The sequence below is a fragment of the Salmo salar genome, chromosome ssa08 (assembly GCF_905237065.1).
Source record: "Salmo salar chromosome ssa08, Ssal_v3.1, whole genome shotgun sequence".
Classification (NCBI taxonomy): domain Eukaryota; kingdom Metazoa; phylum Chordata; class Actinopteri; order Salmoniformes; family Salmonidae; genus Salmo; species Salmo salar.
This window is the reverse complement of record NC_059449.1, coordinates 6,116,373-6,238,268: the sequence shown is the minus strand read 5'-3', so window position 1 is coordinate 6,238,268 and position 121,896 is coordinate 6,116,373. Positions and strand designations below refer to the sequence as shown.

The 121,896-nt window shown below is 42.2% G+C and overlaps 1 protein-coding gene and 1 long non-coding RNA gene across 3 annotated transcripts; one reads left to right on the top strand and one right to left on the bottom strand.

The window, feature by feature from the left end:
• Nucleotides 1–3,888: 3,888 nt before the first annotated feature.
• LOC106609937 (melatonin receptor type 1A-A) lies at nucleotides 3,889–62,793 on the top strand. The gene is made up of 2 exons (XM_045722669.1): nucleotides 3,889–4,390; nucleotides 60,791–62,793. Exons 1-2 carry the CDS (start codon nucleotides 4,207–4,209, stop codon nucleotides 61,657–61,659), a joined length of 1,053 nt encoding a protein of 350 aa, XP_045578625.1. The 5' UTR covers nucleotides 3,889–4,206; the 3' UTR covers nucleotides 61,660–62,793.
• On the bottom strand, nucleotides 31,413–35,249 carry LOC106609938 (uncharacterized). Of its 2 annotated transcripts, XR_001329797.2 has the most exons (10): nucleotides 35,160–35,249; nucleotides 34,348–34,744; nucleotides 34,048–34,151; nucleotides 33,841–33,940; nucleotides 33,543–33,692; nucleotides 32,478–32,585; nucleotides 32,188–32,368; nucleotides 31,976–32,079; nucleotides 31,767–31,874; nucleotides 31,413–31,607 (listed from the first exon to the last, which is right to left on the bottom strand). It is a non-coding gene; the product is annotated as an uncharacterized lncRNA (long non-coding RNA). The 2 variants fall into 2 exon arrangements; XR_001329798.2 differs by lacking the exon at nucleotides 35,160–35,249 and having other exon boundaries at nucleotides 31,995–32,079; nucleotides 34,348–35,126.
• Nucleotides 62,794–121,896: the final 59,103 nt, after the last annotated feature.

Sequence of the window (121,896 nt, the reverse complement as noted above, 5' to 3'; positions counted from 1 at the left end):
TGATATTGGTGAGTGCTAAACTTGGTGGGTGTCTAAATAGCTAGCCCTGTGATGCCGGGCTATCTACTGAGAATATTGTAAAATGTGCTTTCACCGAAAAGCTATTTTAAAATCGGACATATCGAGTGCATAGAGGAGTTCTGTATCTATAATTCTTAAAATAATTGTTATGTTTTTTTGTGAACGTTTATCGTGAGTAATTTAGTAAATTCACCGGAGGTTTCGCGGGGTACGCTAGTTCTGAACGTCACATGCTAATGTAAAAAAGCTGGTTTTTGATATAAATATGAACTTGATTGAACAAAACATGCATGCATTGTATAACATAATGTCCTAGGGTTGTCAACTGATGAAGATCATCAAAGGTTAGTGCTGCATTTAGCTGTGGTTTTGTTTTTGTGACATTATATGCTAGCTTGAAAAATGGGTAGTCTGATTATTTCTGGCTGGGTACTCTGCTGACATAATCTAATGTTTTGCTTTCGCTGTAAAGCCTTTTTGAAATCGGACAGTGTGGTTAGATTAACGAGAGTCTTGTCTTTAAAATGCTGTAAAATAGTCATATGTTTGAAAAATGGAAGTTTTCGGATTTTTATATTGGAGCAGGTGTTCCGCTAGCAGAACATCTAGATGTAAGAGGTTAACCATTCTGAGTTAACGGCTAACTTTAAGATTTTGGGGTTAACGCGTCAACTTAACTTCCCTGGGCAAGCGTCCCACCCTAGTCAACAGCCAGTGGAATCGCGTGGCGCGAAATACAAATACCTCAAAAATGCTATAACTTCAATTTCTCAAACATATGACTATTTTACACCATTTTAAAGACAAGACTCTCGTTAATCTAACCACATTGTCCAATTTCAAAAAGGCTTTACAGCGAAAGCAAAACATTAGATTATGTCAGGTGAGTACCCTGCCAAAAATAATCACACAGCCATTTTCAAAGCAAGTATATCTGTCACAAAAAACAAAACCACAGCTAAATGCAGCACTAACCTTTGATGATCTTCATCAGATGACACTCCTAGGACATTATGTTATACAATACATGCATGTTTTGTTCAATCAAGTTCATATTTATATCAAAAAACAGCTTTTCACATTAGCATGTGATGTTCAGAACTAGCATACCCACCGCAAACTTCCGGTGAATTTACTAAATTACTCACGATAAACTTTCACAAAATACATAACAATTATTTTAAGAATTATAGATACAGAACTCCTTTATGCAATTGCGGTGTCAGATTTTAAAATAGCTTTTCGGCGAAAGCACATTTTGCAATATTCTGAGTACATAGCCCGGCCATCACGGCTAGCTATTTTGACACCCACCAAGTTTGGGACAACCTAAACTCAGAATTTACTATTAGAAAAATTTGATTACCTTTGCTGTTCAGAATGCACTCCCACGACTTCTACTTCAACAACAAATGTTGTTTTGGTTCCAAATAATCCATAGTTATATTCAACTAGCTCTGTTTTGTTCGTGCGTTCAGGTCACTATACAAAGGGTGATGCGCGAGCGCATTTCGTGACAAAAAAATCAAAAATATTCCATTACCGTACTTCGAAGCATGTCAAACGCTGTTTAAAATAATTTTTTTATGCTATTCTTCTCGTAAAATAGCGATAATATTCCAACCGGGCGACGTTGTATTCATTCAAAGGTTGAAAGAAAAAAATTGAGAATTCTCATGAATGTGCATCTCCAGTGTCACTGTCCCCAGGCTGACCACTCACAAATTCTTCTGCTGTTCTTCGCCCAGAGACAGCAGACACCCCATTACACTTTCTGGCACCTTCTGAGAGCCAATGGAAGCCTTGGAAAATGTCACGTTACAGCAGAAATGCTGTATTTTCGATAGAGATGCAACAGAAGGACAACAAATTGTCAGACAGGGCACTTCCTGTATGGAATCTTCTCAGGTTTTGGCCTGCCATATGAGTTCTGTTATACTCACCGACACCATTCAAACAGTTTTAGAAACTTTAGAGTGTTTTCTCTCCAAATCTACTAATTATATGCATATTCTCATTCTGGGCAAGAGTCGGGTACGTTTTTTATCCGGCCGTGCAAATACTGCCCCCTAGCCCCAACAAGTTTTAAACCCTAACCTTAAAAATTCTAAGCTAATGGCTAAACTTAACCTTAAACACTACAATAATATACTTCTAAAGTAGATTTTTGAGAAACATGGACGACCGTCTATTTCTGACATAAGACTGTGAGACCAAGTTGGTTGATGTCTTGGTACTCGATGTGCCTTTCTCTGCAAAGACGGCAAGTGCTTGTTTTATTTCTGCAAAATGCGGCGCTGTGGCTTCTGTTTTCTGACTGGTTGAATATGATCCAATTACTTTAAAATGGGTTTTTCTGCAACACCACTCGGGAAAAACAGCTTCAATGGTATCTTTTCCAGAATGATAGCGCAGCGGTAATCAGTCTCATAATTAGGAGCCTAATTTACTTGTATTAAAGGATAAATATGCTAACAATAACCAAGCCTAGACCCTGGGGTTTGGAATTAGCCCTTAACAACGTTAATCCAACACGTAAACTGCTGATGTTCTGGGTTGATTGTAAAGGTAATTTGGACAGATGGACCTACCCTCTACTGTGAGACAGACTATTTTGAGTAGGTGGTCTGGCTCACGGCATCTGGACTCCCTCACTGAGACACACACACAAACACACACACACACAGAGAGAGAAGGATAATGGGGCTAGGGAGAGCTGGAGGGAAAGAAAGTAAATGAAAGACAGAAGGGGAGAGAGAATTAGAGAGAGAGAGAACATAGCCCACACAACCTTTTTAATGAACTGCCTTCCTCACAGCAGACATATTAGTGGGATGTCTCCACATTAAAGTTGCATTCGCATGGCAGAGGAGGTTTGGGTGACAACCCCTCAACAGCGTGTGTGTGTCTGTGTGTGTGTGTGTGTATAAGGGTAGGTGGGAGTGTAAAGTACCTGCCATGTGCTGACATTTGTGTGTGTCTGTGTGTGTGTGCTTGTACGTGCGTGTTTGTGCAGAAAGAAGCGATCATAAATGTACTAATAGGTCGCAAGGGCGCAGTTTCCTTTGGTAAAATAAACTTAACCTGTTGGCTTTTTGAGTCAGTTCCACTATATTTCCCCAGCTCAGCTACAAGCAGTCTCCTCAACCTGTCTGCATATTCCCATATAGTGCACTACTTTTGACCAGATCCCAATGAGCCCTGATCAAAACTAGTACATAGAGTGCCATTTGAGATGCAATTAATGTTTCTATGTTAGAGTTTGTAGTTTATCTTGATATTCTGCAGATACTAATCATGTGGATTCTGTTTTACAACACATGCTGTTGAGAGAGAGAGAGAGAGAGAGAGAGAGAGAGAGAGAGAGAGAGAGAGAGAGAGATTATATATTCTCTCACCCTGACCTATATATTGTGATCATAACATATTATCTGGATTACATCTGTCTAAATCTTTCTGTCTCTCCATAATATTTGTAAATATGTTATTTGAATAAATAGTATTTTCTCTATCATAGTAATTGGAATAAATTCCAATAATTGATGTTAAGCATAATCATCAGGAATATTTTAATAATGCCATAGGCTAGTCAACATCCTTATACTGATATGTTAGAAAAAGGTGCATTTTATCTGTTTCTTTATGTGTGAATAAATCAATGTGGGAATGGATAAAATATGAACTATTCCTCAAAATAATGATCAACGAATGCGTGAATAAAGGAACGACGAGTCGCTGGAAGCAAAGCAATAATTGCGAAGAGAGCTCGCAGCCAGGCTTCAAAACACACCGGGAAAAAAGGAGTGCCGGCGCGTGCAGTCCACTGTTTTTCCCTCTTTCGGGCGCTGAGAGGCAGCATTAGGCTACCACTTACCCGACACCACCCACGACAGGCTCACTGTAATAACATAATGTTAACATGGGAAGGTTTGAAGTTGCCTCAATGTCACAAAGCAACAATGTGATGGGTACACATATAGCCATGTACGTGTAGACTCTGACACACGAGCATTGTGACTAGAAGGATAGACAGAAGGTTGTCTTACGGGAGCTATAACGGGCAATATGGAGAGGAGGAAAGCCACGGGAGAATACCACGGCATCCCTGTATCCAAAATGTAGACTACATTTTATGGGACGGGCGGCACGTTTATTTCGCTAATTGGAAAAGTTACAAAATATACAATGATTATAAATGGGTCTTATCTGAACAGGTCGTCGCTGGACCCGTACGAGGAAGTGTTGAATCGCCCTCCGTGGGTTACTACAACTTTGGGCTGCTTCCTGATATTCACTATAGTGGTTGATATTTTGGGCAACCTTTTGGTGATATTCTCTGTCTACCGGAATAAGAAGCTAAGGAATGCAGGTGAGTAATATTGTGCATGAGGTCGGAGTAGCCAAAGTATTGTATTGTGTTTATAAACAAGTTTCAAAGTGTTGTATTTGACACAACATTGTTGTTCTGATACACTTGAGTCCGAAATATGACAACAATAAACCTGCGTTTGGGTAAAGCTGTGTACTCTGTTCGCGTGCAAATGTCGAAATGAACAAGAAAAGTAGGCTTATTTGTGATTTAGAATTTGTGATAGGCGTACTACATACATCGATGAAAATCAATAAAATGCATTGGTCTATACCAATTAATTTAGCTTGGGTTTAAAGCTACGGTGAAAGTAATGTCCCGGTGGCATTTGGAGGTAGCTACCCGAGCGTTATAGAGGATGCCATGTCAATGTTGGTAGCATGATTTTATACCCTATGATTTTATACCCTAAACAATGTATGTTGTATACCGGTACGTTTTATATAGGCCAGTCAAGAATGCCTAAATAGGCATGTCATGAAAGTTAGATTATCGCCCTCGTATCATAAACGTCTATGGACGCGCAAGCTGCTCTGACCAAACCGAATAACCATGTCAAACTAAATACTTCTCTGTTTAATCTCCGAGCGAGCAAAGATGAAATAATAACTAGAGAGTGTCAACGAATGAGGCTCTTCCAAGAATGAAAAATACACTCGCGGAGATTGATTGACACGCGCCGCCCGAAGCCACTCAAGAGAAATAATAGGATGGACAGCAGTGTATTTTAGGAAACATTTGCGCCACAGCCTCCGCATGCTTAGTTGGGGATTGCGTTTCACATCCTATCAATCATGTAACTAAACTGGGAAGGTGAATGAGAGCATCTTGAACTATCCGTTTTATTTTTCAATGGAAAATTTGGATTAGGTGACGGAACATGCGTCACGTGCGCACTTCGGTTTTATGAATTGGGATCGGAGTGGGGCTGCTGTGTCTCGACCAACCTATTATCACCAGATATTATATAATGTGTTTGATATTATAATGTAGGATAATGCTGTATGTAGGATAATGTTGTATGTTGTGTAGTGTGGATATTTTAAATTCATTATAGTATTGTACTGTGGCGTGATTATTTAACGTATGTTTGGATGATTATAATCCAGTGATTATATTCCAAAGTACTGTACTGCTGTAACCCTGTGATAAGAACCTATGACATTATTGTGTGAGAAAACGCAATAATATACATATCATAAAAACGAATTACATTGTGATTTGATAGGTTACAGATTAAATGTGCGCCAGGTAGAAGTTAAGCTGTTTAGAAAATATACATTTAGTCCTACATTATTACAGACTGGTGTGTTATCCAAATACCAAATGGACATGCTTTGCGCTCCCGTGCCGCTCTGGCCATTCGATGACAGATTGGAATTCTAGACGAACCCACATTGTAGATTGATTTGGGTGGTTTATCGTTTACTGGAATGTGCATCTAGCCAAATGACAATTTTTTTACCTCCCAAATTAGTTTTCTTTTCTTTGATGTTTCATGTTATTAGTTGTGTTTGTTTGTCACAGCCCAGACCTAATGTCAATCGCAGAGCATTTTTTTGTGATTTAAGCAAAATGGATTTGTGCCAGTCCCATGTGATGAATATGATTATTATTAAGACTTCCTGTAATTCCTCGTCCCACCTCCCTCTCTATCTTTATTTATCATTGTAATCACTTCCATTTGATATAAACATACACAAAATTGCATAATCGCTGTGTCCTGGATTTGAGTCTTTTAATAGTTTATACAGTAAATAGAATCGAACATTCCGTATGTGATATTAGTGCAGATGAAGGAAAGGAGACAAGCCGAGGAAGCTACTTTAGACTATTGATATGAAACCGTTTTTGTCAGTTCAGAGTAGCTGAAGTAGCATTGCTTAAAACTAACTACAAGTTAAGTATCTAAGATGTGCCAAATTAATTATCTCCAGCTCAGGTCTCCAGGTAGGCATTTGGTTTGTTAACTTGCTAGCTAAGTGGCTAACTTGCTAGATCAAGCTTCTTGGTTACAGCCGAGACAATTAGTCCCGTCCTCGAGCAAGATCCCTGCTGCCTTGCTTTTATACTAATTTTATTATATTTTTATGCTTGGAAAGAAATAGAGCCCCTTGTCTGCACTGCTGGCAATACCGTATACCCCGGTATGGTACAGGAACGGTATAAAGAAATGAAATACCACCCAACCCTAGTTAGAATATTTGCTTTCTATGAAACCATTTTCATTGACATGAATATCCATTCAGTCTTTTGTCAGCTTTCTACACAACAATAAATGGCTTTGTATGATGTCATCAATAATGGACCTATGTCACAGGCTTTTTTCACGTGAGCCACGTGAAAAAATTATGTATCTTTCTTAACACTGTTTCCACAAGCATTTGGCGAGTACTAACATCCCTTAAGCAGGCCAGCCAACCGGTTTCCCTGTATCCTTAGGTTCATGCCTTTCAGGAGCGTTTGCAATTTCTAAGCCCAGTTCCCAAAGATGGTGCCTGTCCTTCTATTCAAGCCAAAGAAAAGGAAAAAACCCTGCATTCGCAAATCGTATGCCTCATGGCGGCCATATTGATTGACACAGAAACTTTTCTTTTGTACTTTCTAGGTCTATCTGCCCATGTGGGCTGCCCCTCTGCCAGCCAACAGAATGGCTGTGCCGCAGGAGGGTGTGTGTGTGTGTGTGACTGCATATTTTATTTATTTTTTAAAATGTTATTTCACTTTATTTAACCAGGTAGGCAAGTTGAGAACAAGTTCTCATTTACAACTGCGCCCTGGCCAAGATAAAGCAAAGCAGTTTGACACATATAACAACACAGAGTAACACATGGAGTAAAACAAACATACAGTCAATAATGCAGTAGAAAAATAAGTCTATATACAATGTGAGCAAATGAGATGAGATAAGGGAGGTAAAGGCAATAAATAGGCCATGGTGGCGAAGTGAATACAATATAGCAATTAAAACACTGGAATGGTAGATTTGACAGTAGATGAGTGTGCAAAGTAGAAATACTGGGGTGCAAAGGAGCAAAATAAATAAATACAGTAGGGGAAGCGATAGTTGTTTGGGCTATTTATAGATGGGCTATGTACAGGTGCAGTGATCTGTGAGCTACTCTGACAGCTGGTGCTTAAAGCTAGTGAGGGAGATAAGTGTTTCCAGTTTCAGAGATTTTTGTAGTTCGTTCCAGTCATTGGCAGCAGAGAACTGGAAGGAGAGGCGGCCAAAGGAGCAATTGGCTTTGGGGGTGACAAGTGGAATATACCTGCTGGAACGTGTGCTACGGGTGGGTGCTGCAATGGTGACCAGCGAGCAGAGATAAGGCGGGACTTTACCTAGCAGGGTCTTGTAGATGACCTGGAGCCAGTGGGTTTGGCGACGAGTATGAAGCGAGGGCCAGCCAACGAGAGCATACAGGTCGCAGTGGTGGGTAGTATATGGGGCTTTGGTGACAAAACGGATGGCACTGTGATAGACTGCATCCAATTTGTTGTGTAGGGTGTTGGAGGTTATTTTGAAATTGACATCGCCAAAGTCGAGGATCGGTAAGATGGTCAGTTTTACGAGGGTATGTTTGGCAGCATGAGTGAAGGATGCTTTGTTGCAAAATAGGAAGCCAATTCTAGATTTAACTTTGGATTGGAGATGTTTTTTGTGAGTCTGGAAGGAGAGTTTACAGTCTAACCAGACACCTAGGTATTTGTAGTTGTCCACATTTTCTAAGTCAGAACCGTCCAGAGTTGTGATGCTGCATGCATTTAGTTTTACTTGTATTTAAGAGCAATTGTAGGCCACGGAAGGAGAGTTGTATGGCATTGAAGCTCGTCTGGAGGGTTGTTAACACAGTGTCCAAAGATAGGCCAGAAGTCAGAATGGTGTCGTCTGCGTAGAGGTGGATCAGAGACTCACCAGCAGCAAGAGCGACATCATTGATATATACAGAGAAGAGAGTCGGCCCAAGAATTGAACCCTGTGGCACCCCCATAGAGACAGCCAGAGGCCCGGACAACAGGCCCTCAGATTTGACACACTGAACTCTGTCGGAGAAATAGTTGGTGAACCAGTCGAGGCAATAATTTGAGAAACCAAGGCTGTTGACTCTGCTGATGAGGATGTGGTGATTGACAGAGTCGAAAGCTTTGGCCAGGTCGATGAATACGGCTGCACAGTACTGTTTCTTATCGATGGCGGTTAAGATATCGTTTAGGACCTTGAGCGTGGTTGAGGTGCACCCATGACCAGCTCTGAAACCAGATTGCATAGCGGAGAAGGCACAGTGGGATTCAAAATGGTCGGTGATCTGTTTGTTAACTTGGCTTTCGAAGACCTTAGAAAGGCAGGGTAGGAGGTGCAGTGCTGTTGACCGGAGTAGGGGTGGCCAGGTGGAAAGCATGGCCAGCCGTAGAAAAATGCTTATTGAAATTCTCAATTATAGTGGATTTATCGGTGGTGACAGAGTTTCCTATCCTCAGTGCAGTGGGCAGCTGGGAGGAGGTGCTCTTATTCTCCATGGACTTTACAATGTCCCAGAACTTTTTTGAGTTTGTGTTGCAGGAAGCAAATTTCTGCTTGAAAAAGCTAGCCTTGGCTTTTCTAACTTCCCTAAAAAGTTGCATTTCACGGGGGCTGTTCGATGCTAATGCAGAACGCCACAGGATGTTTGTGTGTTGGTTAAATTGAACATTGAAGTGATCTGAAGCACTCTCTCTCAACCCAGCGATGTTGCATTGTTTTCCATCCTTTCAGAAGCAGAATGTTGTTTGTGTGCCAAAGTTTTGTATTAGAGGTCGACCGATTAATCGGAATGGCTGATTAATTAGAGCTGATTTCAAGTTTTCATAACAATCGGAAATCGGTATTTTTGGACCAGACAGCATCACTGCCTGGTATGGTAATTGCTTGGCCTCCGACCGCAAGGCACTACAAAGGGTAGTGCATACGGCCCAGTACATCACTGGGGCTAAGCTGCCTGCCATCCAGGACCTCTACACCAGGCGGTGTCAGAGGAAGGCTCTAAAAATTGTTAAAGACCCCAGCCACCCCAGTCATAGACTGTTCTCTCTACTACCGCATGGCAAGCGGTACCGGAGTGCCAAGTCTAGGACAAAAAAGCTTCTCAACAGTGTGTACCTTCTCAACAGTGTTTACCTCCAAGCCATTAGACTCCTGAACAGGTAATCAAATGGCTACCCGGATCCTCAAAAGATTCTACATCCTGACTGGTTGCATCACTGCCTGGTACGGCAATTGCTCGGCCTCCGACCGCAAGGCACTACAAAGGGTAGTGCATATGGCCCAGTACATCACTGGGGCTAAGCTGCCTGCCATTCTGGACCTCTACACCAGGCGGTGTCAGAGGAAAGCTCAAAAAATTGTCAAAGATCCCAGCTACCCCAGTCATAGACTGTTCTCTCTACTACCACATGTTAAGTGGTACTGGAGTGCTAAGTCTAGGACAAAAAGGCTTCTCAACAGTGTTAACCTCCAAGCCATAAGACTCCTGAACAGGTAGTCAAATGGCTACCGGAACTATGGCTGGCTACCCGGTTGAAATGGCTACCCCCCCCCCCTCCAACCCCTCTTTTACGCTGCTGCTACTCTCTGTTTATCACATATGCATAGTCACTTTAACTATACATTCATGTACATACTACCTCAATAGGTCCGACTAACCGGTGCCCCCGCACATTGGCTAAACGGGCTATCTGCATTGTGTTCTGCCACCCGCTAACCCCTCTTTTACGCTACTGCTACTCTGTGTTTATCATATATGCATAGTCACTTTAACCATATCTACATGTACATACTACTTCAATCAGCCCGACTAACCGGTGCCTGTATATAGCCTTGCTACTGTTATAGCCTTGCTACTGTATATAGCCTCTCTGCTGTTATTTTTCACTGTCTGTTATACTGTTGTTTTTATTTCTTTACTTACCTATTGTTCACCTAATACCTTTTTTGCACTGTTGGTTAGAGCCTGTTAAGTATGCATTTCACTGTTGTATTATTAAACTTTGATTTGATTTGTCCAAACGTTTGACTGGTACTGTGTGTGTAGATTGATGTGGAAGAAAAAACAATTTCATCCATTTTAGAATACGGCTGCAACGTAACAAAATGTGGAAAAAGTCAAAAGGTCTGAATACTTTCCGAATGCACTGTATGTCTATATAACAGAGTCTGATTTTAGAGTCTGGTGTAAAAGCTATATAAGGTCTACAAGCCATTTGTGTACAATCAAATTCATGTCTTTTCATGTATACAGATTACAAGTTTCAATGATGTTACGTAAACTTCAGATTCAAACTTCAAGTCCCAATGAAGTTCCTTAGCTCAAAGCATGATTAGATTTGCTACCGGATGTCCCCAAAGTTTGTTTTAATTTCATTAATGTTATTTTGGATCATCATAGAATCCAAACCCCACTGCCCCTCCAGAGTCTGTTGTTGTGGTTCCAAGCGTAATACATGATTTCTAAGCATATAATACGGCATTAAGTGCTTTGCGTATGTCTCCATTTACGACAAGCGTTTATGGCCCCTAAATATCCCACTGGCTTTGTTGTTAAACCTCTTTAACGTAAATTGGTACACAGCACAGTGGCATCAAATTAGAGAGCTCAGTGAAAAACAAAAGACAAATCCTCATTTTGGAGGGAAATTTAGATATTTTAATTGCAGTGATTCCCCCCAGCGTTCTGCTTGATTTTCATCTAGAGGGAAACCATTTTATATCCCAATTAAACTCTGGATCAAACAAGATTGAGGTTTGTACTTTTGGGATATTCCATTGTACCAGACACACCTAACCAACAGCAACTCTAAAGTATAAGGAAGTATTAAAATATTTCGATTAGATTAGATAGTATTTTATTGTGTGTTTTCACAGAAATGTCTATTATATACAGAAATTGCACTGCGTTCAAAGAGATTCCACAACAAAAAGAGAAACATAATATAGTCATAACATCAGACAAACAAATTCATTAATTTATTCATATTTGACACAGGTCTGGTATTTACTAATCATCTGGATGGTCAATGGACAGCCTAGCATGTTTGAGTGACAGGTAAATACATGGGTGTCGTGAACAAAGCTTTTTGTCCAACTCTCTGACAATCTGCTGCTCAATACCTGTCATTGGAGTGCACCAGACAGAAGAAGAGTCCCATTTTGAACCTGTCTTTTGAAGTCTAATGTTCATTTTGCTGATTGCAATGTGGCAAACAAAGTATTTCCAGAATGTAGTGTATTGTATTTACTTCACAAGGTTTGGAATGAGTACATTTTGGCACCGGGTCGATTTGTTAAATGCAGTTGCAGTAGTCAACTTCTATTGCGTAGTCAAAACAATATCAAAGTGAGCTGTCATGCTGTTCCATAAAGACGTCAACACCACTTGTTTCCGAGAGACACGCTCAATAGGCTTGGGCACTATACCGTATATACCCTATACCGGGGTATTTCGAAATACCAACGGTATGATTTTCAATACCGTAAAAAAAAGGGATGGGCCAAGTAAATGATCTCCAGCTCAGGGCTTCAGCTATGCATTTGGTTGCTAGATAAGTGGCTAGCTTGCAAGATCAAGTTTCTTGATTACAGCAGAGACAATCAATCTCCTGGATCAACATCCCTGCTGCTTAAATTAGCTTTGTGCGCCCCCCCCCCCCAAAGAAAAGGTTTAACCCGGTATGGTACAGGAACGGTATGATGTATGAAAATCTGGATACTGCCCGACCATAGCACTCAATACCCATTAAAGGCCCTTGCTGTGTAGACTCCCTGCTTGGACAACAAATTGTGTAAAAAAAACAAAAATTGCTTTTACATTGCACAATCTTCAATGTTATGTCATAATTATGTACAATTCTGGGAAATTAATTACGGTCTTTGTTAGGAAGAAATGGTCTTCACACAGTTCGCAACGAGCCAGGCGGCCCAAACTGCTGCATATACCCTGACTCTGCTTGCACAGAACGCAAGAGAAGTGACACAATTTCCTTAGTTAATACTGCCTGCTACCATGAATTTCTTTTAACTAAATATGTAGGTTTAAAAAAATATACTTGTGTATTGATTTTAAGAAAGGCATTGATGTTTATGGTTAGGTACATTGGTGCAATAAGAGTGCTTTTTTCGTGAATGCGCTTGTTAAATCATCACCCGTTTGGCGAAGTAGGCTGTGATTCGATGATAAATCACTGCATTGATTATTTGCAACACAGGACAAGCTAGTTAAACTAGTAATATCATCAACCATGTGTAGTTAACAGGGTGATTATGTTAAGATTGATTGTTTTTATAAGATAAGTTTAATGCTAGCTAGCAACTTACCTTGGCTTAACAGGTGGTCAGCCTGCCACGCAGTCTGGAGTGCAATGTAATTGGGCATAATCGGCGTCCAAAAATGCTGACTACCGATTGTTATGAAAACTTGAAATCGGTGCTAATTAATCGGCCATGCCGATTAATCGGTCGACCTCTAATATAAATCCCAAAAGCGCTCAAACAAAGCTGCAACAGTTCCGCTCTTTGAAACGGTGATACGTGGGCATCCGTGAAGTGGGATGAGATGTCTGTGTCCTTCTTCCCCATCCAGTGGGCTGGCCTTATCAGTAGTTGTCAGAGTTTTCACCTCAGAAAGTGCGACTGGGGCTTCTTTAATACCTGCCGGGACCCCATTTTGACTTCGCTTTTTCTGTTGGCTTTTTCTGTTGGATCAGTGCAGCTATAGGTGATTTGAATGTGGGTAGAGTGTCACGCGCCAGGTGTCCACTGCTACTCTATGTGAAATTGAACAGTAGCTGGCTGATATGTTTGAAACCCCCACCACTGTGAACGCTGCTACATTTTACATATTGTTACTCAAACACTGTGCTTGCTCGCTTTCTCCTCTGGCTGCAGTGGAGAAGCTATCATTAACTATGTCCTTGAAACCCCTGTTCACATTTCTACAGAGACATTGTAGACACGGTGGTCGTATAGACTGTATTGAATACATTAGACATCACTCAATCTTGCAAGGTGAATACCAGTAATCTGCTTTTGCATTCTCTCTGTAGACACAGTCCCTGTCTTCTTTAGTTGCATAACTGTCTAAGTTGGATATGTCTAGCCTTGGTTGATATGCTCAAACTTTTCATTATGTCTGTCAGAGTTTCTACAAAACCATCAGCCAAGAACCAGTCTTTCCTATCAAGGGAATTGGTACCATTCTTTCAGTATAAGAACAGTATAAGAACACCTCAATGCATCAAAATGATAACCAGGAAGTCACATTGCGATCTACATCTTTGTCAACTCTTAAACGTGAACATTGGCCAAAAAAGCTGCATGCTCCTGTTGACGTCCGTCGCTGCGGGGGGCTGACCACACTAGGAGTCAAGCAGTGGCGGGGGGGTAGGGCACGTTGTCAGGACCAAGGAGGATGGTGGGTAAACTCAGGTGACTCAGGTGAGAGTGGCCGCGGGGTTGCATGACCTTGGGGTGCCTTCGCTGTGTGTATGTGGGGTGACAGCGTAGCCTAGTGGTTAGAGCGTTGGACTAGTAACCGAAAGGTTGTAAGATCAAATCCCTGAGTTGACAAGGTACAAATCTGTCGTTCTGCCCCTGAACAAGGCAGTTAACCCACTGTTCCTAGGTCGTCTTTAAAAATAAGAATTTGTTCTTATTTTTTTTTTAAGTGTGTGTGTGTGTGTGTGTGTGTGTGTGTGTGTGTGTGAGAGAGAGAGCTGCATAAACAAATAATGTATTGGGAAGAAGTGGATTAGAGCGCAAGGCCTGGCTAAGCAACATTCTCACCATAACCCAGGCTGTAAATCAGTCAACTAGGGCAATAAAAAAAAGTGGAAGTAGTCAATAGGCTTGCCAGTGTGCATGTATTTTATTAGGATTGCCATTAGCTGGGAATAGACAAGAACAGCTGTGTGTGCATGAGTTTATGAGTTACACCGAAGGACTATTCTCTGTGACACTGTGGTCCTTGCTGGTGATCTGGTAATTGGCCAATGTAAAACCTATTGGAGTGCCGTCGGGTGCATGTGTCTATCAAGCCACCCTGGAGCAGTGAGCAAACCTAATGAAAGGTTTGGATTGTGAAGTTGTGTGGTTTGGTTATAAGTCTGCGGTTATCCTCTGTGGTGCTAACTCCTATGGGGATGGGTGAAGTGGTGGGAAAGTGAGGTAGAGAGACTAATAGAAAGGGAGGGATACAGAGACATTTCATCTGTTGAGTTTGTTCATTGAAGATGAAAATAGAGCAATTTTCTGGGTCCCTCTTTTTTTGCCTATTCCATTCCCACGGCACAGATGTCAATTCAACGTCTATTTCTTCTTTGTTCAGCATAATTTAACTGAAATGGCATGGAAACAATGTTGATTCAAGCAGTGTGTGCCCAATGGGTTGATATGTCTCTCTTTCTCTCTCTCTTCAATATTCTCACAAGTACCTTAAAAGCCCCTGTGCCCATCCCCCACATCTTCCTTCCTTGTCTTTATCCCCCACCTCCTCCTTCCTTCTTCTTTATCCCCCACCTCTTCCTTCCTCTTCTTTATCCCCCACCTCTTCCTTCATCTTCTTTATCACCCACCTCTTCCTTCCTCTTCTTTATCCCCCACCTCTTCCTTCCTCTTCTTTATCCCCCACCTCTTCCTTCCTCTTCTTTATCCCCCACCTCTTCCTTCCTCTTCTTTATCCCCCACCTCTTCCTTCCTCTTCTTTATCCCCCACCTCTTCCTTCCTTGTCTTTATCCCCCACCTCCTCCTTCCTTCTTCTTTATCCCCCACCTCTTCCTTCCTCTTCTTTATCCCCCACCTTTTCCTTCCTCTTCTTTATCCCCCACCTCTTCCTTCATCTTCTTTATCACCCACCTCTTCCTTCCTCTTCTTTATCCCCCACCTCTTCCTTCCTCTTCTTTATCCCCCACCTCTTCCTTCCTCTTCTTTATCCCCCACCTCTTCCTTCCTCTTCTTTATCCCCCCACCTCTTCCTTCCTCTTCTTTATCCCCTCCTCCTCCTTCCTTCCTTCCTTCCTTCCTTCCTTCCTTCCTTCCTTCCTTCCTTCCTTCCTTCCTTCCTTCCTTCCTTCCTTCCTTCCTTCCTTCCTTCCTTCCTTCCTTCCTCATCCTCCACCTATTCCTTCCTCTTCTTTATCCCCCACCTCTTCATTCCTTCCTTTTCTTTATCCTGCTTTTCCTCCCTCATTTCAGGGCTGCATTTAATCATTTACAATACTATACAGTACAGTACAAACCTCTTTCTGCTTGATGTGCACTTGGGATGACGCAAACTGGCGGGCTCAATCAAGTATAACCTAATGCTCGTCCGTGGGAAACCGTGCACAACATATGCATACAGTAGTATATGCCGGGTTAGAGTATAAGAGATGTTTTGAACATGCACACTCACACCCACGCACACACACTTATGCCTCAATTACACTTACAGCGCCATTGAGCAAAATGGTATGCAGCATCATCTTGAATATTCAACATTCAGGTTCTTTGCATTTTTTTATTGAAAACATATACTTGGCAGTGAAGCCGCTCAACAACTACATAACATTAGTCATCTAACAGACTCCCATCCAGAGCGACACACAGAAGCAAACAGGGTCAACGCCCTGCTCCAGTGATGATCCATGTCCCGAAGCCTCCAGTGATGATTCATGTCCCGAAGCCTCCAGTGATGATTCATGGCCCGAAGCCTCCAGTGATGATCCATGGCCGAAGCCTCCAGTGATGATCCATGGCCCAGAGCCATCTCTGGACCGCCGACCGTCGCTGGAGGCTCTGGACCGCCGACCGTCGCTGGAGGCTCCGGGCCATGGATCGTCACTGGAGGCTACACAGCAACTATACAAAACAAGATCCCACAAAGTAAGGTGGGAAAAAGGCTGCCTAAGTATGATCCCCAATCAGAGACAACGATAGACAGCTGCCTCTGATTGGGAACCATACCCGGCAAACAAAGAAATAGAAAAACTAGAATGCCCACCCAAATCACACCCTGACCTAACCAAATAGAGAAATAAAAGTCTCTCTAAGTTCAGGGTGTGACAGCCGCTCCATTTTTCATGTATCCATTTGTTTTGTCTTGTTCCCTGCACACCTGGTTTTCATTCCCCAATCAATTCGTATGTATTTATTCCTCTGTTCCCCATCATGTCTTTGTGTAGGATTGTTTGTGTTATGTGGATTTTGATATTGTGGATATTGTTACGCGCGTTACTTTTTGTCTATGTTCCGTGTTATGGGCACATTTTATGTTCTTTTTGTGCTGTCATTTTGACTGGAATAAAATGTGGGCCTGTTCACGACACTCTGCTCTCCTGCACCTGACTTCGCCTCCGATACACACTCCTAACAGAATCCTACACCAACCATGGAGTCAGCAGGAGCAGGTACCCTGGTCAGAGGAGTCGAGGAACGGCTATGCAATATCATCTCGGTGCCATGATGGATCGCATTGTCCAGAACATGGACCGCTGGGAGAGACAGGAAGACTCTCCAGCTGCTTGACCAGCTCAACCGGGGTTATCTCTACCGGGCTTGTCCGGATCCAGCTCCAGTGGAATACGTCTCTCCCTTCCCAGGGAGTATGATGGGACGGCCGCACAGTGCCAGGGGTTCCTTTTACAACTGGACCTCTACCTGGCCACTGTTCACCCAGCTCCCTCAGGAAGGGAGAGCGTATCCGCCCTCGTCTCATGCCTACAGGGAGAGCTCTGGAGTGGGCAAACGCCGTGTGGGGAGAGGAAGACGCGGCGTTGGACCACTTCGAGGAGTTTACCTGCCGTTTCTGGGCCGTCTTTTACCATCCACCCAAAGGTAGAGCGGCGGGTGAACGACTCTTCCATTTGAGGCAGGGGACGAGTAGCGCACAGGATTTTGCGCTGGAGTTCCAAACCTTGGCCGCCGGAGCAGGATAGAACGACAGGGTCCTCATCGACCACTATCGATGCAGCTTACGTGAGGACGTCTGACGGGAGTTGGCCTGCAGGGATGCCACCACCACCTTTGACCAACTGGTGGATATCTCCATCTGGTTGGAAAACCTGCTGGTCATCCGTGGACGTCCTGAGTGGGCTCTGTCGGTTCCATCTCCCAGCACTCCCGCTCCGGTGCCCATGGAGTTGGGAGTGGCTGTGCATAGGGAGGCTGGAGGAGGGGCCTTCATGTGCACCATCTGTGGCCGCAGAGAGCACACTGCCGGTCGGTGCTGGGTTGGTCCCTCTGCCCCTCCGTCTGCCCTCTTAGTCTTGATTTCTTTTGATTTTCCCATGATGTCAAGCAAAGAGGCACTGAGTTTGAAGGTAGGCCTTGAAATACATCCACAGGTACACCTCCAATTGACTCAAATGATGTCAATTAGCTAATCAGAAGCTTCTAAAGCCATGACATAGTTTTCTGGAATTTTCCAAGCTGTTTAAAGGCACAGTCAACTTAGTGTATGTAAACTTCTGACCCACTGGAATTGTGGTACAGTGAATTATAATTGAAATAATCTGTCTGGAAACAATTGTTGGAAAAATTACTTGTGTCATGCATGAAGTAGATGTCCTAACCGACTTGCCAAAACTATAGTTTGTCAACAAGAAATTTGTGGAGTGGTTGAAAAACGAGTTTTAATGACTCCAACCTAAGCGTATGTATATTTCCGACTTCAACTGTATCATAGATGAATGTGAACAAGAGACTCTCCACTCACCCCAGTCTTCAGAGTGATTAACTGATTCACCCTGTACGTGCCAAATGGCACCCTATTCTCTAGTAAACTTATTTTGACCAGCGCCCATAGGGACTATATAGAGAATAGGGTGCCATTTTGGGACAAACCCATAGTGGATGATAGACACATAGGTACTTGAATGTTCTTCTTTAATATCCACTGTGAACACTTTGTCCCCTTCAAGCTTTATCTGAATGCTGCCCCGGTGTTTCCTTGTGATTATTAGATTGGCAGGGTTACCCTGTATCCTCACTATGGCCAGTTACACTTATTACAATCAGAACTCACAGAAGAAAGAGAGGGGGAGAGAGGTAGAAAGATGGAGAGAGTAGTAAAGGTAGAGTGAGAGGATGAAGAGCAGAGGTAGAAAAAGAGAGAAAGAAGGGGAGAGAAACAGAGTGAGAGAGGGATGGAAGGAAGGAAAACAGCATGACATATAAGCAGAAACCAACAAAGGATGACACGAGGTAACATCACTGTTGTCTTTGTGTGCCGGAGGAAAAGAGCAAGAGAGGAATGCAAGCCAAAATATGAAGAAAAAACCCAAAGCAAAAATCGTATCTAATGTTCCTCTTAATTTTGGGCCACAGATTTTTTGGAAATTATAAAGTATCACGATGCTCAAAGTGTAATTACAGAGACAAACTTTTATCAAATGGGTTTTTGTGCTCAGCTGGATAGAAAGAAAGCCAGTTACACCCCAAGGCGAGATGCGTTGACTCATTCCATGTGATTAAAACAATTAAACTATTGTTTTTTTCTTCTTGTGCTAGGATCAATTACTGTATCTGGGTTTTCAGCAGGGGTTGGAACTAAAATTATTTTCCGTTCTGAAAATAACCATAATTATTTTGGTTCCGTTCCTCTCTTACGTTCAGCTAAATAAAGTTCTGAACCGGTTCGATCCCCAAAAAGTAAATGGTTAATATCGTTCCTTTCTGTTCCTTTTAAACCTCTGAAATTGGAGACAGCCTCATATTTACACCTTTGAAATCGATTTTTTTACGTTTAGCTCGGCATTAAATTACTTCACCAATCAGTGCAGATAGAGCAGCTTGCTATGGAGCAGGCACACTATTGTTTACATGTATAGGACAGACGCATGTAGGGCGTGAGACGCATGTAGGGCTAGCTAGCTAATATACCTTAATAGAAAATGACTCAAGTAAACGTGAAAGTCACCCAGTAAAATACTACTTGAGTAAAAGTCTAAAAGTATTTGGTTTTAAATATACTTAAGTATCAAAAGTAAAAGTATAAATCATTTCACATTCCTTACATTAAGCAAACCAGATAGCACCGTTTTTTATTTATTTACGGATAACCAGTAGGGATGACCAGGGATGTTCTCTTGATAAGTGTGTGAATTGAACATTATTTCTGTCCTGCTAAGCATTCAAAATGTAACGAGTACTTTTGGGTGTCAGGTAAAATGTATGCAGTAAAAAGTACACCATTTTCTTTAAGAATGTAGTTAAGTAATCCAATTTCAAACATGGTGACTATAGTATCCTTAATTAGCATTGAAAAAGTGAATCCATTCTTCTCTAATAAAAATCTCTCTCCCGTATTTCTGAATCACTCTTGTAACGTCAGTAGGCTACAGTAGCTTGTGCTTCGGAAGGGAGAGGGGTAGGTAGCCTACACACGCAGGAATACTGGTAAAGATTTTCAGCTAGCAGGCAGACACCAGAATACGTTTTGGAGAATATGTTCACCAGAACGTTATTAACCTCTCTAGGGTAGGTGGCACCAAATCGTCCCACCTACGTAACAGCCAGTGTAATCCCGTGGCGCGTTATTCAAAAACCTCAAAAATGCAAAAACTTCAATTTTTCAAACATGTGACTATTTTACACCATTTTAAAGACAAGACTCTCGTTAATCTAACCACACTGTCCGATTTCAAAAAGGCTTTACAACGAAAGCAAAACATTAGATTATGTCAGCAGAGTACCCAGCCAGAAATAATCAGACACCCATTTTTCAAGCTAGCATATAATGTCACATAAACCCAAACCACAGCTAAATGCAGCACTAACCTTTGATGATCTTCATCAGATGACAACCCTAGGACATTGTGTTATACAATACATGCATGTTTTGTTCAATCAAGTTCATATTTATATCAAAAACCAGCTTTTTACATTAGCATGTGATTAGCATGTGACTAGCATTCCCACCGAACACTGAACACTGAATTTACTAAATTACTCACGATAAACGTTCACAAAAAGCATAACAATTATTTTAAGAATTATAGATACAGAACTCCTCTATGCACTCGATATGTCCGATTTTAAAATAGCTTTTCGGTGAAAGCACATTTTGCAATATTCTCAGTAGATAGCCCGGCATCACAGGGCTAGCTATTTAGACACCCAGCAAGTTTAGCACTCACCAAAGTCAGATTTACTATAAGAAAAATGTTATCATCTTTGCTGTCTTCGTCAGAATGCACTCCCAGGACTTCTACTTCAATAACAAATGTTGGTTTGGTTCAAAATAATCCATAGTTATATCCAAACAGCGGCGTTTTGTTCGTGCGTTCAAGACACTATCCGAAAGGGTAAATAAGGGTGACGAGCATGGCGCAATTCGTGACAAAAAAATTCTAAATATTCCATTACCGTACTTCGAAGCATGTCAAACGCTGTTTAAAATCCATTTTTATGCCATTTTTCTCATAAAAATGCGATAATATTCCGACCGGGAATCTGCGTTTAGGTAAACAGACGAAAGAAAATAAAGCATTCGGTCGACTCGGGCACGTGCCTAAGCCCATAGTACTCTGATCGGCCACTTGCCAAAAGCGATAATGTGTTTCAGCCAGAGGCTGCCTCGATATCGTTCAGCTTTTTCCCGGGCTCTGAGAGCCTATGGGAGCCGTAGGAAGTGTCACGTTAGAGCAAAGATCCTCAGTCTTCAATAAAAAGAGCCAAGATGAAACACAACTTGTCAGACAGGCCACTTCCTGCATGGAATCTTCTCAGGTTTTGGCCTGCCATTTGAGTTCTGTTATACTCACAGACACCATTCAAACAGTTTTAGAAACTTTCGGGTGTTTTCTATCCAAAGCCAATAATTATATGCATATTCTAGTTACTGGGCAGGAGTAGTAACCAGATTAAATCTGGTACGTTTTTTATCCGGCCGTGTCAATACTGCCGCCTAGCCCTAACAGGTTAACCGGTTCCCATGCTTTTAAAATAACGGTTCTGTTCCGGAACAGAATAGTTTCACTTTCTTTCTTGGTTCAGATTCTGGTCCTAGAAAAATGTAGTTATTTTACGGTTTTCTGTTCTGTTTCCTGAACCGGTTCCAACCCTTCTGTCTGTGGATAAATTTACCCTGGAATCCTAGTATTCACCTAACACTGAAGGTGTAAAGGCTGGTTCTGTGAACCATGTTCACGTGACAAGTAACCTTGCCTGAGACTTGAAGACTTGCATTAGCGCTCAGAGATAATGCCTAGGCTTTAGCTCAGCGGGATAACACAGTCTTGTGGTGCACAGTTGACTCGGTTTCTAACCCAGAGATCCCATTTCAATATTGCTGCATGGTCATTTCTCTCTTTAAAGAATTTAAAGTCTTATCACACTGTCAACCTCAATGCAGTGCGGATTACAAGGGCGAAAGACATGAGACGAGTAGGTGTAATATTATTTAGCTCTTCTTTCCAGAAGGACTTCTAGAAGGACAGTGAGTGCATACATTTGTTGTATATGTGACCCAGCGGGATTCGAACCTACGGCCCTGGCGTTGCTAGAGCCAGGCTCCTATAACCTGAGACATAGAGGACCAGCGAAACCACGTAGCTGTGAACTGCCAAGATAAGCCATTTAACTTACCTGTCCTCGTCACACGATATGCCAATATTAAAATATAGGTTTTCCATAGCCACTACATTGAACTGACCAAGCGCTAATGGCTTGTATTGTTGAGGCCTTATGTGGTAACGTTGCATCCCAAATAGCACCCTATTCCCTACATAGTGCACTAATTTTAACCAGGGCCCATAGTAGTGCCCTATGTAGGGAATAGGGTGCCATTTGGGATGTAGACATTGTGTCAACGACCGCAGTTGTACTTCACAGTACTGTATGTGTCACTATGGTGACAGGGTCGTCCATGTACCAGAGGACATTGGTGTCAGCTTCTCCCATAGGGCGGTATACATTCCCTTGTATGGATGCACCTTAGGGACAAGTAAACACCCCCTCTGACTTCTCCTCCATTGTCATTGTCACATAGTGAGAAACTTTTGACTTGTTATAAACAGCTATAACAGCCCATGGCTCCTAGTAACAGCCTATATTTTCAGTAAATGCATTAATGAAGCCTTAATTAATGCATACATCATGATTTGCACTAAATGTAGAAATTGTGTAATAGTAGCAGATTGTGTTGGCAGATTTTCTAAGAATATTTATACCTCCAGTATGTGAACTGTATGTCACAAACTGCAAAGACATCTCTTGTATAATTTTATATATTTTTTTAGAATGTACCATTGACTTGCAAGAATGGAGGTTGGAACAGTAACTTTCCATTTGCTAACGCTAATGTGAAAGGGGGTGCAAATTGTTTTCCTTCCAAGCTGTATGATTTATTTTAACAGGCCATAAACAAACTCTTTGAAATTGTTCTCTACATTATTTAACCAATTTTAACCAGCCTTCCTGGCTGCTTAGCCCTTGTCCAAGCCAGCTAGTCCAGAGCCACCCCCGTGCACTCCGACAGCAATGAAATGGCACTTGAAAATTATGCAGTAGGAAATAAGATGATCTCAACCATAAAATACCCTCGGCCGAGCCGTAGTTTCTCAGAGGCCTTGAGCCGGTCAGAAAACACTTTTGGATGTGTTATGAATCCAATGGAGTGACTTCTGTGCTAATGTGGTGGTGAAGACAGCCTCGTGTTTTTCTATAATTGATATCACCTCTGGTATTTTAGGGGAAAAGATTGATAAGTAGGGCTGCTGAGAGGTCTTGGCGCATTTGGCGGTTGGAAGGTAGGTGCGGTTCACTGATATTTCTCCTCCGTCAGAAAGGGTGTGGCTTCCAATTTGAGTGAGCTGCGCTCTGTATCAAATGCCAAATCAGACCGTAGCAGCTTTGCTGTCGTTACCTCGTGGATTATTCTGCTGAGAGAGAAAGAGATGATGATGATGACAGATCATAGCTCTCTCGTCCCACTGCAGCAGACATATTGTGAGCAATAAGTTTGAAACACTGAATTGCAATAAAATAACAGTATCGCAATACATATAGAATTGTGCGAATCGCAATACATATCAAATCAAACTTAATTTGTCACATGCGATGAATACAACAACTGTAGACCTTACCTTGAATGCTTACTTACAAGCCCTTAACCAACAGTGCAGTTCAGTGTAAAGAAAATATTTACCAAATAAACTAAAGTAAAAAATGTAACACAATAACATAACAATAACGAGGCTATATACAGGAGGTACCAGTACCGAGTCAGTGTGCCTACAGGTTAGTTGAGGTAATTTGTACATGTAGGTAGGGGTGAAGTGACTGCATAGATAACAGCGAGTAGCAGCAGTGTACAAAACAAATGACCCCACCCCCCTCCCCCAATGTAAATAGTCCGGTGGCCATTTGATTAATTGTTCAGCAGTCTTGGCTTGGGGGTAGAAGCTGTTAAGGAGCCTTTTGGTCCTAGACTTGGCGCTCCGGTACCGCTTGCCGTGTGGTAGCAGAGAAAACAGTCTATGACTTGGGTGACTGGAGTCTCTGACAATTTTATGGGCTTTCCTCTGACATTGCCTACCCTCTGTAGCGCCTTGCGGTCAGATGCTGAGCAGTTGCCATACCAGGCGGTGATGCAACCGCTCAGGATGTTCTTGATAGTGCAGCTGTAGAACTGAGGATCTGGGGACCCATGCCTAATCTTTTCAGTATCCTGAGGGGGAATTTGTTTTGCCGTGCCCTCTTCTCGATTGTCTTGGCGTGTTTGAACCATGATAGTTTGTTGGTGATGTGGACACCAAGGAACTTGAAACTCTTGACCCGCTCCACTACAGCCCCATCGATGTTAACCTGTTAGGGCTAGGGGGCAGTATTTGCACGGCTGGATAAAAAAATGTACCCGATTTAATCTGGTTACTAATCCTACCCAGTAACTAGAATATGCATATACTTATTATATATCGATAGAAAACACTCTAAAGTTTCTAAAACTGTTTGAATGGTGTCTGTGAGTATAACAGAACTCATTTGGCAGGCAAAACCCTGAGACATTTTCTGACAGGAAGTGGATACCTGATGTGTTGTATTACCTTTAAACCTATGCCATTGAAAAACACAGGGGCTGAGGAATATTTTGGCACTTCCTATTGCTTCCACTAGATGTCACCAGCCTTTACAAAGTGTTTTGAGTCTTCTGGAGGGAGATCTGACCGAACAAGAGCCATGGAACGATGATGGCCCATTAGACACCTGGCGCGCGAGTTCATGTTGGGTACCCTCGTTCCAATACGTTATAAAAGAGTTCTGGTTAAAAAAGGCCCTAATGATTTATGCTATACAACGTTTGACATGTTTGAACGAACGTAAATATATTTTTTCCCCTCGTTCATGACGAGAAGTCCGGCTGGCTTAGATCATGTGCTAACAAGACGGAGATTTTTGGACATAAATGATGAGCTTTTTTGAACAAAACTACATTCGTTATGGACCTGTGATACCTGGAAGTGACATCTGATGAAGAGAATCAAAGGTAATGGATTATTTACATAGTATTTTCGATTTTAGATCTCCCCAACATGACGGCTGGTCTGTATCGCAACGCGTATTTTTCTGGGCGCAGTGCTCAGATTATTGCAAAGTGTGATTTCCCAGTAAGGTTATTTTTAAATCTGGCAAGTTGATTGCGTTCAAGAGATGTAAATCTATAATTCTTTAAATGACAATATAATATTTTACCAATGTTTTCTAATTTTAATTATTTAATTTGTGGTGCTGACTTGACTGCCGGTTATTGGAGGGAAACGATTTCCTCAACATCAATGCCATAGTAAAACGCTGTTTTTGGATATAAATATGAACTTGATAGAACTAAAAATGCATGCATTGTCTAACATAATGTCCTAGGAGTGTCATCTGATGGAGATTGTAAAAGGTTAGTGCATCATTTTAGCTGGTTTTATGGTTTTGGTGACCCTGTCTTTGACTTGACAAAACATTACACACAACTCTTGTAAATGTACTGTCCTAACATACTCTAAATTTATGCTTTCGCCGTAAAACCTTTTTGAAATCGTAAAACGTGGTTAGATTAAGGAGATGTTTATCTTTCAAAGGGTGTAAAATAGTTGTATGTTTGAAAAATTTGAATTTTGACATTTATTTGGATTCAAATTTGCCGCTCTTGAAATGCACCTGCTGTTGATGGAGTGCACCACGGGGGGGACGCTAGCATCCCACCTAGCCCATAGAGGTTAAGGACAGATAGTTCTTCAAGATGTTCAAATGTTCATAGATGACCAGCAGGCTCAGATAATAACCACAGTGGTTGTAGATGGTGCAACAGGTCAGTATCTCAGACTTAAATGTCAGTTGGATTTTCATAGACGAGCATCCAGGCTGTGAAGTGGGACTCCCATAGGGCAGCGCACAATTGGCCCAGTGTCGTCTGGGTTTGGCCGGTGTAAGCCGTCATTGTAAATAAGAATTTGTTCTTAACTGACTTGCCACGTTAAATGAGAGAGAAAGAGAAAAAGAGAAAGAGAGAGAAAGAGAGAGAGAGAAAGAAAGAGAGAGAAAGAAAGAGAGAGAGAATTAGCAGGTTGATGGAGTGCACCACGGGTGGGACGCTTGCGTCCCACCTAGCCCATAGAGGTTAATGGGGCCTGTTTGGCCCGCCATTTCCTATAGTCCACGATCCGCTCCTTTGTCTTGCTCACATTGAGGGAGAGGTTGTTGTCCTGGCACCACACTGCCAGTTCTGACCTCCCTATAGGATGTCTCATTGTTGCCAGTGATCAGGCGTACCACTGTTGTGTCGTCAGCAAACTTAATGATGGTGTTGGAGTCGTGTTTGGCCAGTCGTGGGTGAACAGGGAGTACAGGAGGGGACTAAGTACACACCTCTGAGGGGCCCCAGTGTTGAGGATCAGCGCGTCAGATGTGGTGTTGCCTACCCTTACATCCTGGGGGTGGCCTGTCAGGAAGTGCAAGATTCAGTTGCAAAGGGAGGTGTTTAGTCCCAGGGTCCTTACCTTAGTGATGAGCTTCGTGGGCACTATGGTGTTGAACGCTGAGTTGTAGTCAATGAACAGCATTCTCACATAGGTGTTCCTTTTGTTCTGGTGGTAAAGGGCAGTATGGAGTGCGATTGAGATTGCGTCATCTGTGTATGTATTGGGGCGTTATGCGAATTGGAGTGGGTCAGGGTATCCGGGAGGATGTTGTTGATGTGAGCCATAACCAGCCTTTCAAAGCACTTCATGGCTACCGACTTGAGTGCTACGGGGTGGTAACGATTTAGGCAGGTTACCTTGGCTTCCTTGGGCACAGGGACTATTGTGGTCTGCTTGAAACATAACAGACTCGGTCAGGGAGAGGTTGAAAATGTCAGTGAAGACACTTGCCAGTTGGTCCACGCATGCTTTGAGTACACGTCCTGGTAATTCGTCTGGCCCTGCGGCTTTGTGAATGTTGACCTGTTTAAAGGTTTCGCTCACATCGGCTACCGAGAGCATTATCACACAGTCATCCAGAACAGCTGGTGCTATTGTGCATACTTCAGTGTTGCTTGCCTCAAAGCGAGCATAAAAGGCATTTAGCTCGTCTGGTCAGCTCACATCTGGGTTTCCCTTTGTAGTCCGTAATAGAGCCGGTGTAGTAGGATTCAATCTTAATCCTGTATTAAAGCTTTGCTTGTTTGATGGTTCGTCTGAGGGCATAGCGGGATTTCTTATAAGCGTCTGGATTAGTTTCCCCCTCCTTGAAAGCAGCAGCTCTAGCCTTTAGCTTGATGCTGTTGTTGCCTGTAATCCATGGCTTCTGGTTGGGATATGTACGTACGGTCACTTTGGGGACAACGTCGTCGATGGACTTATTGATGAAGCCGATGACTGAAGTGGTATACTCCTCAATGCCATTGGATGAATCCCGGAACACATTCCAGTCTGTGCTAGCAAAACAGTCCTGTAGAGTAGCATTCGCAGCATCTGACCACTTCTGTATTGAGCGAGTCACTATTACTTCCTGCTTCGTTTTTGCTTGTAAGCAGGAATCAGGAGGAAAGAATTATGGTAAGATTGGAAGGCCGGGGAGAGCTTTGGAAGGCCGGGGAGAGCTTTGTGTGTGGAGTAAATGTGGTCTAGAGTTTTTTTTTCCCCCTCTGGTTGCACATGTGACATGCTGGTAGAAATGTGGTAAAACTGATTTAAGTTTGCCTGCATTAAAGTCCCCGGCCACTAGGAGCACCGCTTCTGGATGAACATTTTCTTGTTTGCTTATGGCCTTATACAGTTGGTTGAGTGAGGTCTTAGTGCCAGCATCAGTCTGTGGTGGTAAATAGATGGCTACGAATAATATAAACTCAGCAAAAAAGAAACGTCCTCTCACTGTCAACTGCGTTTATTTTCAGCAAACTTAACATCTGTAAATATGTGTATGAACATAAGATTCAAGAACTGAGACAAAAACTGAACAAGTTCCACAGATATGTGACTAACATAAATGGAATAATGTGTCCCTGAACAAAGGGGGGTCAAATTTAAAAGTAACAGTCAGCATCTGCTGTGGCCACCAGCTGCATTAAGTACTGCAGTGTATCTCCTCATCATGAACTGGACCAGATTTTCCAGTTCTTGCTGTGAGATGTTACCCCACTCTTCCACCAAGGCACCTGCAAGTTCCCGGACATTTCTGGGGTGGAATGGCCCTTGCCCTCACCCTCCGATCCAACAGGTCCCAGACGTGCTCAATGGGATTGAGATCCGGGCTCTTTGCTGGCCATGGCAGAACACTGACATTGCTGTCTTGTAGGAAATCATGCACAGAACGTGCAGTATGGCTGGTGGCATTGTCATGCTGGAGGGTCATGTCAGGATGAGCCTGCAGGAAGGGTACCACATGAGGGAGGAGGATGTCTTCCCTGTAATGCACAGCGTTGAGATTACCTGCAATGACAACAAGCTCAGTCCGATGATGCTGTGACACACCGCCCCAGACCATGACGGACCCTCCACCTCCAAATCGATCCCGCTCCAGAGTACTGGCCTCGGTGTAACGCACAGTCCTTCGATGATAAACACGAATCCGACCATCACCTCTAGTGAGACAAAACCGTTAGTCGTCAGTGAAGAGTAATTTTTGCCAGTCCTGTCTGGTCCAGCAACCATGGGTTTGTGCCCATCGGCGACGTTGTGCCTGGTGATGTCTGGTGAGGACCTGCCTTACAACAGGCCTACAAGCCCTCAGTCCAGCCTCTCTCAGCCTATTGAGGACAGTCTGAGCACTGATGGAGGGATTGTGCGTTCCTGGTGTAACTCGAACAGTTGTTGTTGCCATCCTGTACCTGTCCCGCAGGTGTGATGTTCGGATTTACCGATCCTGTGCAGGTGTTGTTACACATGGTCTGCCACTGCGAGGACGATCAGCTGTCCGTCCTGTCTCCCTGTAGCACTGTCTTAGGCGTCTCACAGTACGGACATTGCAGTTTATTGCCCTGGCCACATCTGCAGTCCTTATGCCTCCTTGCAGCTTGCCTAAGACACGTTCACGCAGATGAGCAGGGACCCTGGGCATCTTTCTTTTGGTGTTTTTCAGAGTCAGCAGAAAGGCCACTTTAGTGTCCTAAGTTTTCATAACTGTGACCTTAATTGCCTACCATCTGTAAGCTGTTAGTGTCTTCAAGACCGTTCCACAGATGCATGTTCATTAATTGTTTATGGTTCATTGAACATGGATGGGAAACATGTTTAAACCCTTTACTATGAAGATCTGTGAAGTTATTTGGATTTTTACGAATTATCTTTGAACGACAGGGACATTTCTTTTTTTGCTGAGTTTAGATGAGAACTCTCTTGGTAGATAGTGTGGTCTACAGCTTATCATAAGGTACTCTTCCTCAGGTGAGCAATACCTCTAGACTTCTTTAATTTTATACATCGCGCACAAGCTGTTATTGACAAAAAGAGACACACCCCCAACCCTCGTCTTACCAGACGTGGCTTCTTCTCTCTTCTGCCGGTGCATTGGTAGATTAATCGTAAGTCATCAATTTTTATTTTCCAATCATTGCATGTTAGCAAGTAGAACGGATGGCTGTGGAAGTTCTCGCTCGCCTACAAATTCTCAGAAGGCAGCCCGACCTGAGACCTCTTTTCCTCTGTCTTTTCTTCATGCAAATGACGGGGATTTGGGCCTGTTCCCGGGAAAGCACTATGTCCTTCTCGTCGGACTCATCAAAGGAAAAATCTTCCAGTTTGTGATGAGTAATCGCTGTTCTGTTGTCCAGAAGTTCTTTTTGATCATAAGAGACGGTAGCAGCAACATTATTTCTAAAATAAGTAAAAAAAAAAATAGGTTACAAACAACGCAAAAAAACTAACAAAATAGCACAGTTGGTTAGATTACATTGTCATATGCTGTCAACAGTTTCTAATTCCCTGTCCAAACTGTCCAAACTGTCATAACAATATTAACTTATCCAGTATTGACAGGGCAGAAGGCGTGGGAATAGAGTAAAATCATTTTGACTTGTAATTTTAAAAAACATTTTTACTAAGAATCCTGGTTATTTTACATTGTTTAGCTCTCAAAGTGAGTTTAGACTTCCACCCCTGGTTATCCATACCCTAAATCTTCCTTGCCTGTCTTGCCACAGAGACACTGATCTTTGGTTAGTTTAGCATTTTACCCACTAATGGTTAAGGTTAGGATTGGAAGCTGATTCTAGATCTGTACCTGGGGAAACTTCACCTTGGACCACTTTCATTTTACATTTTAGTCATTTAGCAGACGCTCTTATCCAGAGCGACTTACAGTAGTAAATACATACATTTCATTTCATGCATTTCTTTTTTTTGTACTGGCCCCCTGTGGGAATCGAACCCACAACCCTGGCATTGCACACACCATGCTCTACCAACTGAGCCACAGGGAAGGCGTAAACTTTCCTACAAAGGAATGCCTTCCTTTGGAAGAGAAGTCCCAGATGGCATCCCAAGCCGCGTCCTCAGAACATTTGCAGACCAGATGGCTGGAGTGTTTACGGACATATTCAATCTCTCAATATACCACTCTGTTGTCCCCAATTGCTTCAAGATATCCACAATTTTTCCTGTACCTAAGGAAGCGAACGTAATTTAACTAAATTACTAACTCCCCGTAGCACTCACTTCTGTCATCATGAAGTGCTTTGAGAGTCTAGTTAAGGATCATATCACCTTCACCTTACCCGACATCCTAGAGCCACTACAATTCGCATACCTCCCAAACAGATCCATGGATGATGCAATCGCCATTGCGCTGCACACTGCCCTATCCCACCTGACTGCAGCTCAACCTTCAACACCATAGTGCTCTCCAAGCTCATTACTAAGCTCAGGCCTGTCATGCCAAATAATGTCGCCCTGCCAAAAAGTGTCTGCGTCACAATGGGATTCGATAAACATTTAGCATCCGTTGCTATATCAACGGTATGATGACCTAATGATTCGAATTTTGGAGATCACTATAGCAGAAATGACATTCCTTTCAACAAGGCTGATTTCCGCGACAATTTCACTGTTTAGAGTTTAGTTTAGCTAATAAAATGAAAACATTACTTTGAACTGCTTTTGTGTACCTTGTTAACATCACAACATGAAATCCATGTCTTAAACGTTGCTATGTTTCGGAAATGGCAAAGAAAACGTGTAATCTGCTTGACACATTCAAGTTACTTACCTTACAGATTACGAAGGCAGCTAATTTCCACTTCATTCATATGCAAATCCGTTTGATTCATACACTGGCTTGTCTGGCTGTCATGTTTTTATTTTAAACTGCCCTTCCCTTATCTACACTGAAATAATATAATTTCACTAGTCCTCTATTATGATAAATTTTTTCTATCTCGCATAGCTCATTAGTACTCCATGGTGGTTGAATATATGTAGGTCCTAGTATACAACAATGAATAATGTGGAACAAATAAATACCATCAAAGGATAACTTACAATAATGAACACCTTGTGAAACAGCTGTGAACTAACCTGGCAATATTTTAGATTTTAATACATCAACTTTTATATTTTTTTGTACAATTGGGTCATTAATTTATTTTCAGATTTTTTTTCACACTCACATTGGCAATCATAGACTAAAATACTGAATTCTGGTTTGGGGAATATTGAGGAGGTGGTTGCTGTGTGGGTGGGAGGTTCTGCCTGTCACTTGTTCTCCACAGGCAGCCATGTCTGGGTGTTGGGCAGAACCCCTAGGTCCTGGAGAACAGGAGCAAAGTTAAAGGGAACAGGGTAGGAGACAGACGTAAACAAGCAAACACACAGGTTACACTTTACTGTGAGAAAATGTGATGGATTAGTGCATTGTTATAAATGGGAGATATGTACTTTTCAACACTTTTGGAAGGTATAGCCTACCTCAAGCTGGTCCCCCTCCGACTCCAAGCACAGAGAATCAGACTGATCCAAACTCACTGGTTCTGGTGAATGGGATACCTCCTCGAGGGGCTTGGACAGTCGATGGTCCTAAAGTCATTTGGAGAGGTAAATTGAAGAGCTTTATTTTTATAAGCTCAGCATAACTACCGTTTCTTGCTTCCTCAAATGTCAACCAAAGCTTAATATACTTTGTCCATTGGACTTCACCGAAGTGTATGGCGTCAGTGCTTTCAGTGGTCGACCATCAAACTCCTCCAACTGTAGAAGATTGTTGGCTTCCACCGAGGTAAACCTAGGAAGACAAAGAAAAATATCAGTGTTATAAGGAAGCTTAAACTAGCTTCAGGTTATTTTGTGTGCAAATGCAAATAGTTATGATCTGAGATTTTTTTATATTCACCTTAAAAGATGGTGACCCCAGCTAGGAGCGAAAGAGCAGCGAGGTTTTCCAGGTCTTGCCTTCCTTTTGTCCTTCTTCCAGACCAAGTAATTCGCCCAAATGTCATAGCAGTTGGTCTCTTTGATTCTGCTCCGATAGCTCTCCTTCTGTTTCTCCTGTGCCTTTCGAGGTTCAGTCTTATCTTGATTGATAACAGGAGTAAATGAAATTAGATTTCATATTACAAATACATTTCTTACATATCTCTTGGAGGGACAGAAAATAAATTAACAGCAGACAATCATTTTTACCTGGTCAAAAACATCCACATCCTTCTCAGTCCGTGCCTAAAGGTGGTCCTCGAAGGCGTTCTGATGTGGTTCGACAACTTCCACCACATCAGGTGGTGGTTCAGTGATCTGAAAGTATGTTATACAAACATAGCAACAGACAAACAGCAACACTAAGTCAATCACAAATTTGAAAGACCACAGTACAGTGGGGGGGGAAAGTATTTGATCCCCTGCTGATTTTGTACGTTTGCCCACTTACAAAGAAATGATCAGTCTATAATTTTAATGGTAGGTTTATATGAACAGTGAGAGACAGAATAACAACAAAAAAAATCCAGAAAAACGCATGTCAAAAATGTTATAAAATGATTTCCATTTTAACGAGGGAAATAAGTATTTGACCCCTCTGCAAAACATGACTTAGTACTTGGTGGGAAAACCCTTGTTGGCAATCACAGAGGTCAGACGTTTCTTGTAGTTGGCCACCAGGTTTGCACACATCTCAGGAGGGATTTTGTCCCACTCCTCTTTGCAGATCTTCTCCAAGTCATTAAGGTTTTGAGGCTGACGTTTGGCAACTCGAACCTTCAGCTCCCTCCACAGATTTTCTATGGGATTAAGGTCTGGAGGCTGGCTAGGCCACTCCAGGACCTTAATGTGCTTCTTCTTGAGCTACTCCTTTGTTGCCTTGGCCGTGTGTTTTGGGTCATTGTCATGCTGGAATACCCATCCACGACCCATTTTCAATGCCCTGGCTGAGGGAAGGAGGTTCTCACCCAAGATGTGACAGTACATGGCCCCGTCAAATGATGCGGTGAAGTTGTCCTGTCCCCTTAGCAGAAAAACACCCCCAAAGCATAATGTTTCCACCTCCATGTTTGACGGTGGAGATGGTGTTCTTGGGGTCATAGGCAGCATTCCTCCTCCTCCAAACACAGCGAGTTGTTCAAATAAACCTACCATTAAAATTATAGACTGATCCTTTTTTTTATCAGTGGGCAAACATACAAAATCAGCAGGGGATCAAATAATTTTCCCCCCCACTGTATATACAATAATTGTATATAAAATTGCATTGTTTACCTCAGTCAACAGCTGCGGCTCCTGTCCATACTCGGTGGATGCCTGGATGCTGTTGTTGTGTGCAAAGAGAATTACCTTCAGGTTGTTCTCTCACCCTTCCTGATACCAATCAAGGCAGTCTTGAAAGTCTGGTTGGTCCATTCATCAAACCTGGAGGAGGGGGTAGGAAAGTGATATCTATTTACAATGTAAGATATTGAAATTCGTCTGATTATGTACCATGGAAAAACTAAAACAAATTGTACAAAATAAATAAAACAAACCATTAGTGACAGAATATAACTTTTTACATCCGTACCTTGTTCCAGAATTCATGACCTAGGTCACTCATGATGACCTCAGGAGAGCCGTGGGTGTTGAAGATGTCCATCATAGCCTTGGAGGTGGCCAGTCTCGTCCTTGATGGGTATCATACAAAACGAAATCTATTTTTGGGTCCAAGCACCCTTTTTAATGGGTTACAGAAGGGAATTTAGAGTTAAGCACGTACTCTTCCTTTACTAACCTTAATGGGTATTGCCTCCACCCACTTGGTAAAGTGATCGGTCGCCGTCAGACACCAGCTGTTGCCATTCCTGGATTTCGTGAAGGGTCCGATGAGGTCCACCCCTAACATTTAAAGTGTTAGAGGGAAGATTACTTTATTCTTACCGGTATCTGTGTCATACAGTATGCAGATTTTCATATTTGTAAGGATACTGACACTCACACACACACATTCTATAATATTAAACTCTGCTGTGGTCAAATAAAGCAACCATTACTAAACAACTTATCAAGACAAAATTTGAATTGGGACACTTACCGATCATGTGCCAAGGTGAAACAACTTTGATAGGGCTTCTACTCTGGCGCCACATTCTTCGCCTTCTCAAACCTCTGGCAGGCTAGACAGGGTACTGACCTTCAAGCAATAAGTGACAAATTGAAACATTGGGGCTCTCTGATATGACATTTATTGAAATCATAATAATTTCAGATATAATAGAATGTGATTGATAAACAAAAGGTTATTTCACTTTCCCAGCTGTCCACCTCCTTGACAATTCCCCGTCAGAAGAAGCGTAGGTTGATTTTGGCAATCATGCTCTTCATTCCGAAATGGCCAGAATGCTTCTTGGTCAGTACAGCCTCTTTCTCCTTAGCAAAAATCACCTTCCTATATGGCTGGCCATCCTTCCCCAGTAGGTACATGTATTTGCCTAACAAGTTGGAAGAGATATACTCTAGTCTAAGTACATTTGTACTGCTGCCATTCGTTCTCTCTTTCTCTCTCTTCATCTCTCTCTCTGTCTTCCACTCTCTTCCCACCTCTCTCTACCCTCTCTCAATTTTATCCTTTCTTTCTTCCTCTCCCCCCTCTCTCTCTGTGTCTGTCTAGCGAAGACACCTAGTTTGGAATGACCATAATTGCTTACACCTATCCATTTGATTGATAAGGTTTAACTTATAGCTAGACACCTCATATGACAGACATATAACTGGAGTCAATGGAATGGTATCAACCACACCACGTGTTTGATACCATTCCATTTTCTCCATTCCATACTATTTGACCGACTGACTGGGTTCGAGCATCATCTAAAATCGATAATAACATTGTAAATATCCCCTTACCTTTGATTATCTCCATCAGAAGGCAGGCATCCCAGGTCCGGAACAAATGTGGTTTCTTTTGACAAAGTTCATAATTTATGTCCAAATAACACCAAGTACTTAGCGTTCATTATGCTCCCACAAAACGTGGTGGGGGGAGTGTAATTCACGCCGAAAAGCTAAAAAAAACCTAGTAAATAATCTATTTATGTTCGTTCAAACATGTCAAATGTTGTTTAGCATTAATCTTTTGGTCCATTTTTAACGTTAAACATCAGTAATATTTTCACACAACCTATCCTATGTCTAGATAAACAATGAAGACAAAACTCACGTTTCTCAGATTTATGCGCAGGCGCAAAAAAATGAAGTGATGACATGTCAACTTCCTTGGATTCTAATTTGCTCTCTGTTTATCATAGACGCTTCAAACAACTTTATAAAGATCGTTGACATCTAGTGGAAGCCGTAGGTGTTGCGAAATGAATCCTTTCTCACTATGGTATCTATAAAACAATGACACTAAATAGTACAGTCACAAAATTCACATTTTTTTTTTATCTATTTTTCACAGGTTTTTGCCTGCAATATGAGTTTTGTTATACTTACAGACACCATTCAAACTGTTTTAGAAAATTCAGAGTGTTTTCTATCCGAATGTGTTAATAATATGCATATCCTAGCTTCTGAGTTGGTGTAGGAGGCAGTTAAAAATGGGCACATATTTTTTTCAAAATGTCTCAATACTGCCCCCGAGCCCCAACAGGTTTTAAGAAAGTTTTGTGAATCTAGGCCCTGGACCTGTCTAGGCCCTAGACCTCTATACCGGAGTATATAGTTAATTACTTGCATCAGGTGTATTAGTACTGTCCTAGAACGCATACCCTGTGGTTCCCCCCAGGACCTTGATTCTAAAGCCCTGCTCATTACTCTAGAATCTGGAGGCACCTTTTGACTTCACACCATGCCATGTGAAGATTCAAAGGGGATTCAGCCCAGACTCCGTTGAGCTGTATCTACAGACTAAGAATGACTAATTCATAATTTATCTGGTTTAGCTCTCTCTGCACACTCCCAAACTGCAACGCTCAGCTCCGTCTCCCAAGTCTCTCCTGGTGGTGTGTGTGTGTGTGTGTGTGTGAGGCTGCTGTTTCCCTGGAACATTCTGCCCAATCCTGTTTGCTAAGTTTCTGCCTGCTGGTATGTTTCTAATCACCACCCAAGAGTTGTCTGTGTTTTCAAACGTTGAACTCTCTAAGACCTGAAGACTTGTGCTGTAGGTCCGTGAGGTAAAAGCTCAGCAGGCTAAAACACTGTTGTGGCATGCAGGATATTGGTGCTCGAACCCAGTCAGTCGGTCAAATAGGGGGGTATGTGCGTGAGTCAGTGTGTGGCTCTCTTTTCAGTTTGTGTGTGTGTGTGTATCTCTGTCGTGTGTATCTCTTTCTCCACTGTGTGTGTATTTCTGTCTCCACTATGTGTGTGTGTGTGTGTGTGTGTGTGTGTGTGTGTGTGTGTGTGTGTGTATCTCTCCAATGTGTATCTCTGTATCTCCACTGTGTGTGTGTGTATCTCTGTCTCCAGTGTGCATATCTCTGTCTCCAGTGTGTGTCTGTGTGTGTATCTCTTTCTCCAGTGTGTGTGTGTGTGTGTGTGTGTGTGTGTGGCCTCTCTCCAGTGTGTCTAAGCACTCTTCAATGTTTCACATTGTTCACAACAGTTCCAAGATGGCGTAGCAGTGCAGACGTGGTTTGACGTTCTCCCATGTACATTTTTGTATTTTGTCTTTTTTTGTATATATTTAAATCTCTTTTCAATCTCTTTTCCATTTTTAAATTAAATATACCTTCCGGTAACCCGCCTCACCCAATGTGATACGGATCCGCTATTTTTAGACCTTATAGCCAGAACCTCCATCAGGAGCCTGTCACGCCCTGACCTTAGAGATCTTATTAATTCTCTATGTTTGGTTAGGTCAGGGTGTGACTCGGGTGGGAATATCTATGTTTTCTATTTCTTTGTTTTTGAGCCAGTGTGGTTCCCAATAAGAGGCAGCTGTCTATCGTTGGCTCTGATTGGGAATCATACTTAGGCAGCCTGTTTTCCACCTGAGTTTTGTGGGAGGTTATTTTCTGTTTAGCGAATGTGCCTGACGGAACTGTGCGGTTTCCCTTTTGTTATTTTGTTTGAGTGTTTTTTGAAAATAAATGTCATGAACACTTACCACGCTGCGCTTTGGTCCACTTCTCTTTCCAACGACAACAGTTACAGAGCTAGCCATCAGAATCTAATCAGCTAATTAGCTATTTAGTCATCGTCAGCCACTGCTAGCGGCCTTTACCTTCTGCACAGACACCAGCCGCTTTTAGCCTGGATAATACTTGCTAGCCTGCCAGTATCAGACTGTTTTCTCCACTACAACACCGGATTCCTGCAGTAAGCCCTGGACCATTACTCCTGATCATCACAGCTAGCTAGCTGCCACCGAGTGGCCCAACCCCGAAGCTAGCTCTGAGCCAGGCCTGCTCAGTGATCACTGTTACACAGCTGATGCCTCCTCGACTCTAGCCCAACACGGCTAGAATCCACTACTCCAGCGGATCCTTGCCGTAAGCTCTGGACTTTTGCAACGGATCATCGCTGCTACTGAGTGGCTATAGCGGCTAATGCCCCTGTCCCGAAGCTAGCACCAGTTAGCCGCGAGCCAGACGCATCTCCCGGCTAGCAAACGAAATTACTACAACTACAATACCTCTTTCGCCAACTGGCCTGGACCCTTTGTCGACACGGCGCCCCGCCATACCACCACGACTGGTCTGCCGACGTAACTCCATCCGCTGTGCCCTCAACCGGACATCGGAGCAGACGCTTTTACTAGCTCCGACCTGCTAACGCTAGCAAGCGTGTCTCCCGCTTGCTAGCGTAGTAACAACTACCCCGGCTTCCCTGTTTGATCTATTGCTGTTCACTGGACCCTATGATCACTTGGCTACATAGCTGATGCCTGCTGGACTGTTCATTAATCACGGTACTCCATTTTGTTTATTTATTTTTTAAATATCTTTTTTTTTTTAATTCTGTCGGCCCCAGCCTCGAACTCAGGCCCTGTGTGTAGTTAACTGACCATCTCTGCCCATTCATCGCCATTTTACCTGTTGTCTTAGCTGATTAGCTGTTGTCTTACCCATTGTCTTAGCTAGCTCTCCCAATCAACACCTGTGATTGCTTTATGCTTTGCTTTATGTCTCTCTCAAGTGTCAACATGCCTTGTATCCTGTTTTTTAGGATAGTTATCACTGTTTTACTTTACTGCGGAGCCCCAGTCCCATTCAACATGCCCCAGATACCTCCTTTGTCCCACCTCCCACACGCGGTGACCGCACCCAGCATAACTAGCGCGTCCAGAGATGCAACCTCTCTTATCATCACTCAATTCCTGGGTTTACCTCCACTTTACCCGCACCCCACCACACCCGTCTGTACATTATGCCCTGAATCTATTCTACCACGCCCAGAAATCTGCTCCTTTTATTCTCTGTCCCCAATGAACTAGACGACCAGTTTTGATAGCCTTTAGCCGTACCCTCATCCTACTCCTCCTCTGGTGATGTGTAGGTTAACCCAGGCCCTGCGTGTCCCCAGGCACTCATTTGTTTTCTTCTGTAACTGAAAAAGCCTTCTCCCTTGCACACTCTGCCAACCCTGATGTCCTTGCCATGTCTGAATCCTGGCTTAGGAAGGCCACCAAAAATTCGACAACATTTTCTGTCAAGATAGAACTGCCGAAGGGGGAGGAGTTAGCCTGCAAAGTTCTGTCATACTTTCCAGGTCTATGCCCAAACAGTTCGAGCTTCTAATTAAAAAAATTACTCTCCAGAAATAAGTCTCTCACTGTTGCTGCCTGTTATAGACCCCCCTCAGCTCCCAGCTGTACCCTGGACACCATATGTGAATTGATTGCCCCCCATCTATCTTCAGAGTTTGTTCTGTTAGGTGACCTAAACTGGGATATGCTTAACACCCCGGCAGTCCTACAATCTAAGCTAGATGCCCTCAATCTCACACAAATGATCAACGAACCCACCAGGTACAACCATAAATCCGTAAACATGGGCACCCTCATAGATATTATCCTGACCAACTCGCCCTCCAAATACACCTCTGCTGTTTTCAATCATGATTTCAGCGATCATTGCCTAATTGCCTGCATCCGCTATGGGTCCGCGGTCAAACGACCACCCCTCATCACTGTCAAACGCTCCCTAAAACACTTCTGCCAGCAGGCCTCTCTAATCAACCTGGCCCGGGTATCCTGGAAGGATATTGACCTCATTCGAGGATGCCTGGTCGTTCTTTAAAAGTAATTACCTCACCATCTTAAATAAGCATGCCCCTTTCAAAAAATGTAGAACTAAGAACAGATATAGCCCTTGGTTACCTCCAGACCTGACTGTCCTCGACCAGCACAAAAACATCCTGTGGCGGACTGCACTGGCATTGAATAGTCCCCGTGATATGCAACTTTTCAGGGAAGTCAGGAACCAATAAACGCAGCCAGGAAAGCAAAGGCTAGCTTTCTCAAACAGAAATTTGCATCCTGTAGCTCTAACTCCAAAAAGTTTTGGGACTCTAAAGTCCATGGAGAATAAGAGCACCTCCTCCTAGCTGCCCAGTGCACTGAGGATAGGTAACACTGTCACCACTGATAAATCCACGATAATCGAGAATTTCAACACGCATTTGTCTACGGCTGACGACGCTTTCCTCCTGGCTACCCCAACCCCGGCCAACAGCTCCGCACCCAACGCAGCTACTTGCCCAAGCCTCCCCAGCTTCTCCTTCACCCAAATCCAGATAGCAGATGTTCTGAAAGAGCTGCAAAACCTGGACCCGTACAAATCAGCTGGGCTAGACAACCTGGACCCTCTCTTTCTAAATTAATCCACCGCAGTTGTTGCAACTCCTATTAACAGTCTGTTCAACCTCTCTTTCGTATAGTCCGAGATCCCTAAAGATTGGAAAGCTGCCGCGGTCATCCCCCCTCTTCAAAGGGGGTGACACTAGACCCAAACTGTTACAGACCTATATCTATCCTGCCCTGCCTTTCTAAAGTCTTCGAAAGCCAAGCTAACAAACAGATCACTGACCATTTCGAATCCCACCGTACCTTCTCCGCTGTGCAATCCGGTTTCCAAGCTGGTCACGGGTGCACCTCAGCCACGCTCAAGGTACTAAACGATATCATAACTGCCATTGATAAAAGACAGTACTGTGCAGCCGTCTTCATCGACCTGGCCAAGGCTTTCGACTCTGTTAATCACCGTATTCTTATCGGCAGTCTCAACAGCCTTGGTTTCTCAAATGACTGCCTCGCCTGGTTCACCAACTACTTCTCAGACAGAGTTCAGTGTGTCAAATCGTAGGGCCTGTTTTCCGGACCTCTGGCAGTCTCTATGGGGGTACCACAGGGTTCAATTTTCAGGCCGACACTTCTCTGTATATATCAATGATGTCGCTCTTGCTGCGGGTGATTCCCTGATCCACCTCTATGCAGACGACACCATTCTGTATACATCTGGCCCTTTGGACATTGTGTTAACCTCTCTGGGCTAGGCGGGATGAATTCGTCCCACCTACGTAACAGCCAGTGTAATCCAGTGGCGCGATTTTCAAATACCTTAAAAATCCTATTACTTCAATTTCTCAAACATATGACTATTTTACAGCTATTTAAAGACAAGACTCTCGTTAATCTAACCACACTGTCCGATTTCAAAAAGGCTTTACAACAAAAGCAAAACATTAGATTATGTCAGCAGAGTACCAAGCCAGAAATAATCAGACACCCATTTTTCAAGCTAGCATATAATGTCACAAAAACCCAGAAGACAGCTAAATGCAGCACTAACCTTTGATCTTCATCAGATGACAACCCTAGGACATTATGTTATACAATACATGCATGTTTTGTTCAATCAAGTTCATATTTATATCAAAAACCAGCTTTTTACATTAGCATGTGATGTTCAGAACTAGCATACCCCCCGCAAACTTCCGGGGAATTTACTAACAATTTACTAAATTACTCATGATAAACGTTCACAAAAAGCATAACAATTATTTTAAGAATTATAGATACAGAACTCCTCTATGCACTATATGTCCGATTTTAAAATAGCTTTTTGGTGAAAGCACATTTTGCAATATTCTAAGTACATAGCCCAGCCATCACGGGCTAGCTATTTAGACACCCGGCAAGTTTAGCCTTCACCAAAATCAGATTTACTATAACAAAAATGTTACCTTTGTTGTCTTCGTCAGAATGCACTCCCAGGACTTCTACTTCAATAACAAATGTTGGTTTGGTCCCAAATAATCCATCGTTATATCCGAATAGCGGCGTTTTGTTCGTGCGTCCCAGACACTATCCGAAATGGTAAATAAGGGTCGTGCGCATGGCGCAATTCGTGACAAAAAAAATCTAAATATTCCATTACCGTACTTCGAAGCATGTCAACCGCTGTTTAAAATCCATTTTTATGCCATTTTTCTCGTAAAAAAGCGATAATATTCCGACCGGGAATATCCTTTTAGGTAAACAGACAAAGGAAAAGAAAGCTTTCGGTCGACGCGGGCACGAGCCTGAGTCTCACAGTACTGTAACCAGCCACTACCCAAACGCGCTACTTTTTTTCAGCCAGAGCCTGCAAAGCCACGATTCAGCATTTTGCCGCCTTCTGAGAGCCTATGGCAGCCGTAGGAAGTGTCACGTTATAGCTAAGATCCTCACTCTTCAATAAACAGAGACAAGAAGAACGACACCTTGTCAGACAGGCCACTTCCTGCATGAAATCTTCTCAGGTTTTTGCCTGCCATATGAGTTCTGTTATACTCACAGACACCATTCAAACAGTTTTAGAAACTTTAGGGTGTTTTCTATCCAAAGCCAATAATTACATGCATATTCTAGTTACTGGGCAGGAGTAGTAACCAGATTAAATCGGGTACGTTTTTTTATCCAGCCGTGTCAATACTGCCCCCTAGCCCTAACAGGTTAACAAACCTCCAAACGAGCTTCAATGCCATACAACACTCCTTCCGTGGCCTCCAACTGCTCTTAAATGCTGGTACAACTACATGCATGCTTTTCAACCGTTCGCTGCCCGCACTCACCCGCCCGTCGAGCATCATGACTCTGGACGGTTCTGACTTAGAATAGAATCTACAAATACCTAGGTGTCTGGCTAGACTGTAAACTCTCCTTCCAGACTCATATTAAACATCTCCAATGCAAAATAAAATCTAGAATCGGCTTCCTATTTTGCAACAAAGGCTCCTTTACACACACCGCCAAACATACCCTCGTAAAACTGACTATCATACCGATCCTCGACTTCGGCGATGTCATTTATAAAATAGCCTCCAACACTCTACTCAGCAAACTGGATGCAGTCTATCACAGTGCCATCCATTTTGTCAGCAAAACCCCATATACCACCCACCACTGCGACCTGTATGCTCTAGTCGGCTGGCCCTCGCTACCTATTCGTCGCCAGACCCACTGGCTCCAGGTCATCAATAAGTCTATGCTAGGTAAAGCTCCCGACTTATCTCAGCTCACTGGTCACGATAACAACACCCACCCGTAGCACGCGCTCCAGCAGGTATATCTCACTGGTCATCCCCAAATCCAACACCTCCTTTGGCTGCCTTTCCTTCCAGTTCTCTGCTGCCAATGACTGGAACGAATTGCAAAAATCACTGCAGCTGGAGACTTATATTTCCCTCACTAACTTTAAACATCAGCTATCTGAGCAGCTAACCGATCGCTGCAGCTGTACATAGCCCATCTGTAAATAGCCCATCCAATCTACCTACCTCATCCCCATATTGTTTTTATTTACTTTTCTGCTCTTTTGCACACCAGCATTTCTACTTGCACATCATCATCTGCACATCTATCACTCCAGTGTTAATTTGCTAAATTGTAATTACTTCGCTACTATGGCCTATTTATTGCCTTACCTCCTAACGCCATTTGCACACACTGTATAGACTTTTTTTCTATTGTGTTATTGACTGTACGCTTGTTTATTCCATGTGTAACTCTGTGTTGTTTGTGTCGCACTGCTTTGCTTTATCTTGGCCAGGTCGCAGTTGTAAATGAGAACTTGTTCTCAACTGGCCTACCTGGTTAAATAAAGTTGAAATTAAAAAAACATCTGTGTGTGTGCTCCCCCCAATCCCACTGTAGGCGAGATCACACAATGCAGTATAGACACTAAAAGTGGCATCAAAAGTGCTGCACACGGCGTGCCACCAAATCGGGCAAATGTGTTTAAAAATGAATACGGTACTGATACCGGGAGCCCGGATTCAATAGAAGAGTGATGAGTGGGGCTTTCTGAAAGCCTAACCCCACGTTTAGGCCTGGACCCAGTATTTCTCTGTCTCCTGCGAGGCAGCTCTTCAGGGTGGGAGGGGTGTCTTATTAGGGTTGTCGCGATACTCGTAAGCATCGTGGCAAGGAAACAAAACATGAAGCGGATTTAATTTCTTAAGAAAAACAGTCCTAATGTTCACCTAGAGTCACATTTGTTTGTTTTGCAAGCTCCCGAATGGCGCAGTGGTGTAAGGCACTGCAGCTCAGTGCTTGAGGTGTCACTACAGACCCTGGTTCGATTCCAGGCTGTATCACAACTGGCCGTGATTGGGAGTTCCTTAGAGCGGTGCACAATGTCTCAGCGTCGAGCGGGTTAGGGTTTGGCCGGGATAGGCCATCATTGTAAATAAGAACTTGTTCTTAACTGACTTGCCTAGTTAAATAAAAAGCTATAACACCCAAAATTTTACATAAATACGTTTTTTTATAGGATCATTCGTGTTTTATTTTTTGCCATACTGGTATTGTGACAACCCTAGCAATGTGTGGGGTGGGGATGAAATCTGGTAACAGAGAGAGAGAGAGTTTGTGCATGTCTGTCTATCACTGAGCTTGTGTGTTACTGTGTTGTGTGTAGACTGTGTGTGTGTCTAAGAGAAGTAACAATTTACTGATAAACATTTGAAACAGGACCAATGTGTAAGATATGAGTGCATCAGTCTGCCAGAACCAATCCAAATGAAATATGCATAGGCAGGAAAACTGATTCAAATGTTAGGAATCGCCAGTTCACGAATTACTTTTACTCATATTGTTTTATTTCGAAAATACTTCTTATCTGTTGTGACTGAATTGATGAGTCCTCTTCTTCAGTTCAGTAGCCTATCAAACTTTTATGGATGTAACGGTGTATGACTGTGAGATAACAGCAGTGGGCGCGGGAGAGACAGCTGCTCTCTCTATTTCCCAATTTTTTTTCTCGCCTTATTGCAATTATATGACATTAAGGAGGAAATCGAAGCCTATGCAGCCTGAATGGAGAATGTTTTAGGTACGAACCAGTCTATGAGGGATACAACGTTATTGCCGGCTGCATACAATGCAGTTGGACGGTAAGATGACACAAATCTAAATCACCGTCTGCCGGCATTTTAGGCTAGGCCTATCCCTGTTCTAATAGGCTAAATTTGTCTAATAGGCTAAATGTCACCTTCAGCATTTAGACACTTGTAAAATGGCTTTCGCAATGTCAGATCATAGGCTTTATAAGTTGAGTGACCATCAATGTAATATGCTGAGGCATTGACAGCTAAATGCGCTTGGAGTTGTGTAGCCTACTGGAGAGGATGCAACTCACATCGGACTGCTGATTGGGGTTTTCAGTCATTCAGATTTTATTTAGATTGTTGTTCAGGTTCACCATAACAAATCGTTTTGGTAGTTTTGCTTTAAACAGTCAAGTGTATTTGGTCATTGTTACATGAACAGGGTAATTTCATAAAGAACAATCATTTCGCATTCATTGGCTCTATAAAATTCAAAACGATCTAAACCATTCGCTTTCGAGATGGGGTAAAATCAAAAGATGCATTAAATAAATTGTATAAATGCCATGCTAATTTCTAAATATAAATATTGACATAGTACTAGCTCCAAAAAATGGTTATTTCAGAAAAAAATTGTGTGGGGGAATAAAAGCATAAATTTCCCACTTTCTTAATCTGATAGTGGTGTGGTAGATGCTCAGTCTGCCCAATGGCTCAGCTCAGGTGCTTACACACACACCATTGACATTGACACATACACACATACCAACAGAGGTCCATTTAGCTAAGAGAAGTCACCTCAGACAGATCCAGCTCAGAGAGGCCCAGCTCCTGAGCTCCCATCAGCATAAGATATATATTTAAAATGGAAAATGAATGTGTTCATGCAACAACAACAAAAAGTTGCATCGAATCATGTCGCATCAATTCGTTCCCCTAATCAAACCGAATCGCATCGAATCGTTTCAAACTAAAACATATCGTTCCTGTATTATATCGGAGCCCATGCATCTAGGTGCGTATTGAATCGTTCATCAAAGGAGAGATGCACATCCCTAGTGTGTGTGTGTAGTTGTGTTACTGTCTGTGTGTGTGTTGCTATGATTTAATCTGTTTTAGGGTGTGTTTATGTGTGCGTGAGAGAGAGAGAGAGAGAGAGAGACACACAGAAAGGGAAAGAGAGCGAGTGTGTGTGTGCCAGGGAAAGTGTGTGTGTGTTCTGTCAACCCCAATGTGTGGCTTATTTATTTTGTGTATTTTTTTGGGCCTCTCGCCGAGCTGTCAGAGAAGTAATTACAGGAGTATCTGAGCTGTCTGGGATGGAGGGAGAGAGTGGTGGGAGGCAGGAGAGCGGATGGGATCTACTCACTGTTGTGGAAAATAGGATTCATTTTAATGTTGAATTGAAGATAGTGGATCGTTTTTTAATGCTAAATGCTCAGAATTCCAGATAAGGTATTGGCACGACTTTGATGGTGAACATCTTGCATAAACATGTTCAGAGACTTGAAGGTTAGAGGAGGTCAGAGACCTGGCTGTGTGGTGCCAGGACAACAACCTCTCACTCAACGTGATCAATATCACGTGATCAAGGAGAAGATTTTGCACTACAGAAAAAGGAGGACTGAGCACGCCCCCATTCCCATCGACCGGGCTGTAATGGAGCAGGTTAAGAGCTTCAAGTTCCTTGGTGTCCATCACCAACAAACTATCATGGTCCAAACAAACTAAGACAGTCGTGAAGAGGACACAACAAGGCATGGGTCTTCAGATCCTTAAAAAGGTTCTACAGCTGCACCATTGAGAGCATCCTGACTGATTGCATCACTGCCTGGTATGGCAACTGCTCGGCCTCCGACCGCAAGGCACTACAAAGGGTAGTGCGTACGGCCCAGTACATCACTGGGACCAAGCTTCCTGCCATCCAGGACCTCTATACCAGGCGGTGTCAGAGGAAGGCCCTAAAAATTGTCAAAGACTCCAGCCACCCTAGTCATAGACTGTTGTTTCTACTACCGCATGGCAAGCGGTACCGGAGTGCCAAGTCTAGGTCCAGAAGGCTTCGTAAAAGCTTCTACCACCAAGCCATAAGACTCCTGAACATCTAATCAAATGGCCACCCAGACGCATCTTTTACGCTGCTGCTACTCTGTTTATTATCTATGCATAGTCACTTTAACTCTACCTACATGTACATATTACCTCAATTATCTCGACTAACTGGTGACCCCACACATTGACTCTGTACCGGTACCCCTGTATATAGCCTCGCTATTGTTATTTTACTGCTGCTGTTGAATTATTTGTTACTTCTATTTAAAAAAAAATGTACTTATCTATTTTTTACATAACACTTATTTTTCTTCAAACTGCATTGTTGATTAAGGGCTTGTAAGTAAGCATTGCACTGTAAGGTCTACACCTGTTGTATTCGGCGCATGTGACAGATAAAATTTGATTTGATTTAAACAGAATATTGTTGGGCCGGGTGACAGCTTATGCATTAACAGGTCCCTTACTAACCAGGGTGGTATTCAGTCAGGTACACAGTAGCAAAAAAAATTGAATTGGAAAAAAAAAAATCTGCAGGTCCCCATTTCGAAACATTTCAAAATGTTATTTTACCTACAGAACCTTACCCATAAGGCTTGGCTGCTAGTCATCCTATAGGGCCAAATTATTCACATGAGGGATAAACGGCATGGTTTATCTTTTCATCATTGGGGGTCGGTTTCATTAGAAAAGACACACGACAACAAAGTCATAGAATATCATTGGAAAATGGGAAGATGTGAGATTGAATGGGAATGCGTTGCATAATATGTCAAAGTTTAAGGAGATTAAATTTGAGCTCTCTTAAGTCAGCTGGGGCTAGGTCATCTGCTTAATAAAGATATGGGTGGTAAGAATAACAACCGTCACTCCAAGCAATCAGAATTTAGAGGCTCAGCAGGCAGATGTTAAACCATTGGCTAGACACTGCTTGGCCAACATATTTTTGTCAAAAAACACACTCCGGAGTGAAGTTTACCCTAGGTACAGATCCAGGATCAGCTTCCCCTCCCCCAATCCTAACCTTAACCATTAGTGAGGTTTATGCACAACTGACCCCTGATCAGCATCTAGGGGAAAAATTACACTGATTTACACAACATCTGTATTTCTTAAAGGAATATTAATTGTGTATGTTTTACCAGATGTGTATTGGTATCGTGTAGGTGTGTAGTATTCAGCTACTGTAGGCCACAAACTACACCTGTTTTTTTTCCCAAATGGTCATTGCAAACAGTATGTCGAGGTGTTTTCATTTGGGAGGAATACAATTAAGAGGTAGGTGTAGGAATAATGTAAGATATTGCAGCCTCGTAAATATATTCTCTTATCGAAGGCTCCATGGATTCCCTACTAATGAGTTGGCCAATGTACCAAGCTCATATCAATTTAGTTCAGATTTCATTTAAACCCATCATTCTTTGGAAAATGACCCACTATCCAGTCCATCTTTAATAGTCTATTTTAATTATGGGGATATTTCAGTACATTTTAGTCATTTAGCAGGCACTCTTATCCAGAGCGACTTACAGTAGTGAATGCATACATTTCATACCATTTCATGCATTTTTTGAGTACCATCCAGACAAGCGCACACTCACCAAACTGTAATGCACCCTAATCTTCCTCTCCAAAGATAATCATCTTTTTTTTTTAAATGTACGTGAACCATATATACCGTTTTAATTAGTAACTTAATCAAGAAAAAAATGATCAAACACCCTACCCCCAATCTCCCACCATTTGTCAAACAGCCAGCATAGTGCTATGCTACCAAAATGTCTTTATCTACCTATAGGTAGCTTTTTTAATGGGTTGGTCTTCTGTTTATAATTTGAACGACAGCGAGTAACTCATCATTAAATGGTGGGTTCAATCCGTAGAGATAAATAGAGATCACTACTTGGAAATAACAAATGTCTGCATGGACATTGCCAAAGAGGACTTTCACAATTTTAAAGTAGTCAACTGGGTGGGACTACTCATGGTTTAAGGAAGGATCACATAATTATATCGCGGTCATCAGGAGGGATCAGCCAATGAATTAGACTCATGAAGAAACATTCCATAACTGCAGGTGGCAGTAAATCACCAACCTTGGCTTTATACCTGTTAAAACAACACACTCCAGGTGGCAGTTTTCACCCTTTAAGTTTGTTTACCAACTCATAGAAGAAGTAGAAGAAGATTTACTACTTCAGAGGACTCATTTTTGTATCTGTGCCATTATAGAGTCTGTGACAGCATGGGCAGTGCCATTGAGGCTATCTCCTTTTTAACATTGAACTAGGTAGCTAGCTAACAGGTTTGTGTGTGCCGAGCGGCACCAGAGTTCAAATAAAAACACTTCTTACCCTTTTGTAGTTAATAAATCCAATGTAAAACGTGATAACTGTAGTATCCTTAACTAGCATTGAAAAAGTGAATCCATTCTTCTCTAATAAAAAAAGCTCTCTCCCTAATTTCTGAATCTCTCTTGTAATGTCAGTAAGCTAAAGTAGCCTGTGCTTTGGAGGGGCAGGAGTAGGTAGCCTACACATGCACTGGAATAGATTTTCAGCTGGCAAGCAGACACTGGAATATGTTTCTGAGTGACAGAGTGAGGGCTTTGCATACGTGCTTTGTGCGTTTTTTTATGGGACTGGAAAAAAATGCCCAGAACGTAAAAGAGAGTTATTAACTGGTTACCATGCTTTTAAAATAACGGTTTTGTGCCGGCACATTATAGATCACTTTCATTCCCGGTTCTGATTCTGTTTCTCAAATTTAATTTTGAGGTTTTCAGTTCTGTTTCCTGAACCGGTTCGAACCCTTGCTAGTAATTGCAAAATGGAGCCCAAACCCTGCATAATTGGTTTCCTATATGCAGGAAACCCACTGGGCTCAGATGTCAGTTCAACGTCTAGTTTTGTATATCACGACGCTATGGGTTTTCTGTCCATTTTTCTTAATTGGTGTTCGCGTTCCACCACCTAATGGGATTTGACTGCAATATATGGTTTGATTAGCCTGTTAGCCACCTAGCATTCCTTGAGAAAAAAATAATTGAGAATAGCCCCAGAATCACTAACAACTAAGACCTCTCCCACGCTCGTTTCCTGTAATCCTTGTGTCCTGGCTGAACTTTCAGTCTGTTTCCCCCCTATCTGAGTCACCTCATCAGTCCCCTACTGTGCCGTGCCCAGGCTTGCCTCTACAAATCAAAACTCACGCACCCACTCAAAACAAATTCACCTGGGAGTCTAATTGGAGGTGGAGAGAAGGTGATAATCGCACTGTGGCACTGTGTGTTGGCTATGGACAACACTTTGATTCCTGCTGCTAGGCCATCCCTGGCCTGTATCCTTATGCTACAAAGCTGAAAATCAAAGGCCCCTTTAGAAAATAATGGAGTTGGCCCCTGGGGCTTGCCCAAAGCACCCGGGCAGGTGCCAACACTCCTGTGATACTCCTGATGTGGTGGCCATCATTACAGTGGACCTCTGGTGGGACACGGAAATCGCTTTGATCCTCTGATATTTAACTGCAGAAAAAGGGTTGATGGGATTGGAATTTAGGACCGAATGGGTTTTTATTTGCGATCCCACTCAGTATGGATCCAGAAACGGGCAGCCTTGCGCTTTGACATCCTTTTCTCTAGCGCACAGTGGGGGCGTGGTTCTGTGGATATATTTTTCTCTTACTACTGTATCTGATGGTGGATCTATGAAAAAATATAGAATGGCGCCAAAGGAGATGGCTGCCGTTTTACAATCCCGTTGTATGTTTTTTCGCGTTATTTGTAACTTATTTTGTACATAATGTTTCTGCCGAGAGCTTCTAGATATCAGGATAGCGATTACTCACCCCGTACTGAAGGAATACTTTTTCTTCAACGAGTCAAACGGGAAGGATTTACTTCAGACACCCGACATGGCCCTCATGCCTGTCATTCACAAGAGAAAGAGACAGGGACATCGGGGACAAAGGTCCGGGTACCTTGTAAGGATCCGTCGACGAGAGGGTAATCTACCTTTACCATCGGTTCTATTAGCCAACGTACAATCAATCGATAATAAAATAGAAGAACTACGATCACATATATCCTACCAACGGGACATTAAAAACTGTAATATCTTATTTTTCACGAGTCGTGGCTTAACGACGACATGAATAACATACAGCTGGCAGGTGTTAAGCTCTTTCGTCAGGATAGAACAGCGGCCTCTGGTAAGACAAGGGGTGGCGGTCTATGTATATTTGTAAACAGCTGGTATACGAGGTTTTGCTCGACTATTTACTAAGAGAGTTTTCATCTGTATTTTTGAAAGCTGTCTTTGTACCACCACAAATCAATGCTGGCACTAAGACCGCACTCAATGACCTGTATACGGTCATAAGCAAACAATCCAGAGGTGGCCCTCCTAGTGGCCGGGGACTTTAATAAAGGGAAACTGAAATCCGTTTTACCTCATTTCTATTAGCATGTTAAAATGTGCAACCAGAGGAAAAAGAACTACAGACCACTTTTACTCCACACACAGAGACACGTACAATACTCTCCCTCGCCCTCCATCAAGGAGCGGGACTCTAACCCGGAAGCTTATAAGAAATCCTGCTATGATCTCCGATGAACCATCAAACAGGCAAAGTGTCAATACAGGACTAAGATTGAATCATACTACACCGGCTCCGACACTCGTCAGATGTGGCAGGGCTTGGAAACTATTACAGACTACAAAGGGAAGCACAGCCACGAGCTGCCCAGTGACGCGAGCCTCCAGACAAGGTAAATTACTTCTATGCTCGTTTCGAGGCAAGTAACCCTGAAGCATACATGAGAGCATCAGCTGTTCTGGATGACTGTGTGATCACGCTCTCCGTAGCCAATCTGAGTAAGACTTTTAAACAGGTCAACATTCACAAGGCCGCAGGGCCAGACGGGTTACCGGGACGTGTACTCCGAGCATGCGCTTACCAACTGGCAAGTGTCTTCACTGACATTTTCAACCTGTCCCTGACTGAGTCTGTAATACCAACATGTTTCAAGCAGACCACGATAGTACCTGTGCCCAAGAACACTTAGGTTACCTGCCTAAATGACTACCGACCCGTAGCACTCACGTCTGTAGCCATGAAGTGCTTTGAAAGGCTGGTCATGGCTCACATCAACACCATTATCCCAGAAACCCTAGACCCAGTCCAATTTGTCTACTGACCTAACAGACCCACAGATGATGCAATCGCTATTGCACTCAACTCTGCCCTTTCACACCTGGACAAAAGGAACCCCTATGTGAGAATGCTATTCATTGACCACAACTCAGCGTTCAACACCATAGTACCCGCAAAGCTCATCACTAAGCTAAGGACCCTGGGACAAAACACCTCCCTCTGCAACTGGATCCTGGACTTCCTGACAGGCCGCCCCCAGGTGGTAAGGGTAGGTAACAACACATCCGCTACGCTGATCCTCAACACGGGGGCCCCTCAGGGGTGCTCACTCAGTCCCCTCCTGTACTCCCTGTTCACTCATGACTGCATGGCCAGGCATGACTCCAACACCATCATCAAGTTTGCCGATGACACAACAGTGCTAGGCCTGATCACCAATAACAATGAGACAGCCTGTAGGGAGGAGGTCAGAGACCTGGCCATGTGGTACGAGGACAACAACCTCTCCCTCAACATGATCAAGACAAAGGAGATGATTGGGGACTACAGGAAAAGGAGGACCAAGCACGCCCCCATTCTCATCGATGGGGCTGCAGTGGAGCAGGTTGAGAGCTTCAAGTTCCTTGGTGTCCACATCACCAACAAACTGTCATGGTCCAAAAACACTAAGACAGTCGTGAAAAGGGCATGACAAAGCCTATTCCCCCTCAGGAGACTGAAAGATTTGGCATGGGTCCTCAGTTCCTCAAAAGGTTCTACAGCTGCACCATCGAGAACATCCTGACTGGTTGCAACACTGCCTGGTATGGCAACTGCTCGGCCTCTGACTGCAAGGCACTACAGAGGGTAGTGTGTAAGGACCAGTACATCACTGGGGCCAAGATTCCTGCCATCCAGGGCCTATATACCAGGCAGTGTCAGAGAAAGGCCCTAAAAGTTGTTTGACTCCAGCCACCCCAGTCATAGACTGTTCTCTCTGCTTCCGCATGGCAAGCGGTACCGGAATGCCAAGTCTATGTCCAAAATGCTTCTAAACAGCTTCTACCCACAAGCCATAAGACTCCTGAACAGCTAATCAAAGGGCTACCCAGACCCTTCTTTTACGCTGCTGCTACTTTCTGTTTATTATCTATGCATAGTCACTTTAACTCTACCTACATGTACATATTACCTCAATTACCTTGACTAACCGGTGCCCCCACACATTGACTCTGTACCGGTTCCCCCGTATATAGTCTCGCTATTGTTATTTTACTGCTGCTGTTTAATTATTTGTTACTTTTATTTTCTACTTAACACTTTTTTTTAAATCTTAAAACTTCTTAAAGCATTATTGGTTAAGGGCTTGTAAGTAAATATTTCACTGTAAGGTTGTATTCGGCGCATGTGACATACGCTTTGATTTTGTGAGCAGCTGAGGCATGGTGCAGTGGTGCCCGGGGCTATGACAAGCCGTGACCCACATGGCTTACCCAACCCACACCCCCCTCAGGGCCTCAAGTACAGTAGCCCTTACACAACAGGCCAGGGCCCCATGTGAAGCAAGTAGTGCTAAGCGATTAATTTCGTTAATATTCATTTTTTTACAACTAATTGACCGACACCTGTTCAATGATTTTAATTCTATTTTGTTCATTTTTGATATTCAGCAGTCATAAAAGTATGCCTTATTTACTTTGAAGAACTGTTACAGTTTTCAACCCATATAATCATATAATCAACATTTAAAAAAAGAGTAATTGAACAGAAACTGAACTAACCTCAAAAAGCACTAATCGCTCAGAACTAGAAGCAAGATGAGTGTTTGAGAAAATTATGCAGCTAATGTGTTATTGTGTAGCAGTCAGTGACTGTACATCCTAACATCTAGCTAGCCTAAAACGTAGCTTTTCAGATCCTCGTGTTGGACTGAATCGTAATTTCTCTGTCATAATGACACATTGAATATCTTGTCTGGGGTTGTTAAACCTGCAGGTCAGTGCTACATCTAGAACGGTGACACAAACAGCCTTTGTCACTCAGTTCAGGTATGAACAAATACGATATCTTAACTAGCGCCCGTCCACAGGTTTGATGTTTTCCGTCTATGTTTTTGGAGGAGAGGTTGCAATTAACATTGGAGACGGCAAAACTTCACGAATGAAGGATGGCTTAATTGGAGTGACAACATGACAGCGAACAACTCCGCCCAGGGGGGTTCTGTCTGGCTCCACGACCAACATGGCTGGTCCTGTCATCTCGCTTCGTGCCACCAGCTGTGTGGGCTATGTTGACATCCAGTGTGACACCACCCATGGTGTTTTGTCGTCGAGGCTTCCTCAGCTTCCTGAGGAGAGACAGTGAGTGCGCCGGACAGGTACATGCACAGCTTATGATCCTCAAAGCCACGACACGCTGTGGTCTAGCGGTCCGTAAAAATTGACTAGCAGCCTGGCAAATTGAGAATGAGATCGTGAACTAGGGAGGATGGGCAACTTTGGTGGACATTTTTTGTGGCATGTTTTGTGAGTAGGTGCAATGTGGGATTCAGTTGACTCAAGTCTATCTGAGTATTGTTAAACCACAGCACTATCACACTCTAGGATTCGTCTTACTGTGCCGAACACTAAGATAAATAAATAGGGAATTGGAAGAACTTGACAATTGTTTTCTGATTTCCATGAATATAACAGTGAAAGTCAGTTCCTGAGGTCTTCAAGCACCCATAAAAGTACTTTGTTGCACTTAGCAAAATGTAAATGTGCACAGAATTAAAAACTCACTCGTCTGAAGAGTTCTCTCTGACAGTCTGTCTGCAAGACATCTTATGCCAAAAGCTGCACCCTTGTCTGAGAGAAAAAGAGACAGAATCCCAGATGGAACAAGTCAAAAGCACTCTCCGAAATGTCAAGAGTTAGGTAAGGGCCATGACATATCTGTGGTAATGTGAATCTCTTGGGACTGCAGTCGGGTTCTTTCTTCTCGTCCGCCTCGTATGATAGCTCTTGACTCCTGTGATTTATTAACTGGTGGCAATGACAGTTCAAGTGCGGTAGCTTACTGCAGAATCAGCTTTCATTTATACTGTCTCGAATTGTAGGATTTATTTTGTCTGTGTTGTCTTTTGTGGACGTCTTGTGTATTCCATGGTTGCTTTGTATTGGTTCATATTTTGCTTTGTTATGTCTGCTGGTGTGAATTGGTCTTACGCCAAATGTTTACATATTGCATATAGGATAACATATTGCGTTTATATGTTCTATAAGGTTGTGTTGCTTTGTATTGATTGTAATTGCAGAATCTGCTTATGCCCAGAGAGCGAGAGAGAGAAAGAATAAACCAGGCAGGCAAGCCCAAATCTACCAAATTATTCTGACTGGTTAAGGCAAGGGTTAAGGTTTGGTTTAAGGCTAAAATACAAAAAATAATAACCAGAACATAGCACTGGGATTGAACCTGTGATCCTCGGAGCCATGTGCCTACTTGATGGTAATACATGCTCACTGTCATTGTCGTGTGTGCAGGTGGCAGGGAAGTCAGGCGCAGGAGAAACCAACTTAGTGTAACTGGAGTAGTTTAATTATTATAAAACAAACTCCAAGAAACCAATGTACATAAAAATAAACATGGGTAAACATACCCGTCGCACACCTATACACAAACACATAACCACAAATAATCTCCGACAAGGACATGAGGGGAAACAGAGGGTTAAATACACAGCATGTAATGAATTGGATTGGAACCAGGTGTGTAGGAAGACAAGACAAAACCAATGGAAAATGAAAAACGGATCAATGATTGCTAGAAGACCGGTGATGTCAACCGCCGAGCACCACCCGAACAAGGAGGGACATCGACTTCAGCAGAAGTCGTGACACTCACGTTGCCTCTAGTGGATGGTATTGAAGGCGTCTCCTGACGTCCTGGGGACCTGGACAGAATATTTAAGTAATATCTGATGTGATCTCGCTGATACTCTACACTGCTTGCGTTAACAGATTGCTTCACCATGCATTTCTGGGGCTGGCCATTTTTCATTTCTAAGCCGTTTGTTTTATGGTACGCTCTTGAAATAGCCTTAGTAGAGAGGAGAGAACAGATTAACTCTGGAGAGGCGGGCGTCATCATCCATGCCTGTCACCAGCCCTCATTCATAAACACAATATCTGCAAATCCAACAATGTCACAAAGGTTTTTTTTGTTTGGAGCCATCATATTTTATCTTTGTTGTGCTGATGGTAGCGGTGGGTTATTTTGGGTTAATTCCAACTAGTCCCTACTAAATACACTCCATGCCCATCTGTGACGCATATCAATTTTGCAACATCATTATTGACTTAATAAGCCAGTGTTACCACATTACTTTTGTGAAAGAAACACTTGAATTATTAACCATTTTATCGATGCCCAAGTACAGAAGGTGAACATTAAATGTGAAGTTGCAATTCATGAATGTCAGATGTGCATTCACCAACATCTATGTTTTATGTGTACAAGCACTGTTCATGACACTGTTCACACCACTCTCGTTTTGCTGTTTTTAAGCTAATTCCCTGCAATTTTACACATTTATGTCTTATGTATGTTCATGTGATATCTGAGTGACTCAAAGTTTACAACAAAATCAAAACAACAGATGACATGGGCTAGTTGATCAACTGGGCATTTCTGACAAGTTATAAATAGCTCTCTCTACAATGACTGACTGGACAAGAGGAAAACTGCTGATGCACTAGCCAATTTTGAAATTGCACCTTGTGCATTTTACGATTACAACTTTCAAGTCGGGAAGCAAGTTCAGGGAGGGAGTGTTTTAATAAATAAATGAAACCAACGGGTAACACAAACAACGCACAGACATGACCCAGGAACAGAAACAATAATGCCTGGGGAAGGAACCAAAGGGAGTGACATATATAGGAAAGGTAATCAGGGTGGTAATGGAGTCCAGGTGAGTTTGATGACGCGCAGGTGCGCGCAACGATGGTGACAGGTGTGTGCCATAATGAGCAGCTTGGTGACCTAGAGGCCGGAGAGGGAGCACACGTTCAAGTACCCCCTCTCCGACGTGTGGCTCCTGCCGCAGGACACCGACTAAAATGACAATCCCGGGGATCAGGAGTGGACCGGTCACCTCTACTGAGGCGCAGGAAACCTGTCAATCCGGCTGAGACGCGGGAGCATGGTGACCTAGAGCACCGGAGAGAGATTATACGTGACGGTACCCCCTCCCCGGCGCGTTCGGCTCCAGCCACAGGACGCCGACGATCCCGGGGATCAGGAGCGGATCGGTCACCCCTGCTGATGCCCGGGAACCTGTCGCCGGCTGGGACGCGGGAACCTGACAGACCGGCTGAGGCATGACAGCCTAAAGAGCCGGTGGAAGCAGGGGAGCCAGGCGATCAGGCGAAGGCATGAAAGCCCGACGAGCCGGCTGAGGCAGGGGAGACTAGCGATCTGACTGAGGCATGAGAGCCAGTAGCGGCTTCCGGACCTGACGTCATTCCCACTGACACACAAAACAAAAAAAAACACTCCCTGATGCTTCCCTTAGGTGAGGCGTTATTCTGTAACAATGTGTGCTGAGAGTCTGGAAGCAAGTTCAGGGAGTGAGTGTTTTAATAAATAAATGAAACCAACACGTAACACAAATAACGCACAGACATGGAACAGAAACAATAACGCCTGGGGAAGGAACCAAAGGGAGTGACATATATACAATATATACAAAAAAAGTACAAAAAAAAAATATATATATTTTTTTAAATGCATGAAATGAAATGTATTCACTACTGTAAGTCGCTCTGGATAAGGGCGTCTGCTAAATGACTAAAATGTAAACGTAAAATATATAGGGAAGGTAATCAGGGAGGTGATGGAGTCCAGGTGAGTCTGATGACGTGCAAGTGAGCGTAACGATGGTGACAGGTGTGCGCCATAACGAGCAGCCTGGTGACCTAGAGGCCGGAGAGGGAGCACACGTGACACCGCTGCCATACATTATCATAGATTACTTTTTAACAGCTAGCTAGCCTATGCATAATACAGTGCCGGGGCAATAGAGTTAGGGCCCTTGTAACCTTCTCCGCTGACACTTCGACCTTGGTGCCTCGCTGACCGTCAAGTTGCGGAGTTTATACATTGACTCTAGGCGTTAAAATTCCCACCTCATTAGCAGAGCGTAACCGTGAGGCTACAGTTGGCCACCGCTGACGTGCTTGGACTCACTCTGACTCGCTCTACCTGCTGTCCTTAAAAAAGGGCATGTCGCTCGAGGTATTGAAGGTATCTTATCCATGCTGCTCCATTGCAAAAATGTCCACTGCCTGCCGAAGAAAAAGACCAGAGGGGATTCCCTCATGCATAAATCCTTATCAAAGTTGGTGGCAAGTGAATGAAAATGAAAACTTGGAAGAGCTGGGCTGTATCTCCCCTTAAGCTAAATTAATACTTTGAGTGGTGTGTCAATCACCGGGTCTAGCCTCCACGGTGACGAGCTGATAGAAGCCAAGCCTCAGGGCACTTGAAAGCCAGCCGAGCTGCCCGTAGGGCTCTGTCTCACAACCTTGTCAAGGTCTAGGCTCTGTATTAACACTCCAAGCAGCTCAAATAGCCTAAACCCTGGCCCCAGCTTTGCTTTAGCGGGTCTCACGTTGAGGGGTAGTGCAATCCTGGTCTTATAGGTCTTAAAGACGAACTCCTTGGCCCTTACTGTCTCCACCCGTAAGCTCTCACCACATAGCTTGAGAAACATCTCTTTGTTTTAGCCGCCAGACCTTTTGTTAAGTTTCTTCGTCCTGCTAATCGTGATAATAGCAAGTGCACAATATCCTCTTAGAGGGCTCCTGGATGACAGATCCAGGAGGACGAAGCTTAATTTATTGCAGGAAAGGTCTTCGGCCATGAAAGAATGTCTGGTATGCTATGTGTGGGGGGGGACAGAAAGAGAGGGAAGGCGCCGGGCAGACCTGGGTTTTGTTGTGCTTATGTGTCTGTGCCACCGGCGTCCCGGAGAGACTGACACATTTCCCAAAGGTGTCTGGGAACTGATCTGTGATAGATCGTAGCTGGAAGTCAAAGAGTGATGTGTGTGGAAAGACGATACTTCAACACTACTGCAATGTTGTTGTAACGAGTCGTTGTAGCGAGTTGTAGAAGCGTAGTACTATGCTGTGTTTATTTTTAGGTCACGTCTGACACATGAGGAACTCCTCACTAACAGGACCAGGTTTATGACACACATACAGTACTGTAGGTACTGTAAAGCTGTTAACTTCCTGATTGAGTAAATTTGAACTTTTCCTTTACGCATACAATTTCACCCTTCAGAAGATCTGCCGGACAAACGCGGAGAAAAATACTGACTTTGCATAATTAAAGCAAACTTGGAACTAACTAGCGTGCTTGCATGTGTTTTTGCGTGTGCAAGCCTGAGTGTGGCCCTGTCAGAATATAATGAGAGATTTGTTCTCGTCCTCCTTCTCTGTGTGAAGTGGCATGTCATGCACTCACTTTACTTGAAAAAGGATCTGTAGCCCTTTCCTGCAGTCAATGACCAAATGCGCCCTCTTTTGTCTCATCGCTGGAATGTTAATAATTTCATAATTAATAAAGATTATAAAAAAGAAACATATGATGTTTCTATGTCAAATGGTTTTGTTATATTTCAATCTTCTGTGGTGTATATAAAGTGAAATATTGGGATGCAAACTCAAAATTGAATACATTTCAACTGTATATGTGCCATGGTTCAGGCTTCTTCTTTTTTGTTGTTGCACATAACCATGTGTGTGAGGTTTATACTTGTGCTTCAGAGTAGATTTGTTTAAGACTACCAAGAAACAGTCTATGACCCTGATCTAGCTCAATATGAGTCCGAAACATTTATTATACTGTCATAACTGACTACAAAATGTAAATAGGATAATTTTGGTCATACAGTCAGTCTTGTCCAAAATGTATTTTTGTGAGACTTGTGGTAGTCGTGACTGCATCACAACGAAAATGAAGGTTGGGTTGGTTTCAAACTTTCAACCCTGTCCACATGCCCACAGCTGGCAGCACACAAGTAATTATGAATTCAGAGTGCAGGTGTACGCTAGAGACGGAAGATGAAGCGAGACACCACACTTGCTGTTTATTTTGTAAAATGTTTTGGTTCAGTGAAAGTCAATGAACTAAATAGACCAGACCCAGCTGCTATTGCATTGGTGTCTATGGGAGACACACCCAATTAAGTAGACTGGAACGTAATTTATTTTTTCAATAGCTAACGGCCTGGGTGAACTATCTTAATTTATCCACCATCTTTGCTGCACGCGACCCAATCGTAATGTCTGTGGTAAATGTGGGTTGACTTTGGATATCCATATGGGGCTAGTTAGGGACTATCAGTAAATTACACATATACATGGAGAATATGTTAAAATTCCAGTAGCTCTAAATTTCAATGACTTAAAAACCTTAAAACAACTATAAATTGTAGAAATTCATATACAAATATTGAAAGAATTTAATGAGAACCTAAAGGTGTGCAACATGAAAATATTGTCTCATTGACATTGTGTAATTTATTGACGGTCCCTAACTAAGAAACAAACAAAGAAACACACACACAAACACACAATGACATACACATTTACACAAGCATATGCAGATTCAAAGGCATTGTTTTTCTCTCATCATAAGCACCTAGTTGTCAAAGTAGTAGCCTTGAAGCAGATTGCTGTGTAGTGAGGTATGCAAAATGGTAAATGTAAATAAATTAGTCAACCCTCGCTGGCTGAAAGAACCGAAACCCAATTACCTGTCCGTCCATTCAGCCACTTATTCAGTGACATTAACATTGTGTTTGTCTTGATGACTTTGATTGTGCTCATTGTGAAAGTATAGAATATTTACTAATTGCCATGGTCTTTGTTTTCTCTCTCCTTATCTATATGTTCTTTCTCTATCTATGTTCTCTCTCTATGCTCTCTCTCTCTCCCTCTCTCTCTCTATGCTCTCAATCTCTCTCTCTCTCTCTGTGTCTCCAGGCAACATCTTTGTGGTAAGCCTGGCCGTGGCCGACCTAGTGGTTGCCATCTACCCCTACCCTCTGGTCCTCACCTCCATCTTCCACAAAGGCTGGAACCTGGGCTATGTCCACTGCCAGATCAGTGGTTTTCTCATGGGCGTCAGCGTCATTGGCTCCATCTTCAACATCACCGGCATTGCCATCAACCGCTACTGTTATATATGTCACAGCCTTAAGTACGACAAGCTGTACAGTGACAAGAACTCAGTGTGTTACGTCCTACTCATCTGGGCGTTGACCATTGTGGCCATCGTGCCGAATCTCTTCGTGGGTTCGTTGCAGTATGACCCCAGGGTGTATTCGTGTACGTTCGAGCAGTCGGCGAGTTCGGCGTACACCATCGCCGTGGTCTTTTTCCACTTCATCCTACCGATCATGATCGTCACCTACTGCTACCTGAGGATCTGGATCCTGGTCATTCAAGTTAGGCGACGGGTCAAACCGGACAATAGACCGAAACTGACGCCAAACGACGTGAGGAACTTCGTGACTATGTTCGTGGTGTTTGTGCTGTTCGCCGTGTGCTGGGCACCGCTCAACTTCATCGGGCTGGCGGTGGCCATCAACCCAGAGGTGGTGGTGCCTCTCATCCCCGAGTGGCTCTTCGTGGCGAGCTACTTCATGGCCTACTTCAACAGCTGCCTTAATGCCATCGTGTACGGGATGCTCAACCAGAACTTCCGGCGTGAGTACAAGCGCATCGTGGTGTCGGTGTGCACGGCGCAAATCTTCTTCCACGGCAGCTCCAACGACGCGGCCGAGCGGCTCAAGAGCAAGCCGTCGCCGCTCATCACCAACAACAACCAAGTCAAGGTGGAGTCGGTGTGAGAGGACCAGCTGGTCCCAGTGTCCTCCCTACCCCTCCCCCATGGCGCGAACCCTTCGATGTCTATACATCTGTAAAGTGGAAACAAGCAATATGGCGGAAGCTCAAGCTTCACCATTTCGCTCCTTGTACCGATCCAGTACATTGCAGATCTATAAACATCGGAGGGGTTAAGGAGCCCAGGGGAAGGGGTAGGGAGCGATTTTGGGACTGGGTGATACTAACACACAGACACACACATGAACAAAGGGGGAGGGGGGGGTTAAGGGAACCGATGTGACATAAAATAGTTAAATTAGTTAAAAAAATACAAGTGAACAGAGAACAATTACCAAATACAAAAACAAAACAGCTTCCACTTTCTGAACTGTCCGTGATCTGTGCTATCTTCACCTCTATACAATCAAAGCGAAATGGGGAAAATGTACCTTTGTCTTTTGCAAAAATCACTTTTGTTCATTTTTTCGATACCTAAAAAAGATATAATGTACTTTTGTTTTCATGTTTACAGTGATGATAACAGTGACTCTATGTAAGACATATTATATGTTTTTATTTTGTATGAAGTATATGTTATATAGATATACAGGAATATATATCAGGTTCATCTCACCAACATCGATAATCCGATGAAAGAAAATGACTAGGGTTGCAAAAATTCCTGGGTTTTTCAGAAATCTCAGTTGGAATATTCCCAGAATCAGGAGGGAATAAGCAGGACCCCTTCAACCAAGATTTACGGAAAACTGGGAACATTTGTGGAGTTACCTGAATTTTGCAAACCTACAAATATATCATGCCGTGAAAGCCAGAACATTTCTGCAATGTCTGGTCACAAACATAACCAAAAGTGTATTACAGATTTTACCGATGTTAATGATAATTTTTGTTGGGCTGTGACACTGTTACACTCCTTCCTTTGGAAGAGGAAGCAATATGTTTGGATTGCTGCTGTTTCACGATGCCCTGCAGAACTGTTCCCATCATTCGGTGGAATAAATATGTTTTGTAAGTGTGGGATTTCTTTCTCCCTCACTTCTCATTCCCTTTCTGTCTTTTCTCTCTCTCTCTGTGAGCTCTTTGCATGCATGGATCTGAAGAATCATTCATATGCAAAATAAAGGATCAAATGCAGACATGGGTGCTCCTATTTCAGTACAGCACAACAGAACACGAGCACACACATATTGCAGTTCAGTTTGTTCAAATCCAATGTAATCTTTAAAAAATATATATTTTCTTGGAAATTTCTTTCGTTATATTGATACATACGGAAATATACTTAGTAAAGACAGTTGGGTAAAATGGATTACCTTGCTATCAGCCAGTACATTTTCACCGCTCAGCAGTTTCCTTATGACATATTTGAAGAAAGCCTTTGTCAGACGACGCTCGCTAAGATAAATACACTTTCAAACCCACTGAATACACTTTCATTGCCATTAGAAAACAAACCAATCTCTCTCAGGCTGGGGCTGTATCGATGCGCAACGTTAATTGATGTCCACAGACTTGGCTGATGTCCTGGCTCCACAACCCTATTTTTTGGCACAGAACCAGAGATCGACAGTGCTACAAATCTACAAAGCTACAAATCTGCTCAGGTAATATGTGATTCGACCTGGCCCATGCAAAGGCTCAATCACTAACAGTAGCTGTAAATCAACTAGATATCTATCCTGGCTGGAATTCAATTTTTTTAATGGTAAAACGAACTATATCAGTTTGGATTCTAGTCTATTTGAATTCACTATCTCTCATGACATAAGTACATTTGTTTACCACTGTTAATTATATAAATTTGATAGCTTTCAGGTATTCTAACAAACAAGATTTTTCCTACAAACATTTGAATACACTTCCTGGGCCCAGGACTCTATAACAACTAGCCGGAAATAGTGTTTGACTTCGGATGAAATAAGTGCAGGAGCTGTCTTTTCCATTTCGGTCCATTAGACTAGTTCAACAATTCACAAATGCTATAAAGCTATAGAGACCTTTGATTATTCACTTTTAAGTGATTATACAAATTTTACCTTTACCTTTAACCACATTTCCATGACTATTATTATAGCCTACATTAAAAACTAAAGCATTATTGACACTGGAAAGCTGCTTTTACTGATCCCATGCAGGTCTACCGTCATCTGCCGTTGTGCCCTTGATCAAGGCACTTAACCTTGATGTCAACATGTGGTCAACCCTCCATCTGGAGAGCTTCTGGGTGTGCAGGCTTGGCTTTTGATCCAGCCCTGAAACACCCAAGGCTGCTTATCAAGGTCCTGTTGAGCAGCTGATGTTTAGTGTACAATTTGGTTAGACCAGTGCCTGAACGAAAGCCTGCACCCCCAGCAGCTATCCTGGAGGATGGTTGCCACACCTTGATATAAAATATTGCAACATTACAATGAAATACTTTTGTCTTTATAAAATTATTCCCTCATTCAATGAATCAGAGATCAAATGGATAAGGTAGGCTACTTCAAAGCAAGGTATCTAGCTAGACCTGTTTATATATCCGTCTCAAAGGTTCGTGTTTGAGGGGAGATCTGTGCACAGCAAGTTATTTGTCAGTTAGGCTATTCTTAGAATATTTTTGACATTGTCGCAATTACATGGCTACAGTTTGATAGAGGGTAATCCCAGCATTCCAACGGTTGACAATTTATTTAGGCTATCTACTGTGCCGATGGAAAGGCGATAATAACCTTAATGCTTAGTTAGCTATTGTTAACTAGAGAGATAACTACTACAAGTTATGTTTTGAATTGGCTATCTAGTCAGTCTGTTACCTGCTGCTAAAACGTTGCACTCTCTCTACTGGGGCAACGGCCCATTCGCACTAACACACACTATGCTAGCAATGAGGAATCGGCCCCTCTTCTGGGGGGCTGGAACTGATTGAATCGGCACGGAATTGTGTCGGACTCAGCCCGGAACCAAAATGAATGACTGCCCAGAATCCATTTCCATTTGCCGGAATTCAGCCGACTTTGCCGGCATCTTACCAGAATCCACCCAGAAGCGGCCCAATGCAAATTAAAGTAAATGTATAAAAATTACCCGATTTAGTAATTTTAAATATTAAGATTATACATTTCATACATACAAATTATACCCATCCACAAAAAAATACATTTTGTGTCGAAGGAAACACCATGGTGACCGCCTGGCCCGCCACAGGAGTCGCTACTGCGTGATGGGACAAGGACATCCCGACCAGCCAAACCCTCCCCTTACTCGGACGACGCTGGGCCAATTGTACGTCGCCTCATGGGTCTCGAACCAGCATCTGTAGCAATGCAGTTTGTACTGTGATGCAGTGTCTTAGACCTCTGCACCACTCGAGAGGCTCCATCCACAAAGTTTTAGATGCTTATCAATTGCCTTGCACAAAGTATCAAAATACTAAAATACTACACAGGACTCTTAAAGAATTTCATTTAAATGTTAATTGTATTTTTTGATCACAGAAACAATTAGAAAATATGGAAAAATTAATAACGAAATGTTAATTACAATCAAAGTCAGAAGTTTACATACACTTATGTTGGAGTCATTAAAACTCATTTTTCAACCACTCCACACATTTCTTGTTAACAAACTATAGTTTTGGCTAGTTGGTTAGGACATCTACCTTGTGCATGACACAAGTCATTTTTCCAACAATTGTTTACAGACAGATTATTTCACTTATAATTCACTGTATCAAAATTCCAGTGGGTCAGAAGTTTACATACACAAAGTTGACTGTGCCTTTAAACAGCTTGGAAAATTCCAGAAAATTATGTCATGGTTTTAGAAGCTTCTGATAGGCTAATTGACATCATTTGAGTCAATTGGAGGTGTACCTGTGGATGTATTTCAAGGCCTACCTTCAAACTAAGTGCCTCTTTGCTTAACATCATGGGCAAATCTCAGAAATCAGCCAAGACATCAGAAAAAAAACTGTAGACCTCCACAAGTCTGGTTCATCCTTGGGTACAATTTCCAAACGCCATGTTCATCTGTACAAACAATAGTGCGCAAGTATAAACACCATGGGACCACTTAGCCGTCATACCACTTAGGAAGGAGACCTGTTCTGTCTCCTAGAGAGGAACGTACTTTGGTGCGAAAAGTGAAAATTATCCCAGAACAACAGCAAAAGACCTTGTGAAGATGCTGGAGGAAACAGGTACAAAAGTATCTACATCCACAGTAAAATGAGTCCTATATCGACATAACCTGAAAGGCCGCTCAGCAAGGAAGAAGCCACTGCTCCAAAACCGCCATAAAAGAGCCAGACTACAGTTTGCAGCTGCACATGGGGACAAAGGTCATAGTTTTTGGAGAAATGTCCTCTGGTCTGATGAAACAAAAATAGAACTGTTTGACAATAACGACCATTGTTACATTTGGAAGAAAAAGGAGGAGGCTTGCAAGCCGAAGTACACCATCCCAAACATGAAGCACAAGGGTGGCAGCATCATGTTGTGGGGGTGCTTTGCAGCAGCAGGGACTGGTGCACTTCACAAAATAGATGACTTCATGAGGCAGGAAATGATGTGTATGTATTGAAGCAACATCTCAAGACATCAGTCAGGAAGTTAAAGCTTTGTCGCAGATGGGTCTTCCAAATGGACAATGACCCCAATCTGTGGCAAAATGGCTTAAGGACATCAATGTCAAGGTATTGGAGTGGCCATCACAAAGCCCTAACCTCAATCCTATTGAACATTTGTGGGCAGAACTGAAAAGCGTCTGCGAGCAAGGAGGCCTACAAACATGACTCAGTTACACCAGCTCTGTCAAGAGGAATTGACCAAAATTCACCAACTTATTGTGGGAAGCTTGCAGAAGGCTACCCAAAACATTTGACCCAAGTTAAACAATTTAAAAGCAATGCTACCACATACTAATTGAGTGCATGTAAACTTCTGACCCACTGGGAATGTGATGAAAGAAATAAAAGCTTAAATAAATAATTCTCTCTAATATTATTCTGACATTTCACATTCTTAAAATAAAGTGGTGATCCTAACTGACCTAAAACAGGGAATTCTTACCATGATTAAATGTCAGGAATTGTAAAAAACTGAGTTTAAATGTACTTGGCTAAGGTGTATGTAAACTTCCGACTTCAACTGTATATAAAGCAGCCCATGTAATCATCTGCCAGAGAGGAGCCCCAATCATCCCGAGCCCCAAGTAATACATTTGGGCCAGAATACTCACACCGGAATTGGCCCGAGTTCAATCCCCACATCCTAGCCATAAGTAACTGCCGAAGGCGGCCCAGACTCGAGCCATATGATGTCGGCCGAGTCTGACTCTCAGCCCAGTGCCCCGACTCTCAGCCGGAATCGGCCCAGATCCACTGTGCTAGCTGGGCACAGACACAAACTGAAGGGTCATTACGATAATGGATATGCTCATTTGTTGTGATTGATAATATTTAAGTGTGCCTTCATGAATTACATTAACAAAAATGATTAAACTAATTTCCATGACCTTAGAAACCCTCGTTGACAACTTGGAACAGCACATCATGTGCATTCAGGCTGGTGCATTTTCAGTCTGCGCAATCTCCAACAGCCTGTTGTCACACACAGATTTACAGATAAATAAACTTGAACAAAGCGGATTCATGAAATGAATACCCACTTTCAATTGCTATTCAATGCAGATCTCATCATCGTTCCGCTTTGATCAATCTTTTTTTGCATCTCAATCTGGGCCGGCTATAGGCTACTTTGTTTTGTAGTGATGAGTATTGCCTTTGTTTAAGGACGAATGTCATAGGCGCCTCGATTGTGTGTGACTCGGCCCGTTGTCCTTGTTATTGCCTAACGTGTGTGGGCAGCGGGGTTAGTGGGCCACAGACAAAAGCACCGTAAACCACCACAATTGCACTGGTTGTGAAAAGCTGAACTGTGCATTTGACATCCACTTTGTTTACATACGGACTCTGTGTTGTAGATCCTAGTTCCAAAAGAGGTTATAAGAGTCTTCAGGAAGGGACCAGAATACTGTATAATTATGTTTGAGCAGGGCGTTTTTTATATTTGCTCCTGGCTCTGTCCTGCCTATTTTTTTCAGTGAGCGTCTATCCACCTCGGCAGGCCAGGGAGAAGGGGGTGAAGTGAACCGCAGGTGACTGACCATGGTGACTTGATTGTGGGATGACTGCTGGGTGGCTTGGCCCTGACTCTGGATCAAATATTCCCCTGGCTGGTGTGCATCAGGCACAGAATGGAAGAAAATGGACTGAAAAGGAAGGGACTAGCTGGTCTAATAGGAAATGCTCATGTGTTTACAATTTTCTGTTGCGGGCCCTAATGAACATGACCCTGGTCGGTTCTGGTTGGTCCCTGGTGGGTGGAGTGTTCGTCGTGGTGAATCGAGACAAAATAAATGTGTGATGATCTCACCACTAACCTGGGCCTCATTTCCCAGTTTTTCAATTAGCGCTGCTAAGCTCATTGTTAGATCCCAGTTAAAATGCGTCACTAGCATCCGTACTGTTTCCCATTTACCAAGGTTGCGCTAACGCTGAATCAGTAACAGAATGTGGTAACTCTCTCCCTTTGGATGACAATGCATTTCTTGAACATAAGTAGAAAATGTACAGACTTTATCATGAGATATTCATTAAGACTCCTTGTTGTTGTACTTTGTGATCATTGTAAAAACCATTGAATACAGGACTACCAGCCCCTTATATCAGGAAAATATGAAGTTTGATCAAACAATATGGCATTTTTTACATTGTCCGGCTGCTCACGTGCCCTTGATGCTTCTCTGCCAGGTTTCAACTCCCTCCATCCGGTACATAAGATATTAGGCCTTGTCCGAGTCAGAACAGAATCTCCTGTACTCCCCCCAGACAGGATGCTAGTTTGACGCAGGGCCTTACCCCCAATTATGGAGCAATCGCTCCGCCATTACCTGCTTGCTAAAACTCAAAAGGTTTATGTGACAAAACAAGCTGTTTTGTGTTTAGTGTAGAAAATAAGTATACCATCTAAACTGCTGTGAAATATATTTTCAAGCTGGTGTACAAAACCAAAAGTAAAAAGATGCAAAAACTGAACTTGAGGGGGAATACATAGAAATAGCATACACAGAATGGATCGACCACATATCAGACTGGCTTCAGTGAGAATGACAGATCTATAACATACATTTCTATGTGAATTCTGTCAGGTCACACACACAGCTACATACTTCAGCTTTAATGCTGAATGCCAAGCAGAGTGGCTTCAGGTCCCATTTTATTCAGTATGACTCGACCAGGGATCAAACCCCTGACCTTCCATTCTCAGGGCATACAGTCTAACCGCACGGCCAGTGATTTGGAATCAGGTACATGCTGCTCTGCAAATCCAACTCACCTCTGAAAGCGCAACCTGAAAAGCCACAGTCGTAGACCGTTTAGTGTCTTATATCTGAGAAATATAAGACACTAAACAGTCTCCATAGATACTTCCATACCTTTTTTTAACTGGTACTGGGGGACCTTCAGATGAGTCTTGTGAGGCCACCAACATGTACGTGTTCGTGAGAATCTCACCTTTCCACAGAGGGGTCATATTAGTGTGTAGCCCAAACTGTTTGGTCGCTGCAGACAGAAGTTGGCAGATCAGCTGTATCATCTTCAGATGAGTCACTTTACACTTCTGGAGGTCGTAGAGCAAAACGGAGAACACCATCGTGTTCATGAGAGTCTCCATCTTTCCATCTTTCCATTTCCGAACCGCTGGGATGCTACATACAATTTTTTGAGAAGACCCATTTCCGGGAGTTCTCATGGTCTGACAAACACCGCTCTAGCTCTGTCACCTTTCACCGCAGATGCAGAAGTTCGACATAGACGGCTGTGGTGGATTGAGACACATCCAATGCAAAAAATACAGATATAGTCTACACATTAATAACTGATATGTTGGTTTCACATCTCCATTTAAACAAAATATCAAAGTTAGGACTAAATCAAAGGACTAAATCAATTGCACTTTAAATAAAGTTTAATTTGATTTAGTCCTTTGATATTTGGTTGAGATGGAGACGTGAATCCAACATATCAATTATTAATTTGTAGACAAACTGGAATTAAAGCCATATTAAGTCAGTGACACAAATGTAACTAACCAAGCAGAAGATACATCTTCTTCAAATGTTGATATTTGGTTGCGTTGACAACCAAACACAATTCATTATAATTTTGAAATCCAATAAATAGCCTATTAACTTGTCGCCAAGTTAACCAATTATATGTTGGATTCACGTCTCCAATTTAACGAAAAAGAGTTAAGTTCAAGAATGGGATTAATCCAGTGGCTCAGATGGACCCATCCAAGCAGTAGATACATCACCTTTAAATCTTTATATTTGGTTTCATTGCATTTTATTACTTTTGAAATGCAAGAAATAGCTATTTTACAAAATAATGTAATATTCAACTTTAAAATGAGTAACACATCTATGGCAAAAAAGTTTAGGTTACATCTAATGTAATCATATAAAGCGTGCATGTTCAAGATAGCATACATAGGTCATTGCAGATCTTCACAATTGCTGTAATAATCTGCGTACACTCTGGAACGGCAATGATCACTTGCACCATGTACTTTTAATGTAATCTCAACTGCAATCCAGGTAATCTGATTCAACTATTAGATGAAGCACAGTTTTTATTTTACCTTTGTTTAACTAGGCAAGTCAGTTCAGAACAAATTCTTATTTACAATGACATACTAGGAACAGTGGGTTAACTGCCTTGTTCAGGGGCAGAACAACAGATTTTTACCTTGTCAGCTCAGGGATTCGATCTAACAACTTTTCAATTACTGGCCCAACGCTCTTACAACTTGGCTACCTGCAGCCCCACTGATATAACAAAATATCTGACATTGTATTCCCATTCTAACTTTGCTGTGCTTTTAAATGGTTGAAAGCGCAGTAATAGACATTTGGGTGACAACTAAACCAAAAATCAAACATTGGAATTTGGTTGTGCTTTTAGGTTGAAAGCATAGTGATAACACATTGGAAATTCAACTACCTTTGGCTGTCTTTTTGAGTGGGTGAATATAGGTTGTGGCTGGGCTGGGTCGGAATCTCGTTGATCGACGTCTCAACCAAATATTACCCAAATATCCAATTATCCATGTTGAAATGAGCGGGGTGCCCGTTTGGTTGGGCGTTTCTCTCTTTAGAGCTCTTTCATAATTCCTCCCATATCGCACCTCTTTCTCTCACCCCTCTGACCTTCTTCTTTAAGGGGTTTTATGAAGGATGTGTGTAGAGAGGATGAAAGAAATGTTGAGAAAATGAATTGAGAAAGACCCTCTCTGTCGCTCCATGATGGAAGTATTATACTTCTATTCCCAGTCTTCTGTATGTACAATGTCAACTCTGGGTGTTTCCCAACCAATCAGGGCAATGAGGACAGACAGAGCTCCACATAGTGCATCCATGAAGAAGGGTAGAGACAGAATGAGACAAGGAGAGAGGTAGCGAGAGGGAGAGAGAGAGAGAGAAATGGGTTCAACATTGAATGACAAGGAGGCTCCTTTGTCACCAGTTGTCTCTGTTGAGAAAAATGTAGAAAAACAACATCTCTCATGTTGTCCATTTTTCATTTGTGCAAGAAGGCATAAACAAGTATTTAATTTGGTTTTTTATTTGATTTATTAGGATCCCCATTAGCAGACGCCAATGGAGACAGCTAGTCTTACTGGGGCCCGACACATAATGAAAAAAACATTACAGACAAAATACTTTACAATTTACATACATCTAAAAACATTAACATGTAGTGTGTGTGTGTGTGTGTATCTATCAGTCACTCATGCATGTCAGTGTACAATTTGTATCATTTGATTTACACAACATGCTTACCACTTTGAAGATGCTAAATATTTTTTGGTGAAACAAACAAGAAATAAGACAAAAAAACAGAAAACTTGAGCGTGCATAACTATTCACTCCCCCAAAGTCAATACTTTGTAGAGTCAACTTTTGCAGCAATTACAGCTGCAAGTCTCTTGGGGTATGTCTCTATAAGCTTTGCACATCTAGCCACTGGGATTTTTGCCCATTCTTCAAGGCAAAACTGCTCCACCTCCTTCAAGTTGGATGGGTTCCGCTTGTGTACAGCAATCTTTAAGTCGTACCACAGATTCTCAATTGGATTGAGGTCTGGGCTTTGACTAGGCCATTCCAAGACATTTAAATGTTTCTCCTTAAACCACTCAAGTGTTGCTTTAGCAGTATGCTTAGGGTCATTGTCCTGCTTGAAGGTGAACCTCCGTCCCAGTCTCAAATCTCTGGAACACTGAAACAGTTTTCCCTCAAGAATTTCCCTGTATTTAGTGCCATCCATCATTCCTTCAATTCTGACTAGTTTCCCAGTCCCAGTCGTTGAAAAACATCCCCACAGCATGATGCTGCCACCACCATGTTTCACTGTGGGGATGTTGTTCTCGGGGTGATGAGAGGTGTTGGATTTGTGCCAGACATAGCATTTTCCTTGATGGCCAAAAAGCTCAATTTTAGTCTCATCTGACCAGAGTACCTTCTTTCATATGTTTGGGGAGTCTCCCACATGCCTTTTGGCAAACACCAAATGTGTTTGTTTATTTTTTTCTTTAAGCAATGGCTTTTTTCTGGCCACTCTTCTGTAAAGCCCAGCTCTGTGGAGTGTACGGCTTAAAGTGGTCCTATGGACAGATACTCCAATCTCCGCTGTCGAGCTTTGCAGCTCCTTCAGGGTTATCTTTGGTCTCTTTGTTGTCTCTCTGATTAATGCCCTCCTTGCAAGGTCTGTGAGTTTTGGTGGGCGGCCCTCTCTTGGCAGGTTTGTTGTGGTGCCATATTCTTCACATTTTTTGATAATGGATTTAATGGTGCTCCGTGGGATGTTCAAAGTTTAGGATATTTTTTTGTAACCCAACCCTGATCTGTACTTCTCCACAAATTTGTCCCTGACATGTTTGGAGAGCTCCTTGGTCTTTATAGTGCCGCTTGCTTGGTGGTGCCGCTTGCTTAGTGGTGTTGCAGACTCTGGGGCCTTTCAGAACAGGTGTATATATACTTAGGACAGATCATGTGACACTTAGATTGCACACAGGTGGACTTTATTTAACTAATTATGTGACTTCTGAAGGTAATTGGTTGCACCAGATATTATTTAGGGAATTCATAGCAAAGGGGGTGAATACATATGCACGCTGTCACGACTGTCAGAATGATCGGACCAACGCGCAGCATGGTTGTAGTTCCACATCCTTTTATTTATAGTGAAACATTGCAATACACCAAATACTAGAAATACAAAAAACAACAAACCGTGACGCAGAGAGGAAAACACACTATTCAAAATTAACAACCCCCAAACCCAAAAGGAAAAACCCCCTACTTAAATATGATCTCCAATCAGAGGCAATGAGGACCAGCTGCCTCCAATTGGAGATCAACCCAAAAAACAACAACATAGAAATAGAAAACCTAGAACACAAAACCTAGAAATAGAAAACAAGAAAACCAACCAAACACCCCCTGTCATGCCCTGACCCATCTACTATAGAAAATGACCTCTTACAAGGGTCAGGACGTGACACACGCACCAGTTTTCTGTTTTTTATTTTTTGAATTCTTTGAAACAAGTTATTTTTTTCATTTGACTTCACCAATTTGGACTATTTTTTGTATGTCCATTACATGAAATCCAAATAAAAATCTATTTAAATTACAGGTTGTAATGCAACAAAATAGGAAAAACGCCAAGGGGGTTGAATACTTTTGCAAGGCACTGTATACACACAAGAAGTAGGTCACATGGGTGAGAGGTGTTGTGCCATGAGGGGTTGCTTTATTTGTTTTTTGAAACCAGGTTTCCTGTTCACTTGCACTATATAAGATTGAAGCGAGTTCCATGCACTCACGGCTCTGTATAATACTATACGTTTCTTTGATTATGTTCTGAACCTGGGGACTGTGAAAAGACCCCTGGTGGCATGTCTGGTGGGGTAAGTGTGTGTGTCAGAAGTGACAGTCTTTCTTAGCCAAGAAAGACTGGCATACATAGTATGAATATTAGCCCTCTGATTACAATGAAGAGCAAGACATGCGGCTCTGTTCTGAGTCAGCTGCAGCTTAACTAGGTCTTCTTTGCAACACTTGACCATATGACTGGACAATGATCAAGATAATATAAAACTAGAGCCTGCAGGACTTGCTTTGTGGAGTGTGGTGTCAAAAAAGCAGAGCATCTTTTTGTTACAGACAGACATCTCCCCATCTTCACAACCATTGAATCTACAGTATATGTTTTGACCATGACAGTTTACAATGCTCTTAGTTCAGGACTAGTGCAGCAGGTAGCCTAGTGGTTAGAGCATTGGACTAGTAACTGAAAGGTTGCAAGATCAAATCCCCAAGCTGACAGGGTAAAATATAAATGCAAATATAAATCTGTCGTTCTGCCCCTAAACAAGGCAGTTAACCCACTGTTCCTAGGCTGTCATTGAAAATTGCTTTTTTCTTAACTGACTTGCCTAGTTAAATAAAGGTCAAATAAAATTTAAAAAAATTAAAATTATAGGCCACCTATCCAAAACAGACTGCAACTCTTTGTTAAAGACTTTCAGTGACTTCCTTAGCAGTGGTTGCTTATGCATATATGGTTGAATCATCAGTATAGATGGACACACATGCTTTGTTTAATGCCAGTGGCAGGTCATTGGTAGAAATAGAAAAGAGCAGAGGGCCTAGAGAGCTGGCTTGCAGTACACCACACTTTACGTTTGACATTAGAGAAGCTTCCACAAAGAAACCCCTCTGAGTTATATTAGATAGATAGCTCTGGATCCAGAATATAACAGAAGTTGACAAGCCATAACACATCCGTTTTCTCAAAAACAGGTTTTGGTTAATAATATCAAAGGCTGCACTGAAATATAACAGTACAGAGCCCACAATCTTATTATCAATTTCTCTCAACCAATCATCAGTAATTTGTGTCAGTGCAGCACAGGCTGAGTGCCCTTCCCTATAAGCACGCTAAAAGTCTGTTGTTAATTTGTTTAGAGAGAAATAGCATTGTATTTGGTCAAACACAATTTTTTCCAACAGTTTGCTAAGAGCCGGCAGCAGACTGATAGATCTGCTGTTAAAACCAGTAAAGGCCGCTTTACCACTCTTGGGTAACGGAATGACTATGGCTTCCCTCCAGGCCTGAGGACAAAGACTTTCCTCTAGTCTCAGATTAAAGATATGACAGATAGGAGTGGACATAGAGTCAGCTACCATCCTCAGTAGCTTTCCATCTAAGTTGTCAATGCCAGGAGGTTTGTCATTATTGATCGATAACAATATTTCCACATCACCCACTCTAACTTTACAAAATTCAAACTTACAATGCTTTTCTTTCATCATTTTTTTTATGCATGAGTACGATGGCACACTATTCATTGTAGGAATTTTCTTCTTAAGTATTCTCACTTTGCTAATGAAGTAATCATTCAAATTATTAGCAACATCAAATGGTTTCATGATGAATAATAAATGACTAAAATGTAAATGTAATGAATAAGCTATCAGATTCGATTCATTTAAAGTACTCATAATATTTTTTTTTCCAGAAGTCTTTAAATCATTTATCTTGACTTCATAATACAGTTTCTTCATCTTTTTGTTGAGTTTAGTCTAATCATTTCTCAGTTTGCAGTAAGTCAGATGGTCAAATGTGTAGCCAGACTTATTAGCCACTCCTTTCTTAGCCACTCCATCTCTTTCAACCATACAGTTTTCAATTCCTCATCAATCTATTAAGCCTAAACAGTTCTACAGTGCGTTTCTTAAGAGGTGCATGTTTATCAATAATTGGAAGAAGCAATTTCATAAATTCATCAAATGCAGCATCTGAATGCTCCTTATTAATCACATCAGACCAACAAATATTTGTAACATCATCCACATAAGAGTCACAGCAATGTCTTTTGTATTATCTCTTATACACTATTTCAGGGCCAGCTTTTGGCTTTCCTGGATATAGCCAGTGGTTCTTCCTTTAAAAGTTGCGTCGTACTGCACCACAGCTTGTTGGCTGCCTCAGAATTCTATGGCACGTTATTTAAGTGTCAGCCATTGTTGCCATTAATGCTAGTTAGTGCTAGTTTGACCACCAGAGGGCATCTTAGATAAGCATTTGACTCTTTTTAATATTGGCTGTACTAGAGATTTTAAAACCTTTTTTTGTACATTTTAAGAAAAGCTAAGAAATGTAGCTTAATTAATTTGATTAATACTATGGTGTTTCTATTTAAAAAAAAATAAAAAACGAAACCCTCAGGGTTTCCGTTAGGAAAATATAATGCTGTACAAAGTGGCCTAACATTTCCATACCCTAATTGTTGGTTAACCAATACCCAAACGGAGATTCAGTGAAAATAATAATCTCATTGATTTATCAAGACCAGTCCCCATGCTTGTCTCAGAGCGAAACGGTGCTGAAATAGTTGACCACACGCGGGTAGGCTATTGCTTCAAATCCTATTATAACAATTGGATGACTTTGGTTGTTCCAGTAAGCAACAATATGTTGCCTTCATTTGTCTACTTTATTCCAATATTTCTGTCATTCAGTGATATTTATCATCAAGGGAGGATGGCTTGTTTTGTATTCTTATTAAAAGAACTCCAGCACAGAGAAGAAAAAGGATCCTTGAATAATTAAACATGTCGATAAAATACTGTTAGACTTGGGGATTATGGACAGTGCTATTCACCTGTGTTACCCCGAACGCGAAAGCCCAGGAAAATGAGCAGGTACAGTAGGCTATAATACTGTTAAGTAGGCCTAATAATGCTAAAAATAATGCTTAAATAAATTGACGGCTGGTCTTCACTGTATGCTGCACATTTTTACATTGTATTCCATTTCCGGCGAGACTATTCAAGCCATCGACTCACTGATGGTTGAAGATGCTGGCATCATGGCACAACATCACTCTAATCACAGTCAGAAGACAGTTGAACAGTTGGACTTATGGAATGGCTCTGTAAGACATTTTCTGTGTGTATATATATATATATATATATATATATATATATATATATATATAGGTATATATATTCGTCTGACAAACAAAGAACTTTGCGTCCTGCAAACCCAGGCATGGATCAATACTGGCAAGACATTCAAAGACACCATCAAGAGATATGCTGGACCCTATGTCAGAGACTGGTTTTTCGGACCACATCATGTCTATCGTCCTGCTAATAGTCCTTGCAAAAAACAAGTGTTTGAAAACATGTTCCTTACTTTTTCCCCCTTCCACTTGCCTCTTCCATTTTTGCAGTAATGCTGCAATTAGTTATTTGTAATTTTGGTTAGAGCAGACATTTCCATGTATTTGTGTAAGCTGCATGTGTGAAATAACTCCACCAGTCTGGTTTCTGATATAATTTACAAAGAATTTACCTTTTTTTTTAATGTTATTGAAAAATATATATATATTTTTTAAATCAATTAGTCTATTTGAGATTAACCACCATATTTATTGTATTATTTGTTCTGTCTTTTCTGGTGGATTAAAATGAAATTGCAACCAACTTTCTATGGCTTGTTTAAAAAATAGATCTAATTCAATTTAGAGGATTGGAGGATTCTAAATGAATATCTAAGGGACATTTTTTTGTTAGGGCAAATCTGGTCTGTGATATTGATTTAGAAATGTAAAACCTTACAGAGAATATCTAAGGGGCTTTTATATGTTTTTTAATTGAATTATTGAATTCTATTTTTTTTTTGCTATTTCAAAATGCATATGTTTATTAGGCTACTGTGCAGTGTCTTTAAATACAATGCTCCCCCAACCCTCCTTTCCTACCCTCCTTCTTGGCAAGAGTCTATTGTCCTGCTAATAGCCCATCATGGGTGAATGGCTTCTTTTGTTATTCCAATGTGAGGAGTACTGGAAAGGTGTGACTCCAGGTTACAATTGTCCATAAGTATACAGCAGATCGCCAATTGTCCTCACTTTGATAATGCTGTAACAACATACTGTAGCACCATGACCAGGATCTCTATTAATTTAAGTGAGCAGATTAGGGCTTTCAGGAGGAGCGGGAAATTGTGTGTCAATTCATAAACCATGTGCCATGGAATCGGTACATCAAAAATCTCTTCCCAACTATTTTGCAATCTATATAGCACAGTTGTCAATTTTTTGGTTCCTTACTGAAACTGGTATATAAAGTCACCAAAAAAAGAAACGTCCTCTCACTGTCATCTGTGTTTATTTCCAGCAAACTTAACATGTGTAAATATTTGTATGAACATAACAAGATTCAACAACTGAGACATAAACTGAACAAGTTCCACAGACATTGAATAATGTGTCCCTGAACAAAGGGGGGGTCAAAATCAAAAGTAACAGTCAGTATCTGGTGCGGCCACCAGCTGCATTAAATACTGCAGTGCATCTCCTCCTCATGGACTGCACCAGATTTGCCAGTTCTTGCTGTGAGATGTTACCCCACTCTTCCACCAAGGCACCTGCAAGTTCCCGGACATTTCTGGGGTGGAATGGCCCTAGTCCTCACCCTCCGATCCAACAGGTCCCAGACGTGCTCAATGGGATTGAGATCCGGGCTCTTCGCTGGCCACTAACATTCCTGTCTTGCAGGAAATCACGCACAGAACGAGCAGTATGGCTGGTGGCATTGTCATGCTGGAGGGTGATGTCAGGAGGAGCCTGCAAGAAGGGTACCACATGAGGGAGGACGATGTCTTCCCTGTAACGCACAGCATTGAGATTGCCTGCAATGACAACAAGCTCAGTCCAATGATGCTGTGACACACCGCCCCAGACCATGACGGACCCTTCACCTCCAAATCGATCCCGCTCCAGAGTACAGGCCTCGGTGTAACACTCATTCTTTCGATGATAAACGCGAATCCGACCACCACCCCGGTGAGACAAAACCGTGACTCGTCAGTGAAGAGCACTTACTACAACAGGCCTACAAGCCCTCAGTCCAGCCTCTCTCAGCCTATTGCGGACAGTCTGAGGACTGATGGAGGGATTGTGCATTCCTGGTGTAACTCGGGCAGTTGTTGTTGCCATCCTGTTGTACCTGTTTCACAGGTGTGATGTTCGGATGTACCGATCCTGTGCAGGTGTTGTTACATGTGGTCTGCCACTGCGAGGACGATCAGCTGTCCGTCCTGTCTCCCTGTACTGCTGTCTTAGGCGTCTCACAGTACGGACATTGCAATTTATTGGCCTGGGCACATCTGCAGTCCTCATGCCTTGCAGCTTGCTTAAGGCACGTTCATGCAGATGAGCAGGGACCCTGGGCATCTTTCTTTTGGTGTTTTTCAGAGTCAGTAGAAAGGCCTCTTTAGTGTCCTAAGTTTTCATAACTGTGATTTTAATTGTCTACCGTCTGTAAGCTGTTAGTGTCTTAACCACCGTTCCACAGATGCATGTTCATTAATTGTTTATGGTTCAATGAACAAGCATGGGAGACAGTGTTTAAACCGTTTACAATGAAGATCTGTGAAGTTATTTGGATTTTACGAGTCCTGAAAAAGGGAAGTTTCTTTTCATGCTGAGTTTATTTTTATTTATCACAATTTTCTTTAACCAATTTTGGTCTTTAACCTGTTATGGCTAGGGGGCAGTATTTTCACGGCCGGATAAAAAAACGTACCAGATTTAATCTGATTATTACTCCTGCCCAGAAACTAGAATATGCATATAATTATTAGCTTTGGATAGAAACCACTCCAAAGTTTCTAAAACTGTTTGAATGGTGTCTGTGAGTATAACAGAACTCATTTGGCAGGCCAAAACCTGAGAAGATTCCATGCAGGAAGTGCCCTGTCTGACAATTTCTTGGCCTTCTTGATTATCTTTATCCAATACAGGGGATCTCTGCTGTTACGTGACACTTCCTACGGCTCCCATGGGCTCTCAGAAGGTGGCAAAAAGCTGAATCGTGGCTTTGCAGGCTCTGGCTGAAAAACATTAGCGCGTTTGGATAGTGGCCAGTCACAGTACTATGAAACTGAGGCACGTGCACGAGTCGACTCCATTGTTTATTTTCTCTCTCTTTGAAAGAAAACCACCACTCCCGGTCGGAATATTATCGCTTTTTTACGAGAAAAATTGCATAAAAATTGATTTTAAACAGCGGTTGACATGCTTCGAAGTACGGTAATGGAATATTTAGAATTTTTTTGTCACGAAATGCGTCGTGCGCGTGACTCTTATTTACACTTCGGATAGTGTCTTGAACGCACGAACAAAACACCGCTATTTGGATATAACTATGGATTATTTTGAACCAAACCAACATTTGTTGTTGAAGTAGAAGTCCTGGGAGTGCATTCTCACGAAGAACAGCAAAGGTAATCCAATTTTTCTTATGTAAATCTGAGTTTGGTGAGGGCCAAACTTGGCGGATGTCAAAATAGCTAGCCGTGATGGCCGAGCTATGTACTCAGAATATTGCAAAATGTGCTTTCGTCGAAAAGCTATTTTAAAATCTGACACCGCGATTGTATAAAGGAGTTCTGTATCTATAATTCTTAAAATAATTGTTATGTATTTTGTCAACATTTATCATGAGTAATTTAGTAAATTCACCGGAAGTTTTCGGTGGGTATGCTAGTTCTGAACATCACATGTTAATGTAAAAAGCTGTTTTTTGATATAAATATGAACTTGATTGAACAAAACATGCATGTCTTGCATAACATAATGTCCTAGGAGTGTCATCTGATGAAGATCATCAAAGGTTAGTGCTGCATTTAGCTGTGGTTTGGGTTTATGTGACACATATGCTTGTTTGGAAAATGGCTGTGTGATTATTTGTGTCTATGTACTCTCCTAACATAATCTAATGTTTTGCTTTCGCTGTAAAGCCTTTTTGAAATCGGACAATGTAGTTAGATTAACGAGAGTCTTATCTTTAAAATGATGTAAAATAGTTGATTGTTTGAGAAAATTGAATTGTGGTATTTTCGTTGGTTTTGTATTTCGCGCCGTGCGATGCCATTGGCTGTTGGCTAGGGGTTCCGCAGGCAGAATGGGGTTCCGCTAGCGGAACGTTTATCCTCAACAGGTTAAGCCATTTTTCCAGAACTTTGGAAGTATGCTTGGGGTCAGTGTCCATTCGGAAGACCTGTTTGCGACCTGACTGTTGTCTTGATGTTCCTTCCTTATGATGCCATTTATTTTGTGAAGTGCACCAGACCCTCCTGCAGCAAAGCACCCCCAAAACATGATGCTGCCACCTACGTGCTTCACGGTTGGGATGGTGTTCTTCAGCTTGCAAGCCTCCCCTTTTTTCCTCCAAACTTAACGATGGTCATTATGGGAAAACAGGTCAATTTTGTTTCATCAGACCAGAGGACATTTCTCTAATAAGTACGATCTTTGTCTCCATGCACAGTTGCAAACCTTAGTTTGGCTCTTTTATGGCGGTTTTGGAGCAGTGGCTTCTTCCTTGCTGAGCGGCCTTTTAGGTTATGTCAATATAGAACTCGTTTTACTGCAGATATAGATACTTTTGTACTTGTTTCCTCCAGCATCTTCACAAGGTCCTTTGCTGTTGTTCTGGGATTGATTTTCACTTTTCGCACCAAAGTACGTTCATCTCTAGGAGACAGAATGCGTATCCTTCCTGAGCGGTATGACGGCTGCGTGGTCCCATTGTGTTTATACTTGCGTACTATTGTTTGTACAGATGAACGTGGTACCTTCGGGCATTTGGAAATTGCTCGCAAGGATGAACCAGACTTGTGGAGGTCTACAATTTTTTTCCAGAGGTCTTGGCTGATTTCTTTTGATTTTTCCATGATGTCAAGCAAAGAGGCACTGAGTTTGAAGGTTGGCCTTGAAATAAATCCACAGGTACACCTCCAATTGACTCAAAAAATGTAATGTAGCCTATCAGAAGCTTCTAAAGCCATGCCATAATTTTCTGGAATTCTCCAAGCTGTTTAAAGGCACAGTCAACTTAGTATATGTAAACTTCTGACCCACTGGAATTGTTATACAGAGAAATAATCTGTCTGTAAACAATTGTTGGAAAGATTACTTGTGTCATGCACAAAGTAGATGTCCTAACCGACTTGCCAAAACTATAGTTTGTTAACAAGACATTTTTTGAGTGGTTGAAAAACGATTTTTAATGACTAAGTGTATGTAAACTTCCGACTTCAACTGTATGCTGCAGGAATTAATCAGAAATGATGCCATATGCTTCAATATGCTTTGTGTGATTTTGGGCAGAGTGGTTACAAAATACAATAATTTGTATTTACACCATCTACCGATACAGATACAGTAGCAATTCTAGTCAACCCTGTCTTCTGCATTTGGCCACAGGTTCTCATCCACATCACATCTTATGTCATCTTGGGCAATACACCTAGGAAATAATATTTTGGCATGCCTGGTCCATGCCTGGCAATCTTCTGCAGATATGTCCAGGCATCCAGCATTCATTGCATCCAGGAGGGACATTTGATCATGTGGATGGTGGTCATAAATCTTCCACCTCCATGAGGAAAATAATTCCTCTATGGGGTCGAGGAATGGAGAGTAAGGTGGGAGGAAAAGTGACACCATCCTTGGATGGGCTGAAAACAACTCTGTGTGACTGCACGGGAGTGGTGAAATGCCACATTGTCCCATATAATTACAAACGTTGGCCGATTTCGCCTCACTGCAACCCTTTCCTCACCTGGCACAACCCTTCCATAGAGGTCATCCAGGAATGAAATGAGACACTTGTGTTGTGTGGGCCAATTAGCCGTTTGTGTAACAGCAATCTATTAGAGGATATTGCTGCACACATTGTGATGTTGGCACCCCTCTGGCCCGGGACATCCACTGTGGCTCTTTTCCCTATCACATTTCTTCCTCCGGCGCCGTGTTTTGGCCAAGTTGAAACTAACCTCATCCACATAGATGAATATGTCGGGTGTTTGCCTGGCTTCAATCTCCATGACCCTCTAAGGCAACATAAGAGTTAGGTTATTACGGTAGTTTACATTATACCTAAAAACATGCCATTGTGTGCCTCTGCCCTGTTTGGTTTTGTTGAAAACCAGTTCTGTATTTTATAGTCATCTTAACTGGACATATTGGTTCCTAAGTTGCTTGACTCGTTCAGAGTTCCTCTCAAAGGGGACAGTGTACAACTGCTTCATCCTGACTTGATGTTGTTTCAGGACTCTAGAAATAGTTGTTATGCTTACATGGTGAATATTTCCAAATATAATGTTGTCTGCCAACACACTGTCCCGAATCTCTGTGAGTTTTATGCCATTGTTTCTGATGATCATATCAACAATTGCAGTTTCCTGCACAGCAGTGGAAATCCTCCCTTTACCGCCTGTAGGAGGTAACTGTTGGGTCCTAAGCAGAAATTCAAAAACAATTACACTCAAGTGGGTTTGGAGGCTTTGCTCAATTTACTTCTGTAATGTGCAGTTCAGTCAGATGCCCTTGCAGAATGCACATCTTACCTGTTGTTTTGCCGGAAATTTGTAACAGTAGATGATACTGTTGAGCGTTGCAGATTTGGCTGTACTCTCATATCAGCCTCTCTCATTGATAGACCATGATTTATTACATGATCAATTATAGTAGCCCTAAATTCATCTGAGACTACAGCTCTTGATCTTCCTCTCAGTCTTCTTCCACCACGCATACGTACTCCTCTCCCTCTCCCTCTCGCAGCCACTCTTCTTCCTCTGCCAGCCAATTCTCTATCTCTGGCTGGGTCCATGTTTACATTACAGTACAGCATTATTAAAGGATGTCCCCTTTAATATAGATGGTAATGTAATTGAAAGACTAACACCTGGTTAGGTGTTCAGCTACAATGGGAATCAGCTGTGGTTGGTCTAATTGTTTTGATAGTATTTAATTTTTTAGATTTGTAATATATTTCAATGCGGTATTATTGTAGAAATGTAGCAAATTGCTGTCTTATTCAATTTTGTGTTATGTGAGGTTTTGAACTTTTGAAGTTTAACAGTTTTGAAAAGAGTATGTAAACGTGCAAATTGGACTGTAGGTACATAGTGTTTTGGTGGTAGTTGTGTCTGAGTGAGAAAATAATTGAGAAAATTTGAAAGTTGTAGTCATTGAATGCATTTTGTGCCAAAGCAATGAAAAATGATCCAGTCTCGCCCACATAGACTGCTGTTGTGCTCACTGTGTGAAGAGTTTGGAAAAAGTGACCTAAGTATTGAGAAATGGGTCCTAGCGATTGTAAAAAACTGTAAAGGTAGGCGTTATGTTCCAATAATTTTGACTCGCTTCTTGGGACATCTTGTCACTCCAACCAATGTTACTTCAAGGCTCTCCTTTGTGGTATTGTACAGTGAGGTAAGTTGGAACCGTTGATGGACAAATAGTTATTCCAGTGTCATGGCAATTATAATGTTATGACAATACAACAACATATCCAGAGAAAACATTAATAAATGGACAAATTAGCCTAGAGTCAATGTCCGTGCCCCCATCAAAATTCGAATTAGGTTAATAAAAAAACACTCATAAAAATCTGTTAGTTTAACCTTGAGATATCTTGTGCATTGGATGCGTCTCAATCCACCAACGTCACACTTCCACATTTTAGCAGGCGCTCTTATCAAGAGCGACATACAGTAAGTAGTGAGTGCATACATTTTCACACTGGTTCCCTTTGGGAAACCCACAACCCCGGTGTTGCAACGCCATGCCATGCTCTACTAATGTTCTACCATGTTCTACCAGCTGAGCCACACAGGACCATCTGTGGTGAATGGCGATGTTTGTCAGAGCGGTGTTTGACAGACCATAAGACATCCAGAAAAATCGGTCTTCTCACAAAATGGTCTGTAGCGTCTGAATGGTTTGGCCCCTCTATGGAATGATGAGACTATCGCGAAGACGATGGTGTTCTGTTTTGCTCTACGACCCCCACAAGCGTCGTGGGACTTGTCTGAAGTCGGTACAGCTGATCTGCCAACTTCTGTCTGTAGTGTCCGAACAGTTTGGGCTACACACTGATAACCCCTCTGTGGAATGGTGAGACTCTCACGAACACTTACATATCAGTTGTTTTGCTCTAGTACGGCCACAGGCCTCACAAGACTCGTCTGAATGTCACTCGGTACCAGTTGAATTTTTTTTATGGAAGTACAGTATATTATGGAGACTGTTTAGTGCCACAAATAAGGGGTTCAATACATGTATTTTTTAAATATATATATTTCCTGATATTTCTTATTGCTCTCAGACATAGGACATGCACTTCAGAACAAACTTCTTTTAGATTTTGGGGGGGACTATCTGTTGTTCCATGTAGTGAATCTGTTTGTCACATATGCTCTCTCTCTGGCGGTCTAGGTCGACATTCTCCCGCGCCTCAGCCGTATCGACAGGTTCCGGCGCCTCAGCAGAGGTGACCGGTCCGTTACTGTTTGCTTCAGTTTCATGTCTGTGCGTTGTTGGTGTTTCTTGTTTTATATTATGTTTCGTTCATTTATTAAGTTATTCACTCCCTGAACTTGCTTCCTGACTCCCAGCGCACACGTTACACTGCTATTCAACAAGCAGTAAGGTTGAATAAAATGTTTCATCAAATCATTTTGTAGTATATTTTTTGGGTACTTCAAGGGGTCTTAAAATTCTAAATCAAATAGCAAAATTATCCTTGGTATGATCATATTAAAACAATTCCATATAGCTTAGTACAGTGGTCACCAACCGGTCATCACGATCGACTTATCGATCTCCAAGGCATTTGTAGTTGATCCCAAACATTTCTGTAAAAAAACAACGACACAGCCTTGTGTTCCTATTTTTTTATTAGTTTCGGGCTATTGGTGGTAGGTGCAGCCAATTCAGCTGCCCTGCGCGCCAGGGAGGCAAACTGTTGCCATTTCATGTGTCTGAAGGTACAAACTCTGCCTTCAAGGTGGTCCTGGAGAGGAAATCAAGTGCACTATGCTACCGCTGGCCAATCAGATTGCTCAGATGACCGAGTCTGCAGTAACGTAGGCATAAAAGAAAGCTACGGCAAAATTGATACTGTGAGATTTCATAACGTTCAAAACCATGACTAGAGATAGTCTGTCAACGAATACAGCATAGAGCTGCTGTTTTTATGAGTGAGTTCATGTTTAAATTCTTACTCAACACTTTTATAAGCCAGAAAATGCGCGTTCTTCCCATTTCCACTCAGCGCTACAACAAGCAGTGCAGCAGTAATGAATAAGTAGGAAAGTGTATCTATAGGCTTTCGTTGTTGTTATTATTAGCGGCTTGGGTATTTTTTAATATCAAGGAATATTTCACTTTCTCTGTTCATAGGAGTAACAACATGAATGTGTGCATGAGGAAGAAATAATGCGGTGCGACTCGAGTTTCGCCATCAGCTGGAAGACGGTGTCCCTTTTCGGTCAGTGTCAGTGGAGGAAAGGGAGAGCAGAGGGATGTCGAGAGGCAGACCCTCAGTCTGCTGCTCTCTCCCTCCCTCCGCTGAAACTGACCATCAGATGCAGGCATCATCATCCCAGTAAAATAAAAAAGCAAATGATTTAAATGTATGCTCACTCACCTGTGCCTCACAAGTAATATAGCAATGGATATATTACCGGTGTGATCATATAGCCTACCTCAAATTTTGAAATATATGAACAACAATGCGTTGGCAGGTATATTCAAGCAAAGCCAGTATATGGTGATAATGTATTGGGCCTATAGCTTACTGCACAAACCTCATTGCGACAGTACTGTTTTTAAATGGTTAACGTTGCATAGGCTTACATTTTTTAAGTCATGTCAATAAAAAATCAGAGCGGTAGATCTCGGCATGCATTTTGACTCAGAAAGTGATCTTGACTCAGAAAAGGTTGGTGACCACTGGCTTAGTAGAACCCCCTTCCCCTCAGTTTAAACTGTAATGGGTTAACCATTCATATAAATTCTCATTTCGATCACTGTCAGCCCATTACCTATTCCTCTTTAGGAGAATTGTATTTGAGAGGTTATGTTCTTTTCTGTCTCAATTGTCCAGCCCTATATTTCCAGTGTCAGCCGAGGACTTTGGTCAGTGCATGCAGAGCTGAGCGCTTGAATCCATTGTCTGTGTAAAGGCCTAAACCTGCAGTCTAAATCGGCCTCTTTCCATTATCCGTTCTGGTAATATTTTTGCAGCTTTCCAGCTTTGGCTATTTTCGTCGGGCAGACTTGTGCGTCACAAGCCCCGGAACAGTAATGTGATTTTCGAGATGATCCAAATCAATATATGTGTATTAATAAAGGTGTTTGCATTCAAATGCCTCTCACAGCCACCTCCTCCCCCACTCTCTGCTCTCCCATCTCTCCAGCCCTCCTTTCTTTTTTTCATAAAAGCATCCCAGTAGGGGGAAGGAATCAACTGACACAATTCGTCATTCATACCAATATCAATGATGCCTGATATGTTTTTCATAGACATCTTCCCCCCTTCTGATGATATCTGTGCGACAGTGACAGAGAGGGATGAGGGCCTAAAAGATCCATGCAAGTGGCTGTGAATGGGGTTTGAAAAGCGATCTGTCTGCCTCGTCCTTGCCTACAATTTCCATGACAGTGCCTGGGTCATGTTCATTAATGCACTCAATGGGTAAAATTTTACGTAATTTTGTAATGAAAGTGAATGTTTGCTATTGGACAAGTACAGGTAGTCCCTGCATGTTTCAGAACTTTTTCTTTTGCCTAGTGCCCAATGAACACAGCCCAGGCTTTGGCCATGTCTGTCACACACCTAACCATTACACAAGTAAAAACTACTGTCAAGTATGAAGGTAAGACCCAGATGCAGACAACGTCAAATTAACAATGGTTTAATGATCCAACAGGGGCAGGCAATAGACAGGTCAAGGCAGGCAGGGGTTAGTAAACCAGAGGTGGGGCAACGGTACCGGACGGCAGGCAGGCTCAGGGTAGGCAGAGGTCAATAATCCAGAGGTGGGGCAAAGGCACAGGTTGGCAAGTAAGCTCAGAGTCAGGGGCAGGCAGAGTGGCCAGGCAGGCAGGCTCAGAGTCAGGATAGGCAAGGGTCAAAACCAGGAAGGTGAGAAAAAGAGAGACTGGAAAAGGCAGGAGTTTAGACACAAAAACGCTGGTTGACTTGACAAACAAGACGAACTGGCAACAGACAAACAGAGAACACCGGTATAAATACACAGGGGATAATGGGGAAGATGGGCGACACCCGCGGGGGGTGGAGACAATTCCAAAGACAGGTGAAACAGGTCAGGGTGTGACACTACTATGTCATGGCCGACTTACATCTTTGGAAAATGTATGTCTACCAACCACCATTAAAGTTTTGGAACTTTCTTTCCACATAGAGACAGAATAATGAATCCTGACCGTGTATCAAAATGAGTTCAAAAACAATTTCCATCCAATCTTTCATGACTAATACAGCCGGTTTGATAATTAACTAGTTAAACCAACTCAAGTGATTAAACAGTGTTTAATTAAACATGTCTTCTTTTAAAAGTGCTGCTAGAAGTGGCACGGAACGGCAATGAGCTTTGAGTTACATCAAATGAACAATGAGTCATTTTCATCCCGCCGTGAACGCCAATCTGGCAGCCATTTTGACCTTCATCATAGCAGGAGATGAAGGAACATAAAGCACAAAAACACACAAGCGTAATAAGGGGCTCCTGCTATCGCTATTCACCCACCATCATTACCTTCGAGAGCTTAGGATCAAACGCCCCCCCCCTTTCATCCACGCCGCTGTAGATAAGTAATAATTATTAGTATTACTGCCATCGTTAAGCAGTGGCTCCTTATCTAAGCCGGTTTATATCAAAAATGATTTTGAATGTTTTATGTATTCGCCTAGGATGATAGAGGCATAAGTGACGTGAAGGGAGAAGGGAGGAAGGAATAAGGTGATTTGAGACCTGGGGAATTTGACTCTGGAAGCATTTCTCACCACTCCGTCTGAGCCGAATGGGTCACTCCTTAGCCGCCATTAAAAAAGAGGAGAGGAGGAGATGTCACTATCAACCACTCAGACATGTAACAGGAGAACATAGACTTCATGAATCACTTGATATAAATCACTAGTGAGGATGGATCATCTGGAAACACTCCAGATATTGGAAGAGAGTAAAGCGACGTGTCTGCCGCTGGTGATGAACTTCATCCTCTGGAGATCCATAGAGTTTGTAACACACACTACCATAAAAGCATAAAGTGAATATCTAATAAAACATAAGTCCTTAAAGAAATTACGAAATTATGAAAATAATGTGTAAATATACAGTTTATATACAAAAGTATGTGGACACCCCTTAAAATTTGTGGATTTGGCCATTTCAGCCACACCCATTGCTGAAAGGTGTATAAATTCGAGCACACAGCTATGCAATCTCCATAGACAAACATTGGCAGTCGAATGGCCTTACTGAAGAGCTCAGTGACTTTCCAACAAGTCAGTTTGTCAAATTTTTGCCCTGCGAGAGCTGCCACCGTCAACTGTAAGTGCTGTTCTTGTGAACTGGAAACGTCTAGGAGCAACAATGGCTCAGCCTCGAAGTGGTAGGCCACACAAGCTCACAGAATGGACAGCCGAGTGCTGAAGCACGTAGTGCATAAAATTCCTCGGTTGCAACACCCACTACCGAGTTCCAGATTGCCTCTGGAAGCAATGTCAGCACAATAACTGTTCGTCGGGAGCTTGATGAAGTGGGTTTCCATGGCCGAGGAGCCGCACACAAGCCTAAGATCACCATGCGCAATGCCAAGCGTCGGCTGGAGTGGTGTAAAGCTCTCCACCATCGGACTCTGGAGCGGTGGAAATGCGTTCTCTGGAGTGATGAATCACGCTTCACCATCTGGCAGTCTGAAGGACGAATCTGAGTTTGGTGGATGCCAGGAGAAAGCTACCTGTCCCAATGCTTAGTGTCAACTATAAAGCTTGGTGGAGGAGGAATAATGATCTGGGGCGGTTTTTCATGGTTCGGGCTAGGCCTCTTAGTTCCAGTGAAGGGAAATGTTAACGCTACATTCTAGACAATTCTGTGCTTCCAACTTTGCGGCAACAGTTTGGGGAAGTCCCTTACCTGTTTCAGCATGACAATTCCCCCATGCACAAAGCAAGGTCCATACCGAAATAATTTTTTGAGATTGGTGTGGAAGAACTTGACTTGCCTGCACAGAGGCCTGCTCTCAACTCTCATCGAACACCTTTGGGATGAATTGGAATGCAGACTGATCTTAGATCAATAGCCAGGCCTAATCGCCAAAAATCAGTGCCCAACCTCACTAATGCTCTTGTGGCTGAATGGAAGCAAATTCCCACATCAATGTTCCAACAACTAGTGGAAAGCCTTCCCAGAAGAGGGACCAACTCCATATTACTGCCCGTGATTTTGGAATGAGATGTTTGGCGAGCAGGGATCCCCATACTTTTAGTCATGTAGTGTATGTACTTAGCAAAGACTATGTTAAAATCAAATCAAATTTTATTGGTCACATACACACATTTAGCAGATGTTAATTCAGCTGTAAAGAAATGCTTGTGTTCCTAGCTCCAACAGTGCAGTAGTATCTAAAAACGATTCACAAAAATACACACAAATCTAAAAGTAAAAAAATAGAATTAAGAGATATATAAATATTCGATCGAGCAATGTCAGTGTGGCATTGACTAAAATAGAATAGGATACAGTATATACATTTGAAGTCGGACGTTTACATACACCTTAGCCAAATACATTTAAACTCAGTGTTTCACAATTACTGACATTTAATCCTGGTACAAATTCCGTGTCTTAGGTCAGTTTGGATCACCACTTTATTTTAAGAATGTTAAATGTCTGAATAATAGTAGAGAGAATTATTTATTTCAGCTTTTATTTCTTTCATCACATTCCCAGTGGGTCAGAAGTTTACATACACTCAATTAGTATTTGGTAGCATTGCTTTTAAATTGTTTAACTTGGGTCAAACGTTTCGGGTAGCCTTCCACAAGCTTCCCATAATAAGTTGGGTGACTGTTGGCCCATTCCTCCTGACAGAGCTGGTGTAACTGAGTCAGGTTTGTAGGCCTCCTTGCTCGCACACGCTTTTTCAGTTCTGCCCACAAATTTTCTATAGAATTGAGGTCAGGGCTTTGTGATGGCCACTTCAATACTTTGACTTTGTTGTCCTTAAGCCATTTTGCCACAACTTTGGAAGTATGCTTGGGGCCATTGTCCATTTGGAAGACCCATTTGTGACCAAGATTTAACGTCCTGACTGATGTCTTGAGATGTTGCTTCAATATAGCCACATCATTTTCCTACCTCATGATGCCATCTACTTTGTGAAGTGCACCAGTCCCTCCTGCTACAAAGCACCCCCACAACATGATGCTGCCACCCCCGTGCTTCACGGTTGGGATGGTGTTCTTTGGCTTGCAAGCATCCCCCTTTTTCCTCCTTGGTCATTATGGCCAAACAGTTATATTTTTGTTTCATCAGACCAGAGGACATTTCTCCAAAAAGTACGATCTTTGTCCCCATGTGCAGTTGCAAACCGTAGTCTGTCTTTTTTATGGCGGTTTTGGAGCAGTGGCTTCTTCCTTGCTGAGTAGCCTTTCAGTTTATGTCGATGTTTTACTGTGGATATAGATACCTATGTATCTGTTTCCTCCAGCATCTTCACAAGGTCCTTTGCTGTTGTTATGGGACAATTTTCACTTTTCGCACCAAAGTACGTTCATCTCTACGAGACAGAACATATCTTCTTCCTGAGCGGTATGACGGCTGTGTGGTCCCATGGTGTTTATACTTGCATACTATTGTTTGTACAGATGAATGTGATACCTTCAGGCATTTGGAAATTGCTCCCAAGGGTGAACCAGACTTGTGGAGGTCTACAATTTTTTTCTGAGGTCTTGGCTAATTTCTTTTGATTTTCCCATGATGTCAGGCAAAGAGGCACTGAGTTTGAAGGTGGGCCTTGAAATACATCCACAGGTACACCTCCAATTGACCCAAATGATGTCAATTAGCCTATCAGAAGCTTCTAGAGCCATCATTTTCTGGATTTTTCCAAGCTGTTTAAAGGCACAGTCAACTTAGTGTATGTAAACTTCTGACCCACTGGAATTGTGATACAGTGAATTCTAAGTCAAATAATCTGTCTGTAAACAATTGTTGGAAAAATGACTTGTGTCATGCACAAAGTAGATGTCCTAACCGACTTGCCAAAACTATTGTTTGTTAACAAGAAATTTGTGGAGTGGTTGAAACACTTCGGTTGGATTCAGTAAACGTCGTTTATGTAAACTTCCGACTTCAACTGTGCATTTGAGATTAGTAAAGTAGTATGTAAACATTATTTAAACATTATTAAAGTGACTAGTGTTGCATTATTAAAGTGGCCAGTTATTCTAAGTCTATGTATATAGGGCAGCATTTCTAAGGTTGAGGGTTGTGTAAGCGGGTGGAACCCGGCTGGTGTTTAACAGTCTGATTGTCTTAAGATAAAATATGTTTTTCAGTCTCTCGGTCCCAGCTTTGATGCACCTGTACTGACCTCGCCTTCTGTATGATAGCGGGGGAACAGGTTGTGGCTCGGGTGGTTGATGTCCTTGATGATCTTTTTGGCCTTCCTGTGACATCGGGTGTTGTAGGTGTCCTGGAGGGCAGGTATTTTGCCCCCGGTGGTGCATTGGGCAGACCACACCACCCTCTGGAGAGCCCTGCAGTTACGGTGGTGCAGTTGCCGTACCAGGCGGTGATACAGCCCGACAGAATGTTCTCAATTTTACATCTGTAAAAGTTTGAGGGTTTTAGGGGCCAAGCCAAATTCTTCAGCCTCCTGAGGTTGAAGAGGCGATATTGCGCCTTCTTCACCACCCTATCTGTGTTGGTGGACCATTTCAAATTGTCAGAGATGTGTATGCCAAGGAACTTAAAGCTTTCCTCCTTCTCCACTGCAATCCTGTCCATGTGGACAGGGGCGTGCTCCCTCTACTGTTTCCGGAAGTCCACGATCAGGTCCTTTGTTTTGTTGACGTTGAGTGAGAGGTTATTTTTCCTGGCACCACTCTCCCAGGGCCCTCACCTCCTCCCTGTGGGCTGTCTCGTCACTAACACACTATAATGTGCGGATACATGCCTATTAAGGAGTAGGCCTTTAAGGTTGCAGGTATGGGTGTGGTTGGAGGTGTGGCCAACCCACAAGTGCCATCTTGAATTAGTAGTTATGGGAAAACGAGGCTTTCTAAAGTCTTTGGTGCTTTCACCAAATTGTGCCAAAAAACAATGCATTACTCTGAGCTTTTAACATAATGCATATTAGTGACATCTGCAGGTCAGTGACAAACAGCAGCATTTGATGTTCAGATACACTTTTTTCCCCCATCAGTTGTCAAATCTCTGTGGCGCAGAGGTTAGTCCCGGGTTTTTAACCCCTCAGGTAGAATACAAGGTTTGCACCTTACATCCTAGGCTACTTCTCTTCTTTGCCTCCAAGTTCACTATTTTTCTAAAATATTATTTAGTATCCAGCAAAAGCTTATAATATAGCCTACTAAATTAAACAAATTATTAGAACAACAATGATGTGTCATTTCAAAACAATACAAAAAAGTGTGCCTTTGCCTGGATTCAACCTTACTCTTTATCGTCTCTGAGTGTTTCATATTTTCCAATCTACCTGCTGAGCTACCATTGCAACACACATTTCTAAAATGTACTTTATTTCAATGAAGCTTTCCACTGGGCACAGACATCAGCCAACTCAAATTTGGTTGAGTTGTCAACTAACATGAATGCATGCACACTGCTTTGGTTGAAAATAGACATTGAATGGTTCAAAGCCATCTGTTTTCATTGGACCTTTTGGATTGATGTTGGATCATTGACTTAAATTGGTATTACCTATTTGTCTTTTTGGGGGGTTATTTCTTTGGATTTGGACTTTGACTTCCCAGACTCAACCTGAGGTTCTGGTAGGACTAACGTTTTAAGTTTTATTATTAAATAATTATTTGTGTTACTTATATTGAATACCTATTCGTTTTCCTATCAATAAACTATTATTGCACTCACCAAGTTCCCCAACTTCTTATTTCTGGCAAGTTTGTGTTCTATCCAAGTTTGTTACAAGTTTCATTCAACGTATACTTTTCTAGATTCCCTAATGTCGGGGAAAAATCTCCCTAGGAACTCACCACCATTAAATCATTTTTTATTTCATTTTGGAATCTTTGTTCCCACTAGTCCAGTTTCCCTATACCACTACTGGCCATACTACATACCACTGAAACTGCAAGATTACCATTGTAAGGAGGAAAAATGCAAGTGGGTCTTAAATAACTATAACCAGTTGTATTGTTTCTGCACTTTTTATCCACTTGAATATTGTGAGAAGTGGTCCTTACCCTTCATCACTAGCTTGGTAGATGAGTACTCAATCATTTGTGCCGGATGCTTTTCCAGCTAGCACATACCATTCTGAGAACCATACGTGTCTTCGAGCTTTAAGAAACATATGGTTTTGAACCGAGAAATACCTTCACACATGGAAGTAATTAGAAAGCATAGTAAAGGAATGGATGAGTTGAAAATATTGAAAGCATGCAGTACACAGAACACACTGCAGCCTAGTGCGGCACCCTCCAACGTAGCGTTGCGGACTGCTCCATTGACAATGCATGACTTCCGCCGGAAAGCAAAGAGTTTGATGCATCTGGTGGACATGAGGTGTTGGCCAGGGCTGTGAACGTGCCGTGTACGATATTCTAGACATCTACCTCTTTAACCAGTCCTTTACATTATTTAGACTGAAGTGCAGTCATATTTCATTGAGCATGTGTGGATATTTTTAGAACCTCTGGCAGGAGAAAATAAAGAGTGTGCTTGCACATGAGTGGTTAATTAGGTCACGACCAATGTCAAGCCTGCATTGGAGCTGCACAGTGTGTGTGTGTTTGTGCATGCATATGTGTGTGCGTGCATGTGTGTGAGAGCATGCGTGCATATGCACGAGTGTGGGTGTATCAATGCATGAGAGTGTGCGTGTGCACATGTGTTGCATCCAACTGAATTTGGCCGACACTTATTCACACACATTGCATTTTAATACCACATGTTTTACTGGCAGATTTGTAGATGTGGTTTTAATGAACAAAAAGCCGTAATCCGCCCAAAACGTGACTGACTGCTCAGTGAGCAATCAGTGAAATATGTGACAGATCAGTGAGAATGTGAAGAAAAAAGGCTGCTTTTGCTTCTTGGTCATTTCCAATGACCGACTAGACTGTAAAGCATTTTTTTGTTTTGTTTTTCATAGTTTTCATTTGCAATTCAGTTCAGCTCACTAGTTTGAAAAGCATTTTTTTTGTTTTGTTTTTCATAGTTTTCATTTGCAATTCAATTCAGCTCAGCTCACTGTTTGAAAAGGGTACTAGTTAATTAACACAAATGTCACAACTGTCGCACCACCATCTCTTCAATATAGACTCAATGTCTCCCTCCCAAAGCAGACCCAACAGAACTTATTTTTCCCTTCAAAAGTGTCATATCTAGTCGTCTATGGCGGACCTTTCGCTAAAAGCCGTGGACTTCGCATTGACCTCTCAAAGCATAAAAGACCAAAGATCCCACTAAAGGTGTTTGAGTCCCAAATAGCACCCTATTCCCTACATTGCACTAGGGAATAGGGCACCATTTAGGACACAACCAGGGTTTTCAAAATGGCTAAAGCACTCTATTAAGAGATGAGGCTGCCTGCGCCAGTTTATATTTAGAGCTTTTCATTATAAAGTGGCATATTCAGACTACCCAATCTATTCCGGTGACATCACGGATGATGTCATCTGAATGCGGAATTAGCGTGTGCAGTGGCGTCCTCTTTGTAAGCTTTCTACATTTAATGACTGCCATAAAAAGCAGACCCACCACAAGGCCGAGACGAAATGAAAATGATGGGTGGAAACACACAAGGAAAGATGGAGGGAGCCAGAGGGATGCCCCTAGCTGGAGCAAGGTCCTAGGTGGCCATTCCGGCCTCTGTGAGTTTTTCGTATGTGTGCGTGTGTTTTTTACCCTAACAAGGCTGGAGGAGCATGTGGCTCACTGGGTAGGCAGTAATAATGTTATAGACAGAGTGCCTAGACGACAGTGTGGTCTTACACACACACACACAAACACACTCGCTGCAACAATTTCTCAAAGCTATGTCCTAATATCACGTTGAAGGTCTATGGACCGAAATGGTTTGTGGGAGGTCTGTTCAATACATTATGGAGAATAGAAGAGTATCGTTGTGCTGGAGTTTCCTCCTCTATGCAGCTAAGTTGGCTATATAAGGCATGGAAAGAAACCTATTTTACAGGGATAAGATATCCCTCAAAATATAAAGATATTTGAAATCAAAAGCAAAACCCTTTAATATGTCAAGATTTCCCATAATGCCTCCTTGTGAATTTCTGCCCCTGTAAAAAAGCAATACGAAGAACAACACTTATGAGAATTTCAAGACTAATTTCCACAAAATCCCCCAATCCTTCAAAAAAATTGCAATTAAATTGAATTCCTGAATGTAAACTCTGTTCTCTTTTGACAACAATCCTCTGACAACTCCAGACTTTGCTGATGGGCAGACGATGATTTGAGGACTTAAGCCGTGTGTATATTTGCCCATTCCCTGATTCCGCTAAAAGTCCAATATATCCTTTGGGATTAATGTCAAAATCGGGTAAGGGATCGGAAGGCTTAGGGAGGGATAGAGGAGGGCTAGAGGAGCTCATTTTCTCTTTCATATGACAGATGGTGGTTGGAGCCATGGATATAGGCGCCTCAGAACTCAAGGTGCTTCAAATGCCTATTTCCTATTAATCACTGGCCAATGCGATGCATTAGGAACAGTAAATTTAAGTTGTGTGCCAATAGGCTGGTCCTTTTATTAGATATAATGAAGAGGAGAGACAGTCTCTTCTTAGTGTGTATGCGTGTGTGTATACTGTACCTCTGCACACAAACATTATTTTATTGGTGCACACACACACACACACGTGTACACACACACATGCACACACACACACGTGCACACACACAAAACCCACACACTACTACCCATGCATTTATTCCTGTAGTTGTTGACACACCCCCAGCCTCTGCTCCGGCCCCATGTCATAGAAGACAAGCATCGATTATGTAAAGTTTTGTCCCCTTAACAGCAGTGGGCATATAGGGCCCTGGGGCTGTCATTACAGATACAGACAGACACAGAGGTCAGAAGGCAGTGTAACCACAGCAGGCAACCAGATCAGACCATAGCTACAGTAGCCTGTGTGTGTGTGTTTGTGTGTGTTTATGTGGGTCTGTTATGGTGACCGTATTACCGCCACGCCAGCGATCACGAGTCATGACTACAGTCAAATACCACGTGACCTATTTGTCACGGTAGCTAGGCTTCTCCAAGCTCTGATGCTGCTGATGGTCATTAGTAGCCTACCAAACTTGCTAACTGCCTGGTACTCAGCACTCTATTGTCCCTCAAATCACTCTGACATCAATGCAAATGTATTCAAAAATCTAATCATACACTTCATAAAAACCCATGAGCTCATGATGCACAACATTTCTATAGGCTATGCAAATATGTAAGAACACTTTTTTCAATTGCCTCTTAAAAAGAGGAGGATCCCATCAGCTTTCTATAGGCTAGGCCTACTATATTTATTTCTCAACTTTCCTAATATTAAGCACATTGCGTCTCTTTATAACAGGAGTATAACCTACCTGGCTGGCATGAAAATGAACCGTGGGAAAGGCATCCTCCATTCACTATTTAAGTGCATAGATGACATGTATTTGTTTCCCCTTGCCCCTGTTGAGACAAGTGCATGATAATGGTCCATTCTAAATCTAAACAAAATTCACACACATTATTTATATATGTAAAGACAAGATTAAATCAATAATAGTCTGATGGGTGCCAATATTAGCCTATCAAATGTGAATGATATCACTTGTGAATGATGCCAAGCTCATGCGCAGTAAGGCTAGAAATAGCGCATGCCTTTTTTTTCTCTACTGTTTCAATTCATAGTCACACACCTCATGTAGCATAGCCCATAGGCCTATGTTTTGATAAGGTTTGTATCACAACTAAAGTGGCCAAATAACTTCTTAAAATTAAGCACATTAAATTTGATTTACAAGCGGTGTAGAATCTAACTTGCATACATTGGCGGCGCGTGAGTTTCATGTTTGGGGAAGATCATTTTCACCATAAAAATGTACCTTTATAATAAAGCATGTGGTGGAATTATTGTAATCAAAAGGAGAGACGTTTAGACTTCTTCAAAACAATCAAACTTTATTATTGAATTACTCCAGTAATGGACCTAGTCGGTAACCACCCCTGGAGGTTATCACTGAGAACTCAACGAGCTGGTTTGAGCCACAGCATTTATAGCAAAGTCCATCCTCCTTCAGTCTATATAACACATCAGATGTATGGAATGGGTCACAAGGTTATGATTTGTATGAAAGATACTTATAATTCACAGCAGACAGTATCTACTGTAACAACAGTTTTCATTGTGTAAAACAACCATTTGATGCAATAAAAGTATTATAACGTACTCTTGTAATTTCCACCATAATCCCCCATTTTGAGAATTCTCTAATTTTAAAAAGAAAATTACAAGATTTAAGAACATTAACTCATGTAGAAAATGCATACATTCTTCATAAACAAGAAGCATAAAAGCAATAACTCATTGCATGGGTTCCTGCACATGACCGGCTGATACAGCACTTGCTTAGCCTCCTTCCAAGAAACTTAGCACTGTCTCCCATTTCAACCTCCAACACATTTTCTAAGCATTCTTGTAACGGTTGTCATCGGATAAAGCGGACCAAGACGCAGCGGGGAAATGTGCACTCATCTTCTTTTTTATTTAACTGGCAAAGAAGGTGAACCAAAAATAAACACGTACACAAAAAGAAACAACGACAAATAACAGCCCTGTAAGGCTTGAAGCTATACACAGAAACAATCTCCCACAAAACACAAACAAAACACATACCTATATATAGGACTCTCAATCAGAGGCAACTAAAAACACCTGCCTCCAATTGAGAGTCCAACACCCAATCCTAGACATAGAAATACTAAACTAGAGAGAACATAGAAATACAAAAAACATAACCCAAAACCCGGAAATAATAAATCAAACACCCTTCTAAACAAACCACCACCCCGAACCACATAAAACAAATACCCTCTGCCACGTCCTGACCAAACTACAATACAAATAACCCCTATTACTGGTCAGGACGTGACAATTCTAGCAATTTGTCTGGGGAGGCCATGATACACAGTCGCCTGCACAAACCCATGAAGAAAACAAAAGATGGATACAGTTTATAAGATTCAGAGCTACATCTTCATAGACAGTGAAAAGCACATATGTAATGCAGTGCATGCAACAAATAAGCTTTAGTTATCTATCACACTCCAATGGATCAGCATGGTGGAAATAACTATTTTCATCCCAGAAACTAAAATTAGCATATATTTTTGGACAAATCCAGGTAGACTCCTGGTTTAAGTAAAAATGTATTATATTGGTGCCTAATGAACATGACCCAAGACAAGCATCATGATTCCACTATGTATAAGGCAATGCCTATAGATCAAATAGATTAGGATCAGTTTCACTCTTTGGAGCAAAGTTCACCCTCTCCATTCACCAGGGCATGCTGAGAATAGTGTCAACATCTTTAGTTCATAACAGCAATCAAAATAATAAATCCATAATACATAAATTGCTTCACTCATATAGTTATTAACATACTAAACTCAAATAAATTATTCAGTTTTAAAAATCATTCCGTTTCCAAATCATAATCAAAACCCAATTAATTATCCAACCAAAAAGTAGAATGACATTGCTCAGTGATTCAAATTGGTCCTATCACTCAAAGTCAAAAACCCTACATTTAACACACATCAACATTGGCAGAATGTACATTTATATTAACATTCAGTATAATTATCCGATAATTCTACTATTAACTTTCTTATTATTATAATACAGATCACTATCTTAATGCATTCTTTATCACTGTACTTTTATGTAGTGTGTAGACCTCTACAATCAACCTGATTTCCCCCCTCCTCCTCCTCCAGGCTATGATTCTTCTGGCGGCATCTTCATTCTCTTCTTCAGATAGCTTTGCAGTTCAAAGTAGATGGCCCATGATAATGTCCCAATTTCAAAGTCTCACCTGAGCCGCCATCACCTTTACCACCTATTATGTCTTGTCCATTCGTCAACCAGTAACATAGGAGAAGTTCGGAACAGATTTCACCCGAAGCTCATTCCATGTGGACTCCTGTCACACTCCAGAGAGGAAAGACATGAGAGAAAAGCAGTTGATTGCTCCGATCGGATGCTGTACACCGGTTGCTGGCTCAGGACTCAGGTCTCTTAGTAGAAGTCGTGCGGACAGGGCGGTTTTGAATGCCTTTGTCGCTCTTCTTCAGCCAGTTAGAGGGGGTTTTGAGGTACACACACTGTTTGGTCCAATTATCTCTTCCATGCATTAAGACACCGACTGACGTCACCTTTCATGATAACCTCAAGAGAGGACAGATCAGAACAACAGTTCAGTTCCTTTTTGATTCAGGAAATTCAGACATTAATTCAAGCATTGTCTATATGATAAATTATTACTTCTCAGCGTAAGGAATCAGTGATATTTGACTCCAGGCATTTAACCTCTTACATCTAGGGGTTCCGCTAGCGGAATGCCTTGCCAATATCCAATGGAAGAACGTGGCACGAAATACAAAAACCTTAAAAATGCTATAATTTCAATTTCTCAAACATATGACTATTTTACACCATTTTAAAGATAAGACTCTCCTTTATCTAACCACATTGTCCGATTTCAAAAAGGCTTTACAGCGAAAGCAAAACATTAGATTATGTTAGGAGAGTACATAGACACAAATAATCACACAGCCATTTTCCAAGCAAGCATATATGTCACATAAACCCAAACCACAGCTAAATGCAGCACTAATCTTTGATGAGCTTCATCAGATGACACTCCTAGGACATTATGTTATACAATACATGCATGTTTTGTTCAATCAAGTTCATACTTATATCAAAAACCAGCTTTTTACATTAGAATGTGATGTTCAGAACTAGCATACCCACCGAAAACTTCCGGTGAATTTACTAAATTACTCATGATAAACGTTGACAAAATACATAACAATTATTTTAAGAATTATAGATACAGAACTCCTTTATGCAATCGCTATGTCCGATTTTAAAATAGCTTTCGGCGAAAGCACATTTTGCAATATTCTGAGTACATAGCTCGGCCATCACAGGCTAGCTAATTTGACACCATTCAAACAGTTTTAGAAACTTTAGAGTGTTTTCTATCCAAATCTACTAATTATATGCATATTCTAGTTTCTGGGCAGGAGTAGTAGCCAGATTAAATCAGGTACGTTTTTTATCCGGCCGTGAAAATACTGCCCCCTATCCCAAAGAAGTTAAAAGGTGAGACAGGTTTCTTTCAATGATTGAACTTGAAAGTGCACAGAATTAATAGTACTAATTAGACATTAACTGAACATTTAAGTGATGAAAAGATAAGAAAAAAAGATAAACAATATATAAATATCAAAAGCCCCTGTTGAGGGTACACTCAGAGAGAGGTCTTCCTTAAGAGGGCCACAGGTGGGGTAACTAGCAGGACTGAGTTGAGTTGATAAGAGTGTTCTTAAGTGAGGTATCCTTGGACATGATTGTTAATTAGCCAGTTGCGGGCTACCAAAAGTCCAGATCCGTGGTACTGGTTTAATCAACAGTAGGATTGGTGAGTTTAATGTATTGAACGAGGAACTACAGTGCAGGTGATGCCTTGCTAGGACATCTGACTTTGGTGAAGTTCACATTTTTACGTGTATGTAATAAAAAAAAATGTTAAATGAGGTAAACAGGTATGCCCTGGGTTACTAATGTTAGGTGTAATTGTTCATGTTTTTGATATTCCTGGTACGAGGTAAAATAGGGTTTTGGGACCACTAGTTGGGCAATATTTTGATAATGATATGGGTTTCCCTGTTCATATAGGCAGGGTTTGAAATCCTGTGTGGGTAATCTCTGTAGATGTGTTCTGTGTGGGCGTAGGTTGACTCTGTGTGGGTAACCTTTCAATTATGTTCTGTGTGGACATTTGACCAATTCTGTGTGAGTGGTCTGACCAATCCTGTGTGGATGGTTATTTAGTAATGTTCTGTGTGACCATTTGATCAATCCTGTGTGAGTGATCATGAAGGCTCTGTGTGAGCCTGAGATAAATAGTAATTAGTAGATAAGTTAATGATATGCAATGGTTTAAAATAGTTAGGTACATATGTGAAAGCTATAAACCAAATCCACATACAGAAAGAAGTAAGAAAATATTCCTGCAGGTTATATAAATATTAAGTATGTTTGGGAATAGCATTGTGTGAATGTGATATGAGAGTTGTGGAAATGAGTCTTAATCTGAAGTTTGGATAGTAACATAGAAATATGTATAATAAAATGATTGAGATTTAAATAATAAGCATTGATATAATGTTAACTTGGGGTTCCGTTCCTTCACTGGCCATCATAGAATATCATGGGCGGGGTCATTGTCCAGGAAACAAAAGTTTTTTAAAATTTGTTCCGCTTGGAGTATGTTTGGAGAGCTTCTTCGTAGCTGTGGAGAGTCCTTGAAAATGCAAATGGATTGGTTGATGTGAGTACCTAAGAATTTATAATGTTATATATGGATTCTGTGAATATATGGAAATGTGACAAATGGTATGTGTGTGTAATCGATTACTAGAGATTGGATGAAGTAATGATGGAACTAAACAATTATTGCACCCACACTGTTCGCGCCAACGAGCGTCTGCATTGCCAAGGGATAAAATAGAAGTCCTTTCTATTTCTGACGCAGATCGCGCAGCAAGTCCTGCATTTGCCATCTCCTCATTGGTTTATAGAAGCAGGTACCCACATGCCATCTCCTCATTGGTTATACCCACGTGGGTGATTGAAAGACGAACTGTTTTGCCGGTCGTTGTGGTAATACTATGAAAGTTTAGATGCCAATCATCATATAAGTTCAAAGATGAAAAAACCTGGAAGGAGGAGAGATGACTAGAAACAATTCGGTTGACCGTTTTATGTATGGAAAAATTTGCTAGCAACAGCAAGCTAGCTAAATAGGACAAATTAGCTAGTAAGTGCAAGCTAACTAGCTAAATTGCCATTAATGTTTAATGCTTTTTGACCTGTCCCCAAATTAATGTAATTGGTTCAGAGTTTGTTTTGATATTTTAACCTGCGTGTCGTGATCGCGTTTGGTGTAGGGGGACAAAATAAATGTATGCATGATGGCGCACGCGCACAGCCGGTTTGGGTTCCGTGTAAGGGAGTTGATATATCTGAGTGACATATAGCCCAACATTTGTATCACAATTAAAGTTTCATAAATAACTCTAAATTAAGCATATAGGAGGACCTATTTATAAATCCCTTTTTACATCTGCAGATGTCACAAAGTGCTTGTACAGAAACCCAGCCTAAAACCCCAAACAGCAAGCAATGCAGATTTAGAAGCACGGTGGCTAGGAAAAACTCCCTAGAAAGGCTGGAACATATCAAGAAACCTAGAGAGGAACCAGGCTCTGAGGAGTTCCAGTCCTCTTCTGGCTGTGCCAGGTGGAGATTATAAGAGTACATGGCCATTAAGGACAGATAGTTCTTCAAGATGTTCAAATGTTCATAGATGACCAGCAGGCTCAGATAATAACCACAGTGGTTGTAGATGGTGCAACAGGTCAGTACCTCAGACTTAAATGTCAGTTGGATTTTCATAGACGAGCATCCAGGCTGTGAAGTGGGACTCCCATAGGGCAGCGCACAATTGGCCCAGTGTCGTCTGGGTTTGGCCGGTGTAAGCCGTCATTGTAAATAAGAATTTGTTCTTAACTGACTTGCCACGTTAAATGAGAGAGAAAGAGAAAAAGAGAAAGAGAGAGAGAAAGAGAGAGAGAGAAAGAAAGAGAGAGAAAGAAAGAGAGAGAGAGAGAATTAGCAGGTTCGGGACAAGGTAACACATCCGGTGAACAGGACAGTGTTCCATAGCCACAGGCAGAACAGTTGAAGCTGGAGAAGCAGCACGATCAGGTGGACTGGGAACAGCCAGGAGTCATCAGGCCAGTTAGTCCTGAGGCATTGTCCTAGGGCTCAGGTCCTCTGGGAGAGGAGGGAGAGAGAGATAATTAGAGTGAGCAGTCGCCAGAGCCGCCCGCCAGTCAACAGTTGCCAGAGCCGCCCGCTAGTCAGGAGCCGCCAGAGCCGCCCGCTAGTCAGGAGCCGCCAGAGGGGCCCGGCTACCCGGAGCCGCCAGAGTGGCCGGACTGCCCGGAACTGCCAGAGTGGCCGGACTGCCCGGAACTGCCAGAGTGGCCAGACTGCCCGGAACTGCCAGAGTGGCCAGACTGCCCGGAACTGCCAGAGTGGCCAGACTGCCCGGAGCTGCCAGAGTGGCCAGACTGCCCGGAGCTGCCAGAGTGGCCAGACTGCCCGGAGCTGCCAGAGTGGCCAGACTGCCCGGAGCTGCCAGAGTGGCCAGACTGCCCGGAGCTGCCAGAGGTGCCCGCCTGCCCGGATCTGCCAGGGTGCCCTGCCTGTCTTCCGGCCCAGCCCGAGTGGCCCTCCTGTCCTCCGGCCCAGCCCGAGTGGCCCTCCTGTCCTCCGGCCCAGCCCGAGTGGCCCTCCTGTCCTCCGGCCCAGCCTGAGTGGCCCTCCTGCCCTTCGGCCCAGCCCGAGTGGCCCTCCTGCCCTCCGGCCCAGCCCGAGTGGCCCTCCTGCCCTCCGGCCCAGCCCGAGTGGCCCTCCTGCCCTCCGGCCCAGCCCGATTGGACCTCCTGCCCTCCGGCCCAGCCCGAGTGGCCCTCCTGCCCTCCGGCCCAGCCCGAGTGGCCCTCCTGCCCTCTGGCCCAGCCCGAGTGGCCCTCCGGTCCTCCGGTCCTCCGGCCCAGCCCGAGTGGCCCTCCGGTCCTCCGGCCCAGCTCGAGTGGCCCGCCTGTCCTCCGGCCCAGCCCGAGTGGTCCGTCTGCCAGGGTCAGCCCGAGTGGCCCGTCTGCCCGGTGCAGCTATCGGCGCCACCAAAGTGGGCGACGCCGAAGGTGGAGCGAGGTCCACGTCCTGCACCTGAGCCACCTCCAGGATAGGTGGGTTGGGGAGGGAGGGTGTAGCACAGTGCCGTCGGTGACGGCAGCCACCCTCCCTTCCCTCCCTTATTGTTTAGGGGTTAGTGTTTATGGGTTTTTTGTTGGTGTTTTCTGTTGGTAGGTGCATTCCGGGGTCTGCACCTTGAGGGGGGGGTACTGTCGCGTCCTGACCAGCAGATGGGGCTATTGTATTAGTTTTGGGGTCAGGATGTGGCAGTTTTTGTATGTGAATGATTGTGTTGTTGATTGGGACTTCCAATTGAAGGCAGGTGTGTTGAGTTGCCTTTGATTGGAAGTCCTATATAGGTGTGTGTGTTTTTCTTTGGGGTTGTGGGTGGTTGTTTTTGCACTGCGTTTAATAGCCTGCAGAACTGTTGCTGTTGTCACCTTTATTGTTTTGTTAACCTCTCTGGGCTAGGCGGGACGAATTCGTCCCACCTACGTAACAGCCACTTTAAGCCTGTGGCGCGATTTTCAAAACCTTAAAAATCCTATTACTTCAATTTCTCAAACATATGACTATTTTACAGCAATTTAAAGACAAGACTCTCGTTAATCTAACCACACTGTCCGATTTCAAAAAGGCTTTACAACGAAAGCAAAACATTAGATTATGTCAGCAGAGTACCAAGCCAGAAATAATCAGACACCCATTTTTCAAGCCAGCATATAATGTCACCAAAACCCAGAAGACAGCCAAATGCAGCACTCACCTTTGATGATCTTCATCAGATGACAACCCTAGGACATTATGCTATACAATACATGCATGTTTTGTTCAATCAAGTTCATATTTATATAAAAAAAACAGCTTTTTACATTAGCATGTGACGTTCAGAACTAGCATACCCCCCGCAAACTTACGGGGAATTCGCTAACATTTTACTAAATTACTCACGATAAACGTTCACAAAAAGCATAACAATTATTTTATGAATTATAGATACAGACCTCCTCTATGCACTCGATATGTCCGATTTTAAAATAGCTTTTTGGTGAAAGCACATTTTGCAATATTCTAAGTACATAGCCCAGGCATCACGGGCTAGCTATTTAGACACCCGGCAAGTTTAGCACTCACCATAATCATATTTACTATTATAAAAGTTTGATTACCTTTTGTTGTCTTCGTCAGAATGCACTCCCAGGACTGCTACTTCAATAACAAATGTTGGTTTGGTTCAAAATAATCCATCGTTATATCCGAATAGCGGCGTTTTGTTTGTGCGTTCCAGACACTATCCGAAATGGTAAAGAAGGGTCGTGCGCATGGCGCAAATCTCCTTTTCGGCAAACAGAGGAAAAAATCACAAAGGCGGGGGCGGTCGGGTCACGCGCATAAGCCCAGAGTCCCTTGATCGGCCACTTGAGAAAGGTGATAATGTGTTTCAGCCTGGGGCTGGGATGACGACATTCTGTTTTTTCCCGGGCTCTGAGCGCCTATGGAAGACATGGGAAGTGTCACATTAGAGCAGAGATCCTTAGTAAAAGACAGAGATGGAAAAGAAGTTCAAGAAATGGTCAGACAGGCCACTTCCTGTAAAGGAATCTCTCAGGTTTTGACCTGCCATTTGAGTTCTGTTATACTCACAGACACCATTCAAACAGTTTTAGAAACTTTAGGGTGTTTTCTATCCATATGTAATAAGTATATGCATATTCTAGTTACTGGGTAGGAGTGGTAACCAGATTAAATCGGGTATGTTTTTTATCCAGCCGTGTCAATACTGCCCCCTAGCCCTAACAGGTTAAGTGGATGCTTTACTCCTTTTTGGAAATTAAATATGAGTTCACATACCTGCTGCGCCTTGGTCTTCTCTCCATGACAACTTCTGTTACAGCCTAACATAAAGACAACTCAGAGTATGCTATTATGTTCTTCTGAAATAGACAACATGTTCTTCATGGATTTATTGTGATGGTGTAGGCTATATTAAATTGATTTATTCAACTTTTGAAAATAGATATAGATGTATAGTATATGTCTGCATGCGTGTTAATTAACGGTCAATTACCGTAAGAACAGCAGTTATTTGCTTGACAATCACCGGCTGACACAATGTAATGACCACCACAGTGTGTGTATGCATGTTGGGTGTGTGTGACCAGACCAGCCAGGCCACAACAACATAGCTACAGTTGCCTGAAGGATGGGACTGACCCTGCACACTACTGGGGCCCGAGAGGGCTTGTTTGGGGTTTGGTTTAGCACTTCACACACAACTAACTGTCATTCACTTGGTAGGTCTTTACTATCCTCTGTCCTGTACTGAAGGAGAGAGATGATGAAAGACAAGGGCAGATAAAGTAAGAGAGAGAGAGCAAGGGAGAGAGAGGGCATGAGATGGAGGGAGAGAGAGGGTATGAGATGGAGGGAGAGAGAGGATGTGAGATGAAGGGAGAGAGAGGATGTGAGATGAAGGGAGAGAGAGGGTATGAGATGGAGGGAGAGGGAGGGCATGAGATGGAGGAAGAGAGAGGGTATGAGATGGAGGGAGAGAAAGGATGAGAGATGAAGGGAGAGAGAGGGTATGAGATGGAGGGAGAGAGAGGGCATGAGATGGAGGAAGAGAGAGGGTATGAGATGGAGGGAGAGAGAGCATGAGAGATGGAGGGAGAGAGAGGATGAGAGATGAAGGGAGAGAGAGGGTATGAGATGGAGGGAGAGAGAGGGTGTGAGATGGAGGGAGAGAGAGGGTATGAGATGCAGGGAGAGAGAGGGTATGAGATGCAGGGAGAGAGAGGGTATGAGATGGAGGGAGAGAGAGGGTATCCTTGTAATGACAAGCTATTTTATCAAATCGATTACCTAACGTTTGATTGATTGCGTGATTTATTTAACCTCTATGGGCTAGGTGGGAAGCTGGTTTTTGATATAAATATGAACTTGATTGAACAAAACATGCATGTATAACAAATGTCCTAGGGTTGTCATCTGATGAAGATCATCAAAGGTTAGTGCTGCATTTAGCTTTGGTTTGGGTTTATGTGACATTATATGCTAGCTTGAAAAATGGGTGTCTGATTATTTCTGGCTGGGTACTCTGCTGACATAATCTAATGTTTTGCTTTCGTTGTAAAGCCTTTTTGAAATTGGACAGTGTGGTTAGATTAACGAGAGTCTTGTCTTTAAATAGCTGTAAAATAGTCATATGTTTGAGAAATTGAAGTAATAGCATTTCTAAGGTATTTGAAAATCGCGCCACAGGATTCAACTGGCTGTTACGTAGGTGGGACGATTTGGTGCCACCTAGCCCAGAGAGGTTAAAGATCTGTAGATCTTTTATATCAATAGCAGTCAATCAGTCATTAATTATTCTTTACTTTCTAGTAGTCTCATCTGAACGTCGTAAAATTCTTGGTTATCTGCACAAACCCAGCTTTTACTATGAATCATCCATGCACAAATTGGCTCAATTATTTATTTACTAACTAATTAACCTCTCTTGGGTAGGGGGCAGTATTTTCACGTCCGGATGAAAAGCATGCCCAAAGTAAACAGCATGTTACTCAGGCCCAGAAGCTAGTATATGCATATAATCGGTAGATTTGGATAGAAAACACTCTAACGTTTCTAAAACTGTTAAAATAATGTCAGTGAGTATAACAGAACTGATATGGCAGGCAAAACCCCGAGGAAAAACCATCCAAAAAAAATAACATTTTCAGCCTACCACTTTTTCCAATGGCTTTCATGTTTATTATGGTTTTATTATGGTCCTCCCAGATTGCATTTCCTAGGTCTTCCACTAGATGTCAACAGTCATGAGCCAGAAATTGTAGTTTTTCTAGGTGCCTCCCATTTTGGCTGTAGTGTTTCCAAGCGCGTGGAAGAGAGTGCGTTCCTTGGTATATTTCTCCGGTAAAGACAATAACGATTCTCCTTCTTAAATTTGATCGTTTATTTACGTATTAGGGTACCTAAGGTTTGATTATAAACGTTGTTGGACTTGTTAGGAAAAGTTTATTAGCAACGTTTGGGATTCATTTTCTATGCATTTTGATGGAGGGAAACTGGGTGGATTATTGACTGAAGAACGCCAGCTAAACTGAGTTTTATGGATATAAAGAAGGACATTATTGAACAAAAGGATCTGGGACCTTTTGGAGTGCCAACACAAGAAGATCATTAAAGGTAAGGCATTTATTATATCGCTATTTCTGACTTTCGTGGCGCACCTGCCTGGTTGAAATATGTTTTTCATTCCTTTGTATGCGGGCGCTGTCCTCAGATAATCGCATGGTGTGCTTTTGCCGTAAAGCCTTTTTGAAATCTGACACAGGGGCTGGATTAACAACAAGTTAAGCTTTACTTTGATTATTACACTTGTGATTTTATGAAGTTAAATATTTATAATTCTGTAGTTTGAATTTCATGCTCTGCATTTTCACCGGATGTTGGCCAGGTGGGACGCTACCGTACCATAAGAAGTTAAACAATTACAGAATATACAATACATAATAACATTATACAGTAAATACCGTCCCTAGTGGACTAAACAAAAACAATTTAATTATAACACAATAGATTCAGAGAGAAAAAGGTTGGGGGGATTTTGATGGAAGACTAAGGAATGGGTCTCTATCGGACATGGGAAGTTAGTCTCACATAAATACATATGCCACTAACGATCGCTCGTTCGGAGAAAGGTAATGCATTGTATTTATGTGAAGCTGGCTTCGATAGTTGAGCTGGTGTTGTGAGGCTCTGGTTTGCCCTGTCGAGGTTGCCATTGTCCTTTGTAGATTCTTCCGGGTCATCGTGGAGTGAGATGTTGTGGTTTTCTGCATCAGTCAATGTTCTTACTAGATTTGCTACCTTTCCAGCTGCAGTCTGTTAGGCTGTAATCTAGGACTCACTTCTTCTTGAGTGATCAATATTTCAGCGTTCATACCATTTCATACCATTTCTGGCCTTTAGAGTTGAAGTTACAATTAGCCCTTTTTTAGAACTGAGGTGACTTTTCGTCACGGGGGCTTTTATTCTAGAGTGGAAAAGGGGTTGGTTCATCATTTCCAACCAATGTCTATTCACTTGGGCGGGGCCACTGACTGGGCACACGTTGCCATAAAACAAACACTTTTTTCCTTTTAGAAGACTAAATCACATTGTTATCTTTTCAAAAGTATTCTTATACTTTGTCAAACATTTTATCCAACATTCAGATGCAAGCCTCATAACTGAGGAACCTGTATTAAGCTGTTATGGATAGGGGGCAGTATTTTCACGGCCGGATAAAAAACGTACCCGATTTAATCTGTTTATTACTCCTGCCCAGAAATTAGATTATGCATATAATTGTTTGATTTGGATAGAAAACACCCTAAAGTTTCTAAAACTGTTTGAATGGTGTCTGTGAGTATAACAGAACTCATAAGGCAGGCCAAAACCTGAGAAGATTCCAAACAGGAAGTGACCTCTCTGACCATTTCTTGGCCTTCTTTATTCTCTTTATTGAAAACAGAGGATCTCTGCTGTAACGTGACACTTTCTAAGGCTCCCATAGGCTCTCAGAAGGCGCCAGAACGTTGAATGATGACTCTGCAGTCCATGGCTGAAAAACAGTAGCGCATTTGGATAGTGGTCGATCTGAGAACAATGAGACGGGTGCGCGCGTGCACGTGAAGAGTCCATTTTACATTTTGAGTCTTTGAACGAAAACAACGACTCACGGTCGGAATATTACTGCTATTTTACGAGAAAAATCGCATAAAAATTGATATTAAACAGCGTTTGACATGCTTCGAAGTACGGTAATGGAATATTTGGAAATTTTTTGTCACGATACGCGTCGGCGGCGTCACCCCTTCGTAACTATGGATTATTTGGAACCAAACCAACATTTGTTGTTGAAGTAGAAGTCCTGGGAGTGCATTCTGACGAAGAACAGCAAAGGTAATCCAATTTTCTTATAGTAAATCTGAGTTTGGTGAGTACCAAACTTGGTGGGTGTCAAAATAGCTAGCCTGTGATGGCCGGGCTATCTACTCAGAATATTGCAAAATGTGATTTCACCGAAAAGCTATTTTAAAAATGGACACCACGATTGCATAAAGGAGTTCTGTATCTATAATTCTAAAAATAATTGTTGTTTTTTGTGAACGTTTATCGTGAGTAATTTAGTAAATTCACCGGAAGTGTTCGGTGGGAATGCTAGTTCTGAACGTCAGATGCTAATGTAAAAAGCTGTTTTTTGATATAAATATGAACTTGATTGAACAAAGATCATGCATGTATAACATAATGTCCTAGGTGTGTCATCTGATGAAGATCATCAAAGGTTAGTGCTGCATTTAGCTTTGGTTTGGGTTTTTGTGACATTATATGCTAGCTTGAAAAATGGGTGTCTGATTATTTCTGGCTGGGCACTCTCCTGACATCATCTAATGTTTTGCTTTCGTTGTAAAGCCTTTTTGAAATTGGACAGTGTGGTTAGATTAACGAGAGTCTTGTCTTTAAATAGCTGTAAAATAGTCATATGTTTGAGAAATTGAAGTAATAGCATTTCTAAGGTATTCGAAAATCGCGCCACAGGATTCAACTGGCTGTTACGTAGGTGGGACGATTTCGTCCCACCTAGCCCAGAGAGGTTAAAGATCTGTAGATCTTTTATATCAATAGCAGTCAATCAGTCATTAATTATTCTTTACTTTCTAGTAGTCTCATCTGAACGTCGTAAAATTCTTGGTTATCTGCACAAACCCAGCTTTTACTATGAATCATCCATGCACAAATTGGCTCAATTATTTATTTACTAACTAATTAACCTCTCTTGGGTAGGGGGCAGTATTTTCACGTCCGGATGAAAAGCATGCCCAAAGTAAACAGCATGTTACTCAGGCCCAGAAGCTAGTATATGCATATAATCGGTAGATTTGGATAGAAAACACTCTAACGTTTCTAAAACTGTTAAAATAATGTCAGTGAGTATAACAGAACTGATATGGCAGGCAAAACCCCGAGGAAAAACCATCCAAAAAAAAATAACATTTTCAGCCTACCACTTTTTCCAATGGCTTTCATGTTTATTATGGTTTTATTATGGTCCTCCCAGATTGCATTTCCTAGGTCTTCCACTAGATGTCAACAGTCTTTAGAATGAGTTTCAGGCTGTTTTTTGGAAAAATGAGCCAGAAATTGTAGTTTTTCTAGGTGCCTCCCATTTTGGCTGTAGTGTTTCCAAGCGCGTGGAAGAGAGTGCGTTCCTTGGTATATTTCTCCGGTAAAGACAATAACGATTCTCCTTCTTAAATTTGATCGTTTATTTACGTATTAGGGTACCTAAGGTTTGATTATAAACGTTGTTGGACTTGTTAGGAAAAGTTTATTAGCAACGTTTGGGATTCATTTTCTATGCATTTTGATGGAGGGAAACTGGGTGGATTATTGACTGAAGAACGCCAGCTAAACTGAGTTTTATGGATATAAAGAAGGACATTATTGAACAAAAGGATCTGGGACCTTTTGGAGTGCCAACACAAGAAGATCATTAAAGGTAAGGCATTTATTATATCGCTATTTCTGACTTTCGTGGCGCACCTGCCTGGTTGAAATATGTTTTTCATTCCTTTGTATGCGGGGCGCTGTCCTCAGATAATCGCATGGTGTGCTTTTGCCGTAAAGCCTTTTTGAAATCTGACACAGGGGCTGGATTAACAACAAGTTAAGCTTTACTTTGATTATTACACTTGTGATTTTATGAAGTTAAATATTTATAATTCTGTAGTTTGAATTTCATGCTCTGCATTTTCACCGGATGTTGGCCAGGTGGGACGCTACCGTACCATAAGAAGTTAAACAATTACAGAATATACAATACATAATAACATTATACAGTAAATACCGTCCCTAGTGGACTAAACAAAAACAATTTAATTATAACACAATAGATTCAGAGAGAAAAAGGTTGGGGGATTTTGATGGAAGACTAAGGAATGGGTCTCTATCGGACATGGGAAGTTAGTCTCACATAAATACATATGCCACTAACGATCGCTCGTTCGGAGAAAGGTAATGCATTGTATTTATGTGAAGCTGGCTTCGATAGTTGAGCTGGTGTTGTGAGGCTCTGGTTTGCCCTGTCGAGGTTGCCATTGTCCTTTGTAGATTCTTCCGGGTCATCGTGGAGTGAGATGTTGTGGTTTTCTGCATCAGTCAATGTTCTTACTAGATTTGCTACCTTTCCAGCTGCAGTCTGTTAGGCTGTAATCTAGGACTCACTTCTTCTTGAGTGATCAATATTTCAGCGTTCATACCATTTCATACCATTTCTGGCCTTTAGAGTTGAAGTTACAATTAGCCCTTTTTTAGAACTGAGGTGACTTTTCGTCACGGGGGCTTTTATTCTAGAGTGGAAAAGGGGTTGGTTCATCATTTCCAACCAATGTCTATTCACTTGGGCGGGGCCACTGACTGGGCACACGTTGCCATAAAACAAACACTTTTTTCCTTTTAGAAGACTAAATCACATTGTTATCTTTTCAAAAGTATTCTTATACTTTGTCAAACATTTTATCCAACATTCAGATGCAAGCCTCATAACTGAGGAACCTGTATTAAGCTGTTATGGATAGGGGGCAGTATTTTCACGGCCGGATAAAAAACGTACCCGATTTAATCTGTTTATTACTCCTGCCCAGAAATTAGATTATGCATATAATTGTTTGATTTGGATAGAAAACACCCTAAAGTTTCTAAAACTGTTTGAATGGTGTCTGTGAGTATAACAGAACTCATAAGGCAGGCCAAAACCTGAGAAGATTCCAAACAGGAAGTGACCTCTCTGACCATTTCTTGGCCTTCTTTATTCTCTTTATTGAAAACAGAGGATCTCTGCTGTAACGTGACACTTTCTAAGGCTCCCATAGGCTCTCAGAAGGCGCCAGAACGTTGAATGATGACTCTGCAGTCCATGGCTGAAAAACAGTAGCGCATTTGGATAGTGGTCGATCTGAGAACAATGAGACGGGTGCGCGCGTGCACGTGAAGAGTCCATTTTACATTTTGAGTCTTTGAACGAAAACAACGACTCACGGTCGGAATATTACTGCTATTTTACGAGAAAAATCGCATAAAAATTGATATTAAACAGCGTTTGACATGCTTCGAAGTACGGTAATGGAATATTTGGAAATTTTTTGTCACGATACGCGTCGGCGCGTCACCCTTCGTAACTATGGATTATTTGGAACCAAACCAACATTTGTTGTTGAAGTAGAAGTCCTGGGAGTGCATTCTGACGAAGAACAGCAAAGGTAATCCAATTTTTCTTATAGTAAATCTGAGTTTGGTGAGTACCAAACTTGGTGGGTGTCAAAATAGCTAGCCTGTGATGGCCGGGCTATCTACTCAGAATATTGCAAAATGTGATTTCACCGAAAAGCTATTTTAAAAATGGACACCACGATTGCATAAAGGAGTTCTGTATCTATAATTCTAAAAATAATTGTTGTTTTTTGTGAACGTTTATCGTGAGTAATTTAGTAAATTCACCGGAAGTGTTCGGTGGGAATGCTAGTTCTGAACGTCAGATGCTAATGTAAAAAGCTGTTTTTTGATATAAATATGAACTTGATTGAACAGAGATGCATGTATTGTATAACATAATGTCCTAGGTGTGTCATCTGATGAAGATCATAAAATGTTAGTGCTGCATTTAGCTGTGGTTTGGGTTTTGGTGACATTATATGCTAGCTTGAAAAATGGGTGTCTGATTATTTCTGGCTGGGCACTCTCCTGACATCATCTAATGTTTTGCTTTCGTTGTAAAGCCTTTTTGAAATCGGACAGTGTGGTTAGATAAACGAGAGTCTTGTCTTTAAATAGCTGTAAAATAGTCATATGTTTGAGAAATTGAAGTAATAGTATTTCAAACGATTCAAAAATCGCGCCACTGGATTAGACTGGCTGTTACGTAGGTGGGACGAATTCGTCCCGCCTAGCCCATAGAGGTTAACAGAGTTAGGGTAATGTGGCTGTATTGTCTTTCAAGAGGTCACAAACATGAAACAAAACGGACCGGGTCGTAGCTGGCTTCTCCACCGACCGTTTCCACATTCTCTAAATTAGGAATAACGTTTAATTCTCCAATTCAGGGAGGTAGGAATATTTGGCAGGAGGGTTCCTTTGTCTTACTGTGAAACTCCCTCTTTCTCCACACTGCATGGTCAGGGAAAGAAGAGTCTCTGCACGGAATTTATGACATGGTTGTTAACCTCTCTAGGGTATGTGGGATGAAATCGTCCCACCTACGTAACAGCCAGTTGAATCCTGTGGCGCGATTTTCAAATACCTTAGAAATGCTATTACTTCAATTTTTCAAACATATGACTATTTTACACCATTTTAAAGACAAGACTCTCGTTAATCTAACCACACTGTCCGATTTCAAAAAGGCTTTACAACGAAAGCAAAACATTAGATTATGTCAGCAGAGTACCCAGCCAGAAATAATCAGACACCCATTTTTCAAGCTAGCATATAATGTCACATAAACCCAAACCACAGCTAAATGCAGCACTAACCTTTGATGATCTTCATCAGATGACAACCCTAGGACATTATGTTATACAATACATGCATGTTTTGTTCAATCAAGTTGATATTTATATCAAAAACCAGCTTTTTACATTAGCATGTGACTAGCATTCCCACAGAACACTGCCGGTGAATTTACTAAATTACTCACGATAAACGTTCACAAAAAGCATAACAATTATTTTAAGAATTATAGATACAGAACTCCTCTATGCACTCGATATGTCCGATTTTAAAATAGCTTTTTGGTGAAAGCACATTTTGCAATATTCTCAGTAGATAGCCCGGCATCACAGGGCTAGCTATTTAGACACCCAGCAAGTTTATCACTCACCAAAGTCAGATTTACTATAAGAAAAATGGTATTACCTTTGCTGTCTTCGTCAGGATGCACTCCCAGGACTTCTACTTCAATAACAAATGTTGGTTTGGTTCAAAATAATCCATAGTTATTTCCAAACAGCGGTGTTTTGTTCATGCGTTCAAGACACTATCCGAAAGGGTAAATAAGGGTGACGAGCATGGTGCAATTCGTGACAAAAAATGTCTAAATATTCCATTACCGTACTTCGAAGCATGTCAACCGCTGTTTAAAATCAATTTTTATGCAATTTTTCTCATAAAAAAGCGATAATATTCCGACCAGGAATCTGCTTTTAGGTAAACAGACGAAAGAAAATAAAGCATGGGGTCGACTCGGGCACGCGCCTAAGCCCATAGTACTCTGATCGGCCACCTACCAAAAGCGATAATGTGTTTCAGCCAGAGGCTGCCTCGATATCGTTCAGCTTTTTCCCGGGCTCTGAGAGCCTATGCGAGCTGTAGGAAGTGTCACGTTAGAGCAAAGATCCTCAGTCTTCAATAAAAAGAGCCAAGATGAAACACAACTTGTCAGACAGGCCACTTCCTGCATGGAATCTTCTCAGGTTTTGGCCTGCCATTTGAGTTCTGTTATACTCACAGACACCATTCAAACAGTTTTAGAAACTTTAGGGTGTTTTCTATCCAAAGCCAAAAATTATATGCATATTCTAGTTACTGGACAGGAGTAGTAACCAGATTAAATCGGGTACGTTTTTTATCCGGCCGTGTCAATACTGCCCCCTAGCCCTAACAGGTTAAAGAGAGAGGGGGGTTCACATCTCTGCTAGAGGGCTAGCGTCATGACATACATATAACAAGACAGAGGGTTTTTCTGATTTATCAATTTGCACATTGATTCCAACGCTTACATTAACTTAAGTGGTGGTGTGTGTAGTTGCCATGCCAGAACATGTTTACCCTAAACAAGGGTGAGAGGACAGATGCCGATAGGGAGGTTAGCGAAGTTAAGACTTAAACCAAAACAGACAAACTTGGCAATTTGACTAAACCAACTTTAACTCAAAATGGAACATTCAATCTCCGCCATTACTCATGTTATGTTTTGGTTAGTGTTAGCACTTCTTAAATGTTCTGTCTGTAATATGAGCACATTTGGTGTAAAATAATATCCTTGTTGTTGAGATTTCGGCTGCTAAAAAGAGGGGGGTTGGTTTAATTAGATATTCTCGATTCTCTCCTGCCATCTGAATAAGCCTTCTCCCATACTTGCGATGTTATGATAGCTAACTCTAAGACCTAAGTTGGCCGTACTGTTTTGGTGACATTACCAACGGATTAAAGACGAGGAATAGCAAAGCAGGCCTGTTTGTTTACACAGGCGGGTCCCCACACTAATCCCAGGAAGCAAGGGAGCCGTTGACCCCAAAATGGTGCCATCTACGGGTGAGACGATTGTCTCCTTGAGACATGCGATTTACCATTGATGGGCGACTACTGCTCGTGTAGCTCAGCTGTATAGTGCACTGTATGGATCCACACATGGGAAATCTCTGTGACTGGCCCTGTGGATTCAATCTTGTAGTGTTATAAGTAGAGAGTCAGAGAGAAAGAGAGAGAAAGAGAGAGAGATAAAGCAACAAAGGGAAAGTGAGAGAGAAACACAAATACATAAATACAATGCACATTGCTGAGATCCATGAGAAATAGTAGGACTTGTTTATCTGACAGATTCCAATACATTTCTCATCCCAGTGCTTTCTGTGGAGGTGACAGACCGAACATGTTTGTTCAATGCATGAGAGGAATCGCATGAATTTGTATCAGGGCAATCAGGCAGATAACCTACTGTATGTTTTCCATGTTATTTATATAGATGGAGGCAGAGAGAATGTGGATAGTACAGAAGGAGGGTTAGTGGTTGGATATCATTTTAAAAAGGGGAGGAGAGATAGCAAGATAGTGTGTGTGTTCGCGTGTGCATGCATTTGTTTGTGTGTACTGTATGTGTTTTACAGATAGATAGAATGTGTGTGTGTGTTTGTATGCTTGTCTGTTAGTTACGGTGTGTGTCTCTGTCTGTGTCAGAGAGCGAGAGCACCAGAGGCTGGAGCTAAGAATAAAATGTTTGATGCCCTGTTGGTTTACTTGCTGCTTGCATGGCATATTATCTGCTGGATGAAATGACATTTATTTGACGTCAGCACGTATTAACCTCCCCAAAACACAACTAACTCGGCGACATTCACACAGGTTTGTGGGAGGGGAAGATTATCCTAGATCTGTCCTACTCCACCAGACCTAAGTAGCATGTCTAGCAGAGCATAGGGCCTGAGCCATGATAGAGAACATGTCACAATTTCCAAAAGAAACAAAGACAGGAACCTTCATGTGGACTCCTTGTATCTTGGGGGCAAGTTTGGGGATCAAAACCACATACTATAGCAACCTTAATCCATCACCTATAGCAACATTATCAAGAGGTTCAATACTCTTGGCGCAACAGCTAAGGTGCTGGATTGACAGTCACTGGACTTGGGTTTTTATCTCGGTTGCTGCTACGCCTCAAATACACTGCAGTACATCAAGGTCTTCACTTTATCCACAAGGAGTTCTAACATAAACCAATTGCCACTTCAGATGACAGACATTTTTGGACAGTTTTTGGTGTTAAAGGAAAATACCACTCAAAAACTGTCTTTTGATATTTGTTTCATTAGTCCACTGTTGATACAGTCCCAAAATGTCAGCAAATCAAGTTTTCAATATATAGAACTTTCAAAATAGAGAAAGTGTCACAGAAATAAAGCATACTATTTTTGAGTGCTGTTTTCCTTTAAGCATACTGGGTTAAATGTCATTTCTCATTGGTCGAATAAGTGTAGTTGTAATTGTAAACTTTCTGCTGTACAATCCTAGGACTAATTCTTTATTTCGCTGACATGTATCGCTAATAACATGAATAACTCATATAAATATGTCAGTGCTCATTTGAATATGCATATTTGGAAAGCCAGGCTTGTTGAATAATTGACATGACCTCATCAAATCAAATTATATTAACCCATTTGTGCTCATTGGACTAACTGACATGTGCACTTGCACTATTTTAACAGTTCTTGAGCTGTTCTAGTAAAGAGCTGTTCCAGTGAAGAGCTGTTCCAGTGAAGAGCTGTTCCAGTGAAGGGCTGTTCTAGTGAAGGGCTGTTCTAGTGAAAAGCTTATCCAGTGAAGGGCTGTTCCAGTGAAAAGCTTTTCCAGTGAAGAGCTGTTCCAGTGAAGAGCTGTTCCAGTGAAAAGCTTTTCCAGTGAAAAGATGTTCCAGTGAAGGGGTGTTCCAGTAAAAGGGCTGTTCCAGTGAAAAGCTGTTCCAGTGAAAGCTGTTCTAGTGAAGGGCTGTTCCAGTGAAAAGATTTTCCAGTGAAGGGCTGTTCCAGTGAAAAGATTTTCCAGTGAAAAGCTGTTCCAGTGAAAGCTGTTCCAGTGAAGAGCTGTTCCAGTGAAGAGCTGTTCCAGTGAAGGCAGTTCTAGTGAAGGGCTGTTCCAGTGAAAAGATTTTCCAGTGAAGGGCTGTTCCAGTGAAAAGATTTTCCAGTGAAGAGATGTTCCAGTGAAAAGCTTTTTCAGTGAAGAGGTGTTCCAGTGAAGGGCTGTTCCAGTGAAGGGCTGTTCCAGTGAAAAGCTGTTCCAGTGAAAAGCTGTTCCAGTGAAGGGCTGTTCCAGTGAAGGGCTGTTCCAGTGAAGGGCTGTTCCAGGTAAGAGCTGTTCCAGGTAAGAGCTGTTCCAGGTATGAGCTGTTCTAGTGAAGGGATTTTCCAGTAAAGAGCTGTTCCAGTGAAGAGATGTTCCAGTGAAGAGATGTTCCAGTGAAGAGCTGTTACAGTGAAGGGCTGTTACAGTGAAGGGCTGTTCTAGTGAAGGGCTGTTCCAGTGAAGGGCTGTTCCAGGTAAGAGCTGTTCCAGGTAAGAGCTGTTCCAGGTAAGAGCTGTTCTAGTGAAGGGCTGTTCTAGTGAAGGGCTTTTCCAGTGAAGAGCTGTTCCAGTGAAGAGCTGTTCCAGTGAAGGGCTGTTCCAGTGAAGGGCTGTTCCAGTGAAGGGCTGTTCTAATGAAGGGCTGTTGTAATGAAGGGCTGTTCAAGTGAAGGGCTGTTCTAGTGAAGGGCTGCTCTAGTGAAAAGCTTTTCCAGTGAAGGGCTGTTCCAGTGAAGGGCTGTTCTAGTGAAGGGCTGTTCTAGTGAAAGCTGTTCCAGTGAAAAGCTTTTCCAGTGAAGGGCTGTTCCAGTGAAGGGCTGTTCCAGTGAAGGGCTGTTCCAGGTAAGAGCTGTTCCAGGTAAGAGCTGTTCCAGGTAAGAGCTGTTCTAGTGAAGGGCTGTTTCAGTGAAGGGCTTTTCCAGTGAAGAGCTGTTCCAGTGAAGAGCTGTTCCAGTGAAGGGCTGTTCCAGTGAAGGGCTGTTCCAGTGAAGGGCTGTTCCAGTGAAGGGCTGTTCCAGTGAAGGGCTGTTCTAATGAAGGGCTGTTCCAGTGAAGGGCTGTTCTAGTGAAGGGCTGTTCTAGTGAAGGGCTGTTCCAGTGAAGGGCTGTTCCAGTGAAGGGCTGTTCCAGTGAAGGGCTGTTCTAGTGAAGGGCTGTTCTAGTGAAGGGCTGTTCTAGTGAAAAGCTTTTCCAGTGAAGGGCTGTTCCAGTGAAGGGCTGTTCCAGTGAAGGGCTGTTCTAGTGAAGGGCTGTTCCAGTGAAGGGCTGTTCCAGTGAAGGGCTGTTCCAGTGAAGGGCTGTTCTAGTGAAGGGCTGTTCCAGTGAAGGGCTGTTCCAGTGAAGAGGTACAGTATGTACAGTAGGTATGCCGGTTTTAGGGTGGTTAATTGAAAAAGGTGTGTGTGTGTGTGTGTGTGTGTGACTGTGTGTGACTGTGTGTGACTGTGTGTGAGCAGATGTGCACATGGCTGAGTCTGTTTGTGTTTGAGTTGTCTCTGCATTTCCTCAATCAACATAGCCTTTAAGCGTCCAACATCTTAGAGAACATCTCGGAGAGGCTTTCCCAAATGGCACCCTATTCACTATAAAGTGCACTACTTTTTTTATGGCTCTGGTCAAAGTTGTGCACTACATACAGAATAGGGTGCCATTTGAGACGCAACAGACAGTTCTGTGTTTCCCCACAATCCCCAGCGGTTCCCCTGTTGGTCGGCATGCTAATTTGAAAGGGTCCCTGGACCCAGAGTAAAGCCTCGCCATGGCACAGAGGGACTTCTTCCAAAGCCTTTTAGCACAGAAAGGGAAATGTCATTTTTTTTTACTTCATATTCACCATCTCTAGCACCACCCCAACATCAACATACAGTGGGGGAAAAAAGTATTTGAACCCCTGCTGATTTTGTATGTTTGCCCACTGACAAAGAAATGATCAGTCTATAATTTTAATGGTAGGTTTATTTGAACAGTGAGAGACAGAATAACAAAAAAATATTGAGAAAAATGCATGTCAAAGATGTTATAAATTGATTTGCATTTTAATGAGGGAAATAAGTATTTGACCCCCTCTCAATCAGAAAGATTTCTGGCTCCCAGGTGTCTTTTATACAGGTAACGAGCTGAGATTAGGAGCACACTCTTAAAGGGAGTGCTCCTAACCGCGGCTTGTTACCTGTATAAAAGACACCTGTCCACAGAAGCAATCAATCAATCAGATTCCAAACTCTCCACCATGGCCAAGACCAAAGAGCTCTCCAGGATGTCAGGGACAAGATTGTAGACATACACAAGGCTGGAATGGGCTACAAGACCATCGCCAAGCAGCTTGGTGAGAAGGTGACAACATTTGGAGCGATTATTCACAAATGGAAGAAACACAAAAGAACTGTCAATATCCCTCGGCCTGGGGCTCCATGCAAGATCTCACCTCGTGGAGTTGCAATGATCATGAGAATGGTGAGGAATCAGCCCAGAACTACACGGGAGGATCTTGTCAATGATCTCAAGGCAGCTGGGACCATAGTCACCAAGAAAACAATTGGTAACACACTACGCCGTGAAGGACTGAAATCCTGCAGCGCCCGCAA

Bases quoted from the DNA above. Each gene is read 5' to 3' on its own strand.
- LOC106609937 (XM_045722669.1), top strand. From the start codon at position 4,207: ATGATTATAAATGGGTCTTATCTGAACAGGTCGTCGCTGGACCCGTAC. The intron at 4,391-60,790 runs GTGAGTAATATT...CTGTGTCTCCAG, and splicing joins TAAGAAGCTAAGGAATGCAG to GCAACATCTTTGTGGTAAGC.